This window comes from Lates calcarifer, linkage group LG6 (genome assembly GCF_001640805.2).
Source record: "Lates calcarifer isolate ASB-BC8 linkage group LG6, TLL_Latcal_v3, whole genome shotgun sequence".
NCBI lineage: Eukaryota > Metazoa > Chordata > Actinopteri > Centropomidae > Lates > Lates calcarifer.
This window is the reverse complement of record NC_066838.1, coordinates 24,087,082-24,228,576: the sequence shown is the minus strand read 5'-3', so window position 1 is coordinate 24,228,576 and position 141,495 is coordinate 24,087,082. Positions and strand designations below refer to the sequence as shown.

General features: G+C 40.6%; 11 protein-coding genes and 1 long non-coding RNA gene across 22 annotated transcripts in view; 9 read left to right on the top strand and 3 right to left on the bottom strand.

Annotated features, from left to right (window-relative positions):
• The window catches only part of jph2 (junctophilin 2), a 19,618-nt gene extending 4,433 nt beyond the window's left edge, over window positions 1-15,185 (bottom strand). The window contains exons 1-3 of the mRNA XM_018688044.2: window positions 14,320-15,185; window positions 10,577-11,393; window positions 1,476-1,594 (exon numbers count right to left, since the gene is read on the bottom strand). Coding sequence (XP_018543560.1) covers window positions 1,476-1,594; window positions 10,577-11,393; window positions 14,320-14,698 — 1,315 coding nt within the window. The 5' untranslated portion in view covers window positions 14,699-15,185. The remainder of the gene's footprint in view (window positions 1-1,475; window positions 1,595-10,576; window positions 11,394-14,319) is intronic.
• LOC127142586 (uncharacterized) lies at window positions 3,507-7,731 on the top strand. Its single transcript, XR_007813453.1, has 5 exons — window positions 3,507-3,651; window positions 3,819-3,980; window positions 6,066-6,141; window positions 6,271-6,360; window positions 7,270-7,731. It is a non-coding gene; the product is annotated as an uncharacterized LOC127142586 (long non-coding RNA).
• Window positions 15,186-16,456: 1,271 nt separating the features above from the next.
• gdap1l1 (ganglioside induced differentiation associated protein 1-like 1) lies at window positions 16,457-35,067 on the top strand. 2 transcript variants are annotated; one of them, XM_051071413.1, is made up of 7 exons: window positions 16,457-16,677; window positions 17,459-18,059; window positions 23,599-23,791; window positions 27,105-27,278; window positions 29,793-29,887; window positions 31,907-32,021; window positions 32,117-35,067. In XM_051071413.1, the coding sequence occupies exons 2-7, from the start codon at window positions 17,880-17,882 to the stop codon at window positions 32,458-32,460; spliced, it is 1,101 nt and encodes a 366-aa protein (XP_050927370.1). In that variant the 5' UTR covers window positions 16,457-16,677; window positions 17,459-17,879; the 3' UTR covers window positions 32,461-35,067. The 2 variants fall into 2 exon arrangements, with proteins under 2 accessions (XP_050927370.1, XP_050927371.1); XM_051071414.1 differs by lacking the exon at window positions 16,457-16,677 and having other exon boundaries at window positions 16,841-17,568; window positions 17,671-18,059.
• A 1,402-nt stretch (window positions 35,068-36,469) lies between these two features.
• fitm2 (fat storage inducing transmembrane protein 2) lies at window positions 36,470-38,541 on the bottom strand. The gene is made up of 2 exons (XM_018688050.2): window positions 38,334-38,541; window positions 36,470-37,743 (listed from the first exon to the last, which is right to left on the bottom strand). The coding sequence occupies exons 1-2, from the start codon at window positions 38,504-38,506 to the stop codon at window positions 37,149-37,151; spliced, it is 768 nt and encodes a 255-aa protein (XP_018543566.1). The 5' UTR covers window positions 38,507-38,541; the 3' UTR covers window positions 36,470-37,148.
• A 1,162-nt stretch (window positions 38,542-39,703) lies between these two features.
• r3hdml (R3H domain containing-like) lies at window positions 39,704-51,169 on the top strand. The gene is made up of 8 exons (XM_018688051.2): window positions 39,704-40,003; window positions 40,474-40,592; window positions 47,407-47,491; window positions 48,121-48,453; window positions 49,465-49,583; window positions 49,714-49,816; window positions 50,597-50,712; window positions 51,034-51,169. The coding sequence occupies exons 3-8, from the start codon at window positions 47,486-47,488 to the stop codon at window positions 51,158-51,160; spliced, it is 804 nt and encodes a 267-aa protein (XP_018543567.1). The 5' UTR covers window positions 39,704-40,003; window positions 40,474-40,592; window positions 47,407-47,485; the 3' UTR covers window positions 51,161-51,169.
• A 2,140-nt stretch (window positions 51,170-53,309) lies between these two features.
• On the top strand, window positions 53,310-71,440 carry hnf4a (hepatocyte nuclear factor 4, alpha). 2 transcript variants are annotated; one of them, XM_051071412.1, is made up of 10 exons: window positions 53,310-53,456; window positions 66,891-67,065; window positions 67,579-67,673; window positions 68,125-68,231; window positions 68,319-68,474; window positions 68,951-69,038; window positions 69,147-69,299; window positions 69,462-69,698; window positions 69,806-69,928; window positions 70,403-71,440. In XM_051071412.1, the coding sequence occupies exons 1-10, from the start codon at window positions 53,408-53,410 to the stop codon at window positions 70,543-70,545; spliced, it is 1,326 nt and encodes a 441-aa protein (XP_050927369.1). In that variant the 5' UTR covers window positions 53,310-53,407; the 3' UTR covers window positions 70,546-71,440. The 2 variants fall into 2 exon arrangements, with proteins under 2 accessions (XP_050927369.1, XP_018543569.1); XM_018688053.2 differs by lacking the exon at window positions 53,310-53,456 and adding an exon at window positions 65,556-65,786.
• A 1,366-nt stretch (window positions 71,441-72,806) lies between these two features.
• Window positions 72,807-77,990, top strand: ttpal (tocopherol (alpha) transfer protein-like). 2 transcript variants are annotated; one of them, XM_018688094.1, is made up of 6 exons: window positions 72,807-72,883; window positions 73,546-73,772; window positions 74,333-74,576; window positions 74,782-74,975; window positions 75,243-75,353; window positions 76,074-77,990. In XM_018688094.1, exons 2-6 carry the CDS (start codon window positions 73,563-73,565, stop codon window positions 76,350-76,352), a joined length of 1,038 nt encoding a protein of 345 aa, XP_018543610.1. In that variant the 5' UTR covers window positions 72,807-72,883; window positions 73,546-73,562; the 3' UTR covers window positions 76,353-77,990. The 2 variants fall into 2 exon arrangements, with proteins under 2 accessions (XP_018543610.1, XP_018543609.1); XM_018688093.2 differs by having other exon boundaries at window positions 72,881-73,026.
• A 2,506-nt stretch (window positions 77,991-80,496) lies between these two features.
• Window positions 80,497-101,982, top strand: pkig (protein kinase (cAMP-dependent, catalytic) inhibitor gamma). Of its 8 annotated transcripts, none has more exons than XM_018688080.2 (4): window positions 80,497-80,786; window positions 97,302-97,427; window positions 99,738-99,919; window positions 101,280-101,982. In XM_018688080.2, the coding sequence occupies exons 2-4, from the start codon at window positions 97,417-97,419 to the stop codon at window positions 101,360-101,362; spliced, it is 276 nt and encodes a 91-aa protein (XP_018543596.1). In that variant the 5' UTR covers window positions 80,497-80,786; window positions 97,302-97,416; the 3' UTR covers window positions 101,363-101,982. The 8 variants fall into 8 exon arrangements, with proteins under 8 accessions (XP_018543596.1, XP_018543598.1, XP_018543600.1 ...); XM_018688081.2 differs by lacking the exon at window positions 80,497-80,786 and adding an exon at window positions 95,051-95,254 and having other exon boundaries at window positions 101,283-101,982; XM_018688079.2 differs by lacking the exon at window positions 80,497-80,786 and adding an exon at window positions 95,069-95,254.
• Window positions 101,983-103,344: 1,362 nt separating this feature from the next.
• ada (adenosine deaminase) lies at window positions 103,345-117,973 on the bottom strand. The gene is made up of 11 exons (XM_018688088.2): window positions 117,736-117,973; window positions 113,948-114,009; window positions 112,447-112,569; window positions 110,504-110,647; window positions 110,291-110,406; window positions 108,789-108,913; window positions 106,479-106,550; window positions 105,766-105,867; window positions 105,428-105,495; window positions 105,217-105,346; window positions 103,345-104,390 (listed from the first exon to the last, which is right to left on the bottom strand). The coding sequence occupies exons 1-11, from the start codon at window positions 117,865-117,867 to the stop codon at window positions 104,286-104,288; spliced, it is 1,179 nt and encodes a 392-aa protein (XP_018543604.1). The 5' UTR covers window positions 117,868-117,973; the 3' UTR covers window positions 103,345-104,285.
• An 11,970-nt stretch (window positions 117,974-129,943) lies between these two features.
• ccn5 (cellular communication network factor 5) lies at window positions 129,944-136,788 on the top strand. Its single transcript, XM_018688090.2, has 5 exons — window positions 129,944-130,242; window positions 131,271-131,487; window positions 132,028-132,276; window positions 133,813-134,054; window positions 134,834-136,788. Exons 1-5 carry the CDS (start codon window positions 130,180-130,182, stop codon window positions 135,119-135,121), a joined length of 1,059 nt encoding a protein of 352 aa, XP_018543606.1. The 5' UTR covers window positions 129,944-130,179; the 3' UTR covers window positions 135,122-136,788.
• A 315-nt stretch (window positions 136,789-137,103) lies between these two features.
• On the top strand, window positions 137,104-138,487 carry LOC108890988 (P2Y purinoceptor 1). The gene has a single exon (XM_018688091.2). The coding sequence runs from the start codon at window positions 137,331-137,333 to the stop codon at window positions 138,291-138,293; it is 963 nt and encodes a 320-aa protein (XP_018543607.1). The 5' UTR covers window positions 137,104-137,330; the 3' UTR covers window positions 138,294-138,487.
• Window positions 138,488-141,225: 2,738 nt separating this feature from the next.
• The window catches only part of LOC108890955 (P2Y purinoceptor 1-like), a 2,966-nt gene continuing 2,696 nt past the window's right edge, over window positions 141,226-141,495 (top strand). The window contains exon 1 of the mRNA XM_018688043.2: window positions 141,226-141,495. This exon is cut by the window's right edge and continues 415 nt beyond it. The gene's annotated coding sequence lies outside the window, so the exon portion shown is untranslated.

Here is a 141,495-nt window from a genome sequence, read left to right as displayed (position 1 = left end):
CAGTTATAGAAAACAGGTAATATAATTTATATAATAAAACGTAATATACTATACTATATTAGTACTTTTTGCTTATAATACTTAAGTGACATTTTGAATTACGAACTTGTGGTGGAGTATTTTTTTTATTTTGTATTGCTACTTTTAATTAAGATCTGAATACTGATAAAATAAAACATGTTTATGACAGAGTAAACCTCTCAATATCAAAGGATAAACCTGATAATATTCTATATTTTTGTTACTGTCAACAAATCCCAACCCCATCCCAAAATATCAAAGCCAACAATGTACAACAGTCGGTCCATATTTCCTGCAATTTTTAATTCATATTTATTTCCCCTGCTTGTCTGTGGCTCTCAGCCCAAAGCCCATTTATTCCTACTGAAGACAGAAAACAAGCCATTAATAAATAAGCAATTTCCTAAAACAGCTGGGTATTTAAGTTACTCTAAAAGGACTAAATTGTGCATTTCTTAGGGACTATTTTCAGCTGTGGATTAATACACATTTGGTGCTTTGGTGAGTATTTCTGGCAGCAAAATAAGTGTGTGGGACAACAATGGAGCTCTATAATGGAGAAGATTAAAATATATCAGGCTTTTCTTTCATAGACAATAATCAAAATAAAAAAATGTCAGTTCCTCACAGTTTATTCCTTAAATTGTGAGGTTACACCACTGGTTTTCTCAGTGAAAAGAAACCAGATGGTGCTGACACAGTGTGCCTGTGTTGTTATCTCCTTGGTGAGAGATCTTTCACGGAAGAATGCATAGCAGAACTCAGCCAGGCCTCGTCCATTTGTAGTATTAGTCAGAGACAATTTGGGCAGCCGCTCAGAAAAGCTGGATGACTTTACTTTACTGTCTGATTCCTGTAAGCTTTCGGCTGAAGAAGGGGGAAGCAGGAGAGGAAAAAGAAAAAATGTAAGAGGCTCCTAAATGGCTGCTGCGCCTTTGTGTGAACGTGTAAGTGTGTGTTGCCAGACTCGCAATGAAACTGATATGATCCCTCCGACCCAACAAGATGTTCCTTTTTTTAGACATTCAAATGTGACTACCCTTGTACTGAGCCTCAGCCGAAGGATCTACGAGCACAAGTGGAGGCACTGGATGTACAGGGACTAAGTATAAAACTAGAGCTGTTGTTAGTAGTTTATATTTGCTGTTTTCTTTAAAAACAAATCATACAGTAAGTGTATGTTGTTAAAATGGTCAAGCTGAGAAAAATACAGATTCGTGTGGTATTTATATCCACAAATATAAAATGAAGACAACATTTGGTCTGCATTCATGTCATTTAGGGAAATTTGTAAATATGATCCTCCTCTTCTGAAAAAGATCAGATTTCAGGTGAAAATAAACGATTAAATCCATAAAATCCAGTGCTGTATTAGCTTTTTTCAAGGAGCTCACACCATGAAAATAGCCCTCAAGTTGGTATTTTTTAATCTATTCATTCTGATGTCCACTCACCTGGCTGGTAGAAGGACGGGGAGAGCTCTTTGGCCACCAGTCTGGCAATGCTGGACTCGCTGTTCGAGGCCTGAGCCGCCTGTTCGGCTGCATCTGACTTGGCCTTTGAATGAGCCGTCCTGCAGGGGACAGATGCAACATGATTCACAAATCATTGGCACTGCAGCACACATCCAGACGTTTTGTTTTCACTGTTTGTGGTGTGAGTTTCAATCTGAAAGAAGTCATTTTGATGTGACAGATAAATTTATCAAGCAAAAATCGTTAGGAATGTTTCAGTAAAATGAACATTTTGGGGTTTTGGACTGTTAGTTGGAAAAAACAAGGAACTGCCAGACAGTTTCTTGGGCTCTTTTATAGTTTACTGACATTTAATTGACCACACTATTGACTTATCAATTAAAAATTTAAGTAAACCTTAGTCACAGCCCTTGTACCACAACTTATTTACTGGTTTTGTTGATAACTGAGATGTGAAATTGGAAGTTCAGTATCATAAAGGTGGTGAAGGGATAGAGCAGTACTCAGAGGGTTTGATATGATCTGTTTGGCACAATATTTTCCTCATTACATCATATCCTAATATACATTTTAATGACCTTCCTAATCAAACAAAGTACAGAGCTTGAGTGACGGCTTCAAACAGTCAAAGACTGACCAAAAATACCACGGGGCAGGGCTTGTTTATAGTATTCAATCATGTTGAAATGAAGGCCATGGGTGGGTGGCTGCTGGTCATATGGTTCATTAGTATTATTAGCTATCAAGAGAGGAGGTGTCCTTTTCTGCTGTTGGGTCGAGACAGAAATAAATTATGCTTTTATCGCTGCCATCGGGACAATGAGTTATTGCTGGCAAGTTGCTGAGGACTCCATCATCACACATATATCTATTTGACAGAGAGACAGAGGGGACAACACAACAGAGAGTCACTATAACAGAACAGCAGGGAGTCGTTTTATTTTACACAGCCGCAGAAAAGTTTGGGGTAATAGCTTAAGATTAGGATTTAGCCATAATGAAACACTTAAAAAATGTTGAATATTTTATACGTGTGTCTTGAATTTCACCCAACAATCACTGAAGAACAAGTAACAGAACAATTCTGGGCTTTTATATGTAGCAAAATATAAATGCAACAAAAATGGGACAACACACTGGCATTCTCTGTGAGAATAAAGTTATTGTTAATACAGTTCATCTTCTGGGGAACATGAATGTCTGTACCAAATTTCATGACGATCTGTTCAATACTTGTACAGAGATTATATTCAGAACCAAAAATATCAACCTCATTGGAAACGTTAATAAAGTCAGTAGGATTTGTCCTCTGGGGACCAGGAATGTTTGGGCAAAATTCCATGGCGATCCATCCAATAGTTGTAGAGATATTCAAGTGGTGGCCAACACTGCAGCACTGCTAACCTGCCTCAAAACCTGGCAGCTGAATGCCGAGAGTTCAAGGCTGCTGCTATTTGTCCCACTTTAACAGGGAGAATTAACTGATTGTGATTACTCTGTGGATACTTGACATACTGTAACTTTACACGGGGCTGAAAATAGCCTCCCGGTCCACTTCAAGACTCAGTGGGGAAGTTGCCTCCCACTGGAACAATTAGAGACTCCTGAGGTTCCCTGTTTGATATAGATGAGCTCCACCTGTCCACACACACTCAGCACCTCCTCTTCCAGGAACCTCTACGCCCCGTTCCCTCAAACTCACATGTTTATAATTAAACCGAAATACTCATTAAACTCAGAGTTATATCAGCTGCTTTTTAGCAACAAGCTTTTTGGTATAACTGTGTTTGTCTTTCTGTACTTGTGAGAAACAATCACAACAGTTTTTTGTCAGTTGTTTAATCGATTAATCAACTAATCATTTCAGCTCTACGCGGAGGAACTGTCATAATCTGCCCTTGAGAGACTTTGTGTTATTTCCTGTTTTATTTTGAAATTACTTTCCTTCTTGTGTCTGTTATGGTATTCCTTCCTGTTTCACCCCCTCACCTGTTCCCACTTCCTCAATCAGCCCTGCAGTCACCTGGTCTCTGCTCACCTGGACCTCATTCTACAATCAACCTGGACTCACTGGAGTGTTGAGTTTTTCTAGTGTCCCTGATTTCCTGTGTGTGTTTTTGCCTTCTGGTGCTCCTGCCATCTTTCTCACCTGCTTGTAAGTCTGCTCACTTTGTTTGTCTATTAAAGCACCTTCATTGCAGCATTCTGCCTTGCTGAACAGGAGTAAGATGTACATTATTTGAGTGATTGACGTAACAAACAAAGACTTTCAGCTCTCGAATTTACAACTCATTAATTTGCTTCCTGATTTTCTGCAAACAGAACGGTGTGTTTGATAACATGGCAGCCGGTCTGATCTACTGGGTAAACTGCCAGTTGGTGGGTGGAGGAGAAACGATGGCGACAAATGGCTTCTACCTTCCACCCCACAGCTCTGGAAATGCTGAGATCTTAAAGGAGTTTAGTATTCAGCGGTGATTGACTGTAAGTACATTTAGTCAAGTTCTACACTTAAGTATAATTTTGAGGTATTTGTACTTTACCAGAGAGTATTTAATGATGAAAAAATGTCTGTAACCTCACCAGAGATGACCACTTAGTTACTACATTCACTCAAGTATGGTACAATTTTAAAGTACTCATAGGTAATGAGTATTTCCATTCTCTGCTACTTTATACCTCTACCCTGCTACATTTCAGAGGCAAATATTGTACTTTTTACTCCACTACATTGATTGAATAACTTCAGTTGCAAGTTACTTTTCAGATTCAGAATAATAATACAAAATCTAATCAACAAACAACAAGAAATTCATGAGATATTCAGGTAATCAGTTAATCAGCCCCATCTTTACCAGCTGCAGCATTGTTTATTATATATTTCTGGTATTTTAGTTAAGTTTTGTTGCTAGTACTTTTGTGCTTTTAAAGTTTTAAATACATGACTTGTACTTGCAACTGTGTAGTATTGCTACGTTTACTGTACATAAGAACTTCTACACTTCTCAAATATGACTTTAAACTACCCAACAGTATATTATTGTATTATAGTATTTCCACCTTGATCTGCTACGACATCAGCATACTGCTTACACACTGATGCATCAACAGTAGCAATCCAATAACGTAAAGTACATATTGATTCAACACAATATGGCTCTGTTCTGCTTAGTGAATACTTTTACTTTTAATATAAGTAGATTTTTGATGAAAATACCTTTGTACTGTAGTATCTTTAGAGTAGTATTACTATTTTAACTTAAGTAAAAGAGGTATAAAGTGGCATAAAAGTTCCTCAGGACTGTTCTTGAGTAGATGTACTCAGTTACTTTCCACCTCTGACAGTACAGTAGCCAGCTAAAGCTAAAGCTAAAGCTAACCCAACACTCAGAAAGGCAGCAGACAGTAGAGCGACAACAGAAGCTGCTTCTCCTCCATTCACAACCCACTGAGTGAGTCAGTATCAGTGTCTTACAGCCAGAGACCAGTGCAGCTCTCAGAACCATAAATGAGCAGAAACCCCAGACAGAGAAAGAACTCACTCTTGAAGTGCACTGCAAAGGAAAAATAAATTTAACTCTTAAATAACCAGGCGAGTCACCCAAATGTTTCTCTAATGTAATGCTGTATGTCATCATTTTGTCCATTGTGGTTAAAGTTGTTTAACACCTGCTGAAATTGGAGGTGTCTGGGCTAATATGGGGGTTGTTTTGATCAATATTTCCCCACCTGAACATAGAATATCCATTATTCAGCTGGTGAGTATTAGGGTAAGGATGCATAAACTGCATTACGAGGCATTATTTAATTTCATTGATTCAACCTTCATATAATTCTCTGGGATACGTTGAGCGTAACCTTCATTTTCAATGATGCCGAGATTACATGAGGCAGCAAAACAATCAACAAACAAAACCAATATAAATGAGTAAGAATAAAAGACAATAAAGTACAGATAAAGTTAAAATAACATCTGTTAAACAGTGATATCATTAGTTAAAAGTCAAGGGGAGGAGGTTTGTTCCAGGAGGTTGGTGCAAATGTTTATATACTGCCTATAAATGCTAAATAGGGAGGTTTATAGCTACTACTTGAGTAGCACTTAAAGTAAAAGATAAGAAGTAAATAAAAACTGAATTACATAATAAATTAGGAAAAGTAAAAAGAGAATATTAGATGAGAATGATGCTACAAAGAAATCAGTAAAGTTGCAGTCTGTAAAACCAAAACAATTATCTGCTAAAAGCTGAGCAGAGTTGGGTGATAATCGTCCCTGAGCGACACCTTTCACATATAAAGAGTCACAAATATTGATTATAGTCACTTTAAGATTTGTGCAGTCCATATGTTCCATGTTATGTATTATTAGACAGACAGAGGAAGTAGCTGTGAGCTCTTGAGACTTTGTAAACACTGGGAATATCTGAGCAGAACAAAAGGATTCAGTTTAAATATCTGTGGTTGTTTAAGTTGTATAACTGCTGCAGGGTCTGTGTTGGTCCTCCACTGTTTCTCTGCAACCAAACATGACATTTGACACTGTGACCTAAATACCCCTTATGCCTTTAGGAGCTGCCTTGAGGAGACGCTGGTCGTACTCTGAGGACTGATGAGACATCAGCTGCAGAAAGACGCTCGGCAAGATGTGAGATCACAGCATAATCTGTACCATAAAGTATATCCTGTGCAAATACAGAGGAATGTAAAAGCCTTCTTTCTCGTACGTCCTGCTGTTCTGCTGTTTCGTAACCATCTGTTTTTTGTCATGCTACAGTTGTCCTGCCCGCCTGCTGATGGCAAGAGATATTCTGTCATTCTGGCATGTGCCACTGGATCTTTGTGGAGGGTCCTATTCAACTGCGCGGTATGTGTGTGAGTGTGTGCGAGAGGGGAAGACGGAGGGAGTGTGAGAGTGATTTAGGTTCTAAAAACAGACGACTAAATGTTTCAGACGCTAATTAAATCACTTTGCCAAAATACACAAACATTAGGTGCTAATTGCAACTTCATTATTGCTACATTGGTGAGAGGTCACATTAGTAACACCTACAGAGATCTCCTCATTTTCTCTGATTACTGACCAGCTATTTTTTCCTCTGACATTATTTGTCATGAAACAAGTAAGTTGTAAAAACAGACAGCACATAGTTCCAAGCTGAAGTCAGAGCTGAACTTTGTTTACAAATGTTACGAGCGGCTGATCGCTCACCAGCACAAAATGCTCGTATCAGCAGTACAGTATGTAATCCAAGCTGCACAACTAAAGCTAGGTGTGGTACATATATAAACTAACTCTTTATACCCAAGCACTTGCTTATGAGCTGTGTCATATTTATATCTGTGGAACCATTTGACACCACTGCTGACGCAAGATGGATTCGAGATCTGTGATCTCTGACTGTTGCCGGCTCAGCGGAGGAGCTAAAAGCTTACAGTAGGTGACAGAAACAGGAAGAAGTCAACAAGCAGATTGTTTTCAGGGAGGGAGAGTTGTACACCACTTGGACAAGTTTGTGATTTGCTAAAAACTGGAGTGAAACAAAAAAAAAAAAGGAGCCAATGTGATTCATCATAAGAAAACAGTGAGGGTGTGTGTCTGTGACTAGGCAGGAAAGATGGGGTTTGAAAAGCAGGGGGAGGAGGGATAATCAGCTGTTGCATTCCCCTGTGATTGTGATACAGCAAGAGTGCGCCTGTCCATATTTAGTCAGGGCTCCTCTGTGACCACAGGGCCCCTGTGTGTGCGTCATTTACACCCTGTCCTGCCACACAGGTCCTCCTCCTCCAGACGCCCCCAGTCCACGCAACAGAACAATGTCCATCGGAGCGTCTGAATGCCAGTGGAACGCTTAGCTAACTGGACTTCAAGAGAGCCAGGTCTGGCATCCCATGCAAGCGGTGCACAGAGGTTGTACATGTATTTTTAACCCTCGACTTCTGCGCCAAAGGGATCAGAGAGTGAGGAAACCACTGCCAGGAACAGATGTGTCATGTCTCCACTGCTTATATAATAATGGATTTTAGTTTAATATTCAGGAGCACTCAAGAGTGGCTGTTGTTTAGTTAGTCTTCCACAGTGGTGGCAGAAGTATTTCTACTTTTACTTCAACAAAAGTACCCATACAGCAATGTAAAATACTCCACTAGAAGTAAAAGTATTATCAGTAAAATGTGCTTAAAGTATCACAAGTTACTCTTTCTGCAGAAAATGACCCCAGTTAGAGACTTAATACTGATGCATCAATGCCTAAAAAGGTACTTTATACAGTTAGGTAGTTTATTCTAGTGGTTTCCAACCTAGGGGTTTGGCTCCTCCAAAGGGTCACGGCATAAATCTGAGGGGTTGTAAGTTGATTAAAGGAGGAAAAAAAGGTTCTGATCCACAAATTTGGATTCATTTTTTTAGGTTTTTCATTAACGAAACTTTAATTTTATTGGATAATTTGATGAATATAGAAGGGAAATGTCTCTTTAATGGAGCTCCAGAGAAAAGGCCTAACCTTGACCAGAGGGGCCATGAGCCAAAAGACTGGGAAATATTGGTTTAATACATCAAAATAACATAGCCAGATTTCTGTATGTAAAATGATAGTATGAAATGTACTAGTAATACAGCTGTCAAATAACTTTAGAGGAGTAAAAAGTACAGTTTTTACCTCTGGAATACAGTGGTATTAAAGTATAATAATTGTTATAAAGTACAGTACTTGAGTAAGTGTACTTGGTTACATCCCACCACTGGTCTTCCAGTAGTTTGGAGTGTTATATATTCAGGAATTTGGTGAGGATGTATTTCCTCTGAGGTCATGTTTGGTTTGTGAAAGGCCACCGAGGTGTTTCTGAAAGCAGCCCTACATAAATACTCAGTGTTTGCTTCCACTTTCAGCTCCTGTCCAGGCGCCTGTGCACACGCTGTAGGTGAGCTTAAAGCACCGATACAACGAACACCGGCCCATAACTCTCATATACTGCTTATCCTCAGAGTACAATATTTAGATTTCAATCTGCTGGGACAAGGGTCTGCAGTCTGTCAGTGCGAGTCTCACTGCTGTAAACACTGAGATTATTTCAGGTGCTGAGGACGACTGTGGACAAAAACACCACCGCCTTGTACGGTCAAAGACAAACTGAAGGTAGACGTGAGCATGTATGAACAAAATACTATGTGAGAAAAACATGTTTCCTTACAGACTTGATTTCACTGATGCACTGATAGAAAAAGGTTTTTAAATAGTCTCATGTTCACTTCCTTTATCAGACAGGTGATTAATCGTGATCTGCACCTAAATGTGTCACGCTGATTCATGCTAATGCAACTGGTCTCTCACTATGAAAAACACTTACTGGCTGTCTTTTTGAGAGTTAAATGAGAAGGTAAAAGGTAACAAAAACCAAAAATCAGCACCTTTAAAGCTTAATCATTAACACTGTATTATAGCTTGTTTAATCTGTAAAAAAACCAAAGTTTAAAAACACTGATTTGTGTTTTCATGAGGGATTCGTGAGCTACTACCTAATCTACAAGCTGTGCTGCATCCTTTCAGATAAACAAAGGTACACTGCCTATCTCCTCCTGTGAGGCATCTTTACGTCCACCAATAAGACTGGTAATCAGCTGAAATCAGTAATGATGAAGTATTCAAACAGATACAGCTGCAGCTTTAAAAGTAAGTCCACTCTTAGCTGCTGAAATATCATATACACTGCCGGTTGCAGACAGACAGAATTAGCAACAGAGCCCCGACTTATCCATCATATCCATTATAGAGAACCATGATGGGCTGGATCATTTGGGTACATCCTGCGGTTCAAACAATGCTGCTCCAAACAGCCACTTCAGCCGCTGTGCTTATTATTTCTTATCTATAATCCAGTTTTAACATAATGTCTCCTTGTGGCTGAGTTGCCTATAATTGAGGGGAGAGTTATTGTGACTTCAGTGAGAGGCAGTTAGTTTGTGGCTCAGAATAAATGAAGTGTCTCTTTTTATTGCTATTGTCTCTATACGAACTGTTGCCCTCATTTACTTTCATACGCTGCCCTCAGTTTGTGCCTTTCAGTGCATTTGAGTCACAGAGCAAAGCATTCGATTTTCTGAAAAATAATTAGCAGACACTCTGCGGAAAAGAAACCAGAAGGTCAATTACCAGCATTTAACACTATTCTGAAGGCATTTCAAGAATACTCAAAGACTCACACCATCTGGATGAATACATATTCTGTTTTAACAGGTTCAGTGAAGGAATGAGGAGGAAGGAAGGAAAAGGTTTTGTGTCTGTAGGCTGGATTTTAGCTCTGAAAAATGTATAAAAAAGGTGCATATAGACTGACACTAAATTGTTACATCATGCTGACATTGTCACATGTACAAGTCATGATAGGAATTGATATATAATCAAGATAAAGTGAATTTTCAGTGCCTCAAAGAATCCTAAAAACAAACTGCAATCCTACTAAATGTATAATATATTTTGTGCTATTAATGTTTTCTGATATATTTGTAGGATTTCTCTGACTGTTTTTTTGATTGTGTCTTTTTATTGATCATGTATTTCATCTTGATTATGCATCAAATCCTATCATAAAAACAGCACACATCTATACGTGTCGATTTGTCATGTCTACCATTTGTCTGATGAAGTATCTAAGGTAGAATCCAGTGAGTGGATACTATCATTTTTTCTTTAAATTGATAAACAACCTTGAAATTTTGTTGCATGTTGTTCAAACTGAGGACAGACATATTTAGTTGCTACAAAAAGAAAGAGAAGACATGCAGCAGACAGAATATTTTACATCCAGATGGTTAAGAGAGTTTTTATGGAAGGTGTTCTGAAATACCTTCAGAACAGCTGTAAGTGTGTTACGCGACCTTTTGGGTTTCTTAGAGACTTATATCTTATATATATTGAATGCTTCATGCTTTAAGTCAAATGTAATGTTAAAACATGAGTGGTGCAAACTGGGTAAACCTTGAAGACAGCTGTCATAAGAGACAGTTCGTCCTTATAAATATGTCACTTCTACAGAGGATGAAACAGAATTGGAGGAATCCTCATCATCCGCTCATCTTTTCTTACCTGGAGGCAGCGATCTCCGCCTTCTGCTTGGCGATGGCTGCAGCCCTCTGAGCTCCCTCCACCGCCCGCTCCACCTTCTGCTTGATCTTGGTTCCCTTCAGCTGGATCACCCTCTTCTTCATGGCCTTCACCAGCATGTTGTTCATGTACTTGCCCTCCTCCTTCCCTCCCTCAGCGAAGGTGGTGCAGCCGTAGCCATGTCTCTGGTTGTTCAGCCACTCGCCCTCGTACTTGAGCCCGCTGGACCTTTCGCTTATTCCATACCCCGAGCGCTTGTCGTTCTTCCACTCACCCATGTAGACCTCTGTGGTGGTGGCGTCGATGTCGGCCTCCACCGGGGGGAAATCCTCGGCTCCGGCCAGGCTCTCGTCCCCAATGCTGATGGTGGAGTTGGTGTCGCTGGCATTGGAGCTGAGAGCCGATTCTGTCCTCAGGAAGCTGATCTTGCTCTTCTGGCTGGACAGCGAGGTGCTCGAGTCGGACTTCTTCAGCTTGCCCAGCAGAGAGCTCCTGCGAAACAGGCCCTTCTTCTTGGGTTTCACTGCCTCCGGGTCCACCTGGAGAGTGAGGGCGAAGCCTCCACGGGATGGTCCCAGCTGTGTAGGGGTAGCGACCGGTGTCTCCTCACCTGAGGCGTTGGTGGTGGTGATGATGGGGATGTCTTGCTGCAAGACGGTGCCGTTGCTGTGCTCGCTGCGAAGGGAGGTCAAGGAGGTACGAAGAGGGGAGCGGACGACTGCTGCCATGCCATAGGGAACGCTCTGACGAACACCATAGCCGTGCCGCATCCCACCGGTGAACTGACCCTGGAAAGTGCCTGCAAACATCGGAAAACAGGGAGTTTTAATTATTTAGAATTAATCAGAATTATTTTCTAAATGCCATGCTAGCTCGGCTCTATAGATGGCAAAGTCTGTCTTTGGTCCAGCCATGATATATCCCAACAACTATCTGATGCATTGGCATGAAACTGGGTACAAACATTCATGGTTCCCAGAGGAAGAACCCTACTAACTTTGGTGAATCTCTGACTTTCTGTCTAGCGCCATGAGCAGGTCAAAGTCTTCACTCATCTAGTGAAATATCTCACCATGGATGTACAGACATTCATGGTTTCTAGATAGCTAACCAAACTATATTTGGTGATCTTATGACTTTTCCTCTTGCACCACCATGAGTCTTGAATGGTTTGTTGTGACATTAGGTACAGACATTAATTTCCCTCTCAGGATGAATTGCAATCATGCTGATAATCCCTTTACTTTAGTGGCATCACCACAACAAACTTTTAATTTGTGCAATAATTTGATTGATGTAACAGCAAACCTCATGACGCTAGTATGTTTTGTAGGTACATAGTCAAAGACCACATTGGCTCTCTATCATTTAAAAGTTTTTTTTTTCCTTTTTAACCATACTATTAGCATGGCTCTATAGATGACTGTCAGTCTATGTCCATTACTGTAGTTAGACTAAAATATACCAACTACAGGACAGACTGCCATGACATTTTGTACATATATTAACAATCCTCAGAGGATAAATCTGACTTTATAATGACTTTGGTTGAGGCCACAATGAGGTTGTCATTGGTGGTTTTGGCGAACTATTTGACGGATTGCCATTAAATTAGCTGTAGCTATTCATGGTGCCCAGAACTGAACAGTTATAAATAAGTTATCATCTATCTCCATCATCTGGGTTAAAATTTAGCCAAATGCCTGCGAAACTAATGACATTCCCAGCAGCCTCTGCTTTTTTATGTGTTTAGCGCTACTTAGCATGCTAACACGCTAAACTACGGTGATGAGCATGGTAAACATTTGCATGTTAGCTGTGCTGTTGTGAGTATGTATGTATTCTGATGTTAGCATTTAGCTCAAAACACCACTGTGCAGTTTCACAGAGCCTATAGCATGGCTTAAAACTTTTCAACATGGCGTGAAAATAGTTAGCTCCATATAAAAATACTCATACTTTTATTTCTGGCAGAATGTCATCCGTATGTTTAGTGTGAAAAGTCTCAGACATTAAAACCCTCACTGACAAGTCAGCTTGGGGTCTGGTCTCATGCTAAAATTGACATGAGTGTGGATTATATTGATGGCTACGCCTCGGCCCGTGAGGCCAAGAGGGCATGGGGCTTGTGGGCTATTATTACATCCTGACATCTGGTGCTATCACATCCCCCACCGCAACTTCCACCAGTCTGGGCTTCAAGCTGATGAGTCAGCTGTTCAGGAGGAAAACCACTGCTATTGTACAAGCACAATCAATTTTATTCCTCTAACTTATTTAGTTTCCTCTGCACAGTAAAATGCATGAACTTAAGGACATACAAGAAACTTCCAGAGAGTATTTAAGGATGGAAAAATACCCAGGATTCTTTGTAACCTCACTTGAAATAACCACTCAGTTGGTGTAGAGGAATCTGGACAATTAACAACAAATTCTTTATGATCTGTGGTGGAAAGTAACTAAGTACATTCACTCATGTACAGCACAGTTTTAAGGTACTTGTAAGTTGATTTGAGCTTTGTGCTAAAATATGATGCATTTTTTAAGATTAAATGATGCAACATTTAAAAGCAGCTTCACCTACAACAGCCACAACATGACAGTGCTGTTTACGCAGTAATCCATCAGTAATATAATCCAATAAGATCATATACAATAATTTAACACCAAGAAGCCTCATTCTGCTGCATGTGTACTTTTACTTTTGATACTTTAAGATATTTACTCGAAAAAGCCCAGGAGTCAGCTACTTGTACGTAAGTAAAAGATGTGCATACTTTTTCCACCACTGTTGATGATGGTGTAGTTTAACAAAACGGAAACATTCCTACCGGGGGGTTATTTCCAACGAGCAGGTTTGACTGACAGCAGCAGAGTGATATTTTCTTCTGGTTACACAGACATCATAAACGACCATAAGGATTGTCAGGCTGCTCTGTTTTTACTCTGTGATTTGTCTTCACCTCGCCGGCAGTGAACTTGGTGCAGTGGACCATATGGCCACACATGGGCTGAGGCGTTTTGTACCACTAGTGCATGATTTAGAGATCACCCTGTAGTGTGATTTGTGTAATTCTGTGGTGGAAAGTAACTTTAATACTCAAATACTGTACTTAAGTACAATTTTATAGGTTAAACAGAATAAAAGGTGGCTCCACCTTTACCAGCTGCAACCTTAAAGTGACACTTTAATGTGAAATGGGCCATTCTGTGAGTTCTTTATGCTTTTGGTAGTTAAAGTATATTTTGATGAATCACTTTTGTAGGCTACTTTTACTCAGTGGTGGGATGTAACTAAGTAGATCTACTCAAGTTATGTACTCAGGCAAAATTTGCACTTCTGCATTTCAATTTCAGGCTTGTTTATACTTTTTACTCCACCACAGTACAGAGGGAAATATTGTGCTTTTGTAGGCTTTAGCTACTAGTTACTGTACAGATTCTGATCATTAAGAGAAAATAAAATAAATTCTGGTGTAGTCTATTATCAATTAAGCTGTCCATCTTTAACAATGTATTTCATACTCATTAATGTATCGATAATTATATTTCAATTATTAAAAGGCATATTATTCTGAATGAACACTTTTGGTACTTTCATGCTGATGTTAATATCTCTTTTACTCTTCAACAGTATTTCTACACTGTGGTATTTCTATTTTTACTTCAGTTAAAGATCTGAGTACTTCCTCCACCCCAGCCTTTTCTCATTATGTGAATCTCACCTCCATCAGCATATGTCTCTGTTCCATATCCATCCTGAAGCCCATTATTCCACGTTCCTTCATACTTTGCTCCACTGCCAACACTGATCCGGACGCCGTATCTCCCCTTGAAGCCATGAGTCCATTCCCCTTTGTAAATCCAGTGTCCTTTGGTTTCTACTCCCAGACCATGACGCTTCCCCTGCGACCAGTACCCCTCGTACGTGTTGCCGCTGGGCCAGGTGTAGACTCCCACCACCTCGAAGCCGTAGTTCCAGGAGCCGGAGAACTCGCCCTGGCCCTTGGGTCCGGTGCAGATGCCATGGCCGTGGGCTTTGCCCCCCTCCCAGCCGCCGCAATAAGCTCCGCCGTCGTCAAACTCAAAGCGACCTCCACTCATGCCTCTCACCCGCAGCCGGAATAACGCACCGATCAGAAAGTTAAAGCTGTTATTTTTTAAGTCTGTTACCTGCTCAGTCTGACTTCACCTTCACCTGACATCAAAACTGATTGGAGATATCCTCAGTGCTGAACTTGTGCTGCTTGTTTCTTCTCTTGGAGTTGGTTTGGGGATTTCTCAACGTGTCCATGAAGGTCCCGTGCGCACTTCACACTTTACAGAAACTTTATTTCGTTTTTATTTTCTCCAGATTACTCCAGTGTCTTCTACTTGGATTCTCCTTTTCCTCTCATGAACTATCTACTCTGCAGTTGTTACAAATTTTGAAGCCAATTACCAGTTATTAAATCGAATTATTTCTGTATTTAAGTCTTGATAAGCCAGGGATCTTACATGGCTTTTTTTCTAGGTGGCCACAGAGAAAAGCCCCTCTCCCCCTGTCCCTGCCACCCAGCTATCTCCTGACAGTCGCTGCACTGTTGGAAATATTTTAGCCAGACCTAACAAGGCGACCAATCCACACACACACACCCTTCCAAAAATACAACCCAATCCTTACTCTGCTGCTGCCTGCAAGGAGCCATGCCAGAGACTTGCCACTTCGGGGCTGAAGTAAATGCCATTCAGGAGTCTGCTCTCTATAGGTTTCTACCCCGCACACAGTACGTCTACACAGTACGCCCAGTTAATGCCATTTGAACTCTATTATTATCTAATAGGCTATTAAGCTTGATGAAAGAGATATTATAAGGTAGATAAATCTCTGTAATGTCCCATTCATGGTCCTGTATGGTTCTCATAGATCTTACAGCATAATGTCAAATGGGATCAGAATAATATTTCTACAATATTTCAAAAGAAAATTACAGCATATACTGTATGTCTTTGGTTGAGGTTTTAATAACTTAATTTGACAGTATAAGTAAGCCTATATGTATATCTTATATAGTATAATGTTATTATTACTGTATATACCTTTTATTTCACTATAAAATTGAATGATTAATTTATAGGATATTGTTATTTTAATAAACAGCAATTAAGACTTATTCTTTTTTTTTGTTTTACACTGCAGCCAATTTAATGTACAGACAGTCAAGATTAATGTTTTTATTATGGCAGATACCCAGTGTTTTTCTGTGCTCCACTCTCTTCACTCCCTCTGCTGGAAAATGTTGCTAACTGCATTATAGTTATTTCAATTTCCTCTTATCCCATGTGCCAAAGTTGAATTTTTTAAAATGGGTTTTCGGTTAGATGCCTGAAAGAAGGTCAGTAGTTTTAACACAAGCTCAAGATATTTTCACATTTTATTCTACAACATAGAATGTGCCAGTAAATGCCCCTCCTGTGATTTTTAAAAAAAGCTTTTACATGTCTTAAAGGAGGTGGTTGCTAACAAGTGGTTAAATGAGACTACAGAGGTTGTCAACATCATAACACTGAGCACGAAAACTGATTTTCTTACCAGTCCACCTTTACAGCCTTGTTGTGTTTATACTTGTGCTCTTGCAAACGATTACAAATTTTCTAAGAGAGCAAAAGAGGTCAGTGTACTAAATCAAATTTCAAGTTAGATGGTTAGTTCATTAAAAGCAGAATATTAGCTTTTTACTTCTGGCAATTGTATTTCTTTTTCTTTTTCATCATAAAAGTGGTGTTCATCTGTGACACCTATGTTGTGGAACGAAACATGAAAATATCGTCAAGTTTTTGTCGGTCACAGTTTATTTTCTGTAATAATCAAAAAACCAATGAAAAATCCCAATGGCTTTTGGAGAACGCTAACTTCCGGGTTGGCCTACAAAAAATACGTCATCCCGATGACACACAAGCGAGATGGGAGGGGCGTAGCTAGCTGGTTAGCATGCTAACTTCAAAGAAAAAACATGTTAAAAAAAAAAAACATAGACAGACATGATAGAAATAAAAGAAAAACACGGGTTAAATTTGCTTTCCACTGCTGGAGACAGGTCTAAGTGAGTAAAATATTGAAGTTTGATGCTGGACCCATAACATTTCTTTTAGACTGGCAAGTAAACAGCGGTTAATGCTAATGTTAGCTATGTAGCATGACAAAAATTCACAAATAGCTCCTTAATGTTAGCTGGTGGGGCTTAAATTTGAAAATAAAAAACTATATAAGAGGAAGATTAGTTTACCTGATCTCCATATTCTGCTGTGTGGCTATATAAATCGCTAATAACCGCCAAACATCCCATAGAAAAGCTCGAGGAAGCAGCTGCTTTTTAACGGTCAGTCCCTGCACAGGGTCAAAGGTCATCACATAATTACCGGAGAAAAAAGAGGTTCTAATATACAAATTTGGATGATTGTTATTTTTGTTATTTGACTTTTATTCATTCTTTTTCGTTAAGTATTGGATCATTTAAAATTAAAACAAAATAGACGTTTAGGGTTGGATCTGTTATACAGGAGTTGACACTGCTTTTTGGGAGGATAACAAGCAGAAAAGGTTGGGAATCACTGCTTTAATATACAGTCCAATTATGTATAAGCTCATCATATGTTTAGGCTATGTTTTAAAAAAGCAACAACAAAAGCAGTCAGATAATTGTAGTGGAGAAAAAAGTACAGAGTACTTTACTTGAGTAAAAGTACTGAAATGATACACACACGTTGCGAATATCTGTAGATGTTTCCTCTTATTTTTCACTTATTTATTCAGCCATGCTTTTAATCACTCAGCTGCACTTGAGACACATTATAATTAACAACACATAACCCTGTTTTCTTCAGCCTCCATGTCCTTACAGGAGCCGGTTGACCTTCCACTCCGCGGGTTTCCACCGCGCATGTTTGTGCGTGGCTCATCATGTGATGTAATACGGTTACACATCGATTTAATTGTAAGTGCAGCAGCATGCTCGAGTAAGTAGCCGTTTTGCATATGGATTAGGGCTGCGTGCAGTGTTTTTGTTTTTTTAAAAAATCTATGTTTTGATTCCGAGGTGAAGCCGATTTCAGCACCGGAGCTGTCCGAAACTGACGGATGCTGCTGCTGCTGCTGCTGCTGCCGCGTGAAGCGATGATGCTGAGCTCGAGCTGCTGAAATCCTCTCTCTCTCTCTCTCTCTCTCTCTCTTTCTCTTTCTCTCTCTCTTTCTCTCCTCTTCTCTCCCTCCTCGCGCCTCTCCTCCACACGCACAAAACGCTCTGTCATGGCGTCTTCCAACCATGTTACCCCCACCAACTGTAGCTGGTGGCCCATCTCAGCCATGGATGAAGACGGCAAAATCACAGACGGGGAGGAGTGCGAAGAACCCACGGCAGAGCCCAAACCCTTCAATAAAGACAGGCTGGTTTTGTACCACTGGACGCAGTCTTTCACCTCCCAAAAGGTAAAAAAAAGGGCAGAGCTTGAAAATTGAAAATGGAGGTGGCTCCATGTCTCTTTGCATGACAGCGTGGAGCCCCCTGTTTGTTTTTTTCTATTATTATGATCGAAGCATGTTTTCCTTTTTTGTGCATGTGTACTCCTTCCTGCACATACCTCCGGAATATGAATACGATCCTGCAGCTGGGCAGATCTCCCAGTTGAGACGTTTAGAAAGGCGCTGCAGCATGGGGCTCGTTTCCTCGACATAAAGCAGGATTGGTGGTCAGTTTATCACTGCACGAATCACCCTTCATATCTCATCACCTTTTCTCTCGCCTTTTATTGACTCGTTGAAGCGATTTTGTCTCCACAGCTGGCGAATGCGGTTTACAACCTATGTGCTCTGACACATGACATCCTAAATAATTGATTAAAATGATGTGCAAAACAAACCAAAGGCCATCTTTCCCCCTCTGCAGCGTTATCACACCATATGTTGTCATTTTTATGCCTTTTTAAATTCCACCTTTGGCAGACAGTAACCTGTGCCTCTCCTATTAAATCAACATGGGAGGAAAATCATCAAAATGTTGTCTTTTGACCATTAAAAACTAGCATTATATTATTGCGATTCATATTAATAACCTGTTTAAAGCTACAACACGACGGTTTTATTTGCTCATGTATGATCAACAGGGCTTTACTCCATAAACATACAGTATGTACTATATATTAAAGGGGCATTTCACCACTTTTACACATAAATATCTGTTTACTAGTCATTGAGAGAACGACCCAGCCTGTGAAAACAGCTGTATAATATTTGTGAGGCTCTGGAGGAGCTTTGTAAGTCTGAGGAAACGTTAGGGTTATCACAGGTTGGGCTCTGAGACATTACAGGCCCTCTACTCAGTTTAGTCAAATCCAATCTTCACATTCATGTTTGTAAGTAACATGTATCTGGCTCTGGTGTAAACACAGCTGTAGGGTTGCCTGTGGTGTTCACAGTGTTCAAGCGCACATCCATAATATAACCTAACCACAGGCTCCACCGTCTTTTCTAGACATAAAAGCCACTTGGAACATTTTCATGTATCAACAGTAGTTCCCACATTCACCAAATAAAAACTCTTAATTTGTAAAATGCTAGTTATTGATACTTAATCGGATGCTTCAAGTATATACTGGAAGTGTCTGCTCTGTGTAGCAGCAGAGCAGAGTCTTATCACAGGAAGACAGTGATGGAGGACTTGGTGTCAAAGTGCAAAGCAAAAGCGTCTTAACGAGACAATCTGCAAACTTTGTCTGATGACGGTGGTAGCATCTGGAGGCAACACGTCTAATTCACCACACACACACGTGGCATCCCTACACAGCTGAGGTCCTACACTGCCACGCATGTGCAGATGTAACTGAAAATGTGAGCTGCATACGTACAAGAATAACAACAACAACATAATTTGTGCGACAGTCAAAAGGTAAAAGCCATAACTTAAAAATCAGATGTGAGTCACTTAGACAAACAAAACTGGATTCTCACTTCACTTGGATGAAGCCTTTAAATGTTTAACAGAAAGTAGACATTATAAACTGCAGTTGGGGAATCTAATTAGAGCACAGGTATGAATTGGGAGGTGTTTTGAGGAGGGTCCCCAGTCTGTGAGGCAAAAGAAAGAGAGTGGTAACTGTAACTATGACAGTAACTGTTCCTTCTGTGTAAAAAATGAAGTAAGAATCCAAGATATGAAATGTTCAGGTGTTACCGGACAGATAAAACTTGTATCTTAACATGAGAAAGGTGTTGAACTTTTTCATTTTATTCCAGTGTATGTTATATTACAGTGTGTTTCACATGGAGTTATAAGACTAACAGTGGTGCCACCTCGTGCTTGGAGACCTTACTCTCTTCCCACTGGCTCACAAATCTGGGATCCCCAGATCTGAGGTCCATAGCTGGATTCCTTTCAAGTATTTCGGGCACTCGTGGTTTCAGAAGTAAAAGTAATTTTTCCTGTAAATGTGAAAACTTGTACAGCTCGGACCAACATAAAACTCTCTGGGCAATAAACTTGACCCGTGGGCACATATCTCTGTCTCTGCTACTTTGATTCTGACCATTTCTTTTTAGAAAACTATCTGTTCCAAATTCAGGACTAAAGTGCCGGAGCACCCCTTTAAAAAAATGCACATTCACTGTTATGAAATGACAACTGGAACATCATCTTTTTCCTCATTCATCACCATGTCTGCCTTATGTGTAAACACTGGTTACACTCTGAGGAAAGAGCCGAAACAATCAGTTAGGGTTGATGACGTCCATCTGGGCTTTAGATTTCTCATTTTAAAGACCAAACAACGAATTAGTTAAACCAAACAAATAGCTGGCAGATAAACAGATAATTAAAATATGATGATTGGTAAATGTTCTTGTCATGAGAAGTGGCTCAGTGCACGCAGATTTCTGTGTGAGCAAACCAGCTGTAACACACTGTCTCCAGACTGAACTGAGGGATGGTGTTATGGTACATTCCCCTTCCTCTGTAGACCGACAGCCTTGAGTTTGATGCTCAGTCTCAGGTCGGTACGTCAGTTATGAGCCTCGGTTGTTGGCTCACGGCCACTCAAGTCTGAGGTGCTGATTGCGCCGGTTGTCACTCAGCAGACGGTAAACACCAGGCTCACTGTCATGATTATCACCTCAATCCTGGAGCTGGAGTAGCTGACTCCACGATCAAGTGTGACTGCGCTGTCAATGAATACAGACTATTTGAGCACAATACATGTGAATTTCAACAAAAATTTAATTTGCACGGCTGATTATATTTATTTGTACAGTGGTGTATGACATTCGCTGTTATGCAAGCTGATGCATGCTTTAAATGGCATTTTGAGTCTGGCTTTTATGAGATTAAGAGGCGAGGCACTAGTTTGAACGCTGCTGCATACTTTGTGACTTAATATAACACAAATGCTCGCAGTGTGATTGGTCAAAATCTCTCTGCAGCACCTTGAAAGATGTGTGTTATATTTAGTCAGACATTCGTGACTTGCAGAACACTTTTTCTTTCTCTAAAGAGGCAGAACCGAAACCCAACGTAAACACTTTGGCAATGAGACAGAGACGATGACAAAGGAGTTACCTCTCCAACAGATCAACATCCGTTATCTCTGTGGAGACACTATCGTCATCAGATGTTCAGAGGATTATTTACAAGTCTTTGAATGCCTCAGCAAGTTCCAGAGAAAAGAGGGAAGCTATGCCATTGAACTTCTCTTGTACAACACTTCCCCTTCCTTCCTCTGTGTTTGTAATGCTTCGTGACAAACTGCTACCGTTACAGTGCTCCCATGGTCTGAAGTAGGCCATAGAGTGCATTCATCTGGCTCACATGGCTGATGCATTGTGAGCACAACAGATATGATAAAGACAGAGATGGATAGGGAGCGATACCCAGGAATAAGAGCGCATTTAGAGGCCAGCCTCACAGATCAATACAGCACTGGCAACCTCCAGGTCTGCAGGTTAGAGATTTACACCTTCAATAGGCCCTCTCTGAGACTCTCTGCTGTTTCCTTATCTGTGTGTCATCATGCCAGTATATATGAGCTCAGCCAATTAAGAATCATCCTCATGTTGTTTTCAGTGTAATGCTGTATTAACAGCTAGATTTTACTTAAGTTAAAGTACCAATAATAAAACGGAGATAGACTTGTTTGTTTCACCTGAAAAAGCAGTTTTAACACCACCAGACTCCATTGACAAAAACAGTAACTTTACTTCTCAGGACGCAGGAGTTGCTGGGATACCACTGCCTCCATCTGTTAGTTTGTTTGTGTTATTGTGTGACTCTCAGTGATGGAAAAAGCACTCAGATACTTTACATAGGTGAAACTACCGCACAACAACACAAACAAACAAACCGATCGAAGCAGCAGTGTTCCATCAGCTCCTGTGTTCTGCTTGGTAAAATAACTGTTTTTGTCAATGGAGTCTGGTAGCGATATGTAAGGCTTTTTCTGGTTAAACAAAAAGGATCTTACTCTTTGATAAAAAGGTCAATCTCTGTAGGAATTCTGTCCCTAATGTTGTGAGACACTTATAATAACAATCTGTCTCTGTCAATGGCAAAAACAAGCACTTTAGTGGATGTACTTTGACGAACACCATTTTAGGCCCATGTTCAAAAATGTGATAGAAAAGAAAACTTTTTATTTTTTGTTTGTTTTTTGGACTTTTCTCCAGTCTTTGTGTTTTCTGTGAAGTACTGGAGCGTCGTCTTTGGGCCTTGACTAAGTTCAGAAGAGAAATGTCTCTGTGGTGAAACTTCTAACAGCTAATAGACTGAAATGTGACAAGACACCACAAACACTGCTACGTCTGTAAGAGCTGAGTGCAGCACTTGAGTAAATGCGCTTATTATTCTCCACCACTGTTAACAGTAGTAACGTGCAGATGTGGCTTAAATTACTGTATATTATTAAGCAACAGCAGTGTTTTTGTGCCGCAGGCATCTGAACTACTTGGCATCATTACGAAGGAGTGACTAATCTTATTATATAACAAACTCTTTTTGCAACAGTGACTGCGTTATTGTGGGCGTCACTGAGGGACACCTCAGCAGTATAAGACTGGGACCTGAAATATTTGACAGTTTTATATAGAAATGCTTGATTTAGTGTGTAGCAGTGCCACACTGATGGAGATGTAAAAAGCTTTTTTTCCCCTCTTTGACATTGCAGCTTCATCCACAGATTTGTTCCTGCTGTCCAACCCAGCGGTCCTGCTGTAATTACTGTCCCTGTTTTACTAAATCATTCAGTTTTATTTCGTTACACCATGTCCAGCCATGTTCAGCAAAACTCCCATTTTGCTGTTCTTCTGAAGCGGCCCAATGTGGCGCTTTATACCCCGAGTGTCATCTCCTTTCATTAATCTTATTCCCACTAATAGCTCTCCATGGACCTTGGCTTATCCTTCATCCCTCAAGTGATGGATCCTGACTGTCCTGAACGGTTTTTGCTCAAACTCCAGCACACTGTAAAATATCTCATTATTTTCCCGGACCACACAAACAATGCAGCTCAGTCTGTTTATTCTACACAACACAAACATGATGACTTTTTTAATGTCATAAACTAAGAGCTGAAGCTTTTAGTCTTGTTTGCTGTGCTTTGGTAACACTGAAATGACTCTTTTCAACAACAGGAGATAATGTTTGTGAGAAAATGGATCGTGAGTCTTCCTCCTGTTTTTGTATTTTACTTTCTAGATAATGTTTTTGCAACAACAAAATGTCTCCTAGTTCATCCTGAGCATATTATTTTATACATACATTAACGTATTTAGTGATTTATTATATAAAATAAGGTGTGGTGTGGTTCGATTTCCTCGAACAAAGCAATGCAACCTGCATTAAATTACTGTGTTTAAACGTCTAATCTTTTTTGCTTATCATCCTGTCACAAGCTGCTGTAACAATCTGAGCTGACACAGCGCTGACTGGTCGCTTTGACATCCACCTCCTCAGAAATAGAAGCTAAACATTTGCTTATAATTGCAGGTACGTCTAGTCATTAACGAGAAGGGTCTGGTCTGCGAGGAGAGGGATGTGAGCTTGCCGCTGCAGGAGCACAAGGAGCCCTGGTTCATGAGGCTGAACCTGGGTGAGGAGGTGCCCGTCTTCCTCCACGGAGACACCATCATCAGCGACTACAACCAGATTATAGATTACCTGGAGAAAAACTTTGTGGGAGGTATGCTGCAGTAATAATGTGGTTTCCATTTAATGATGCTTTTTTCCTCTCCACTTCAGATTTTAACACTGCAACTGGAGGCAGATGTTGTGGTCTTATCTTGCACTCTGTCATATTTTATTATGTTTGAGTGGATAATTTTCCAAACATGTTTTAGTGGATAAGAAAACAAACCTACAGCTAATTAATTTACTCTAAACCAACTGACACGCATTGAACCGAGGGCTCTCTGGACTGGGTCCCTCTGGGGATTTTATCGTCCTGGTGGTGCGGTTGCCTGGTTTGCCTTGTTGCTAAGTTAGAGCAACAGGAAAATACCACGCAGTGTGTGAAGATGCGGCAGCAAAGACAATTGGAAGCCAATGCGAGGCCATCTGCCGTCCTCCATGCAGTGTGTGTGTGTCAGCGCGTGCTGTACTGAAAAAGTTGTTGCAATGATGTCTTTGCACCAATGTCACCGAGATGAACTCCTCTGATTAGATTAGACAAAATTGGATTGATCCCTTGGGGGACGAAATTTGTGGCAGCCGCAAACGAGACACAGATACAAACACCAGAGAGAATGTAATGAATGAACAAGTGATCATTACTGAAACACTAAGTAAATAACGACGAGCAGCTATTCAACTATGATGAGGATGGAAGAGAATGTAAATGTGCATTGTGGGGCTGAAACATGGCTCAGATTCAGGCTGAACAGGCATAAATGTCACAGCAATTATTCAGACCTATACACTGAATCTCGTGTGTTATAGTATCTGTGAGTGGCGTGTCCTATAGCATCATGAGTTCAGACATTATACTGTTATGTAATGTCCTGGGAGCCTCAAACCAGTGAGGGACTGAGGGAAGCTGGCCAATAACCGGAGAGCTCCCTTGTCTTAGCTTAGTTAGTGGTCAGTCTCTCAGAGCAGTGATGCTTGAAAGTTCTGCAGAAGATGTGGTTCACTGCTCGCTCAGTAATACAAGGCTAGAAGGCAAACTATCTCTGGCGTTTGACATCTTTTTCTCATTCACGGCCATTCATTTCAGCTCTATAGTAGTGTGCTGTTAGTCTGGTATTGTGCTGAAATCTGCAGTCATTCAGTGTTTTCTAAATTAAGGTGTTATTATTGTTTGGTCGGTTGAGGGTTAAACGAATCCGCCACATGTTTTAAAAACCAGACCTCAAGCCGGACATGCTTTTAGCCAGAAGTCAATCAGAGGGGATAAGTCTTACAGACGTGCTTTTTCTCTGCGTGTAAATCCCTAATGAATGCTGGCAACGTGGGCTGCAGCTGGCCTGGAAAGTGCAGATGTCTCAGAAATGAGACTCTTAGACCACTGTAGTGCGGCGTGGTGCCAATTCAGACGACTTTAGAATGTTGTTGAGATGCAGCAGAGGGCTCTTGTCTGTTTGTTGGCTGAGAACAATCGAACAATCAGGGTCTCAGTTACACTTTTATTCCGTCACGTTAAAACTGAATGTGCACCTGTGTCTCTAAGACGGCCGGAGGTTGTTCTTCTTTATTTGCTGATGTAATATTTCCACCTCGGTGCTGCAGCAGACCACCTACAGGACCACTGCCTGGCATGCCCAGGTCGGCATGTCGGTCCTAGGACTGATTACTCAGCTTTCTGGAGCCCTGCCAGGTGCAGAGCTCCACCCTCTGCAAGCTTCTTCTTTGGCCTGGACATCCTCACGCGGCCAACTGACTATCTCTGTTTTGTCAGCGATGCCGTCCCTGCGTCTGACTGGCTGTGACCCTGCACAGAGATAAAAGCTCTCTCTGTTCTGCTAACCTGCCTCACTCTTAATACTGAATCTCAGCAGCAGGTCATTATGTTGAACACCATCCCTCCCAGCCATGCGGCGTGTAGCCAGCCATAAGAATTAGGCCAGCAAAATGGAAATGCAGCTTCACTCAATAATTGCACTTTTTGAAGGAGTAGTTCAACATTTTTGGGAGTAAAATGTGCAAAAACAGAAGTGTAAAAAGTGTCTTTATGGTGAGGAGATCAGTTTCACTCTCATATCTGTCTGTTAAATATATAGCTAGAGCCAGAAGCCAGTTAGCTTAGCTTAGCATAAAGACAGGTGGAAACAGCTAACCTGGCTCGGTCTGAAAGTAATTAAAACATTATATCATCTTTGTTTAATCTGTACAAAAACCAAGTGTAAAAACAATAATTTGCCATTTAAGGGCTGCGTCTCTGACTTTTTATTGAATCTGAGCAGGTGCCAGGAACTCCAGGTAGTTATTGTGCCTTTCCAGGAAATATTCAGGCACATTCCCATGCATAAAATGACAAACTGATGATTTTATATTTTGGTTTTTGTAGAAATTAAACAAACAAGATATAATGAGTTAACTTGTGAGCCTTAGAGTTGCTTGTAGGTCTATTTTGTCAGATGATCCAGGCTAGCAGTTTCCCTCTGTTTTCCAGTCTTTATGCTAAACTATGGTAACTGGCTGGAGCTATTTGTAAGTTTTTGCTATCTCTCCCAGCAAGAAATCATATTCAGCAACAGAGAAAACTTACAAATAGGCCCTTTAAGGATGAGAATCAGTCAGCCCTCGTATTGTATTGTATATTCTGGACGATCATTGTCAGGTTTGAGAAAATAATCCCTATTGATGTCACCTGAGCTCAGGACTGGAGACTACAGATAAGTAGCAGAAACCCTGTGTTACTCACTATGTGCTGACTTTATAAAGTGTCAGATATCAGACAGGTGTAACAGAGTATCATAATGCAAAATGTAGCATCCAGCATTTTTAGAGCTTGACTCCCAGAAACTACAGGGCAGGTATCTCAGCTCCTTTTTTCCTCCGTTACTGTTACTGGATGTCATCCCACAGGATTATACGGCGTCTTCATCTTAAACCAGTTAACTTTTGCACTTAAAATCAATTTGAGGAAGCTTAGACTCCAAAGGGTTTTTTTTCAGCTCTCCTCAGTATTGTTTAAATGTCAGGCTTTATGAAACGTGACCGCTGGTGTGTTACAGAGAGCGAGGGGTGTCATCTGTTACCAGGTTACCATGCCGTATGTGTGTGTGTCTATGTGTTATTTTGGGGTTGTGTAGCACCAAGCTCGATGATGGTTGCTTGGAAACCTTAGGTGCTCCGGGGAAGTTTATGAAAATATATCATGAATATCAGTGTGGATCCATGCAGTAGAACTGTTTTGTTTACACATTTTGTTGGATCTGTATTACTGTTTTTTAATGTGCCTGTGTTTGTCCTCAGAGAGCCATGACATGGTTCTGAGCCACATTAAAATGCCTTCTCTCTACATTGGTGTTTCCGTGTCGGCGTCTCGCCCGCAGACACGGTGGCTCAGCTGATTCCTGATGCAGACTCGCCTCTCCACGACCGTGTGCAGCAGTACCGCCAGCTACTGGACGGCCTGCCCATGGATGCTTACACACACGGCTGCATCCTCCATCCAGAGCTCACCATTGACTCTATGATCCCAAAGTACGCCACCGCAGAAATACGTAGTAAGTGAAGCCAGCTCACCGTACTGTGTAGGCATGATTGTTTTCAACTGATTTCCAATAATGGTGTAGCTAGTTTTACCTGTTTTATATACAGTCAGGTTGGAGGTCAGGCCCTGTCAAAGGGACTCAAGATAAAACTGGGCGGGTGTGAGATTATTAAGGCTCATTTATTCTACCTTAACATACAAAAAAAGGATAAAAATACATCCATTTCAAATGGTGTAACCATCACTGCCCACATAGGTCCATATGTCCTTGACACATTGCAATACATCCACAGGAGGGCAGCTCAGAGTCAGACGTTTCTAACGATAGCAATGGTGGAGAAGGTCGTAGTAATGTACTTCTTAAGTATGTTGCTTGAACTATTGGCTACATTGCCCCCTGCAAGTTCCCGTATGCAAAGTGTGCACAGACGGCTCTGTCTGTATCAGTATGCATATCTAATGTTGAACACAAATGAGCCTTTAATGGGAGAAAAAGGAAGAAGAAACGTGGCTTCTCTCTAATCTTTATTTTTGTGAAATATTGGGTCATTTAAACTGTAATTTAAGTAAAAACCATCTGAGGGGAAATGTCTCTTTGGCAGAGCTGCTTACAACTCATTGACTGTTTTTATGTAGAGGGTCTCTGGGCAAAAAGGCTAATAACGCGTTATATTTTACAGGTTTATTATATATTTCATTATATAAAATCGTACTATGAAAAAATAACCAATAATTCTTGCTGTAATCATGTAATATTTCCCATAAAGTTGCAGAAAATGGAAATACGTAATATAGTACTTGAGTTTATGTACTCAGTTACTTTCCACTGCTGGATTCTAGCAGCTGAATCCACTCATGTGTGTGTAACGCACAAAGGCACACAGTGTTCACAGAATCACCTCTCACTGTGCAGTGATGCAGCATGATTTAACCTGACAGTGTGTTCTGCTGCATTTCACAATGGATGCTCACACACGTTTGATATTGTGAATGAATGCATGCAGGTTTACAGATGTATGTGTGTGGTGCGATATTAAATACAGATAATAAACGTGTAGATTGACAGAATAAAAAGTAGATGCTGCTTTTGTTTTATTTTTGATACATAGCATAAATAGATTTCAGTGCTTTGAACTCATTATTCTGATCATTTTCAAACACTCAAGGTGAATGAGCTGCAACTTCAGGACCAACTAGTCTCCCAAAGCAAAAACAACAAACAGGCATTATGAATGCAAAGCTATTCATCTTCCTTACAGCATTTTCCACATCATCTGCAAACAAATCCCCGTTTTTATGTGCACGACGTGATTAGCATACTGTGTAATTTGACGCCACTCAATACCAAAAACCCCTTAACGCAGCACAGTGTAGTGATGCCAGGTTTATATATCCCAACAGCAGATATCAGGCCTCCCAGCCTGAACTGAAGTGCTCTTTCCATCAGGTAATGGCCTCGGCATGTAAATCAAAGCAGCGGCCTGGACTAGACGAAAATTCTGCAGCAGAATTAATTATCCAGTAAAACCCTGGTTGGTTTGTGTTGTACAGTATCTATAAAATTAAATGGAAAGATGCATCAGTGACTTTTGTGTGTAATCATCCACTGATGTTTTATGTTAAATAAGTTTTACGCACTTTTGTCTGAACTTGGATCAAATTTTAATCTTCACAGTAAAATATTTTAATGTTTCTGGATCCAGCTTGTGGTATGATTCTTACGTCAGTGTGGCACAATGTAAAGACGTACTGTCACATATTATCAGTGTAGCTATAGGGTAGAGTTTCTCCTTTAGAGGAGAAGATTGGTGAAATTATATTTTGTCGTTATTGTCAACAAAATGCCTTGAAAAGCCGATGTGTGCGTCTCTCAGCTCCAAGTCCATTCAAGACATAAACCTTTAAAAACAGATCTCTAATGGATATATTTTCATTTTCTTAAAAGGCCAAATTATTTCCTAAAACAGCCGGGCTACAAACGTCACTCAAACACGAAACTGTGTCTTTGTCAGGGACTGTTTTCAGCTGCGGATTAATACACATAGAAAATAGAAAAACAAAGGGACAAACATCTGGATTATTATTTGGATCTGCACCGAAATTTGAGGTAACTGCAGTGCCCAAGGAACTTGTCACCCAGTGCAACAGTCCGGCTCACTGATGTGATTTTAATAGTTTTTGGAAACCAACAGAGCTCTACAGCACAGAGGAATAAGATTTATTGACTCTGGATACACAGACAATACTTGATTAAGCACTTATACAGCATGTACCACAGCTGACAACATGAGTGCCTCCCTCTGCCCTCAGGGGACCGTGAAGGGAGCACAGATGAGTTATCTCTCCGCACAGTCAGGTACCTCCATGGAGGATTAAACAGGCCGGTCTCTAGAGTGTCTGCTCTATGCCAGAAACACCATGGCTGCAAAACATAGTGTCTGCAATAATATTTACAGTAGTTTATGACTACATCAAGACAAAACTTATAACTTATGTCTGCTGTGTGTGTGTGTGTGTGTGTGTTCAGGACACCTGGCCAATGCTGCCACAGAGCTGATGAAGTTGGACCATGAGGAGCCTCAGCTGACAGAACCGTACCTGTCCAAGCAGAAGAAGCTCATGGTGAGTTTATGTGTGCATTTATGTGATTTAAAAAAAAGAATGAACAGAAGGGTTGTAATAATAAAAGGTATTTGTAATTTTTTTACACAGTTTAAGGGGTAAAAGCTCATTAAAATTGACCAAATACTACAAAATCATACCAAAATAATAAGGGAGGAATTCTAAGAGGGTTTACTCCCTAAAAAAAACCTTTAATTCACACAAATAATATCTTACATTTCATTTAATTACTCTAAACTATCCTGAATTTTTAAAAATTAAGTTGCAAATTAAGGCGCTTGTAAAATTATTTTCCAAAATGTAAGGGGTTTATGTCACAATATATTATAGTCTACTAGTTTAATCAGTTTGTTTATCCAGTGGTGTAACATGCTGAATAAGTTTCGCTTAAAATATCCTTAACTTGGGCCTGAATATTACAAACCCATGAAGCAGTTTCTTCACATTACACCACTGAAGAGCTAAAAAAAAAAAAAGAAAAAGAAAATGAACCCTGCAACATTCAGATCCTCTAACCTAATCCTCTGTACCTTTGGCCTAAATACAATTCATATTCAGAGTTTTACATTCTGCTAATAAAAAAGATGTTGTACATGATGAGAGGCTGAAAAAACACTAAGTAGACAGTAACAGCTGTTTTCACCTGTGAGTTTTAGAATCGATGAAACAGGAGATGAGTCTGTGTCCTTCGCCAAGGGTTTTATTAGCCACACCAGTGCTGTGGCTCTAGTTTTGGCAATGTCAGCCCATTCTGTTGGTCCCCCACTTCGGCCCAGACAGAAATATCTCAACAACTATTTGATGGATGACCATAAAAACGTGCACAGACATTTGTAGTTTCCAGATGACGAATCCTTCTGACTTTTGTGATCCTGTGACTTTTCCTCTAGTGCCACTATAAGGTTGATATTTGTGGTTTCTGGAGTGAGATGTCTCGACAGATTGTGTCATCCAATGCTGGCATTAGACTGGCACTAAGAGGGCAAAGACCTTGGTTTATGACCAAGCACTTGCATAACTAATTACATTCCCATCAGCCTCAGCTGTACTTAATGTTTAGTGCTAATTAGCAACACACTCACAGACTTAGACATGCATTCCTCTTCAGTCTGAGGGCTCAGGGCTGCCATATATGTGAAACTGTTTCAGTGAAGTGTTTCAGGGATCTCTGATTTGTTGAGACCTTTCTGCATACTTTCCTCAAGTAAAACAATTATATAACTCTTTTCCTTTAAAGTAACAGAGTCATTTTGATGCTGCACTGACTTGTAATAGGAAGAATGGAGCTGCTGTCATTCCCACTCGGCCTTAAAAACACCTGTGACTTTGACGTCATTAAAAACCAGCGTTCATCTCTGACATCCAGCCAGGAAACTTCGAAAATATAAGAGTTTGGTGTGACAGCACTTCAGGCTACAGAAGCCGGGGATCATGAGGAATATTACTGTTACAGTTCAGTGAGTGGGCAGTATGCAGTCAGAGCTCCAGTTAAGCTTTGTTTTCTGTAAATGAAAACCGCTTAAGTGCTTAACCAACTCCTTTAAAAAAGGAGCAAGCAACAGTCTCATTCACTAAACTACAGTCTTAAACATCAGCTTTGTAACAGCCTGTGGTTCAGGGCTTGTGGGGGATGTTAGCATGCTGATGTTAGCATTTAGCTCAGAGAAACACTGTGTCTAAGCACAGCCTCACAGAGCTGCTAGCGTGCCCGCACACTCTGTCTTGTTTGTTTCTGCTTGACTGTAACACATCTGTTATTGTCAGCAGTTTTTAATCTGATACAGTGTTAGTCTTAAAATACTACATTACTTTACATGCAAGAACTGGGGGATAGTTTCTGTTTATTAATGTTTTATCAGGGACGGCCACAAATTAGCTGTCACTTCTCACTTGGAGCAACATGTAGTCCACATTTAACAACAACATTTTAATTTAAAATGAAAAGAACGTCCAGCTACGCATGCTGGTTTGCCTCTTTGGGTTTAAGTTTTTTAATTATTATTTTTTTCTAATTGTCAGGCGAAAATCTTGGACCACGATAATGTGAACTACCTGAAGAAAATTCTGGGAGAGTTAGCCATGGTTCTAGATCAGGTGGAGGCTGAACTGGAGAAAAGGAAACTAGAGTATCAAGGTATGTCCGAATGATTATTAGGATTATATCACATGCTGCTTTAAATATATATCTATATTTCCAACAGCTCTCATTGATTTCTTTTTTCCCCACAGGTCAAAAGTGTGAGTTGTGGCTATGTGGACCTGAATTTACACTAGCTGATATCTGCCTCGGGGCCTTGTTGCACAGGCTCAAGTTCTTGGGACTTTCTAAGAAATACTGGGAGGACGGCAGCCGACCCAACCTGCAGTCCTTTTTTATGCGTGTGCAAAAACGCTACGCTTTCCGCAAGGTCTTGGGCGACATCCACACGACCCTCCTGTCCGCGGTCCTACCCAACGCCTTCCGGATGGTAAAAAAGAAGCCGCCGTCCTTCTTCGGGGCCTCTTTTCTCATGGGCTCGCTGGGAGGGATGGGCTACTTTGCCTACTGGTATTTAAAAAAGAAATACATGTAGTGAATGCCCTCTTGTTGTGTTAAATGTCTGTGTATTTGTGTGATGTTTCAACTTTTCTGTAATGTTTTATGACTGCAGGAAAACATAATGAATCTATATAGAGAACACTATTACTTACCTGGGTGAACAAAGAAATATTAAAACATTCCATAATAAGAAATTCTTGACAGCACATTTTCTGGTAATCAAGGCCTTCATCGAGTTTAATTTCTGGAAACTTGCAGCTCTTGTGCCTGCGAGTAGTCGTTTAATTTTTGTTGGAGGCAGGTCCACTTATACTGAAAACCTACAAGTAAAAGAAAACCCAGACAAAATGTTAAATACAGTAACACCAACAGGGGTTAACTGACCTTCGCATGCCACTATTATAGTCATTACTCATACCTGCTCTTCACTCCTCCATCTGCCTGAGGTTTCACCAGTAAAAACCACAGGAAAACGTACGTGACAAATATTTTCTGATAAGTGCTGTGCTGCCAGAAACTGCCAGATGAAACAGTGAAATGATGGAGGCAAACTATAAAGGAATAGTTTGATGTTTTGGGGAAATTAATGATTTGCTTTTTCGTCAAAAGTTAGACGAGGAGATTGATGCCACTCTCGTGTCTTTATGCTCAAGATGAAACTACAGTTAGATGGTTAGTTTAGCTTAGCTTAGCAGAAAGACAGGAAACACTATGTCCACAGGTAGAAAATCCAGCCACCAGCTCCTCTACAGCTCACTAATAACATGTTCATCTGATTTGTTTAATCTCTACAAAAGCCAGAGTATAAAATTATTATTTGTGGTTAGCTTAGCTGCTGGTAGGGAGATTTTGTTACCTTTGGACAAAGCCAGGTGTCGTCTAGCTCTAGCCTAGGTGGTTCTTTAACAGCATTTACTGCTGCTCTGAGGGTATCATGTCTGTATGCTAAATAACACCTAGCAGCTGGTTAGCTTAGCTTAACATGACGACTTAAAGCAGAGGGAAACAGCTAGCCTTGGTTTGTCCCAAATAATTTCACAATGCCCAAAGGAGTGCACAAGCAGCTCTCACTCAGAAATAGCAGGTTATATAATGTATGATATTGTGTAGGTCACAGCTCTGACCTGTCAGGGCATGGTCACTGGACCTCTGGGGGTGTCCTGTGGTGTCTGGCACCAGGACATTGGCAGTGGATCCTGTGGGTTTCTGGGTGGCGCCTCCATGGATCTGGTTTGTTCTTGTGCATCCTGCAGATGCTGGTTCAGACTGGGATCTGGGGAGTTTGGAGGCCAGGTCAACACCTTGGGCTCTTTGTTGTTCTTTGAGACATTTCTGAGCGGTTTTTGAGGCAGGGCTCCTGGCTGTAGCTTCACATTTATCAGAAACACATGAGAGTGGCATCAATCTTCTCACTTAACTCTCAGCAACAGAGCAAATGAGCACATTTCCCTGAAACGTCAACCTCTTCCTCTTAATAACTGTACACCCTACACACAAAAACACACAAACACACACAGAGACACAAGTGCGCTCAGAGTCAGTTTATTTAGAGCACCACAGATCACACAGCACACAGTGGTCCACCGTCACTCTCTTTGTCGCTGAGCAGGAGTTCAGATGTTAGAAATCTTTGGTGTTTGATTCTTGGCTGAGTTGTAATCGTAATTTCTGCATCTACGACACAATCGTGTTGCGTTTAGGTTTAGGATGTATAGTTCATTGCATGGGTTCTTTCTTATTGTGTAAAGCGTGTGGTGATGGGTGGACACGGAGGATTTTGTGTCGCCCAGAGAGGCAGAATTTACGATCACTACCGAACATCAAAAACCAGAGATTTCTAAATGTTGCTGTTGCTAAATGTAACGTTTGAAGCACCTGCACCGCACCGCGTGTTGGAGATGGTCCCTCAGCAATATTTTACTGCTGTTTGTTTGTCGCCAGCTCCTCCTGACAGATGCAAGATTGTTTTTACAGATAGATATTTTTAATTATACATTGTCTCATTTATTTTACCGTGCTGAATTTTTAATGAGCTCAAAGGGTGAATAAGGGGAACAGGCAGGTGGGGCGGGGTGGGGGGGGAGAAAAAAAGCTGACTCATCTGAAGGCTTAGAGGGGTGAGATGAGGAAAAAAAAGAGCCTTTCCCTCCTTGGCTAGCCCAGCCAGCTGTCTCATTGTTTGTTGATGCAGTGTACTTTTCTCGCTCCACACTCTGTTCACCCTTAATGGGAGCCTTTCTGCTTTCTCTCAGTCAGACCTCCAGGGTTTAACATGCTACAAATCTGCTCCTCTAACCATGCGCTCTTTAGGTTTAACTCATTACGTGAGGTACTGGCTGGAGTTGTAAGCTGCTTTTTTTGTTTTATGGCTGGTTATACAGACATTCTTGCAGTAAAGACTCTCAGTAACAGTGTTTCTTTCTGTCATTTAATAGGGGGGTAACTGTACAGCTCTAGCCTCGGATAATGAAGGTAATTTATGCGAGTCGTTCAGGATACTCCCCTCCTCTCTGCAGGTGGTGATTAGCAGCAGCTGTGGAAGACAATGTTGAACCAAAGACGATGATCAATGCTCCTTTAATAGCAGTATCGCATTGCTGTGTTATATCTAGATAATTAAATCTGATTTTCATTAAGAAAACTCCTCTAGAAGAGTTAAAGCTGTGGTTCATTGTGTCCCGTTTCATGTTTGATATGGATATGATAGTGCAGGGCAGCCATATAGATTTAACTGTCTGCTATCAATCCTTAATGCCTGGAAAGACATTTGAGATGTGCATTAAAGGAACCAGGGAGGTTATTTGGCTCCAAACTGTTCTTGCATGAGCAGCAGAGATGTAAATGGTGCAAAAGAATAAATTAGAATTTTTTCAAAGTAATGAAGTGAGCAAGAGGGTGTAAAATACTATTTCCTGATGTGTTTTAATCACATAATTAGCCTAATTGTCATTTATATTGACTTTTCAACGCTCAAAACATTCACTTATTTTGTTTTGTTAACTGACAAACAGCAGATGACACTGTGGGAGGGGGGAATATGTAAAGAAGTGTCATAACCAGCCACTCATTGTGAACGCTTGGTACATTTTGATTACCGCAAGCACACTTGTTACGACTTCACCGCTTCTTCTGACTGAAGTCATGCTACCTGAGGGGTTGGATCTGTACTTCTTGGATCACACAAAGAGATCAAGTCAAGAAATCCTAGTTGTGATTTGTGGCCATTATATTTCACTATAGTATTTTTTTATTTTTTACTTTTTATTTTTTATATTTCTATATATATATATATGCATTTATTTATGGTGCTTTTTATGATGTTTGTTCATAAGCCTTAATTTATTCAGTTGCCATCAATGACAAATAAATAATGAAAATGGAGCATACAGAACCTGGTTTTTATTTTGGCAAAAAAACAAAACAAACAAACCCTGTGCTGCTTTGCACTTTTAATCATTAGTAAATATTACTCAAACAGACATTTGGTTTCCTGGGGACTTTTTATGGCAGTTAAGATGGAGTCTGTGGGATTGCAAATCAACAATGGCACCACTGATCATCGTTTATGTGCTTTTATTGGAACACAACGGAAATCTATGGCACAGAAAAATTAGGTACTTGGCAATAATTTGTTACTTAACAGGATGAATTCAGTTTTGGTATATTGTTGACCATGAGAAAAATTTGAGCTGAAACAATTTGTTGCTTGACAAAAAATACTACATTTTATCAATGAAGTTTTTTTCCCCCATAGACAAAAGTCAAATGTTCACTGGTTCCAGCTTTTCAATTGTGGGGATTTTCTTTTTTTATTTGGCGTATCTGATGAAATTCAGTAACATGAATCTCATTTGAAGGCATCACACTGGGCTTTAGGAAGCTTTGATGGATAATTTTCACTGTTTCCTGACATTTTACAGACAATTAATTGATCCAGAAAAAACATAGTCAGATTTATGAATCATTAAACTAACTGTTAGATGCAGTAAAATACTGAATATGTCCAGCCTTATCCTTTAAAGCCTTAACAACAGCATATATGATCATTAAACCACCTCTACATCTGCTATTTAATTTCTACATCCTCTGAGCAAACTTTATATATAATGTTAACACACAGTCAAACTAACAAACCCCAAACCAGATGTGATAAGAATAAAAGAAAAACGGACAGCTCATTAATATTGAACAGTAGGATGAAATGTACCTCCACTGTTGTTACAGTGTCGGATCTAACTTTGTTCTGAAGGTAGTTTCCCATTAAAAAAAAAAATAATAATAATAATAATTAGCACCTACTATACATTGGTCTGCAAAAATACATGTCGTCAGTGCTATATGACTGGAGCTGTAAACATTCTCTAGTGTTCCCACTCAGACACCTAAAAACTATGATTATTCAACCACGAGAAAAGAAGTATAAGGCAACAAACTGTCAGACAAACAATAGTCTAGCATGCGAGCCACAGAGGCTGAAGGTGAGAGGCTGAGGCTGGACAGACAAACAGCGCCTTGCTTTTATCTCAGGTTACCAAGAGTCATTTTGGGAACAGCAGCTGCCAAACACTGTGAAGGAACTGCAAGCCAGATCTGTGCAAAATGACCTTTCTGTGAGAGGGAATATCTTAAAATAGTGTCGCCATCTTGGACCTGGAGACAGTTAACATAAACTGTAGTGTGTTGTTTTGAGGATCGTGTCGTACAGGAAAGTATGACTGCAGCTCAGGCATGTTGTTTTGGTTCTTTTATAGGGGGGAGTCCCGGTAAAAAATGCTTATACCAAAGCCGATATGTCACATACCACGACAACAGGCCCAATCCCGTCCCTATCAACTTGTGTATAAAGTCATGGAAGTAAACAGAAGTGCAGGCAAACATCCACACCCATATGATCACAATCAGATTCAAGGCCACGTACAGCAGGTTGGCAACCATCTTGGGCAGTGCAGAGAAACTGGATGTCTTCACACAGGTCATGGAGACCATTTCCTCCTTGATGAAAAGAGCAGAGTAGGTCAGGATGAAGGAGTGTCCTGAGATGTCAAAGCCGTCCCAGTGGAAGCCGGCGTGCCTGCAGGTTGCCTTGGATGTGAACTCCTCTTTTTTTAGATTGGTACCAGTTTCAATACAGGAGCCGGACATTTCCTCAATGTGGAAGAATATCTCTGTGAAGATGTACCACGTGGCTGTTGCCACTACCAGAGACAGCGCCCGCGAGAAGACATAGGACACGTTCCTTTTGAAGGAGAAGTTGGAGAGGAGGATGAAGGGTGTCAGCAGCATCAACGTCCATCCCCAGGACACTTTGACAAAATACCTGCAAGAGGAACAGGGAATTTACTCACTATATCAGATCTGATACTCTGTCCTGTGGGTATTATCCGGGGTAGAAATATAATAATATAGTTATAAAGTCTAAAAATTATATATATAAAAGTAGATACTCAGATTACAATCATACAAAAAAAGCAGTAAATTCTCACTTTTAAGGAGCTGGAACCACAAAAACAAACAAGATTTTTTAAAGTAGTTCTGCTTGACAATTAAATCAAATGATTGTTCGATTATCAAAACAGCTACTAATTAGTTAGCTGTCGAGTCAATCAATAGACTAATCGTTTCAGCTCTAAGTGATTGATAAAGACCGTTACCTTTTGTTTTCTTTTTGCTCATCTGTACTTTAAGCTGACATTTATCAGCACAGCAAACAGCCACTGTTTACCTTTGACCCACATCGCTTCAGCGACGCTCATCTCATTGTAATATAGTCAGGAAAATTAGAAACACTTCCTGACGGTGTTTTCACCTGTTTGCCATCATAAATTCACCTGTCAGGGAGCTACAGGTGTGCTCACGTGCTCATAACAACCGGTAGGGTTAGGCTAACAACACTTTAGCTCTACTCACATATTAACGACATTTCTGCTGTTGCTGAAATACGTCTGCGGGACGACGTCGAGCTCCTTCAGACCCGATCCCACGATTGAGATGAGCGCAAATATCGCGGGGAAGTAATCTCTGACGGCCGGTATACGCCACAGTGTCAGCAACTTGTCCACAATGACATCCACCGTCGCCATGTTGACGTCTCTGAGCAGAGCCGGGGCGGAAGTCGCTCTGACGTCACTGCGGCGCAACCAATGGAGCTTCTCGGCTGCCACCTACTGTACAGAGCGGTGTACTACATCCTACCAAAAACACACTGAACGGGTCCTTTTCAATATTGATTTACAGCTCAGTGCAAAAGTTTAGGGTGCGTTATCATTTTTTAAAAAGCTGATAGTTAAAAAAAGAAAAGAAACTACAATTATACCTTGTGTTGTACGCCCCCACCAAACAAACCAGTTACAGTTACATGGTTTAACTATTTAATTAGCATCCCTCCTATTTGTTGTCATTCCCACGGTGAATTTGCCTCCTTCGTCAGTTATGCAGCAAATGTTGGGTCGAATGGATGTTGGTATAAAGTTAGGGAAAGTCTGAGTCAACAATCAATGCTAATTAAAAACGATTATTTCAAGATGTGGAGGGATGCTGATGTCCACAATCACAGAATCCAATTTCCATATCCCCAACAGAAATTAAAAAGAACTGTGTCTGATTCATATATGAATTAGTGCCTGCTTGACAAAGAAAGGTTATCAGAGACCACTGTAGGTGTATGAAATAACTAAAAACAGCATCTTTTTGGGATTATTTGAAGCATTTTAAAGTGTGAGAGACTCTACACAGACAGACATTCGCTCCTGCCCTGGGTCATGTTTGCTCAGACGGAGTCTTGTAGTGTGGCATGTGGATGTAAGTCAGCGGGTCAAGGTGTCAGATTTCAAAGCACATGCTGACCTCAGTACAAATGCAATCACAATCACAGACACAGTGTAGACAAACTGGAATTGCCGAATGTGTCTGACTCGGTAGCAGACTCACCTTTAAAGGGGAACTTCATCCTTAAGGGTTTGATTTTTATTCAGAGATAATTTATGAGTCTCTTTTGCCAGTCAATCTCCAGTTATGTCTGTGCTTGATTATGGTGCTATTATGTATGCCACCGCCCACCTTAACGCCTTTTAACTCTGTATCACCTCTATGTACTACAGCGCACTGCGCTTTATCATAGGTGACAAATGGTGGACAGTCCATCGGGAGCACTGAGACATTTCCCGGCAGTCTGAGGGTCGTTTTGGCCTGCTGCATTGCCGTACCCACCGTTAAGGTATCCAGGTGTAATAAAAGTCGTAAAATAATGGCTTAAAATAAATGTACTGTGGTGCTGCAAAGATGTTGTACAACGCCAAGATAGCTAACTTCCTCATTTGATCACCTGCGTCATCGCATAGGTGTGACGGTGGGTGGAGTGAACTATCTTGTCGTCACCATAAACTCTTTACTTAACGCGGCGGTTCTTGATTATGTCGACAAACCGGAGAGGAAGTTGAATCCGCTGAGTAAAGTAACAAGTAACTAGATAACTTTATTAGCGGACTCATTCAATGTCATTCATCCCCAGACATCATCATCCACCAACCACTCCTGTTCGGTCGCGCTACGTCAAACCGTGGTCGTCCATCTTGTTGCCGGTTAGTTAAATGAATTAACTCAGCTAGCTCTGTCGTTATTAGGTAGCTAGCTAGCTAGCTAACTGATTTATATATATCGGTATTTGTTCTGTAATTACCGTGGAACCTTTAGGCTCACTTTAACAACACCACCACCACAGACTAGACATAATTATAGTGTGATAATATAGCATTATTGTATAAGTATATTAATGTATAAAGCATTTTTTCCGCTTATCTACTGTTTGAGACGCGCTAGCTTGCTAGCAAGCTAACACTAATTTCATCCGTAAAGTGTCCAAGGGTTTACTTTGAACTAAAGTTGAAATGTGTTTGTTTCAGTTCAGTTTGTGTAAAGGATTGAAATGCGGGTTAAGCTGAGGTACACTTGTATGTTTTTTATTTCCACTACAATATTATTCTAGAGGAGGCTGGTAACATTTACATATAAATATAAGTTGACCCTGTGTTTACTTTCTTCACCGACACAGATTAAAATGAAACGACTGCATCAATCAAAACTCAGCCTTTGGAAAAGAAAAGAGCCAGCACAAGATGAGGAGTCTGAGCCTAAAAGAAGGAGAGAAGATGATGGAGATGAGGCTCGCAGGTACTGTTCACTGTACCCAGGGTAGGATTTTTTTGGTGGAAACAGGAATTTTAGATTTACCACAGTGTTATATAATATGTTTAGTCAGTAAATATAGTGGAACTTATTGGCCCAATATCCGGCATAATATTGTATTATTGTATAAATACGTTCTCTGTATACAACATAGATAGTTGAAGCCTGTGTACAGTTCAAGACACATTTCTATAATTCAAACCAAAATGATTCCTAACTACTCTGGTACAATTATATAAACAAATAGGGTTATTTCACAAAATTAGTGGTCTGGTGGTTTGCATGAATAGGGTGGCCTGGGGTGGGCTCAAATTACCAGCCTGATTTATTTTTTCAGTCCGACCCTGATCAAGATCAAGACACGTTATTTGTTCCAATATGGGAAATTTAATTTGGACATGAATGTATTTTGAATAGAACCAAAAGAAGGGAGATGCACTGCTACATTATTTATCACATTTATCACTGAGTTTCATTTGGACACACTGCTAACTATTTCTGCTGCCCATTGACATCTAAACACAGTCATTATAATGTCAGGTCATAGGATATTTTAACTATGTCTATACCACATGTTCAAACTGAGCCCAGAAAAATATGTTTCTTACAAATGGAATGAGCTAAAAACATTCAAACTATTGAACACCACTTGATTGTTTTCTATAATGTGGAACTTGTGGCTATATTGCATGTAAATCATGCATTGTTGTAAATATCTAAGCGTTTGTCTATATTTATGACAGTAAATTGGGTCCAGCTCTTGCTGAGTCATGACAATTGTTCTGGAGGACTATAAATCTCCTCTCATAGCATCTGAATGCAGGACAAAGTTTTGTCCTTGATGCACTCTGACTTGGCAAACAAGCCTCTCCTAGAAATGCAATTTTCCAGGCACGCCTGGTGTTTGGCTGATTGCTCTTCATCCACTGTTGCCAGAATACAAACTCTGGCAGCAGGCGAAATGCATCTAAATTAAATGGTTACATATTACAATTCAGACATCTCAACCAAAAGAGTTGATTTAGAGAGGCTTCAAATTTCTGAGGTTATATAAGGTAAAACCTTAAAAATTTGATGCATACTAAAATAGTGAAAATGGTCCACAATTTGCCTCTGTTGCTGCTAGACTCCAGATGTGAACATGCTAAATGCAAACACTGTGATGGAAACCTCTTTCAGTATGAAAATGTCAAGCAAACACGAGAAAGGGGATGAAACATAAAAACTCGCCTGCAGACGTCTTGGCTGGTTTATCAAAAGGCAGAGGCTTTCCTGTGCAGCATAGAAAATGTCACCGTGAATTATTAAAACAAACTCTTCTTGGCCTAACCCTGAAATTATTCCAACACTCAGGAGGAGATGCTGCCCATTGATTGTGCTGTTTTATTGTGTGCCTGCATGCTGACACTGCAGAGAAATGTGCCTGTTGTAATATTTTCAGTTTTCTTTTTTCAATGGCTGATTCGTCAGTACATTTGATTTATTCTGTTAAGGAAGATATTTGTTTTTCTCAGGGAATGATTTCAGGGAAATTACACATCAAGCAGTTACAGAGCAACATTATCATTCATTTGGAGCCAGGTTTGTGTCCACTCCATGAATGTACGTCCAGTATTCGCTGTCTTGTTCACTCTGTTTTGTGCTCCACTGGCTGAAATGTTTGGCTCTTCAGCTGATTTAGCTGCTCCACTCTGTTCACCAGCTGGTTGGTAACTGTGTCTCTCTGCCTTTTGGTGCTGGGTAGGTAGTGTACAGTGGGTTTATCGGAGCTTTTTCAGCTGGAAAAGGCTGATGGGAGCTGATGGAAAACCAAAACAATGTCGCTAAAAGCTCCGCAGAGTTGGTGCTGTATACAATTATTCGCTTTTGCATCAAACTTCCTTCACTCCTTTACCTGCCGACAGCTGTTTCTTGCTGTGGAAAGCAACAGTAATGTCAATTCTTGTTTTGCTTCAATTTCTATCTTCTAACTTCTTTTCCTCTGCTGAAGTTAGCATGCTAACCAGCCCATCTTGTAATACCACTTTGTGATAGTGAGTCACTGTAGCATCCAGTCAACCCTCAGTCCAACATGGTAAGATGGAGACGATGTATTGTAACTCGTTTCTTGTAAACCCAACGATAACTGAGGCTCTTGGTAACTAAAAAGCTGTCAATGCTAACGTTGGCTACATAGCAATATCAAAAGCTTACATATAGCACCTTCAATGCACTTGCATTAGTTTGTCTGGGATAAATGTTGTATTTAGTTTCCCCCCCAACTCCCATAGTTTTTATAGATTACCTTGAATCATTGGCTTCTGATTGGTTCGTAATTCAGCTTCATTCAAGTGCTGCTGTGAAACTACTAGAGTTTTAGATCATATTCGGACATTTTTTCCTGTGAGAGGCACCAGCTGCTGTGCTGTTACTCAGACAGGACTGAATGGCCTGGCTGACACCTGAAAAGCTGTGGCTCCGGGACCTCAAATACAGTTGGTACAAGGTTTGTTTTATGTTCCTTCTTGGGTAAATACAGGAGGCCACTGAGTTCTCCTCCTCACCTTTCAGACACGACAAGGTCACAGTGAGCTTTTGTATGCATGCGCCCTGCAGTGCCCCGAACCAGACAGATGATGTCATGCTGCAGGGGGTGAGGGAGGGTCTCTGGGAAAACCGTCTGGTCTGGTCTGGCCAGGTCTGGCCAGGTCTGGCCAGAGAATCATCCTCTCCCAGGTTTGACCCATTCCAGACTGTGGCTGCAGAACATTTCTCTGTTCAGATTTCCTGAATATTTAAGAGACAGCAGAAATATCCAGCAGTACCACCTGGAGACTGCTTTTGTTTCATTGGTTTTAATACTGTAGAATTGGAAACTAAATTATAAAAATTTGTTTGACTGAAAAAAAAAACTAAAGCTGTGAATTCTTAGCTCTTTCACTGACAATAGTATTAACACAAATAGGTCTTAATAGCGATTTTATCATGGTGTATGCATGTTGCGACCTCACTGTTTTAAAGCCTTTTAAGGGTCATAAAACTAACCATGGTCTGACCACACAGACTCTACAGTTTAGTGGATGAGTGCTTGGTTGAAAGTTTATTGTCTTTTTAACCCAGTAAATTCTATATGCAATAGTCACATTTCCACTGTCTTTCTCTGCCGGCTAGAATCTGCTTTTGTATTATTCAGCAGGAATTCTTCAAAAATGTTTAATTCTCAAGACCAGTAGACCTCAGTCAAACATACTGACATTGCTCCACCGTCTATCACTCTGTCTGCACAACCTTCACCAGTTTGATGGATCTGTTTTATATTGCTGCTCAACATTTCTCCCCTCTTTGATGTGTGATGATAGAAATATTAACTATGTGACAGAACTGACACGCATGTGGGCACGGCTAAATTTAAACGTAGGATGCTGCAAGTACAAGGCTTCACTTTTAGCATGGTCAAAAGTCAATCAGCACAGTAGATATGGCTCTAAAGATAATAGTTTGGCTGCATCAAACAAGTGAGACGTGTTTAAAATTCAAAATAAAGAACAATTTATGAAACCCTGTATAATAAAAATGTTACAGAGAACAGAATTCATATTTAATGGTGAGTTGTAGACAGTGAGATGGTCCTTCGGGCGAGTGGAAAAGCAAACTGGTCAAGCGTAAAGATCAGCGATAACATGCGACCCTGGGTTTTAACTGAACCTTGAGTGTTGTTGACCTTCTGTATGCCAAAGGCCCCCGGAGCCTCTTTGATGGATCCTTCTGTGCATTTTACACACAAGGTCACAAAGTCTGACAGGACTCTGCTGAGCCTGTGTGGAAGTATGCTGCGAGCCTTTGAAGGGCTGAGTTCAGAGGGCTCACCTGAGCAGCCAGGTGACATACAGATACTGTGTGCATTTCACCTATTGAAGAAGGCCAGTAACTCATTGGATGATTTAGTCCAGACACCCTGATATTTTAAGTGACGTGACTTAGATGTAGATACACTTATTAACTATGGATTGCAGCTAACCACTGAGTTATTCTGTGACATTTGTTTGAATTTAAAAATATTCAATGTCTGGCCAGGGACAGATTATAACTAGCTTTTTAGGCTACCTCAGGCCCTGTCAGATAAGCTAACAACAAAACAAACAAGCAGAATTAAGTAGTTCATCTGTGACTGGCTCTGACTTTTTAGTCATTCTAACACTGTGGCTCTAGAGATGATAATATTATTCAGTCTGCCACTGTGATCCAGACTGAAATCTCTGCAACACCACCTGGCTTTTATTTTTGAATGGACTGGCAAGAGATTTGGTTGAAATATTCATGGCCCCCTCAGAACATATAGTAATAACTTAACTCCTCATGTAGTGCAGCCAGTCTTCCATCCATTAACTACACCGCTAATCCCCTGAGGATCGTTGGTGGGCTGGAGCCAATCCAAGCCGACGCCCTGGTCAGGTTGTCAGTCTATCACAGGGTCTGTGGTGCAGATATTAGGTCAGATTTTTAATTTGTGCAGCTTTGATTTATGCCCAGATAGCTGCAAAACTAATGACGTCAGCATCATCTTGTTGATGTTACCATGCTAACATGATAAACTAAGTAGGTAAACATGATAAACTGCTACACAGCATGTTGGTTTTATTTATGAACCAGCTCTATAATCTGGTCTGGCAGTATTAATGTGTCAAAATGACGGAGGAGAATGTGAGTAATGTGGGTAATTGCTCCCCGATACATTCATATCCATGTCTACGTTTGAATTGATTTGTATAACTTCAGTTCAACTGTTGCATGTTCAGAATTTGGCTGTTAAAGTACTGGAGGTTGTAACTGGGCTAAACTGACACGGACTCATCCATAAACTGTGAACTGGAGCTCGCTGTGAGTGCCAGAGTTAAAGAGTTCATTTCATTCTGTGCACACAGAGCTTTTCAAAAATTTAGATTTCTCACAGTCCATGACATTTCCAATTATCTTACACATAGCAGATGTTTTTTTGGGGGGGGGGTAAGAACATATAATTTCGGGGCAGTGGCATGACTAAATGATTGCAGTGGGTTTCATAAAGGTGCCAATCGCATTATGGAAACTAAAAATTATGTCATATTAACATCAGATTTCATTCAATCTTGTATCCTAACTTTAATTTCATGTTCTAGTTGTTCCCCTGTGTTTGAATCCTGGTCACAGTGATCTCTTTGACCCTGGTAGCTGCAGAGCCAGGTGGTGCAGTGTACCTTGGCAGAGTCCTCAGTCTCTTGTTAGAGTATATTTCACATGGAAGAAGGTCTGGGGCCCTTTCTGAAACCAACAACAGCTGGAGATGAGCGCTGACTCTGCAGCCACTTTTCTCCCTTTTTGTTTAATATGCATTCTTCACCACATCGCTCAGTCCTTCCCCACGGCGTGCTTATTTAAACATTTCATTGTGTTTTATTGGAACAACTCAGGGAGGTCATGGGGCAGCCAAAACATGTGCTCTATTACTAGTGTAGCAGACTCTTGTAAGGCAACCTCAAGCTCTCAAATAAAGAATTCAAATATTAAGGCCTTTTCATATAAAGCACAACACAAATATAGAGGTGAAAATGTGAGATACTTGCCTGCGAATATACAGAAAGGGAAGCGCCACTCTGGCCAGTTGTGGACATATTTTTTAGGCTGTTTGTGGGACAGTTTTAGGTCATGTTGTGGATGTGACTGCTGCATTTGAGGAGGTGTGAAATCTCTGAAAAATCGACCTCCTTTGGTAGCGCTTTTTTGTCGTGTAGTATTTGCATTCATAACAAAAATGACAGCCCAAAAAACGTAAATTGACGTGCAAATTAATGGTGCGAAAAAAAATGCCCTTAATTCCCCTTGTTAGCATTAATAAGCAATATATATATAAACAGTAAATAATGTAAATGTTTGCAGGCATAAAGTCTTTATGTAAGACTTTGAGTCAGTTTACATGTTTTAATAATTTTTTTCAATGACGTGTGTGAACAGGTTGAAATGTGATTTCTTTGTTAAGGACTTGGATGTGATGTGTGCACTCCCTCCCGAGCACCTTGTTTGAAGGCTAACGTCAGCTCAGAAATGGAGTCCACTAACTTGTAAGCACAAAAAAACAAAAGAATGTTTTATATAGTGAAGCTTGTGCGGCCAAATGGGAATGTGACCGATGTCGTGGTAAAACCAGGGTTCACTGAGGGACCTTTTGTGCTAGCTAGCAATCTGATAACAATATTGTGCCTTATTACAGTGCAGCTTTAGTTACCTATCTAGCAACATGATGCTGGCCAATCATGTTCAGTCTGGTGTATGTCCCGTCACCATCTTGACCTGTCTACACAGAGCGAGCATGAGCGACAGGATGCTGACTGCAGTTCACTTAATGCCCACCAGTGTCTTAAATAACAAGGTTTTCTGAATGTTACACATTAAACCTTTAAGGGTTTGTTGATTTAGTTGCCTGTAAAGCGTCCATAACTGGACACTGATATAAAGACAGATCATTGATGATTGTTGTTAAGTAAAATGTGTCTTTATAGGAGAAGTTGTGATTATTGAAAATGTTGTACCTAAAGAACAGTGTTGAACAAGTGTTATTGATTTCTTCCATAAAACAAATCAGACATGTTATTGAGCCTATAAACAATGAAGGTGGTCACTGGTCAGTGAAATATTTTATGATTGCAACGTCCGTTATGAAAGGCAATTTCCTGCAGTAGAGAGAAAGACAGAGACAGACTGTAAGTTTAGGAGCATACAGGCGGGTTTTGTGCTCTTGGCCCAGTTAAAACTCCCTGCCACACATGACAAACCGGCTTGTTTGCAGAGGCTCGTGTTGAAGCGAGGGTCTCCTCTGCTTCTCTGCTGCTCGTCTGGCTCTGTCTGCTCTGTGAAAGGATCCACTGATGATGGTAAGAGACTCAGCTTTTCTCTTCTATGTAACAAATAAGTTTATTTATAGGAAGCTGGTTTGCAGAGAAATATTTACAGATATAACAGATTAATTAAGTGCATATGTTGAATGATTTTTAGTTTAGATTGTGACTGCATATGTTTTATGCATATGCACATGTTTTAAGTATTTATTCGGGGAAGTTTTTCAGCAATATTCAGATAAATTTTATATTTGAAAGTGAGTTTGTTTACATTGTCTGTAATTAAAGATGTAGACAAAGTGAGGAAATATCTGTAACATAATACAACTACCATGTTTCATAGTTTTTTGCTTCATCACATCAAACTATTTAACTGCACAAATTTTCAAATTAAACTTTACTGATCAGAGAAATGAATCACTTTAATTATGTTATCCCATCTGCTGCTGTGTCACTTGACTGATGTGTTGTCAGCAGGTGAAATAAATTCTAAATGATGCATGAGTGTTTAAAGAGTTTTTATTCTCAATGATCACATCAAGTTAATGAACCACCTGTTTTTATATTTTTCATGAGCTGAAATCAAACACTTTGATCCCATCTGAGCTTCTGTCATTCATTTTCTTTGTCAGTCTGATGATGATGTGAACTTCTCTCCTCCTCAGAGTTTCACAGGGACATGGAGCAGCTGCCTCCTCCTCTTCCACAGAGCTCAGATGGGTGCAGCTTGTGTTCAGCTCTTGTTGGCTGCCACCCTGTGGATGGTGCCTCACATGGGAGCTGCTGCTGCTGTGTTGTCGAGCCCCGCAGAGCTGCTTAACACGACCCAAGCTGGAGCTGACACACAGTCAGACTTCAGGATGCTCACTGGAGCCACCGGAGTGGCTCGCAGCAGACGTAAGCGAGCCATTTCATCCAGAGAGATCAACGCTCTGCTGGATTACCACAACAGAGTCCGCTCTCAAGTCTTCCCCCCTGCAGCTAATATGGAGTACATGGTGAGGAAACAGTAAGCAGTGAATCAGACCAGGAGGGTTTTGGGTTTCAAGTTTATCTTCAAATACAAAAAGTGCAGAACACACACTAGAATGCATTCATAGATAGTAAAGTTGAGGTAAAAGCACCACATTAACGCTCTATTCTGAGTCCCGGGGACTTGACACCTTGATACTTCAGTATTAGTAGTACTCCTAATTTTATGATAAATACTTAAAAAATAGGTTTTAATCAACAACATGTTTCAGGAATCAGCTACAGAAAATGATCCTGTACTTCAGTTTGCAGTCTCCTAGACTACAGTTGTTAAATACAATAGATGAGTCTGTTTGGATATTTGTTACTGTGTTTTTTATCTCTGTTTGTCAGAGAGGTAAAACACTGAGTAAGACATCTCTGAGGTTTAACTGCCAAGCATTAAATCCAAAACATTAATAATGTCACCATGTGGGATAACTACTGTATATCTGTCTGTAAATTATGTTTTGGCAAACAAACAAATAATTCTGTAAAACATGAATTATTTGGTGTAATATTTATATTCTATGATCATTTCTGTATTTTTTTATTACCTATATTAAATGTGTAAATCCAGTTTGTGTTATAGGGATGAATTTTCTTTTCCACATATTGGGTTAACACAAAAATTAAAGGGAAAATGTAATTGATTATTGTTTATTTTCACACATACAGCAGTGCACGTGGCCCAAAACCAAGATGAAATACGGCCAGTCTCAACAAAATACAAGGGTTAAATGAAAACAGAACAATCCCACAAATGCTTATAATGTAATCTACATCCAAACAAATGGGTAGAGAACTTACTACTACAAAAAACAACTTTGCTTGGTCTTAAAGAAATATATGCAAATATTTTGACTTCAGTCTTATTTTTATTCTTCTATCTATCTTCTATCTTATTCAAAGAGCAGAATTGTTTTCCTGTTCTCTCATAGAGCAGACTAAAACGAACGACGTCTGTCTCGCGTTCTCTCCTTCTCTTTTCTCTACAGCTGTGGGATGAGGGGTTGGCCAAGTCAGCTGACTCCTGGGCTTCACGATGCGTCTGGGACCACGGTCCAACACACGCCATGAAATATATGGGCCAAAACCTGTCAGTCACTTCAGGAAGGTAACGCAGAGATCTGTACTCAGACTCACCTCTTGGTCTGACTGCAGACTGCATCCACTGTATGAATGTTGTGGGTTAATTGTGGAGACATTATGTCAGTAATTTGGATGAATGATTGACTGATTGACAGGTACCAGTCCATCACTGATCTGATCAGGTCCTGGTACGATGAGAGGCACCATTTCTCCTACCCGAACAGATGCAGTGGATCTGTGTGCACTCACTACACTCAGGTACAGTCTGCAGATTTTCTCTCCTCAGAAAATACTAATATAAAACTACCGTAATTTCCAGACTATAAGCCGCTACTTTTTTCAGATGCTTTGAACCTTGCGGCTTAAACAATGATGCGGCTAATTTATAGATTTTTACGGGCTAACGAGCTTCATGCCGCAAAAACAGTTAGACACCTGCGGCTTATAGTCAAGTGCGACCTGTATATGTACTTTTTTTTTCTTTTTAAATTTAGTGGTGCGGCTTATATTCAGGTGCGCTCAATAGTGCGTAAATTACGGTAATCAGAATGGATTAGTTCATTTGTCCCGTGTCCAGACTCGTGGATTTGTTACAGTACAGTACAGTGTAATACTGATGAGGCCTAAATAAACCTTCTCTCCTGAAAGTTATATTTATATAAATGGACGGAGGAGTTTACTTCTGCACCATCAGAACCATCAGTGTTTGTTTTCCCTGAAAGATATTGGCAAAAAAGACGGCACTACATGAAAAAGTCACCTCAATTTTATTTAGGGACATTATGAAAGCCTTTTCTTATCCCAGGTTTATATTTTTATTTAAGCTTCATTCTTCTCTTCATGTGTTTTTGCACAGAAATCAAAGTGTAATTGTTAGATCAAAGGGATGGCTTTGTGTTTGCCATTGCATAGCCAATATATGACATAAATACATATGACATTAGTTGAGTTTTAAAATGCGTCTTTTCTGTAGACAGATGTGGACAGGTTTGAGTTTGTGGATTTAAGCATCAGAATGTGCTTTGTGGTTTCTGTTAGATGGTGTGGGCGAGCAGCAACAGAGTGGGATGTGCTGTCAGGAAATGTTTCAACATGTACGTGTTTGGGAGCACGTGGAGGGAGGCAACACTGCTGGTCTGCAACTACTCTATAAAGTAAGGAAACTGACCGGTGTTTGTTACCCAGATGAATTAATCAGATCAGCACCAAACAGGACAACACAAGTGTTTTTAATCCCCTTTATTTATAATTTACTATTTAAAGAGAGAAAATAATCTAAAATACATTCATTAAACAAAAAGGAAGCACTTTAAAATAATGTTTTTACATCATGCATACCTTAGAGACATTATCATCAGGCAATGTAACAGGTATCCTTGTTTTTTTTAGGTAGGTGTTTGACCTGAAAATACATGAAAATACATAAAATGCATGACAAAGCCCTGCAGCTGACACTATGTCCGTATGTGTTTCAGGGGAAACTGGGTGGGAGAAGCTCCCTATAAGACTGGGAGACCTTGTTCCGTGTGTCCGTCCAGCTACGGCGGCTCCTGCTGGAGAAATCAGTGCTCACCAAACACAAAGAGACTCTCGAGTTATTAACACAGCAGTAACTAACACAACAGCTGCATCAGAAGACACTTAGAACAAACAGAAAATAACGTAGCTGTTCCGGTTACCACTATGTTCAAAGTAAATCTTTATTAATGAATGTCACACACAGTCGAGTTGATGTAGTGGTACAGAATATAAAAATGTTTATATTTTAATTGATCATCCACGTCACTGACAGAATAATATTGAAAATGATAGAAATTATTTTCTTTTATTGGGTGAAGATGTTTCCTATTTTTATACTTCATGAAGGCATCTTGGAGTTTTTGCACTGTTTTTGATGATTTCGCTGGTTTGAGTGACTTTTGAGAGGCATCAACCAAAATTTAAGCACTTTTGTTGTACAGATTATTCTTCCTGTAATCTTGGATGTTAGTGATTCTGTGTCTAACCTGATTAATAAAATATTTTCCTCAGTGTGAAAAACTGTCAAGTAATCCTGCAATAGACCTGAATGTGTTTAATTCATGGTTGTCTTTTTGCTCGACTGAACATTAATTAAGTTATAAATAACTGATGGCGCTGTATATCTCTAGAAATAATCTGCTGTTCAGTCCTCGTGTTTATTCTCTGCTGCTGCAGGAAATTTTCTGTCCTGCATTTCACCTCATTACGTCTCTCCATTTCCCCCTGAGAGACTTTCTCTGCCATAAAACGGGAGACTAATGCAGATTTTATGGTCTAAAATATGAGGGAATCAGCTCTGCCTCCCCGACCAATTCATGGACCCACACACACACACTCACACACACTCACACACATACACACCACAGTCGCTAACAGCAAACATGTAAAATATTTGATATGGAAGCCATTTTCGCCCGGCAAACAAAGAAAGTTCCTCACAAACAAGTTGTTAAGAGCAACCTAGCTCAGCACTTAGGCGACTGTAGTAACCATTTATTTATCAGCTCTTTATTCAGACATGGAGAGTGACCGGGCTTCTTTATGTTCTGCTTGCTCTCCATTTTTAATATTTAATATTTGGAAAGAGCAGCAAACAGCATCTGTCTGAAGGTGGAAAAGTCCTTCCACCAGCACCTGAGAACTCTCTAATTAACACACTGTATCACATTTCTTTAGTCGATACATAAACAAGAGCAACAGGTTGATTTGTTGGGAAAAGAAATAGTCCAGTGAAACCACAACTTGTCATTTTTTCTAAACAAACAAGTAGTAACATGTTAATTCAGCAGCTTTAGACAGATTTTGTTCCCTTCAGACAGAGCCAGGCCAGTTGTTTCCTCCTGTCTCCACTCTTTATGCTAAGCTAAGCTAACTGGCTGCTTGCTGTAGCTTCATATCTAGCGTACAGACATGACAGAGAGTAAGTGTTTCCTCAAATTTCGAACTTTAAATGTTAGTTGCAAGAAAATGTGATACAATGAAGAACTGAGTGATACTGATCTTCTAAACTAACTCATGGCACGAAAGCAAGTCAAATGTCAAACTATTCCTTTAAGAGACTGTAACTTACATGAAAACACTGACTGGGTTGTCCAGGTAAATAATGGTTAACACCATCATTAGTTTTTGGGAATAATTCTGAAACAGCAGCCGTTCAGCTGGTACGCTGTGAAATTGTCTTCATGAATTAAAATAGGTGCATGATTTCCATTTCTGCCAGTAAACTGTGGACATAATGTTTTTAAATTAGATTTCTGACAGTGTCTCTTCACGTTTGTTTTCGGGCCCAGTTCTGCGGCTGACAGCTAAAGCAGTAAGCGACTTTTTCCCCTTCAGTCAAAACAAAATCAGTGACGTCACCCATCATACAGTTAGTGAGCTGCCACCCTCAGTACATTCTCCACTCCTCTCTTGTCTTTTATGTCACTCCCCACCCTCTGCCTTTCTCTCTCCATTTTGTATAAACTCTGCTTCTTATTCACTTCTAATCTGTATTTGGAAAAAAAACACCTGTTTGGTGATGAGAAAGCGGCAAAAGCACATAATAACTTTATGTCTATTTGAGTTTCTATCATCATGTTGCCATAGTTACAGCTGCTATATAGATTGGTGTCCATACGAGCCTGGTTACTGTTTAACCTCCCCACCCACATTTGCCCAGATTAGGAAAATCAATAAGATAACAGCAGCAACACCGGCCTTACCTTGCACCAACAACACCCTTCTCACACTACAGCACCCTGCGCCAAACTTCCACATTTTACACCTTATGGTGAGGGAGGAAAAAGTGGATTTAAAACATATGCTTGAGAGGAGGCAGAGGACGACATGGTCAATGTAAACACACAAGTCAGTTCAAGTATGGAACTACCATTTGGTGAGTACACACCTTTTTGTGTGTGTGTGTGTGTTTTTAATCAACTTTGCTCGGCGGTTTCAGTGAGAAAAGGTCGAGTGTGGCAGCTGCTTGCTGTTTTCTCTTTTTCTTTTCGCTGGTTTGTGCAGCAGCCGTTTGGCTCCAGAGCTCTGCTGGATCACGTCTGATTCACAGTGGAAATATCATCGCCATTTGTGTCTGGCTTTTTCACACGGCTGTAATCCAGGAGGTGTGTCAGAGATACGGAGGTTGTTAAAAAAAAAAGGCCATGGGAGCTGGGCCTGATGGTGATGATGGTTTTGAGATGTCAGAGCGAGTCTGGATGGGGTCTGCAGGATGATTTGAAATGATTTGAGCAGGATGTTGTTGAAGCAGGAGATTCGAGAAGCTGTGTGCTCGGTGAATTCAGATGTCTTCATTCTGGACTCGAGGAGCTGAAAACATTCTTTCTGTGGAATTAAAGAAACTGTGAAAAGCCTGAAATATTAAAGCTAAGATGAAACTTTGATGAAGCTTTGTATTTTGCTTTGGCTACAGTCCACGGTGCTGTAAAAACACAGACACTGTTTGACTTTCACAGAAATCTCCATCCACCTCTGTTCGCACTGATGCTACAGGCTAAAGTCGCTCCTTGTGTGATGTCTGTTTCAAACAACCTCAGTGAAAGCAAAGGCCTCATTGTACTGCCTCCCTCACTGATACTGTACAGCAGTTGGTGGGGGTTTCGTTTTTACTCTCGTGGTCATTCATTGAATCATTTGCATGTCACAATGGGTTCTGGAGATGCAAATCCATTTTCTCATAACTCTGGCCAAATGAGAAAAAAATGATGAAGGTGGCTGAACAGTTGACGTGCTCCTGATCCACACTAACCTGTGGAGATAAAGATTCTCTGGAAGAAAATCCCTGAGACTGATGGGACCCAGTCAATTATGTCTTTTTTCTGATTAACTGTGCTGTTTAATGTTTTAACAGCTCAGCTTAGTGTTTAGATTTTGTCCTACACCTGCTTCCCTCGCTCCTTTTTACTCTATTTAATCAGTTCATCACAGTTACTCACACAGCATGTCTCTGACTTTATCAATAATATTTCGTTTTCTCTTTCGCCAGGTGTCTTCATGTGATCAGACATGAAGTTTGTGTAATTTTGTCATTTTGTATGCATTTAAAATGTATCTATAGCGTATAAACTCTGTGCACTGGCTAGCTTGCTAAAGCTAGCTCACTCACTAACAGCAATAAGTTAAAAATGTATATTTGTACCATGAACTCCGAACTAAAACCATCCCCCTTTGGAGCTGTTTGGAGCTATTTATGGACTAGCAAAGGAGGGTTTAATAAACCAGGTCACACAGGTAATAAGCTACTATAGCTTCCCCCATTTCGGACTCTCGAGCTTTCCTCAAAGCTCAGCACAAATTCATGGATTAAGTTCAGTCAAAGTTGAACTCCATGCGAAAAATTTCATACTGATTTACTGGACCCCTGTAATTGACTGTGGCGTTTCCACAGGAATTTTTCTGTCTTAAATATCAGTACGACCTGCCACCACAGCTACTGGTGTTAATACATCCATACGTATTTATTTTATTACTGAGCCATTTTTAAATATGAAAGTGTATCTTTGTATGACATTTTGTTGATGTTTTGAATCCTCAAAACTAATGGGCTGGGACAGGGCGGAGGAATCAGACAGTTTGTGTTAATTGTATTCAGTGTCACCAGGCAGAAAGTGGTTGGATATTTTAGTCATGACACAACCCCGTCTTTCAAAACTAGTGATGATCACACTGGTCACAAATTCTAAAAATGTTAATGAGCCATCTAAAACCATCCACTGATCCAGAGAGGTGTCTCCCCTCTGGCTGGATTACTAAATTGCACTGTGTTTGAGCACAATAGCAACATTTTCTGAGAGGATTTGTTTACAGTATATGCTCAACAAATATTCCAAAACCAGAACGTTTATGTCACTAATACATTCTTCTGCAGCTGCCTGCTCTAAGCTTCTTTTTGGCCTAGATCGGGTTATACTATGCGTCTTTGTCCAAACAAACTGCAAGTCACTGCAAAACTGCTGAGGAAACGGCAGTTTAACGTCCTCCAATTTTTATGTATCCTGACAGGATGACTTCCAGATGATTTTAGTATGATTATTAAAGACAAAGATCTGGATCAATTTTAACAATAAGGTGGGCTGTGTCTGCCAAAATCTCTACGCCGTTATAGCCTGAAACTACTGAGACAAGCTGACAAACCTTCATCTTAGCAAGCTAACTCAACACATAATAATAGCTCATGCAGCACGCATAACTTTGTGTCAGACACATGGGATTAATTGCTCAACGGTCACAGCCTGGACAAACTGCCTGGTGGTGAATGTAAACATGACAACAGCCGTTCAACAGCCCCGCAGCAGATATGTGTTTGCCTACAAAGCTGAATGACTTGACAGCAGGGTGCAGAGAGGCCTGGTTCCTCTATGTACAGAGACAAATTTAACAGTTCAAAGTGACTAAACCAGACTCACAAACAGAACGTAATCTTATTAACAACAATGGCAAGATCTTTGAGCTCTGTGGTGTAGATGTAAGATGGTAGAGTGGCTGCTGTGTGGATAATGATATAATGATAAAGATTTATCATGAGAAAACTCCTCATATAATGCATTTATCCAGTGTTTGCAAGAAATCGCCTGTTTCAAAACACAAGAAGGTAAAAATAAACTTGAATGGAACTTTATTGAAGGACTACCAACTGTTAGCACAACTACAATATTTCTAAACTCCTAATTTTGGCTGAATCAAATTTAATCAAATCAGTATTGTGGGCAGAAATCAAATCACTGTTGGACTAGATTATTACACCATCACCGAGTTATTAGAGCTTCTCTCCATAAACTCTAGTGAATTTAACAGTTAAATAAATGTAGTTGTAGGTAAATATTTCCCTCTGAAATGTAGCAGAGTAAAAGTAAAGTACCTCAAAACTGTACTGAAGTACAGCACTAAATGTATCAGTGGAGGTTTCTTTTTCTTCACTTTTGGATTAACTGTTTTTGAATGTAACCTCTGATTTGTTTCATTTTACTGTGGGTAAAAAGTCCTGGGTTGTGTCTAAGGGAAGATGCTGTTGTTTGTGACCCTGTTCTTTTATTCAATTGAGCGTCACCATATAATCTGATCTAACAGTAACAGCGACGTGTAACATGAATTTGATCTCTGAAAGAATTTGGTTATTAAAATAAGATCAAGTATTAAGCTCAGTATAGAAAAGTTACAGTAAAGCGTAGCAGTGAACAAACCACTCAGCTAATGAAGTGAAATTTAATCTGTGCTGGGATAAAATCTGATATTCAGCTGACCTAAATGTGCCTCTGTAGTGTTTAACAGAGGCCAGTTAGCTGCCTGCCTGGCTGTTTGGAGGATCGGCATACACACTGTTCACTTGACACTATTAATCCAAGTGTTCAAGCCTCCAATCAAATCTCATTGTGACAGGCATTAGGGGATTATCCCTGGGTAATGTGGGCCCTTACAGTCGGACCGGTGGCCCCGGCAAACAGCACTATCCAGTAACAGTGGACCTGCTTCTCCTCTCAGCCTGCCTCAGCCTGGCTGGGCCCGAGAGAGCCGCTGAGGCTCATGGGCCTTCGCTCAGCTGGCCGGCTCACTGTCAGGGCTCGGCCTTCACAGGGATGTATGGCCAGGATGGGACGCTGCACTTCGCCAACCCAGGTAAAAAGGAAACAGAGAGGACTTTGAGAATCAGGCAGAGTCGTGTAGATTATTCCGGAGTGGAGGGTGAACAACGCGCTGCTGCTTGTGCGTTAAAACCACAGCGCTGTGGAAAGTAAAGCTGCTGGAGGCTGAAGACCAAACACTGCGCTGAGATGATGTGTGTTTCTGATTCACTGCTGCTTCGGTCTTTCAGCAGAGATGTGTTTGACTGTTTGTAAGAGCTGCTTCACTGAGCACAGATAAACAACAAATTCTTTTATATTAAGCAACAATATCTTGACAACTCAGATTATTGGATTCGATGTGATGACTGTTTCTGACACCGAATAATTCAGTGATTCGACAGTTAGTGGATGAATTGTCTACTGTGGTGTGAGCCTTGGCAGCTGGACAGTGAATTGATTGTGGACGTGTGCGATGTGTGTCCACATGATGGCAGTAGTAAGCAGTGATTTCCTATAACTTAGAAAGTCACATTCAAGTACAGTTTTGAGGTACTTGTACTGTACTTAGTGGTGGAAAGTAAGTACATTTACTCATGTAAAGAACTTAAAATTTGTGTTTTTCCATTTTATGCTACTTTGCTACATTTCAGAGGAAACTGTTGTGCTTTTACTCTGTGCTTTGCATATTAAGATTCTGCACTCAAAACCTGTTATGAGCTTATAAAGTATGATGTACTGTCCCACCTAGAATAAAATTTGAATGTTAGACTTCCAGTGCTGCACTCAAGCCTACTTCTAATTTCATTTTATGCTACTTTATACTCCTCCACTGAGTTTCAGGGGGATTATTACATTTTTTATCCCACTACATAAATGTCACAACTAAAGTTACTTGTTGCCTTGCAGAACCATGCATTATCATAGAAGAAGCTAACTAACTGTATATAAAATAGTTAAAAGTAGCTCCACTGTTTCCTGCAACATGCTTAACTAAAACATTTAATGCATGACTTTTACTTGTAACAGAGTATTTAACAAAGTTTTTATAATATAATATTTTGCTTCTTTTCTTGAGTAAAGGATTTTACATACTTCTCCCACCGCTGTTGACACACCTGTGGCAGTGCAGTGACAGGAAATATTTTGCCTTTTGTGGTGCAGAAATGAAAAAGTGTGCATGTGACCTCAGCAGGTAGAAAGAGAGCAGTGAACAGTGATGAAGTGTTGAAACTTTTTAAGAAGCATCGCAAAACAAAAGATTACAAATATTTAGAGTATCTGTCTGCAGTATTGAACAGATTGGAGTTTTAGATGTTACATGGATCATGTTGAACTCCTGAATATTTAGTGCCTTGTTGTTCAAGCAGTGGAGGTTAAATGTCTATTGATTGGCTGATGACTGAAGGACCTATAGAGGATCAGAGAGATAAAAAGTGCTCAGAGCAGAGCTGCTGACAGAGGTGATCGGGCCAGCAGTCAAAATGAATTCTCAGCAAAACAGGGTTAATGATTACTGTCCCTTATCACACACTGTGATTGATTTACGTCTTGCAATGGTCTCTGTGTTTATTGATGCAATTGTTTACTTATTTGGTGCACAGAGGCTGCTCTTCAGTCTGACTGGATGTGCAACAAGATGAAGCATGTTTTTGTAGATTAAAGATTTTATCAGTGAATGCAGAATACTGCCTTCAGCTTGAAACATTACAAAGATATGAAGAGTTATTCTTCCCTTAAAAATAAATAGGTGATATGAAGAAATAGTTTAAGTGACAATGAATGAGAATGATTTTTTTGTTTTATCCTTTTCCAACTGCAAACCACCCTCATTTATTTACCTAATCTGTTTTAGCACTGTGTGATATTACAATTAAACAGACACTAGTAGTTTATCATTACCCCGAGACCAAAAAGTCATCATGAGTCAGGACCACATGTAAACTCATCTTCTGTTTCAGAGAAAAGATCTGATTCCAACCCAACGTTTCTTTCTCTTGGTATTTTACATACCTCATAAAACACAGTTAAACGTCACCTTAAAAGTGGGGCTATATGGCTGAAGAGAAGCCAAAAAGAAAACATTTTACAGCTCATTTTTATCCTTTTAATTCACATGGAAAGGCCTCTTCAGAGATCTGTTTGTCAACGTCACTTTAACACAAAATCTACATATCTAGCTTCACTACAGGGGATGAAGTGGGTTTGGTTTAACTGTGTTTGTAGGCCTCTGAGGGTAAATTAGCTTCTCTAGAGGTACAGAGTGCTATTATTTGACAGGAAAAAGGAAAAATAATTATTTAGCTGAGCTGTGTAAAAGTAGTTTCCTTCTTAAAGGCAGGAGATTCAGTACAGCACAGTCAGACGAAACACGCTAATCTAACACTATTAGGAAATTGTTCTTATAAAAAAGGTCATTTTATCTTCGCCAAAAAAAATCATTCTGTGTCATTATGGCTAATGAAGGGAAAATAAATGACTAAATGATTATTCCTGTGGCACAGAAAATATGATCAGGTCAGCCACAGGGGCTTGCATAAGCTTTGTTATTTGCAGATAGTTATCTGTTGACAAGGTCTTTGCCATGACACTCTACTCACCTATCTCCTCCATCTACTGCAGCAGCAGCAGCAGCTTTTTTCTGCTGGCCTCAGATCTGCTGCAGACAGCACATTGTCTCCTTCTGTTTTACTCTTATCAACATCAACACGCTCCTGGATGTGCCTCACAGACACTCACATTTCCCCTGTGGAGTGGCTCTCTTAGAAAGAAACAAAATAGATCCCCAGTCAGTGTATATTCCACATCTTATTTACTCTTCCAGGCCACCATGATCGTCTTTAACTCCCAGCTCCTGGCTCCTGCATTTTGATTTTACTATGCTGCTTCCCTGCCGCTTGCCTTTGAGATCGGACTTGGGGGAAATGAAATGTAGTCATTGAGCAGAAGGTACAAATAGGCAGTGGTTGCAAATGGAGTTTGGTCAGTGGTCGGAGATTCCTATTCAGAAGATAGACAGGACTTTGTTCACAAACTGGAGTTTGAAGTTTCAAAGGGGAGAATCACACAAGTATTACATCAGGTCTCAGCGATCCTTTGACTTTTAGCCCCGGGGCAGGAGTTTGGGTGACTGATTATAAGACAGCACTCTCTGGCCCATCACATTTCAGCATGGCAGACTCCCTCTGTGTTTAGTGTGTATTTAAATGTCAGGCAGTTGTTGTGAGCTGCAGCTATTGTCAAAGTGCCGAGCAAAAGCTTGTTTAAAAACTGTTTATCACCAATTTATTTTATGTCCGCGAACATTACAGTGATACAAAAATAATGAAAACATGATTTGATTTTTTTGTGTTCTGTCATAAACAACATTTATGTGACACACTTGTCGAAATATTAAGAAAAACAAACTAGAAACAGTCTTTAAATATTGTAACTGAAGCGTGACACAGGCAAACGCCTACACTAAAACAATAAAAACATGTATCTTATTTCCATAGTAATCTGACAAACAAATAATGATAGCAATGACTGCTGTGTCTCTGCTGCATGAAAGACTGCAATAAAAACTGTGACATGTAGATTTAATCATTGTCACATATACTACTCCTTATACAAACTGTTAATTTTTTACTAAATCATTAACCCATTTTGTTTGCTTTCCATTTATTTTTAACACAAAGTTCTTTTTATTGAATTTTGATGATGCCTAAAACAGAATTGTTGATCTGCTGCTAAAAACTGAACCATATAAGCAATGTTTACTCAATTTAATGATTTAACATGTTATATATTTAAGGGCTGGTTTATCATCCTCATATCCAGCAGCAGCAGACAGTTGATTTTACCTCCTCAGCACCAAACAGCACTGTTAGCAGCTAGCTGGTGAACATAGTGGAGTGTAGGGAGCTGCAGGGATGATGTATTTCTGTAGTCCAACCCAGATGTTAGCATCATCCTGGTTCCCTCGACAAAAAGCCAGTGGGATTTTTTCATTGTCTTTTTGATTATTGCAGAAAATAAACTCTGTGAGCAACAAAAGTTTGTGATACTTAAACGTTTTATTCAGCAAGATCATCATCACAGATAAACCACTGGTGTGATTTTTGAAGCCAAAATACAAGTGCCAGAAGTAAGAGGCTGATGTTAAGCTATACACACACACCACAGCTGCACAACCACTAAGCTTCCAATGTAGTTTGCATACCACTAATACAAAAGTTAGAGTTAGAATAGTTAGGAGGATAAACACAACAGGTGTGTAAAGGTGAATGTTTAATGTCTCTGACAACCTCTGTAGTCTCATTTAGCCACTTGCTAGCAGCTGCCTTTCTTAAGACACGTAAAAGCTTAAAAAATCTGAGGAATCTCATTTAATGTTGTAGAATAAAACGTGAAAATCTCTTAATCTCGATTCAGACATCTAACTAAAAACCCATTCAAAAAACTTCACGACTTTGCGACAAAGGAAGTGGAAGTGCAAAGATGCTAACTCAGTTCAGCTTCGGCAGATTTACTTCGGACAGTGCCGCCCTGGCTGTTTCCTCCTGTTTGCAGTTTGTATGCTAATGTGGTATCTATCTTATCCATTTTACTCTTGGAAAGAAAGCAGATAACGGGAACTTCCCAAATATCAAACTAATTTTTTTTTCTGTCCAAACATAACAGCTGGAGCAGACCGTTTATCTTCAGCAGAACTTTACAGTCTGTGTCGTCTTGAATTTTGAAAATGGTGGCTGCATTCAAATTTGTTACCAGAATGAACATGTGCTGCTGTAAATTTATCCTATATTTTATGGCCTCCTTCACGTGTCAATCCGGCCTGTGCACTGTGGGAATGCAGTTACAGTATGTTAGCACAAACCCCCCACCTCAAAATCAGATAAAGCGATGTGATAGTTTCAAGCTAGCCGGCCCCTATCTACCACATCAGAACAGTTTGTCAGTTCATGATTGAGAAAGCTATAACCATGCAGATTATACTTTATAGTCCTGTATATGACCGTTCCTTGAGGAGTTCACAGAAATGTAAGATGGAAGCAGCAATAAAAGAACTTTTAATGACGGGGAAGATAAGATTTGCTGTGAGTGACTCATTCATAGCTCCACACTTCTTCTCCCATCCTCACCTCTCCCCTCCCCCCTCTCCCCCCTTCTCATCACTGGCTTACTGCTTTGAAATAATCAGCACACTTCTTGAGCAAATATGGGCATTGCAGAAGAGCAGCACAGATCGAACGTGAAGAAATGTTGTAATGGATGACCTCTGTACACACAAGTCAAACGACCTGCTCCAACCTGAGCTGTGCTTGATGCAGAATAATCGTCTGTAAAAAAAAGGCTGCTAATCATTTTTTGATCATGGGCGTCGTTTCCATTGAGTTAATCAGGGATGTTAAAGACCTTCACAGCATTTACTGACTGTTAGAAGATCAATTAATCTAAATCTGTGATCATTCCTGACGCTCAGAAGAGAATAGTTTCTGTAGGGTTTAATCACAGGCTGATCACTTCTATTCCCTTTTCTGTTGAGAAAACATTTAATCAATGAACAGATCATTTCAGAATCGTGCACAGGAGCCTCTAGGAATGTTATGGTGTTTGCCTGCTGGAAGAAAAATTATTTTATGAGTTCCCAGTATAATTTGAGTGTGTGGTTAACAAGTTCTCCTGCATGGGGTTTACAGCTTCAGAGGTCTGGCTGAACTCGGGATCGTTGACCTGTTGTTATGTACTGGCACTTTCTCTTCAAATACAGGACTACTGTTTGCTGTGTGACATGTAGAGAGGCGACCGCTTTTGCGCAAGTAGAGAATTCAGTTTTGAAAACAATTGGATTCAAAAAAGTGGTGTGTTGCAAAAGTCACATGTGAAAACTCTCAGAGAGCTGAGATCACATGTGCTTTTTGATCCATTTGATGTGAGAAATTGTATTAGCATCTCTTTTTTTTTTCATTTAAATTATCATTACATCCAGTCATGGAGAAAACTAAGCACTTTTACTCAGGTACTGTGCGTTACATGAGTACCTCCATTTTAGATTACCTCATATTCTTCTGCTTCTTTAGAGGCAAATACTGTGCTCTTTACTCCACTACATGTATTAGTAAATCCAGCGGTGGAAAGTAACTGTTTACTCACTGGGTCTTGTATTTTACTTGAGTATTTCCATTTTCTGCTGCTTCATATTTCTACTTTCAGAGCAAAACATTATCTTTTTAATCCACAGCATTTATTTAACAAAGAAAGTGATTGTCATTTTAAAATACACCACAATGTCAAAGTGTGTCAGTGAATGTTAACCTTGAATTTAGTGCATTATCCTTTAAAGTCTGGTTTTTGATTAAGTTGATTTAGAGGTGTTCTCTCTAATCAAGTCCTTGGGGTCATTTTTATGATAAAGACGTTCAGTCACAATCACAAACTTCCCTCCCTGCTGGAGAATCTGTCCCGTACAAGTTTTATTTTTCTGAAATGATTCATAAATATGCTCTGAATCATTGAGGCTGGACTCCCTGAGGAGCTGCTGCAAGAGCTGAGCTTCTGGATCAACCTCACGCGCACCTTGCATTTTCACAAACAATGAAGTCTTTTACATAAAGGCATCACTTCGCTTTAGCAAGAGTTATTTCCCGCTGTTAATTGTGCCCGAATTAACCAAGATTTACCACCGACGTCTCGGAAATAAGTTGGAATGTAATGGACTGATATGAGCTACGTCTGCAGTAGTGGAAGAAGTATTCAGATACTTTACTTGAGTAGAAGTAGCAGTACCACTGTGTATACATACTCTGTATACAGTCATCATGACGTAGATAGAAATAAAGTGTTGAAGTGAAATCAAAACTAAGAATCAAAAGTAAAAGCATTCTACAGAACATTACTGTTTATTGTTATTGATGCATTAATACAGAAGCAGTATTTGAAGGTGGCAGGTTGTCAGTCATGTACTATTGATTTATAAAGAAGTATCATACAGTGTGTTACAGTCTGATAAGGTTTAATAAATACAATCTTAATTTGCAAAGTAACTAGTAACTAAAGCTGTCAGTGTGACATAGATGGGTTAGTGAATGAGCCTCTGGTGAAGTGAAGTTTTTGTTGGAAATTCACAAACCTCAGTTTAAAATGAAATTATGTGGATTGTGTGGTTTTTAAATCACTCTTTTAATATCTACCAACCAAATCCAGTCCAATATAACCTGTACCTCAGGCTCTCTCTGATGGTTTCCTATAATATTTTGTATAAGCTGTAGTGTTTAATATAATATCTGTGCAGAGGAATCTGAGTCGATGTGGATCTGCTGCAGCCAGAAGCTTCAGGCAGGAGTAAGGTGCTGGGGTATGCTTGCTCAGGAACTGAAGATGATGTGAGAGGCAGGCCATCATAGAGAGGGGTGATATTAACAGTGGGGCTCTGTGGTTTTCAGATTCAGACTTTCACAGTGTTGCAGATTGTTCATGTAAAAAGTGAAAGAAATGGTTGTGGCAAGAGAGAAATTCAAACCCTGTCAGTCTCTGCTTAGCTGGCAAATCCCAAAGTGAAGAGGGATTGAACGTCCGATTGTCGGAAGCAAAAAGTTACAGAAATTGCATTTTCAACATAGGAACAGTGTGTTGGGGTTTGGGTTTCTGAGGCTATTCGACCGCCTGACAAACAGTCCTGATGGAGGATAGTGGCCCCTTACAACTACCTCTCCATCTCCAGTGTGAGTTAGTTTTTTAAACTAAGAGTTTTGGTTCATCTGCAGAATGTCTTAACATGGCTGCACAGTCATTTTGTGTCTCTTTCAGTCTGAGATTTTTGCTCCGACATGGGAGAGGTAGTGGATGCCATAAAAACTGCAACTATAGTACTCGAGTAAAGGTATTTAGTTACTTCGCTTCAGTTTGGATTTCCATGCAGACACATGAAGCTAAGCTGCAGCTTTGTTCTTCTCCTCTGCTGCTTTATGAGGTAATTTGTGTGCATGTGATTTCATCATGTCACAGAAAGAGTTCACATTAAACCAGTTCATTTTACCGTCTATAAACTGAACTGGTTTAAAGTGGTGGAGTGTGGGAGGAGCGGTTTGGAAAAGGATTGACCTGATTTTACGCTCATGGAGAAATTGTTTATCCATTACTGACTGAGAACCAAGAAGTGGTGGTAGATATCAAAGTTGTGCTATCTCTTCTAAAAAAAAAAAAAAACAGCCCTGTGATTCACTATTGAGGCTAGTTAACCATCAACCACAGAGACACTCCACCTCTCCTCTGGTTAGCGGCACGAGAGGGAAGGAGGAGAAGGAGGCGAGCTCTGCTGTCAGTCACTGGTCTCCTCTCCGACACCAGTAGGTCCCCATCACACTCAACGGGGGCCAGGGAGCTACCTTGTTACTGGGCGGAGCTCTGGGTTCGAAAAGAGGGAGGGCAGGGGGGGTGGTTGGTTGAGGTGTGAGAAAGGAAGGAGGAGGAGGAGGTGGAGGAGAAGGGGTGGGGGGCCACATTAGCTTCTTGGACAAGTCTTTCTGCCCCACTGTCAGGTAGTTTTAGAATTTGTTTGTCCAAAGCACTGGCAGACATGGACATGGCAGACTACAGCGAGGCTCTGGACCCAGCCTACACCACGCTGGAGTTCGAAAACATGCAAGTGCTCCCCTTGGGCACAGGTGAGTTACGTTATATGCAACTCTGGGTGTTGAACTTTGAGACTTTTACTGATTTAAAACTTTGCTCAGGAGAGGACAGAGGGAGCTCTGGCCTGAGGTGATAAAAAGGGGTCATTTGTCCATCTGCTCCTGCAGAGGGATGATCCCGTGCAGTGGTCTACTTTTATCACCTCTGGGTGCGATGGTAAAACATTAAGAGATTTTGATTTTACGAGACTCAGTGCGCTCGGGTCATTTGGTCAAAGGCAATTTTAACCTGTTTGAGCTTGTAGAGTGATGTGGTGTCAGATTGATTACAGTGGACTGATATTCATTCTCTGATGAAGCAGTAGTTTGAGTATCATGGTCACTGTTCTCCTGTTACAAACAGTCTGTTCCCACAGTCTAAAGTGAAGAAAAAAGGGTTCGTTTTTTTTGGATGAGCTTACAATGACACCAACTTATTTATATATGCAGTCTCCCATGACGCCTGGCTGTGATCCTGATTCTAAAATTCCCATTGAGACTAAAAAAAAAAGGAAACCTGAAAGAGAACTTTGACATCTTAAACCACCTCAGCACCCAACTTTCTCATCACTTACACAATCCTGCTTCATTATAAAGATGTATAACAACGTCTTTTCATCATCCTGCCGTTTTTAATCTATAGCATGTGTCATGACACACTCAGTGATTGATTGACCCAGTCACCAGACTGACTGTGAGGGTGGCTAAAAAGAAAACTGTCTCCAGTGATTGCCTCTCCAGAGGTAATCAAGCCGACATTAATTATGCTCTGTTGACTCTGTCTGAGCTACTCAGGCAGGTTCTCATGAGGGCTGGTTTTGATCAGCCCTCGGTGGAGCTGATCACCGTTCACTCCGGCCGTTCACACCTTCTTAAATGAAACCAGGTTGACAGTCTGTCAAGGAGAATCACTGTTTTACAGCCTCTGAACTACTGATCAAACATATTTCTTGATGCCTGTCAAATATCAGCTAATCAAGCTTTTATAGAAACACGTCTGCCCTGGTTTTGGTTCACCCTGTTACACGACTAAAACCGATGACCTAAAAGCCTGCCGACCTGATGAGACGTCTCTCTGTCTTCTCTTCCCCGTGTCAGACTCCTCACCGACAGAAAGCGCCAACATGAACACTGCGGGTCACCTGGCAGCGGGCAGCCTGTGTGCCATATGTGGAGACAGAGCCACCGGCAAACACTACGGGGCCTCCAGCTGTGACGGCTGCAAGGGCTTCTTCAGACGCAGCGTCCGCAAAAACCACATGTACTCATGCAGGTGAGGACAGATCTATGCTGCTGTGGATGTGACAGTGAAGCTAAGCATTACACATTTAACTGCCCAGTGAAGCAAGATCCTAACTATGTTTGTGAGAGTGAAAGAGAGATGAGGCAAAATGTGTTTTAGTAAATCATTAGCCATTAAATCCTAATAAATGCTTCTCAGGCTGCAACTAATGATTTTTTTTTTGATAATTGAGTCATCTGCCAGTTAGTTTCTTGATAAATTGATTAATCTTTTGTTATAAAATGTCAGAAAATAGTAGAATAGTAGAAAAATGGCACTTCTAATCTTTTAGATATGTTCATATGACAAAGAAAAGCATCAAATCCTCACATTTGAAACCTGGAAACTGTATTTTCACTTTAAAAAAAAGTCAGTTCTTTGATTATTAAAACAGTTCATCATTTGTTAGTTGATCAATCACTGCAGTTCTAATGGCTTCACTCATTCTAGTTTCTTTTTTTTTGAGTCTGCAACAGTATAAACTTATTTCCATTCACTTTCCAGGTTCAACAGACAATGCATTGTGGACAAAGACAAGCGAAATCAGTGCAGATACTGCCGACTGAAGAAATGCTTCAGAGCTGGCATGAAGAAAGAAGGTAGGAGACTCTTATCTCTTCAAGGCAAAGTGACTGAATCCATAAACTCAGTCTATATGTTTTGCTTTTTTGTTTTTGTCTGTCCGCTAACAAAAAAACCAAAAAACAAAAACAATATGTCCCATTTAATGAGGAAATCACAGCCTCAGTGTGAGCTCTCCCTACTGAATTGACATGACTCGTCTGAATGTGTTGCAATACCCAGGAGAGTAGTACTTTGTTAATGTTCACTCTGACCAGCTTATGCTGAGCAAACATTTCCAAGCAATAATAGCCATATACTGATAAACATGACAACCTTGGAGGACTTATTTTTCTTTTAAACGACTCAGCGTCCAATTCTTGTGTGACAAAGAAACTGAACATTTGTCTCTGCATTTTAAAATGACTTTATCGCACATTATTTTCTTCTGCAAGCACCAGCTGAATGCAAATCTGTGTTTGTTTTTAGCCGTGCAGAATGAAAGAGACAGAATCAGCACCAGGAGATCCAGCTACGAAGACAGCAGTTTACCATCCATCAATGCACTCATCCAGGCAGACGTGCTGTCGAGACAGGTACCAGATCAACTCATCTAACTGCTGTTGATCACCTGTAAATTAGACACCAAGTCATTTCACATCTGCTTTGCCTTGTGCGTGTAGATCACCTCCCCTGCTCCCATACTGAACGGCGACATAAGGACCAAAAAGATCGCCACCATCACAGATGTGTGTGAGTCCATGAAGCAGCAGCTGTTGGTCTTGGTGGAGTGGGCCAAGTACATCCCAGCCTTCTGTGACCTGCCCCTGGACGACCAGGTAAGACTCGTGCACAGACACAGTGTACATAGTCGTAGAGACACTCTGGTCACTCATCAACCAGTCTGCTCAAAACCACGGTGTGGGCTACAGGAGCAGGTATGGGCTCTGAATATGTTCTTCCTAAATAGATAAAAATACTCCAGAAAAAGGGAGATATATTACACAAATCTGTAACGACTACAAGGGTTTTTCATCACTGAAAACCTTAAACTCTTCAACCACAGTGGTTAATGTATTTTAATCCTGAGTTAGCACATGATGAGCTTGTTTTAAAGTTATATCCCTCCTCAAAAAGAAAATGCAGAATCATTAACAGTGTGATCACCAGGCCTTAGTAACTGATTTGCTGATGTTGTATCAGTGAGGGAACCAGTGTCTTCCACCAGGCTTTTTCTCATGCTCAATACTACAGAATACTTTAGACAGAGTTACTATCACACAGCTAATAAGGAAAAACATTCATTGTGTTTCAGGTGGCGTTGCTGCGAGCTCATGCTGGAGAACATCTCCTGCTCGGTGCTGCAAAGAGGTCCATGCTATACAAAGATATCCTCTTATTAGGTAAAACTCACACATGAGCAAGTGTTTTACTGCGCTCATACTGTCGATACTCATTCCCCAATTCTAAGCTAGTGTTTTCAAATGATAAAAAATGTGATTCTCCTGCAGGAAATGACCACATCATTCCCAGAAACTGCCCAGAGCTGGAGGTGGGCAGGGTAGCCGTGAGGATCCTGGATGAGCTGGTGCTTCCCTTCCAGGAGCTTCAGATAGACGACAATGAATACGCCTGTTTGAAAGCCATAGTTTTCTTTGACCCAGGTACTACTACTACTACTACTAGTACTACTACTACTACTACTGACTAACTTTTGGATTGTTTAAGATACTTTGAGAAGTTGAAAAGCAGGGGCATGAGATACTGTATACAGATGAAAAGTTACAACTCATTAACAAACATTCCCTGCTTTTATTTACCCGCAGACGCCAAAGGTCTGAGTGACCCCGGAAAGATCAAGCGGATGCGGTACCAGGTCCAGGTCAGCCTGGAGGACTACATCAACGACAGGCAGTACGACTCTCGAGGGCGCTTCGGGGAGCTGCTGCTGCTGCTGCCGACGCTACAGAGCATCACCTGGCAAATGATTGAACAGATCCAGTTTGTCAAACTCTTCGGCATGGCCAAGATCGACAACCTGCTTCAAGAAATGCTTCTTGGAGGTGAGCTCTTTGAACTTAAAAGCTTTGAGTCAATTTACAGAATCCACGTGTTTTGACAATACAGACGAAATTAAGACTGACTGTATATTTGTATGTTTTTGTCTCAGGTTCTGCCAATGAAGCTCCACATGCACCTCACTCTCTGCACCCTCACCTGGTTCAAGAGCACCTCAGCAACAATGTTATAGTGGCCAGCAGCATGCCAACGCCGATCCATAATGGTCAAATCTGTAAGTACAGAACACATTAAACAACGTGTCTTTAAATGTGTAGGACACATGTTGTGGCATCTGAGATTCATTCTCTGTCTTCGGCTTAACCGCTGTGTTGTCCAGTTTGATCAGGGTGATCAGAAGCATTTGTTTAAGCCAACTGAAATGTATGATTTTTGAGTATTAAATTCCCCTCACACAGCCCCATGTGCAGTTGAGTCAGGTAGCTGGAGGGGAAAACAGGCTCGGCAGAATAATCCTCTAAGTTCTTCATGGAAACTAATCTGGCTTATTTTGTCAAAGAGAACTTGTGTTATTCTTTCTTAACATGTTTAATGCTCTGAGAAATTTCACAAAAGTGCTTATTCCTTATCTAAAAAAATGTCTTTGCCTCAGAGAACATGTTATACCACAGAACTGTAAATATACACCTGCTTATGCTGCACTTTCTCCCTCTAACTCGCTCCTGTTCCTTTGTGTTCTACTTTTCAGCCACTCCTGAAACCCCAATCCCGTCTCCGCCTACTGCCTCCAGCTCAGAACATTATAAAATGGCGCAGGGGGTCATAGCCACCGTGCCCAAGCAGCCAACCTCCATCCCTCAGCCTACCATTACAAAGCAAGAGGCCATCTAACAACCTCTGATTCTATTCCTTCAGTTTTTTTATTGTGTTAAACCAGGGTCTTTATATGTAAGTTTATACACAATCAGCATTGAAGCTGTCGACTTGACTGAAACAATAAAGTAGCTAAATGTATAGAATATAATTGCAATTATGTCCCTTGCAGATTGCTAGTCTGAGTCTTCAGGGATCTATTTGTTCACACATGCAGCTGCAGTTGAGCTCAGCAAAAGCCAGACAAAACTATAAGCATCGAAACTTTGTTCTGTGAGATCGACACTTAGAAAGACATACATTATTGTATATATATGGTTCATTATTGGGCAACATCACTTCCTTTAGCATGGCCTCAGTGTGTGCAGTAAGGCTTTTGTTAGACATGGTGATGTGATCATGTCAGTACTTTATGAATGTTACAACAGGCCTTACATTGTCATGTATTTAGTGTTGCACAGTATTTTTATTTTATGTTCATTAATGATAAAATGGTTTCAGCCATGAACTCAGATTATGTCATTTTATCAAGGCTAAAGGAATGAGTTCAGCTTGTTGGGGTCTTTTAAATATTCTTTGACAAGACTAAAATATCTGTGGTTTGTTTTATATGCTAGAAAATGCATATTTACATTAGTAAAATGTTAAAATTTCACACCAAGAAATCTTGGTACATATGATGAACTGTGTGATGCCACTTTGTAAAAGTCACCGGCAAACACACTGAGGAAGTTTCCCAGTAATATGTTGTATTGGTTTTTAAAAGTATATATTATATTTTTTGTTTAGTACTTTGTCATGGTTTAACTGATGGAATAAATTGTGCCTTGTAACCTGTACTGCCTTTCAAAAACAGGCAATGTTTCGCCTCACAATGTGAACATGAATTAATAAATTTCAAGATCTATTTTTACATTTTCTGCAGATCATATTTTATACTGTCTATAATTATAAGAGAAGAGTTCACTGAGGAATGAATGGGAAATAACAAATGGTACATGTCCAGAAAGAGATCAGACATGTTGGAAAATCTCTGGAAAAAAAAATGGGTCCAACGTGGCAGTGCTGCTTGTTCACTGATAGCCTATTGCAACATGTTACAATAAGATAAACTGCCATAAAATCATTACAGATAGCACTGACTCAAAACAGAGCGAGAGAAGAAGACATCTCGACAGATATATTTCTACATTTTGCATGAAAAAACTTGTAGCTAATGCCAACATGCTGTATTTAGATTAAACTAGATTAACATTACACTGGTCTGACACAAGTGGAGGCCTCAGACATGAAGGTCACCCCTAAAGATATTCAAATAAAGTATCCCTTTCATACCAAAACACAAAAACACTTACAGAAATCTGAAGCTCTTAGTTAGATAGAATATTTTAACATTTTCAGATTTGAAGTAGCAAACATACCTGTCATACATGTAGCCTGAGGTGATGTGACTGCAGCCTGCAGCTGGGTAACATGTAGGCAAACTCTGCCATCTACTGCTTTCAAGTGCAACTGATACATCTCTGATCAGAGAAAACGTGAGAAGGAAATTTAGACCACATCAACCCACTGGTATGGATAATTTACCAATTAATTAACAGACGAATGTACAAAACAGTAAATATAATCTGTGCAGGACATATGAAAAATGAGTGCAGATATTTGAATACTACAGTAATCCAGTGGTGGAAAGTAAATGTACTTTAAATATTTTATTTGAGCATTCCAGATCATAGGATTTTGAGTGCAGGACTTTGACTTGTAATGGAGAATGTTTACATAGTTGCTGGCTCCTCTACTTACAGATCTGAGTAGTTCTTCCAGCATAGCTATAGCCTACAAATTACTGTATCTATTTTAATTTGAATGCCATCATGTGCTGTGTTAAATATAGGTCTGATGCCTTAAACTAATATCAGTAACTAATAAAGCTTGAAGAAGTGCGAAATTACTATTTATGATGGTTTGCAAGATGTGAGATTCAGGAGCTCAGAATCTGTGCGTAAAATTTGACATGTGGTATTTGGTGTTTGTATTAACAAGTAAAATCTTGTCACGCTGATTAGTCTTTTCTGAAAGTAACGTTTATGAAGAATCGGTTAGAGTTTAAAAAAACTTTATCGGGAAAGACTCACACAACAGCCTGAAAAAAATAGTTTTTTGTTCCCATTGTTTCGATTTTGAATATGCGACATATCATGTTTGATACTTTCCGAGGGGACGTGAAGGCAGCATAGCCATCAAAACAACAGACGCACGGCTCCGCCGCTCTTCTGCGTCACAGTGTATCACATGTTGCAAATGGACCAATGAAAGAGCGCCATTTCCCAACCCGGAAAAAGGATTTTCTTGACAGGTCGGTTGTGATTTTTCCTGACGTTGTGTCGTTTGTTTGGGGTCGTGCGGCTGTTTTTTTGACTCAATTCTATCTCTTGCCAATGGATGCTCATAAAAACCATTTACGTCTGTCATAGAACGTTAACGTTAAACGCATTTCGGGTTGGTATTCTGTCATTATTCTGAGTTTAGTTCTGTCGCAGCGGTTGTGTTGAGGGTCAGGTTGAATTAGCCAGGTTGACTCACTGCTGAATAAACGCAAACAGCAAACATGTTAACGCTGGTGTGGTTTTGTTGGCAACTCTCCCGCTCTTCTCGGGTGTCAGGGAACATTTTAGTCCAGTATCTTGACCAATTCAGGTAAAGTGATATCAAGGGATGTATGCAGTGTTGGAATGTAACTAAGTACAGTTTCGAGGCACTTTTACTCGAATATTTTTCTACTTCCACTCCAACGGCCGGATTTTCTCCGAGCAAAAAAACATTCCTTTTACTTACATTAAATACTTGACTTTTATTCGCAACAGATTATTTCAATACTCTGATATTGCAACAGTAAAATATCTCGTTATTTTTTCAATCACCTGACAGACTAGGTTCCTGGCTGGCAGTGTTAGCTTCTGTCTAAACTTTGGTGTTTTCACAGCCTCTGTTTCCTCTTGTGTGTTCCTCTACAAACAGCTTCTCCCAGTCAGTCCATGGCCGATCAGCATGAGTCCATCGATCTCAGGTCTCCCCCAGTGGACCCATCAGCTGCTTCAGAACACAGCTGGTTCCCTGGACCCCCTCCACCCATCTATTCCTGCACCCTGACCCCTGAACTGGTGGCCAAGGCACGGGAGGAGCTCCAGGAGAAACCGGAGTGGCGTCTCCGGGATGTCCAAGCTCTGAGAGACATGATACTGAAGGTTTTGCTTTGTGCTTTTATGCCATATTCATGTACACATAAAACAGTCTCATTCCAGTTCACAGGAAAACTGTGCTGTATATGACAGTAACAGTTAAAGTAGGACAGGGTGGAAAAAAGAGGAGAGACAGAACTTCTCCTAACTTAAAGATAAGGCAGGTGATGCTTAATAGTTTTTACTATTTTCAACAAATCCTGAAGATGTAAATCTTTAAAATGGGTCATGAATATATACTGTCTTTTAAAAATGGCACTGGAGTTTTTAACAGATCTTACTCAAAGAGGAGGAAAAGGTGCATTTGTTGGGGACTATTTTTATCATCTCTAAACTAAATGCTTTAAAGGCATTTGGCTATATTTGGTAAAAATCAATGTATTAAATAATTTTGACTCCATTGAGTAATAAATAGTTAATTTCATTTTTTTCCACTGCTCTTAATAATATTGCCATTATTTTGTAGTTTTTGTTTCATCACAAGCCATCTTTCGTTGTCCCACTTTTTTCCACATCTACCAACTTTTTGTTCAGTGACCTCTTAATTTTTCCCCCTGACTCTGCAGGAACAGCCCAATCTCAGGACGAGGCTGGATGACGCCTTCCTCCTGCGCTTCCTGCGGGCCAGGAAGTTTGACTACGATCGTGCCCTGCAGCTGCTGCTCAACTACCACGCGGGTCGTAAAGCATGGCCAGAGGTGTTCCAGGACCTGAAGCCGTCCACAGTGAAGCACGTCCTGGACCTGGGCTTTCTCACCGTCCTGCCGCGGCCGGACCCAAACGGAAGATACATCCTCTGTCTCCGGCCAGGTTGGTGTCTGTTTCATCTTCAGTTTTGCAGTGATTTAACCATTCTATAAATGCTGTTTTCATTTACACATGGCATTACTAAGAGGAGCATAAACTCAGTGTGTTTTCTGAAATCACTGTATGACTAATTACTAGTCACTAACAGTTCTTCCAGTATGTGCTTTACTCATGATTTACAGTTACTCAGCTCATTTTCCTTTTACAGGAAAATGGAAACCCAATGATTATCCATTTGTTGACAATGTGAGGGCCATTTATTTGACTCTGGAGAAGCTTATCCAGCCAGAGGAGACGCAGGTTAACGGTATCGTCATCTTAGCCGACTACACCGGAGTGGGCATGTCACAAGCATCCAATCCAGGCCCATTCCTTGCCAAAAAAGTTGTCAGCATTCTTCAGGTAAAAACTCTCTTATCTGACAGAAATATAGCATCCTATGATCTTTTTTGCCTTAAATATCTGTATGTTTGCAGTATTTACAGCAGTAAATATGACACAACATAAAAAAGTTCATCATTTACAACAATAGCTCTTGAGCACTGCCTGTTGAGTGTTGTCGTGACTGCAGAGTGTGTAATATTTACATAAGCACACCAAACGCATGTGAAATGTTTGACAAGGACCAGCTGTGACTGTTCTGACTGCAGTTTCTCTTCTAATTCATAGGATGGGTTTCCAATCAGAATCAAGGCCGTTAACATAATTAACGAGCCCAGGATTTTCAAAGGCATCTTTGCTATAATTAAGCCGTTTCTGAAGGAGAAGATGGCAGAGAGGGTAACTATTGTCCTTGAATCGTCTCTGACTCTTTTGTTTCAAACAAAGGCCTATTTTGAATTGTGTGCCTCCCTTTTATCCGCAGCCTGTGCTCCAAAATAATAGTCTATTTTCATCTCTGAAATTAAAGGCCAAGCACTTTCTTTTCAGAGGAATGAACTCAGACCACCAGAACCACAACCTCAAATCATCAAGATTTCATGAGAGGGTTTTTTTTTTTCATTTAAACACACAATAATTGTAAGCGCAGCACTGACATGTTAACACATTTAAAGATGAAACTTGTTAAATCACTACATACATTGCAGTGTTAGCGTTCATTTAGAGTCGTGTTTCTGGCCACTTGGCGAATGTAAGTCCAATCTTCACTTTCCTTTTCGCTCTGTTTTGTGCTCCTCCAGCTGCTGAAGGAAATATTCAGCTCTTTAGAAGCTCAGTGCTCCAGTTTGTTTCTGCTGCCTGATGCTGGGCAGATAACGTTTAGTGAGTGAAATAAAAGTAAAGTTGTGGTCTGTAAAACCAAAACAAAGAGCAGAAAGAAGCTATAAAGCTCTTTAGCACTTTGTAACTGCAGAGCTGGGTGATAAATCTGCATGCATTTCTATGACTGACACCTTTCACATTACATGAAATATTGATCATAACCACTGTGAATAATGAAGCTGATCATGAGGCAGATGACGTCACTGTTACTGGTATTTTTGCTGTTTTCTTGAACAGTACATCCTCCACGGCTCAGACCTGCGCTCGCTACACCGGAACATCCCCCGCTCCGTCCTACCGGAGGAGTACGGCGGCACTGCGGGACAACTGGACATGTGCGCGTGGTCCAGACTGCTGCTGGACTGTGAGGAGGAGTTTATAGTGGAGTTTTGCCAGCCAGATCCACTAGAGGGCGTGGTGCTCCCAGACTCCATGCTGTTTGAGGGAGAGCAGGCCAGCGGGCAGGACGACGACACCTTCAGGGGGCTGCGCTCCCAACTTTACTACTGTTACTGATGCACACTGTAGACGCGTAGACTCCCATCACTGAGAGGACATTTTCTGTTTCATTTGAAACATGTGTGTAGACTTTTACAGGGCAAGTTGCCAATATTATACATGATTTATTTTACTAACAAAGCAGCACTACTTTAGGCAGACTGTCTTCTCTAATTTACACGTAGCCCAGCATTCAATCATGGTTCCAAGGCAGCTGCAGACTCAGGCAAAGAGGTTTTTGACATGAGCCGATGCATGTTTATTGGTGGCCTCTGTGAATTGATTTTTGGATAGGTTCACATATGTACACTGAAAGAGGTTTTGCTTGATGGAAACAGTCCTCCTCTCCATCCTGGCCATTAGAAGATGCCTTTCTAATGTGCTTCCAGTGTAGGAGATAGGGCACAAAATCCACAGTCCTAATTTTTGCATTTAGCTGAAGCTAAAATGAGGTCTCAGTAGTCCCAGTTAGACAAATTAAGTGGGTGTCCCCTAAGGTTACTGTCTTTGTAGTACAAAATTCCCTGTTTATGTGTTTAGCTGTCCACTTCAGCTCAGCACAGAAACACACAAACACAAAGGGGGGATTTGTTACTAAAAACAAATTTCTGACTAACTTAGACTGCAGAAGCCTCGTATTAGACATTTTTGACTGGACTGTGGCTTTTGTTGCTTGTCTCCTCCACTGAGTACATTAGGAAGGGATTGCTCACCAGCCAGTGTGAACAGGAGGTTTTAACACCATAAACAAAACGGTTTTGGTGTACAAAATGAGCATGGGAGCTGTTTTAGGACAGACATGGAAAAACGTGAACTTATCCTTTAATATTTCCTGAGGAAGAAATCTAAAAACAGCTTCTCAAACTCACATCTCTTCAGTTTGTTAAGTGTCAGTCATAGACTGGCTGTTAGTGCTCTGTCTGCATGGTTACATCACCCCTCAACTGACAGTTTTTGTGTGTGTGGCCATCTTATACATTGCCTTAAACTGTTGTTAATTGGTAGACTCTCCTAGAGATGCATCATAAATCATGTTGGACTTGTGTGTGTACCAAAGCAATATTCGTGTTTATTCTCATCAGGGCTCGTTTTACATTAGGGTGGATGTACTTTTTGGTTGGTTAGTAAGTGGAAATAGATTGCTGCTGTGGCTGAGAGAAAGAGTAATGTCATAGATATTACCAGTAAATGTTTTTGTTCAATATCTAGTTCATACACAGTATTTCAGGGCCTTTGTTTAGCTGATGCTTTAGTGTTCGCTAGCTTGAATCTTCTGAGAGGATTATTTTTCTAAGTTCAGATAATCTGCCTTATTTTTTTTTTTTTGCAACCTTTTTTGACCTGTTTGCCTGTGTTTCATCACGCAGTCTTAACACAGGGCCATTACTGATCACAGGAGTCACATGGGGGAATAGAACATTCAGTCCTGCCTCTATAGACATCTGGTTTGCCAAATTTTACACTAGGCCATGTACAGAAATGTGCAATAACGTTGGATCTGTTTTCATGTGGTAGCCCGAAGCTAACTTGAATAACCTTGTTCAGTCTTTTATATTTTTATTTTAAGCATGTCTGTGACTTATGAGCTGTATTGTGTTGCAGGATATTTATCATTGGTAGTGTAGACAGTAAAGTAAAGCTCAAACTGAGAAAGTGCTATTTGTGTCTTGTTTGTGCTGTGGATGCTGTTGTTGGCAGTGGATGGTGGTGTGCTGCGGGCTCTGGGGAAGTTGTGGGTATTTTCACAACATAATTGCAGCTGACTTGAGCAGCGTTTTTTCAAACTGGGCTTACGGGTCCCCAAAGACATCAGAAATACAGCAATGGAAGAAGTGTTCCATTTTTTTTTTATACTTAAGTAGAAGTAGGAGTAGCACACTGGAAAAAATACTCCATTGCAAGTAAAAAGTTTAAAGATGTACTTTAGGAAAAGTACAGAAGTCTTAAAAGCAAAGTGTGCTTCAGAAGATAACTTGAAATTGGTGCAGAATTGAGTAAGAACTGTGTAAAATAATGTAATCCAATGGGCAGTTTTTCACATAGGTTCAGATTGTCGTAAGTGTCTGACAACATTATGGATAGCATTCTCACAGAGAGAGACCTTTTTATTAAAGAGTAAGCTCCTTTTTGTTTACCCAGAAATGTCACTGGATATCACTACCAGACTCCATTGACAAAAACAGTAATTTTACCGAGCAGAACAATGGAGTTGCTGGAATACTGCAGTATTAGTTTGTTTGTGTTATTGTGTGACTTTCAGTGGTTTAAGAAGTATTCAGATCCGTTACACAAGTAAAAGTACCACACCAAAACACAAACAAGCTAACAGATCGAGGCAGGGGTGTTCCAGCTACTCCCATGTCCTGCTTTGTAAAATTACTGTTTTTGTCAATGGAGTCTGGTAATGATATATAGTGATGTTTCTGGTTAAACAAAAAGGACTTTAATAAAAAACATCTCTGTAGGAGTCCTATCCATGATACTATCAGACACTAATGCTAAACTCAGCACATGCTAAACATACTTTGTTCATAGTTTGGTTTATTTTAATCTTTGCACAATAAAAAAAGGATTATGTAATTATCAGATCTATAATATATGACATTTTAAAGATGGAAAAATAATCAAAAGAACATTTCTATCAGCAGATCTATGGGTGAACCATTTGGGTACAGCATGTTAACAGCATGTTAGAGTCCCTGCACTTTAATTTTTCATTAGGGCAGTAGAGCTTGTCATGGTGGTCAGGGCTCAGGTGACCTTGAGTGGATTAAGATCAAGTGGTTCAAAATACTGCAACACAACAAGTAAGAAAACACTCCTAAAAGAAACTAGGGGACTATATGTCTAAACAATGAGGAGCTGTGTCTTACAGTCAAGATTAAAATAGGACTGGCATTTGAGTGTGCTGGTTTGATGCTGGACCGCTGCCATCTGGAGCACTTACACAGAACTCATTAATTTGTTCTGTCTCTTTCATGAGATTTTGACTTTATTTTAACTCCACACAGCCTACGCTATTGGATATTGTTGCTTTTCTGTTTCCATGACATTAATTTAGTGAACAAGACTGCAAGGAGCTCATAACAAAACAAAAAGGGGAAAAAAGGCAGAGCAGTTAAAGGAGCTCTCCACTTTACAAATTCACATTTTTAGGGTCAGTTTTTCATCCAGATTGTTAAAATGATCCTTATGGGTTTTTCAAAGATTTCCCATTATTTATTTCTCAGAGAAATGGATGCTTATACACACAGGTGACTTGAATGTAATGATAATACATGAGAGAAACAAACTGAGGCTGTGCAGGTGTAATGAAAAGATAGAGTGGGATTATGGGAAATGTAGGATCCAGTATTTTGGATCAATTTCGATGTTTGGTTGTTGAAATGTTAGCTGGCTTTTCTGCTTAAAAAAACATCATTTAAACGACTGATAAGCTATCAAGAAGGCAGAAACAACCCGACACATGAGCCTGAACCAAACGCCTGCTTAAAGCCCCCCTGGCCACCAGAGGGCCCCCAAGAACACTCAAGTGCTTTCTAATATATTAAATTATGTCAATAATAATCAAAGAAAATGTAGCTGTAGATCATTCTGTTCTTGTACTTTGGCACGTTGCAATTTTTAATAAAACTGAAAGCAGTTAAAGCGGTTCATTTAGTTTGTACTCTATGGTACTGAGGCAGTAGGGGGCCCCTCCAAATCAAATTTGCTTAAGGCCCCATAAAGGTTTGGGCCGGCCCTGCAAGGTTTCTTGGTTCATGAGGAACCAAGAGCATGTGTACTGGGGTTCAGTTTGGGTCTTTGGGTTTGGGCCCAACAACAAATTCTGGGCCCCCTATGTGGTGTACCTAATAAACTGCTCACTGAGTGTTACATACATTGAACCCTGCATGTGCAGAGTGAACAGTTCAACAATCCAGGAAAACCAGCATTAGAAACATCTGGGGGTTCCCTGTCGTCAGTCGAGGTGTCTGGTGGTTTGATGTGCGTCTAAATAAAGCTGCCATGACATGAAAGCTTAAAAAATAACAACAACACACACACAAAGAGATGTATAATGTGAGTGTTTGATCTTCAGAGTGCGGTGTGGCGTTGGCTCCAGCCCACAGAGGAGTGGGAGCCTCTACAGCCTGACTCTGATTGGCTCAGACACGGCTAACTCCATTTTGGAAAACAGCTGTTTGAAGACACAACCTTTTTCTCGTTGTTCGCAGACGGTACCCTGAGAAAACACTCAGGCTTTTTTTTCTTGTTTTTCCAACACAGAGACTCTTTTTCACCACACGTTTATTATCTGTTTATTTCTCTCACACCCAGCCCGCTTCTTTCAGTTCGGCTCAGTTCGGCGTTGCTGCGTTTTTTTGTCCGACTGCCAGGAAACTTAACTGAGGATCCATGGTGTTAAATTTCCATTGTAACAAGTGGATAACAGGAGGCGACCCGACCAAGGTTAGTGGCGGTGCTTTGTACTGACGCTATGTGTGCGCTTTTCTCGTGGATTAACGTGCACGAAAACGCTGATATTTGAAGTGACCGTCCGCAGGGGAGCTGCAGAGTCACGAAGCGAAGGCTTTTCTACATGATTTTAGTGAGGCATTTTTCTCCAGCCAGCACAGCGACCAGCGTTAGACAATACATCTTTCTTCGTCCGCTGAATCTGTCAAATGAACGTCCTCCTTTTCCCCCCCTCCTCGCTGCAGGTTTATGTGGAATTGCAGTGTGAATGTTAATAATATGCACATTTTTTCCCACCTCGACTGTATGATGCATTCAAGTGTATCCATTATGCTAGTCGCCTGTGTGTGTGTGTGTGTATTGTGTGTACAGTGTAGAGGACTGGCATGCACGTCCTTCCCACACATTAGCTGCTGCATTCAGTGTAGCTAATGACAGCCTGGATAGCTTTTGAAAGCCCTCATCTCCTCTCTCATCAACTGTGCTTTTTTGCTCTGTCAGTGCACCCAGCCAGCCACCCCTCCTCCCTCCCCTCCCCTCCTTCACCCCCCCCCCCGCTTTAAACACAAATCAACTTCATCTTCTATTTCCTAACTCAATAAGGTTAACAAAGCAGTGGTGACAGCAGCTTTTCATGCAATAACCTGGCTGCTGAGTGAAGAAGGAAGCATGTCAGTCCAGTTTTTTTTTTTCTCCTCACGACATTTCTGGATGGAGATGGTGCTCAGAGATTCAGCAGCAGCAGCAGGCTGGTGGGGAGCAGCAGCAGCAGCAGGGGGACCCCCCACTTTGCATGAGTGTTGCTGGGCAAGCGCCAGTCACTGGGCATGGGCACTGGTGAAAATAAATACTGGCTTCTTGCCTGCCTGTGGTGGTTTGCTTCACTGTCGACTGGGCTGACTGTAACCAAAACAGTGTTCTGCTTGAGCTCCGTGCACAGTAACCACGTAGACATTCTGATTTAAATTATAACCAGCAGTGGTTTTTTTTCCAGACCGGTGTCGGCTAACAGAGCTGGATCGTGGCACGTCTTGACAGGGACGAGCTTAACGAACTGTGTTTAAAAACAGGGTGGAACTGTGATTTGTAATGATTTGGCATTTCATGGCTTAGGGAAACCGTTGCACGTCAGTGGTGACACTTTAGATTAATTTTTTTGGGGAAAGAAAAGCAGGCGACTACGTAATTCTAGGTCCATGGGAAAAAATGTAACCTAAAGGAATGAAGTGAGGGTAGTTTGCACGGCTGCAACCGATGACTACTCTTATTTTATTTGTAGATTATTTTCTTGATTGATTGGTGAATTGTTTGGTGTGTAAAATTGTGAAAACTGTGCATCACAATTTCTTCAAAGCCAAGGTGACGATGTGAAACAGCTCTCCAAAACCTGCAGGTTGCTGTCACACGAGACAAAGACGAGCAGGAAATCCTCCTAATCCCTGCAGTGATTATCAGAATAATTGCAGATTATTTCGACCAATCATTTCAGCTCCAGTAATATGATAAACAGCAAAAACAAATGCACATCATGTTTGCATAATTTGCCAAGAGCTTCAGCTGAAGGTGAATCTCTCTGGTCATACATTATATAGCAGCAAAATTTTGACATTAAGGAGCTTAGAGTTTTTTTTCTATTAGTGGAAAAATCACGTCGTAACGGGATTAAGCCACTTGATGAATTTAAGATTAGATTTGGTTCAGTCCGTACAGACTGATGTCAGATATGGCCGTCTTTGGAGTGGCCTCATCTCCTCTCGTTGTACCAGCAAACCAAACATGGTCTGTTATCCTTCAACATGGCCAAGGGGGGATGGAGAAGAGCCAGAACAGAGAGCGCAGTGATGCTAGAAAACCCCTGCTACTGGAGAGAGAGAGACAAACACATGCCCTGCTGACCTTTGACAGAGCCCTGCAGCACCTTCCCTCCCGCGTTTCAATCATATTTCCTGACTCTAAGTGAGGCGCGCAGAAGATAAATACAGAACCACTTACCATTAAGAACACATGTGCTCATGCTCTGGCTGCTACGAAGGCCCGTCCTCGCCTCGCTCGGAGCGGCCTTTTGTGCGTCTACGCATCTTCTAATCTGTGACACCGGTTGTTCGGAAAGCAGCTAGATCATGAGTAATCAGGTCATGCAAGTACAGTTATGATTATCTGCAGTGCTGCATGACCAACACTCTTACTAACGCCGATCTCCTCCTCCAACTCCTTCAGCAAATGGAAGTCATATCTGCTCCTGCTGAGGGCTGCCAACAATAACATGATTACTCTGAGAACATTTGGACCCCTATATCCCTGCGCTGAGAGCCTGTGTTAAGTATACACCATGGGGGTGGGACGGTTACTGTGTGGTTGTTCCTGTCAGTTGTTTTTCCGCAAGCAGTCATCAGGTTTTTCCTTTCTTTCCCCTGCCAAACTGCTCTCTCTGTATTCCACTGAAAGTCCAGCTGAAGGTTAAATAAAATGAGATAATCCTTTATTCTTCCCATAACAGGGAAATTTAAACTGAGCTTCTCTTGATATGTTATGGTACAAATAGATTCTTTCATTCCTGGCTGGAGAACACAGAGAATGTTGTCCTTTAATGGGAATCTGAATCAGCTGGATTCAGTGCTTTTCTGCAATAAGGACAGGTCATTACATGCTTTGGATAAAAATAGCAATCTATTCTCAGAATTAGTTCAAGTGCCTTCTAGATGTCGTTGAGATTATGTCCACAATCAGTCGCCCGCCCAGAGACCTTCCCATACTGGGATCAGAAAACAGTCTGCGTCCATAAACAGTGAAGCAGGAGGGGGTTTGATACTATGTGAACACAATGCTCTGGGTCTATTTTTGTATGCTTTCCCTCTGTGTAATCATGGGTTTAATGTGTACATATTTTGTGGACAGGGATTTGTCGGTTCAACTGCGTTGACCTCCAACCACATTCTTTGCCCTGTGCGCTGAGGACTTAAGCTCCTCTGTTTTTAGCTCTCTCTGACTTCCCCATGAGGAGAAAATGAGTGCCATCACCCCGGCCTTCAGCATCTCGTGTGACAGACCGAAAAGGCTTTCTGCTACACTTTGATATTGCAGACCTCTGTGAGAGATTCTGGTTATACGGGTGAGATGATTATTTAACCTGTCATTTTTTCTTATATAGTCAAAGCTACATTTTCCCTTTTTTTTAGACAGTGAATTCAGTTTATCTGTGTGCATCATTTCTGGGGTCGGATGTTTAAATGAGGCTTTTTCCACACAGAAATTGGTATTCAGAAAAGAAGAATGCTTGAGATGAGCATGCACATGGTTCATTTAAAAATCAATATATTTGCCTGTTGTTAGTGCTCTTTTCATGTTGCCCCTGATTGTGAAGCAGCTTGTAAAGTCCTGCTTTGATAGTGGCACCATAAACTAAATCACTGATTAAATTTCTATAATAATACATTAAATAAAATAATGATACAGGTGTTATAAATAGCCACAGCTGTGGGTAATAGTCCTGTCTTATGACAGCTGCTCTGGCATTGTTGGAGAACCTGGCCAATGTGGAAAAACTGCTTTTCTACTGTTCCTTTGATCGTAACAGAGGATTAAAATGCAAACAGGTGATTCAGCGTTTGGAGCTGTGTTTCTAGCCACCTGATAAATGTTGTGTACAATATTCACTCTCTTTTTGCTGTTTTTGGTCTCTACCATCTCCTGAGGGAAATAACTGGCTGCTAAATGCTTCACCAGCTAGTCGCTAACTGTGCCTGTCTGCAGTTTGGTGCTGAGCAGACAGTGTACAGTCGGTTTTTAGAGTTTTTTTCTGGTAAAAACAGCCGCCTGCTGCTGCTGGAACCGATTCTCTGAGAGCTGAAAACCCTTTTCACATTACAGATTGTTTTCACATTGTCATTTGATACATTATTGCAAAAATAGTTTTTAATTATAGCAAAGTTAAAGCAGTTTAAAGATCATGATTGTTCTTTACGCAGCGGTTTCAATCTTGGTCAAGTAGTCGAGCATGAAAGCTGAAAGCGTGGCAGAAGGTTTCTGACCAGTGGAAGAGGAGGAGGCTGATGCTCCAACAAGCGCAAAGAAGCAGGGTCGGCAGGGTCGTGTGTAAGCAGTGTTGTTAACCATATGTGGGCAAAAATAGGAGTGTAGGGGGACACACTGACAGACAGCAGAGAAGACAGTTATTCTGCAGGAACAGTCTGAGAAGTTTCTGTTCTCGGCTGTGAAACTGGGTCACCATCGAAATATACTGTAACTATTGTGGATACAAACTGACCGCAGCCTCTGTTCTCAGCAAGGAATCAAACTACTAACTTATTACGCCCACAGGGAGTGAGCGTGCCATACCCAAAAGATAGATTTTGGGTGGAGTATCACTTAAATGTTTGATTGATTTTATTCCAACTGAGAATTGGCTCAGGAAATGGTATTACTGACCCAGACAATTTAAATGACTTGTTCCAAAGTCTCGTTAAAGGCTGGGATGGGCTGCAGCTGGCTGCAAACCTGCACACAGTAACCGGCTATGGAAAATGGATGGATAGTAAACATCCATCAGTCAATTTTTTATTGTTAACAGATTTCTAAGATCCAAATCTATTTCCTCATGTCTTCCCTCTTCCTGATAAATTACATTATTTGTTGAGGTTGCTTTTCAAAGTGAAAACACATCTGTTTTTCAGCATTAAACCAGTTGATTTAATGTAGCAAAGGCGAGTTACACCCTGTTACTTCAGCTGGATTCGGTCCATAGCATCGACATAAATTTCACAGGCAGGGTTGAGGTGTTGAATACACACTGTTTTTAATGTATCTGGCGAGAGAATTTTTAATCAAGCCTTATTATGTAGATGGATTCTCATCCATGTGAATTGGTTTGGAAGTAAAATAGACGTGTCCTTTTTTTGGCCCAGCAGGTCAGTGAAAGATGATTTGATGAGAATCCCCCATCATGGGAAAAAAAAAGAAAAAGAAAATGAGCGTTCATTGTTTTAGATGGAGTGGTTCATTTTAAATTCCATGTGATGTGAGTGAAGTGCTGAAATCAATGAACTTTAAAAATGATGAGACAGAAAAGATGCTCAAGGGTAAGTGGAACAACGTGACCTTCAGTGTTTGACAGGGAATCAGAGGCTTGTGATCTGCTTGATGCTTTGATTTGATCCGCTGAGGGAATTGTCGGGCTCAGTTTCCTTTAAAATATTTTATTGTTTAACTGGAAAGTGTTTTCATCTAAATCCCAGAGGAGGGGAAACGATGAGCTGTGTTGACAGAAGGCCGCTCACAGGAACTAGACAGCAAATTATTTAATGTCATGAAATTCACTTGACAGCGATGAATTAAAAGTACGTCTCATTTCTGATGCTGTTGTTAGAGGAAAACCTAATTCATCAAATGTGCTAATTACTCTTAAAAAGACAAATAGCTGATTGTAGTTCAGTGGCCTGTCAGTGGGTATTACATGATGACTGAATGGGATCCAACAGAAAGCTTTACTCAGGCTTTTTAAGGCAGGGCTGCAAGTTTTGTAGCTTTTCTAATTAAAGTTTAGAAAAAAAAGTGAGTATAAATATGCTCTCATTAATCATCTCATGACCCCGTCAGATTCATCTTGTGACCCTTTGGAGGTGCCTGACCCAAAGGTTGGGAACCCCTGGATTTAACTAGCTCACTGCATATAAAGGAGTTACTCCACCTTGACCAGCTATAGCAGTAAAATCAGTATTAATGATAAAATAATAAAGATTATTTGAAGAATCCACGAGCTAATCAACAGAAAATGAATTGGCAACTGTGTAATAATTTTTTAAGCAACGTTGCCAAATATTTGTTGCTTCCAGCCTCTCAATAGTGTGAATTTGCTGCTTTTCTCTGTTGTATCATTGTAAACCAAATATCTGTGGATTTTTGAAGATGTTATATTTTGCTGAATGGGAAATTCTAATGGGAATTTTTCACTATTTTCTGACATTTTACAGTCAAAACAAATAGTGGAGAAAAAATCCGGCAGATTAATCAACAAATGAAAATAATTAGTTGCCATCCCATAATAATTAGAATAGAAGATGGAGATGGGCATTTTTCTGCAGAGCAAATACTTTTACTTTGATTCTTGAAGTGTGTGTAGCTGATAATACTTCTGTACCTTTTCCTGCATAGGATTTTGAATGAAGAACTTTTACTAGTAATGGAGTACTTTACATTATAGTAATGGTACTTTTAGCTGAGTAATGAGCCTGAGTACATCTTCCACCACTGCTCACTGCGTTGGTATCACAGGTAGTCTTGGTGGCCTGCAGGTTAGAAAAGCTCAGGGTGTTCGTCCTGTATACCAGCATGAACGATGGTTTCGTTATCTAGGTCTTGAGAAAAGTGCAACGATTGCCTCTTCTGGGTTTGTGTGTGTGTGTGTGTGTGTGTTTTGCTCGTGGGGAGGGATCGGTGTGTGCCGTTTTATCCCCGTCGACTCAGCAAATCAAATCACATGACGCCCACATCCTCCTAAACTTGTGGAAGAAAAGTGTGGTGATAACTGCTGAGTGGAATCACTTTGCAAACCTCCGGCGCACCGAGGCCATCAGCACAGGTGAGACGAGCCGCTCGTTGTCTTCAGGACTATTTGGAAATGCAGCGTAAAGAGCAGTTGCAGTTAGTGTAATCAAGTTTCCCAAGCTCTGGAGGTGAGGAGTGTTTTGGCTGAATGCAGTTTCTGGTGTGTGTTATTTTTTTAGAGAGAGGATGAAGGAGTTGTGGGTGAAATGCCTCTAACAGGTGGTGCAGAGAGACGTAGCCCGCAACCAAATCACATATTCTGTTACAAATTGGCTAAATGGTTGTGTGGTGCAGTGTAACCGAGGAGGATGTATCGTGTTTCTCAAGTTCTGAGAAAAGTAATGAAAACACTGGAGCCTGCGAGCGATATTTCCTTATATAGCAAATACAATAAACATACATGCATTCCTTCTCTGCAGCTCTCATCCTCCCTCTTTCTCCTCTTGTCATCCTCATGCTATTTCTCTGCTTTCCATCCTTTCCTCATCAGCCTTCCCTCATCTTTTTCCATTCCTCCTTCACCCTCTCATCTCCTATCCCCTCATCTGTTACTCCCGTCTTCACTTTATCATCATCATCGTCGTTGTCGTCGTCGTGAGCCCATGGGTCTTGCTCAGCCTCCAGTGTGTGTGTGTGTGTGTGTGTGTGTGTGTGTGTGTGTGCAGAGAGCCTGGGAAAAGATAGGGCATAAACAACGCAGGCAAACAAACCACCTGCTTCCTGCTGAGGTCTCGTGTTGTTAAATGTGTGGACAGAAATAGAACCGGGCAACCTTGCAGTAGAATTAGAATAGATAGAACGGACAGTGGGAGGAAAATCACCAACCAGCGCAGCAGTTATCCTCACTGTGTACCTCTGTGTTGTAGACTGAGAAACCAAGCTCGAAGACACCTGAGAGCTTGTTGACATGTGGAGACTAGAAGTAATTAAAACTAAAACAGTCAATTAATCAATTAGTCCATTAAGAGAAAATTAATCTTCAACTATTTTACAATCGATTCAGCGTTAAAGTCGTCGTTTAAGTTCTCATTTGTGAGGATTGCAGCTTTTTTTTGTCTTGTGTGATTGTTACCTGAACATCTGGACGGCCATTTTTAAAATACATTTTTCATGTAATTTGAATCCTCAATCCTCACAATGAGTGTGATTGTGTAATACAGCTATATCAATACTTTGATTACCGATAAATCAAAGCAGCACATTTTCACATTTTAGAAGCTGGAACCACAGAATCTGTGGCATTTTTGCCTGATTAAGCTGTGATGATTGATTATTGAAAGTGCAGTTAATTTTCTGTTAATTAACTAAATTGATCTACATCTAATATTTCATCTGAAATATGAATATTAGCTGGTTTTCTTTGTCGTCTGTATAAACTGTCTTATATGTTTGGGTTTTCGGTTGTTGGTTGAACAGAACATTTGAAGGCGTCACCTTGGGCTTTAGGAAACAGTGATGGATATTTTTCTCCACACTTTCTGACATAGATCTCATAATTCATGGTTTAATCGAGAAAATCATCATCAAATTAATTGGTTTAATGAAAATAATTCTCAGGTGCAGCTCTCATCTCATGTGCCTCAGATTTCTTGACCAACGAAATGAAGAGGAGATTAACAGAGATCAAATCTTCACATTTGAGAAGCATGAAAGATGATTTAAAAATTAGGGTTGCAGCTAATGATTATTGTCATTATCTGCTGATTATTGTATTGATTAATCAACTAGTTTTTCTGTCCATAAAACATGAGAAAATGCTTGTTAATAATATTCAGGGTGACATCTTCGAATGTCTTGTTTTGTTCAGCCAACAGTCTAAAACTTTTCATCGATTGTCAAAATAGCTGCAAATTATTTTTCTGTTGATCAACTTTTAAATTAATTGACTAAATGTTGCAGTTGTTGTTTTCTAAATAAATCAAAAAATTAATAATTGTGTCTATAAAATATCAGAATAGTGATATTGCCCATCAGTATTCTGCTCAGAGCTCAAGGTGACGTCTTGTTTTGTCCAACCAACAGGTAAAAAACCCAAAAGACGTTTAATCAGTAAATCAGCAAACTCAGAGCTAAAGATGTTTTTTTTAGCAATGGTTGCTAATTAATTATTTTTATCAGCTAATCCTTTAAGCTCTTATTAAATTGAATAAAAGCACAATATTAAAATGCTGACAGTTCAAAGTAAACTGTATAGAATACCCATTAAAGAGCAGACATAAAAGAAATACAACTTTCATAACATTTCAGAGAAACTGTGTTCTCTGTGTCCTTTCAGCTGCCTCAGTACCTTTCCAGACACAGCAGAGTCACCCACATCTAAATATTTTCAACACGGATGTAGCACCTTAAGAGTTACAGCCACGCCATGTTCTTAACCTACTGTATCCCCTTCAGCTGCTTTACACAGTCATAAATTAGTTTGGCTTTTTAAGTAAGCAGGGAAAAACTGTTTGGAGATGTTTATCTGCAGGAACATTCATCTTTTACTTGTTTTTATTGGGAGGGATACGGGACGTTACAGACAAGAGCTGTCATTATAAAATCTGTTTTCTCCCGACACATTTGTTTTTGTAACAACACTGCCTGTGAAGAGTCTCAAGAATGATGAGACTCTAAATGAACAGTTGCTGCGCCATTCGGAAATGGAGATGTGATTTTTTTTGGGGGGGACAGAGGGGGTTGTAATCACAGTCTCATTTTGGAGTCCAGTAGAGGCACCTGCTCCTGACTCAGCTGTGAATCATGGGTGGTTGATGATTCTCAGTCACACCCATCCTGTTCACACACACGTACAACACACACAAACAAACACAAACCAGGGGATTCCCTGTAGCCCGAGGCAGGGCATGCTGCTGCAGAAGACTCGGTCTCATATGTCTGGCCGTCTGGCAGCTCGTCTCCGCTGCCTCTAAAACAGCGATCGGTCTCGACTTCTTTGCAGTTTTTGGGTCACAGGGACACAAAGGACACAGTGTTACCTTCGGTAATGTAACCTTTACTTACCTGCGAACATGGAGAACAATCCCACATCATGTATCTGATACTTAACTGTATCCTGTGGAGGCGTAGCAGTGTGATGGTGCACTGGCTCTCTTTGCTTAAGCACTGGTACTGATTGAACCAGCTGTTGCTAAGTGAGCTATGCTAACAAAGGGGAGCAAGGTTGCCTGTCTCTTCAGTGTTATTAACAATCCTGCCATCTGTTTGCACGATGAGGCGACTTAGTAGATTAACAAAATCAATTTAAGTGTGTGGGTCTGGTGTCCTGGTGGTTTGGGTTTCTAGTTTGTGCAGAGTCGGTGTCACTCAGAGGAGATCTGTCTCATTTAATTACACACATTCAGAAAAAGCATGTTATATAAATGTTTTCTGTTAACATTACTTCTCAGCTGTAATAATCAGTGTGGTTTGTGTTTGGTGAAATAACTAGAAGTCCTGAATTACTCTCTGTGCAGCAGCAGGTCATGAGGACATGATGTGGCCTTTTGGTGTGAAATCACTTGTTGATGTCATCTAATATATTTTAACTGAATAGTTTGGAAATTTGGGAAGTACTCTTATTCACCATCTCATGTCAGTTCCATGTGAAACCACAGCCAGGAGACAGTCAACTTCCTCGAGTGTGGTCGTCGCTGTGAGGCGTTCAGGCGCCTGGTGGTGATTTCCAGAGAGTCACTGCACCCGACCAAGAATGAATCCAGTGTAATGTCCAGTAACCGAGCTCAGCCTCAGCCAGACAGCTCTGACGCTGGCTAGTTAAAGGGGGAACTCCGATTTTGCACATTAAAAATCTGTTTACAAGTCTTGAGAAGTACTACTGCGTATATGAATTGTATGAAGCCTTTTTGTGGCTCCAGAGGGAGCTGAGTCAGCTGAGTCAGCCGAGTAAGCGTTGGACGGGGCTAAAGACCACAAGTTTGAAAATGAAAAAATCCGGGGGTGTGGAGTTGGAAAGAAAAGAGCTTACTAAACCTCAGTAGCCTGCTCCTCATCTCTGCTTGAGGCTAGAGGCTCAAAGCTACATTAGCTGCTATTAGCATAACCGTCTGCAGAGTTGCATTGTGGCTTTAAGTAGGTGCCAGGTTTTGACGAAGAAGAACAATTTGCGGGGGGAAAAAATGACAACATCTCTGGTTCTGCTGCATTTTCTTTGGGTGTGTCTATTGTAAGTCTGTCAGTGTTAGAAGAGAGCGGTGCCTCTTCTAAGTAACCCTTTGACTTTGCATTGTGTTGCGATGGGTGGAGGAATGATGGAGAGGAGAACTGAACATATTTCTGTGCTGCCATTTATGTTCAGATATGAACAGAATAGACGCTCAGTGGCCATTTTATTACATCAACTGCATTGGATTTTAAAGGTGTACCTAATAAAGCGGCTGCTGCTGCTGAGGTATTAAAACAGGTATGTAGAAGCTGCACAGTGAATGTCTCATCTACTCATGTAGGACAGGAATTATTTTCCAACACGATAAATCATTTCCAAGTAATCTTTATGAAGCAGGGAAATGTCCTTCACTTTGATATTCAGCTTTCAAAATGAGTAGTAAAATTAGTTTGCACCGCAGGCTATATTCTCTACTGGTTCCCTTCATTTCTTATTAGCCTTTCAGTTTATATGTGGAGCACAGTTTCATCTCCTCCCTGCTACACCCAGAGGTCCCATCCTCTGTATTACTGCTCGCTATCTGTATGTCTCCTCCAGGCCTCATCATACACAGCACAACATACCACTGAATACATATGTGCACATCACAGCTACATGAAGCAGTAAAAGCCTGAAATCCCTCTCACTTCGATACTGACACCCAAGAGTTGGATGTACCATCGTTTAATCCACCTAAACATCAATAAATGTGGATTTTTTACCTTTCAAGTTTAGTGGAGAGTTTGCCTCAGCCAGCTCGTAAAAACAAGCTTTTTTTTTTTTTTTTAAATTATTCAAAGCACTGTTTGATGATGAAATTGAGTGAGAAACTAGAATAATATTTTTCTCCACCTGAGAATTGTCTTTAAATGGTAGTCCTAAAATCTTTCATCCAGTGTCTGCAGTATGTGCAGTTTGAACAGTAGTAACAGTAAAACAGCTATTAACTAAATCTAAGGTGTGACCACGCTTTTCGCCAGACCTGTTGTAGTTGTTCTGCACTGATCCCCGCTCAGCAGCAGCAGCAGCCCCACCTGCTGCATTGATCTTGGTAACTCGGAGAACAAAGTCAGGAAGACCTTCTGTACAGAGACGCTTAACCACACAGGTTGTCTGTAAAGTTTAGAATTGATTTTTCTGACCACCGGGCTCATGTTGCTGCACTGCATCTCTGACCTTCTAATCCTCCTTCAGCCAGTGGTAGCCTGAAGTTTCTCAGGCAGGGAGCAGATAGTTGATCCTCACTCTTGGTGATGAGGTGTTTTTTAAAACCATCAGCCCTGTGGAAAACTTAACTCTTCATTTTTATAAACATGCTTTTTGCCTTTTTCGTGTTTAGACTCATTTCCATCTTTCCCATCCTCTGCTGTTGGTATCGTTTTAATACTGAGCGCACAAGGTGCAATCAAAAAAACTCACGTCTGTAACAAGCAGATTTAAATTTGGCTTCTGTCTCCTTCAAAGTAGTCACCTTCTGCAGCAGTACGCCGCTCGCAGTGCTCCTGCCATGCTTTGAAAGCTCTCTGGAAGTCCTGTTCTGTGAGCACATCTAGCACCTTCTGCAACTTGCACTGGATCTCCTCCACTGTGTCAAAAGAGCAACCCTTCAGCTTGAATTTTATTTTGGGGATGTTGAAGGGAGCCAGATCTGATGAGTGGGTGGGTGGGGAGTGACTGTTGTGTTGATGTGGCCAAAAAACTCTCCTCCTTTGGTTCTGGAGACTGCAGGCTTTTCTGGGTTGGTTCTGCTCCATGGTGAAATTGCAAATGTGCACCAGCAAGTGGTCACAAAAATGCACATAGTGAAGGTCCGAACTGATTGCATGAATATGGAGTCCTGAAAGTTATAGCTGCTGCACTCCATTCGTTCACAAGATTTCATCGTACCGTGTAGCTACAGTAGAGCTGAAACAAACAGTAGATTAATTGATTGGTTCACTGGGAGAAAATGAATCTGCAACAATTTTAATAATAGTCAGTTTATTTAGCAAAAATCCAAAACAATTCTAGATCCAGCTTCTCAGATGTTAATATTTCCTGGTGATAGTAAAGTGAATATTTTTGGGGTTTGGGCTGTTGGTCTGACAAAAGAAGACATTTCATTGCTTCACCATGAGCTCAGGGTGAACTTGTGATGGGATTTTTTTTTCTATCAGCTGACATTCAATAATAGACAAACAATGTAATCTGCAGATTAATCTGTAACTAGAATGACACTGGGTAGAGGGCATACCGCCAAAGAACTCTACTCTTGTCTGCCTACTTCTTATAATAGAAAAATGAAAGGGAAAAAGGAAGTGGTTTGATGACATGAATGATTTATTTGTCATGTCTGCCTCTTGTACTGGATCTGCACCAAAATGTAATGGGTTCGTCCCTGGCCCATGTCCCATTCCTACACCAAGTTTGGTGCAAATCGGTTCAGTACTTTTTGTCAATAAATAAACCAACAAACAGACATAAAACAGTAATGCAAGAAGGTGTCTTTCTGTCTTTTATCAATCAAAAATGCTGTAGTTCGTTGTTTTAGGTCACTGTAATTGTTTTGGACCATGGAAGATGTCACCTTGGGCTTTGCAAAATTGCGTGTCCCTCTTTTCTGACACTTCACAGGCAAAACAACGAGTAAACGAATCAAGAAGAAGTGAACATCAGAGACTGGGTATCATTTTTCTTAATGGTAGTTACGTCTTTTTTTGGAGCACAGTCATTCATATGTATGTTTTGCTTTTCATGAGTGACAAATGCTGGAAATTGATCTCTGAAGTGCTCTGAGTTGTGAAGTGGGGAACCACGACTCTAGCCGCTCCTCTGCACGCCTGCCGAGATAGTCCGTCCAAGCTGGATTGATTTTTGATTTGGCCGCAGCTTTCTGAAGTAGCAGCCTTGCCCGCGCCTTTTGTTTTATTCATTAGTTCACTCAAGACTTTTCCACAGTAGCTGATGCTAATAGCCTTGGTCAGGCTTCTTATCTCCTGCTCCTCGGCTGATTCATAATGCCTTCAGGCGTAGGAGCTCAGTACGCTCATTTAGGATGGCAATTATGCGAGAGTGGCAGTGATCATTCTCAGTATCTCCGCTCAGTGAAAAGAAGATAGAAAATTGCATTGAGTATCCAGTGTTATCAGTGATAATTCTGCATGTCTGACAGAGAAGATGGAGACTTCTACTGGGGCTTAATGGTAAGCCGGAGACTTTAAAGTGCCAGCGAGAGAGAGGTGGTAAAAAGTTCTTGTGAGTAGTGGAGATTTGTGTCTGCTCATCTCCGCAGCAGGGAAGGTTTTCAGTGTCAGTGCAAATGGCTGACTACTGAGGAGCAAAAGCTAGGTGTCTGGCACGTTGCAATACTCACTTCACCAGGGGAAATTAGGCCCTCACACCCTGCCTGGGGTCCCATAAGAGGAGGAAGGATACGGGGGCAAATATATACACCAGAGTTGAATGGACAGGGCTTTTATTTATTTATGAGAGGGAGACCGGAGAGGAACAACAATGCTATTCCCGATGAGGAAATACAGCTCCCTTGTGTTTGAAGTGGGCTCGTTGTCAACCAAGCAGCTGCTGACATCATGTGAACAGACAGTGCCCAGACCACATTTGACGGGGGCTGAGAGGCAGCGAGCAGGAGGGCAAAGAGCTGAGGCACACTACTGTTATGGTGCTCTCAGTGTGTAACACTGAGCACTGCAGGGTGAATGGACTTGGATGAATTTGTCTGAAGTAGTTTGGTTCTGCTCGCAGGCGTCCAGCAGCACAAGAAACATCTCTGATTACTTTGGTAAGAAACACAGTCTGTTGTTAACTTTTGCTTTGTCTGTGTTTTTCATTTGGATGCATCAGTTGACCACAAGAGCCGTAATAGCTGAGAGCTTTTGAGCCTCCATTTTGTACTGCAAGAAAAAAATCAGTTGATCGAACAAAAGAAAATGAATCAGCAGCTATTTTACAAAGACTTATTTTAAGTAAAGATAGCAAACATACTCAAACTAGCAGCTGATGATCATTTTTGTGTTTTCTGTTAATATGCTAATTATTTCCTTGATTAATCAGTTTATCTTTTCGTCTATAGTCAGATAGTGTTTTAAGATGTCTTGTTTTGTCTGTCCAACAGCCTAAAACCCAAAAATATTCTGTTTACTATCTCATATAAGACAAGCAAAAGCGTTAAGCATTTTGCTTTAAAAATGACAATTATGTGATGATCAAAAAAGTCCCCAATTAATATTCAGCTGATCGTCTAATCACTGCAGCTCCGTATTGTTCACTCATTCTCGCTTTTTTTTTTTTTGTCAGCTAGATCACATCCAGCTTAAAGGCTGAGTGAGTATTGAGTAAGGTCAGTGGAAAAGTTGAGTTGCTATGAGAGGCAGATGAAACTCATTCACGTGGAGGCTTTTTGCTTTGTCAATAAATGCAGCAAAATTAGTTGACAGACTTGAAATTGGTTGTGTAGACGATGCTAATGGATGTCGAAATCAGCAAAGAAGCTGGTCTTTGTGTGGGTTATTGCAGATAATGTGAGTTTATTACACACAAATCAGGCTTAAAAGGCTCCAGCGGGATAGCAGTGAGCCTGCCTCTCTAATGGGCCAGTGTAAGTGGCTATGCTGACTCATATTCCCTCAGTGATCTCAAAGGCTTTTGTTCCTAATATCTCCAAGCCAAAACCTTTCCTGTTACATGTCACTTGCCCGCTGTGGTCATTGTTTAGGTCAGACTTCTGCATACATATGTACTGCTGTTGTGCTCTTTAGTTTAGCCTTTACTTTCATTCACAATGAGGCTGTAGTGCTTTTTGTGTAGATATGATAATGCAGCTCCTTTCTTTCACAATGGAGGAATTACCAGAATTTGAATTAGGATGTTTTCCTGAAATAACTTTGCGGAGAGAAATCCCCACACTGGAAACGATCCACACTTACAGTGCAGAGCAGGAAGGAGACGGAGGGCGGGGGGAGAGAGGCTAAGCTGAGTTCAGCTCATGAGCTGAGCTGCAGTGATTTCCCTTTGAGGATTGAGTTGTTATTGTCTTGAGTGAAAATACACACCTGTGACATTTGTCTTGTGGTAGTGTTTCCAGCTGCAGCTGTGTCGAGTTTCCCACTGTATACACAGCCTGGCCTTTCACATAAAGACTCTTTTTTATTTAACTAGGACATGCACTTTACAAGCGCTATAAGTCATAATTTCTGGAGCGAGGTCATGAGATACTTTTGAGATTTCTGTGAAAAAGCTATGAATGATACAAGGCTGCCATCATATCAGTGTAACACCCCAAAAATATTGTCTTTAACAGGACAAATGCCATTTACCAAGACTCTTTTGTGACGCTGGTCTGGATGGAGCTCGAGCTGAAAGGTTTGATCTATTGGTAAAGTTACAGAAAGTTTGATAATTGTTTTTATTAATTTAAGTAATTTATCAAACAAAAATGCCAAACACATTCAGAAATATGTGACATTTCTCTTTATTTTCTGACACATTAAAAAAAAAAGATTGATAGACTAATAGAAAATCTAATATAATTGTTAGTTGCTGCCCAAGATAGTGAATGACTATGCTGTTATTCCACTTACTGAACAAGAGCTGTGATTAGCTCAGCCATGCAGAAGGTCATCGGTGTCTCTTCCAGATCATCTGCTTCCAAGTCACTTTACATGTTCATTTGCATTATACAAATCACAGCAGGTGAACAACAAAAACCTACGCTGCTTCAGTCAGCCAGCCAGCGCCACAAAAACAAGCTCATCACCACAGTGAGCTTTGGGGATATCTGGGATAAAGTGATTTTAAAATACGATGCCATTAAACTGCTTCTACTGCAGCTGAGACCAGGCAGCCAGGCAGAGAAGAGTGTAAACACGTGCTGAAGAGCAGAGGGGGAGAACATCATCATCACCACCATCATCACCATCATCGTCCCTCCATGGAAACCTGTTAATGATCTCATGGTAGGATTTGATCCACATGCACAGGCAAGCCGACTAATTAAACAAACAAATGGCAATTAGATGGGGCTCCCATAAGCCGCATAACAACTGGGGCAATGGAGTAGAAAAAGGCAAACATAACACAGCACACAGACGTAGTCATTGCTGCACTAGAGACACAGTTGGTCCTAGTTGTTTGTGTTTTTATAGTCAAAAATCTTCCAGTGAAATCTTTGATAAGAGCTGATCGTCTAACAGGAGCAGCAAGTTAAAGCATAGTTTGATATTTTGGGAAATGCACTTATTTGCTGCTTTTTGAAGAGTTAGAGGAGAAGGTCGATACCACTCTCGTGTTTATTCTGTTACGGTAAAGATGAAGCGCTAAACTCACAGTATAGTGAGAAATCCAGGGCAAAGAGCTGTGAAGCTAGTGTTTGAGATTCAGCTAATAATTATTTTTTTGTGTCAGTTTATCATTTTGTCTGAAAAAGAATAAAGAAAATGCCCAACACATTTTCCTGCACACTGAGAAACTTGAGCCAGATAATTATTGACATTTTAACTTTAATACTTATGAAAATAGTCACTGATGATATTTCTGTCTATGTGCTAATCAGCCAGCAGTTATCAGTAAGTTTGTGGTGCAATAATATCTTGTTTATCTTGGTCTATGTAGAGCACAGAAACAGATCTGACCTGCAGTCAGATTTATAGGAAATAATCAGTGTTAAGTCAGAGAAAGCAGTGTTACATATTTTCCTCAGCTGGTTCAGTCCTCCTCAGTTGTATGACCTCAATGTTGTGGCAGAGGTAGAAGGTGTAATTATGAACCTGTGAGACGCTGGCCTCCCACGGTGATTCGGCTCACTAATGACTGCACAGGCCGGCTGTATAGATGACAATCAGAGGATCACACCACCATCTGCAGTCGGGAATACAGAGTGGCTCTTGTGTTTGGTGGGAGCACTCAGGGAAATGCCATCAGCCCAGAACTCAGTGACATTTCCTGCGGAGCAGCTCTTACCTACAGGGGCTTAAAGATTGCCCTTCACCGCAGATTTCACATCCCCCCCCCCCCGCAACTGGCGTCGCCTACGCCTGCGGGGCTCATGACCTCTCAGGGACACATACTGTGCATAAGAGAAAGAAAACAATTGTGGGACCTTTTGAATGATACTAAAAGAATGTGAGTGAAAGCGTTTGGGAACAGACTGGCCTCGGGTCAGCGTGTCGTAGCGGTGTCTGCCAGCTCGTTTTTATTCCTCTCCCATTCTTTCATTTGTTTCCCTTCGAGACTCCGACCCCCTCATGTTTCTTGCAGATTCATAGTTAAGCTGCTCAGCTGTTCTGTCACGGTTGTAGTGTTACATGCTTTATTAGTGGGGTAAGTCTGTAGCTGTAATGGAGTCAGTCATGCTGCCCGTACAGAGCAGTGAGGTCTTTGCTATCTGTGCCGGCCTGTGGGGGGGCAGAGTGGGGGTTGTCTTCAGGGACTGAAGCTGTAGAGAGAGGAGCAGCTGTGACGACATTTACAGTCTGACACTGTGTCATTTCTTACTACTATTTTCTTACCTTTCCTATTCTTTCTGCTTGTCTTTTCTTTTCTGGAGCAGTCTTCTTTTTTGTCCTCCTCTCTCTGAGGACTTACCAGCTGTATAGTGTTTTAGTGGTTGGCAAGATCCATGACCTAGTTAAATATGGACTGAGAACAGGAAACCGAGGAGGAATGAATGGCAAATGGGAGCTTCTTTTATTTTTTGCTTGGGCCCTCTGGCTCCGCCTGCTTGTCCTTTGAATGGTTTAAAGCTCTTTTCCTCTGGCCCTCCATATTGATCAGTGCTTTTTCCAGGCCTTCTTCTTTTTTAAATCTTTGCTGTGTCAGTACCTTTAGGACAGACAAATTGACTCTAGTAGAGGGGTTTGACTATTCAAGCGAGAGCCCAGAGAGATTCAGAGCAGCTTTTTTGTTTTTAGGATGACCAATTAGCACAGATATTGGTAATGCCATTAATCACTGTGCAGAAATAGCAATTATTAACAGCTTCATTCTTCTTTTTATTAATTCTCTCTCAGCTATCACCCTCTCAGCTGGTCTCTGGTCATCCTCAGTTGCTTCTTAAATAGCTCAGCTTTTCTGTTTTTTTGTTTTCTTCTTGGTCTAGCCAGTATTCTTATGTGTCACGTTGATTCCACTGAAGTAGAGATGCACAGGACACAGTGAGTGTGTCCTCCCACAGGCCCTGCAGACCATTGAAGGGAGACAGCAGGGTGATTTATTTGCTTCTTGCAACACCTCCGCAGCCGTCTGACATCCCCTCCTCCCTCTGGCAGGTGTAATGAGAGCGCTGGTCATGGACAGATGATGGACGTGGAGACGTCGTACTCAGACTTCATCAACTGTGATCGCACAGGCCGCAGGAACGCAGTGCCCGACATCTCAGGGGAGGGGTCGGTAGTGGCCAGCACCAGTGAACTCACCAAAGACCTGGCAGAGATGGACCTGAAGGCTGCAGGTCAGTAAACACACACCTGAATACACATGTAACATAGTGTAAAAGCAAAAGAAATATGCCCATGTTTGTACATACTGTTGTCTAAAGGCCAGGGGCCAGTTTCACAAAGATATTTTAGACTGGTCTGTAGTGTTAGACCAGCCTTAATTTTGCTCCCAGTTTAGTTTAATGTCAGGTAGACAGTTTTCAAACCTGCTGCAGTCAGACAACGTCAGGGTGTGACCATGTGTTAGGGAGAGTTACTCAGGTATAAAGGTGAGTGGATTATTCAGCCTGCCACCACTACTACTCTCACAGTGTGGTCTACTGTTATTTACCTCAAAATATAACACATTAAAATAAAAAACGGACTTATTTTAGAAGAAGTTAGCCACCTTACCTCCAGGCTAACTCAGAACTAAGACCCATGTTTCAAATCCATGAAACCTGCTGACTCACGAGAGAAGAGTTTTGTAGGCCGCAGTAATCTGACAACATTGGCTACAAGAAGCCACAGCATCTCAGCTCTGCTGCAGGTCTCAGCTGTGCTGAGACTTTATGCTACTGTATGTTTTCTTTTTTTTTTTTTGCATTATTACATTTACTGAGTTTTCCCAGTAAAATGTCCCTGTAATTTATTGAATTCTTCCAGAGGGCAAAACTTTTTCTGCTTCAGTGAATGGAGCTGAGTGGTTTGACACAGTGATTTACCCAGAAGTCATGGCAAATCAGTCCTCCTGAAGATGGTCACGGACCAGACAGTGTGTGGTGAATGAGTTTAGACGTCTGACTATGAGTTTGATCTAAGCTGCAGTCAAAGTCTACCTGTGAGAAACTGGCCCCTGGCCCTGAAGGCACCAAACAAAGACAGGTGGTAATGCTCAGGTCGTGGTCTCAGTGAGATTAGATTGTTTTGGCCTCAGTGCTAAATGAGCCATAACAGCAGCAAAATGACAGATAGTCATTGCTTCCTCTACTCTCAGTAGAGTGTCAGGTTGTTAGGAGGAACATGTCTGAATGTGACGCCAATGTTCCCCAGTCTGACCATTGTGTGTTGCATCGTTCGTGCAGACTTCCCTCTCAGTCTAAGACGAAGTTTCCCATGACATGATAACCAATTTGACTGCTATAAATCAAACCAGTCTCAACAGTGGTCTGGTGGGAAACCACAAATTTAGAAGTAATCTCCTATCATGCTGACACTGTGTTGCTACAGGAAGCTGTAGTTCCTTCCTCAGGATTCTCATTATGTATTTCTTTCAGGATCCTGAAGGCAGATTTATTCCCTGCTGTTAGGAATGCCAAACCATTTCTGAGTTTGATCATAAACACCATCTTTGATCTGATTTTTGTGCTTATTGTTTCCCACGGTTTCCTCCAGAAGGAGACCCGGGGGCCTCCCCAGCCCCTGAGGCAGAGGGCTCCACCAGCCAAGATGCCCAGGGAAGCGGAGGCCCATCCTAAACTCAGCCGCAGACTGAAGGGGGGCAGAACCAAGGAGAGAAAAGTAGAGAGGAAGCAGGTGAAAGTGGAAAGACATGGGGAAAGGGAAGAGAGAGTGTATATTGGTTGTCCTGACCGGACACGAGGACACCTTCGCTCACTGCCGGCCTCTTTGGAGCTTCAGCGGCTCCAAATGTTCGCCTTTTTATTGGATCAGATTGTAACATGGGGAGTGGAACTGACAGTTGAGATGCTGCGCTTTTGCTTCATACTCTGTTAGTCATTTATATTCCTGACGAGACCAGAAAGCACAGAAACTTTGGATTAATGTCTGTGGAGAAGGACTGAGCTGAACAGAATTCATTTATAACAACACTCGAAACCTGGTTCCAACCTAATATGGAACTGTGTCATGGAGGGCGTATTCATAATCATCTGATTGTCATTTTCTTTCTATGTATGTGTGTGTGTTTGTGACCCTCTTGTTCAATTTCATCGTCAAGTCTTTTCTTTTTTTTAGTAACAAACATAGTCGCCATTATACTGTCGTGTACGGACTTCATATTTATTGCTAAATGTTCAGTGATAACTTTGTGATAGCAATTTTCTTTGTGTAATAAAATACTTATGAATTACTGTAACATTTGTATTTTTATGTTTTCAAGCATAAGTAACTGTGGTATTAATGTGGCATTTTGCAGGTTTGTGTTTTATTGAACGCAGCAGGCACAGGAGCTTTAAAGGTAGTGAGTCCCAGCCAACCAGGATTAATGAGATCAGTGCTGAGTTGTTCCAGGGCCATAAATATTACTGAATGCAGCTCTTGTGTACATCAGGATGGCCACAGGAAGCTAGTGTTTACATTTCCACCTACATTACATTTTCCAGTGTTCCCATTTATCTCTCCATACAGCAAGGAAGCAGCACTTTATGTGCAAGCTGTGTAGATCTTTAACAATCTTTTTAAGTGCAAGGCTTGAGCACATTTCCTCTTCCTGTTCACCTCCTTATTTTATAATGAAGATATAACACATATGCTCACTGAGCACTTAATTAGCAACACCTGCTAATACTGGAGAGAGCCTCCTTTCACTCTCACAACAGCCTTATTTCTATGTGGCTGTTTCTTTCTATGTGATTGTGTCACATAGTTTCTGCAGATTTGTCAGACTCACAGTCATGCTGCGAATCTCCCTTTCTGCCACATCCCAGAGGTGTTCTACTGGATTCAGATCTGGTGACGGGGAGGGGATGTTGAAGTACACTGATCTGATTCTCATGTTCATGAGATGAGTAATTTTCATGCTGGAAAATGAGTAAACTGTGGCCTTAAAGTGATGCACGTGGTCAGCAACAATACTCAGGCTGTGGCATTAAAACCATGATTGAATGGTTTAAAAAAAAACGGTCCAAAATGTGGCAAGAGCTCCAGCCAGCAGCAGGACATGAGGCAGGTTGGGTCTGTGAATTTGATGTTGACACCAAATTCTGACCATCTGCAAAATTCATCAGACCAGGCTTCGTTTTTCCAGTTTTGCTGAGCCTCTGTCCGCTGCAGCCTCAGACAGGTCAGCCAGGAACATGGTGGTCCACCCTAAGGTTGGTCATGCTGTGCATCCTGAGTTGCTTTCCTGCTCACCACAGTTGTGGTTATCTGAGATATCGTGGCCTCTCTGTCAGCTCCAACCACTCTGGCCTTTCTCCTCTGACCTCTCTCATCAACAAGGTGTTTCTCTTCTGCTGAACTGCTGCTCACTTGAGATCAGCAGTTTCAGAAATACTCAAGCCACGTTCAAAGTCTTGGTGATCACATATTTCCCCATGCTGATGTTTGATATGAGCTCTAACTGAAGCTCCTGAGCTGGATGTGCATGATTTCATGCACTGTCCTGCTGCCACATGATTGGCTTATTGGATAATTGCATAAATACACAGGTGTTCCTAATAAAGTGCTCAGTAGGTATAAAAGGCTGCCTTTGAAAAGAAACACACTGACACACTGAAACATTTCATAATAACTTTTATTATGTTTTTCATAAGTGCGAAATGTGGCAGTTATAAATGGAATTGATTTTTCATTTAGAGACATGAAAAAAATATTTTAAAAAATATATTTACATCAAAAGAAATGAGAGAGAAATGATCAAATGGAAAACCACATTCAGTCGTCAGTGGTTTGTCCATCTGGGTGACAGTAGTGTGCCACCTAGTGATCAAATATAAGACTAGACTTTTGGTATTGAGCTGTTTTTACCTGATGTGTCCTGCAGTTTTCTATGTGGTGGGCAAAAAGTGCTTGTGTTTCTAACACTGGATTCCCTTACTTCAACCTTAAACCAAACAATATTCACAGTAAACCACATTTCCCCTTACAGATAGTGAGTTCATAGTGTATATACTGCTTTCACATATCTTTCATCACATGCTTCACCCACTACCACAAATGAGGATACTACAACATAATGTTTTAGCTATGACAGAGATAAATGATAAATAACCTCCACTATCCTTCCCTTACACGCTGACCAACTGCTATAACTGTTACTCATGAGTGTTTAAGAATTGTGCGTTAATATTTCCCTGATTTTCTTTATGACAACAGGATGTAAACACAAGGTTTTGATATAAAAAGGGTTTGTTTCATAAATGAATAACACTTTCTTGCACTTTGCAGAGCACCATGACATCCTCCAGAACTGTCCTGTAAACGAAATTATTAACAGTGTGTAAGTGCTTAGTTGGAATACAGACAAAGTAGAAGCCCTCATGCTAATGATGTATGGACATGTGAGGTGAAGGCAGCAGCCGTAAGATAAACAGACTTTATATCTAGTTACAAATAAGTAAAAACACATTCTCCTGTGTCAGGTGGAGAGATTAAGGGTTCGGAGCGATTTGTCCCTGGGTTAGGTCACGTTCTCTCCTCAGAGTTTCTCAACAGGTTTTAAAAGGCGGTACTCTGTTTCATCTCATAGGCCTCATACAGTTTGTCGAGGAGCTCCCTCTTCTCCTCCTCAGGCAGGAAGCTCGACTCTGCAGACTTGATGTTCTGTAAGACACAAGAGGTCAATAAAGAACAATTTTAGTGTGATTTCAGGTCAGAATAGAATAGAATAGTCTTTATTGTCATTGTTCCCAAACAATGAAATACTATATGTCATGAATTCACTTTAAAGTAATAGTTTGACATTTTGGAATAAACACATAGTCCCTGCCTTACTGAGAGTTTGATGAGAAGACAGACACCTTTCTAATAATTCCACAAAAACATGGCCCAACAGGTGAGAGCCAGTTAGCTTAGCTTAGCATAAAAAGTGGAAACAGGGGGAAACAGCTAGTCTAGCTCTGTCAAAAGGTTAAAAAATTACCCTAGGTCTAAAGCTCACTAATGAAAGTGTTATATTTTGTGTGATTAGTCAAAAAACAAAGTGAACGCACTTTGTGGTTTTGCCAGGCGATCAGCAGAGACTTAAAGAAGCTGCTGCGATTACAATCACAGGGATCTTTAGAGGTACTGGTGGGCAGATTCAGCCTGTTTCCAGTCTTTATGCTAAGCTAAACTTCTCATCGGAAGACTCAGCCAAAAGCTAATTTCCTAAAATGTCGCTCTGTTCCTTTAATGGTCTTTTGACCTGATGGATCTGATGTAAAGCACAACTCTTCACACACTGTCTGAACTGAAGAATTATACTGAGGCTTTTCAGCGCCCAGTAGAATACTTCCTATACGCAAGCTTTTGTTCGTGCTTTAATTATCAACAGAGAAAGGCATTGCCATGCACAGGGTGTCTGCACCCTGCGCTATCATTTCAAACCATATTCAAATGCCTCCTGCCTGTGAACTACTGCTCTAATTATTCATGCATTTGATCTCACCAGTCGTTTGAATTCCTCCTCGGTGAACCCCATGAACTGGTGTGCGATGCTGTAGTCGTCGTGCAGGCTTGAGTTGAAGATCAGAGGGTCATCGGTGTTCAGGGAGTAGTTAGCTTTGTCCTTCCTGAACCTGCACAAAAGAAATGATGAAATATATATGCTTCAATGCAGGTTCATTACCAGAATATTTTGTTGAATAAAAGCAGCTCACGTGATGACAGGATGCTTGGTGAAGTCTGAGTTACAGGCACCTGTCAGCTTACTGGAAATAGGACACACCTGCAATCAGAACAGCACAGACAGCTCAGAGAGTCTCCAGTAGGGGTCACTGTACTACTGTGTCACCACCATGGACTCAGCTAATGTCAGTCAGCTGTATCACTATAATTACCTCATAAAACAATCAAATTTATCAATTTATCCAACACAATTTATCAGTCTTTGATGATGAACAGAGCACAGTACATTTATTCATTACATAACAGACACATTTCTAATCAGTAACCTTGTGAGTGATTTACTTTTTGATGAAAATGGATAGTTCCCAACCTCAAAGTGCATGTCTTGAGCCAGCAGATTTTTGTACAGGACTTGGTCTTCCAGGGTTCTGTAACCATGTCCAACACGTTCAGCTTTCAGCACTTCCACGGCCTAAAATATGGGGGGGTCACGAGGTAGATGCAAAAGGTTATAAACCACAAAAAAAAAAAAAAGTAGTACATGTCAGCACAATCTGCAGGCTATTTCTAGAGTCAGACTCGCAACTGCCGTGGCATAGCTGAACTGTCACTTTGAAGGATGATGTGCTTAGAGAGCGGCCACTTTATTTTGGCAGACACAGTGCAGTGAGACCTCACTGTGGTTTTAAACAAAAAGAGGTTGAAACATAGCAGCTGATATGGATACAGTAGAAACATAATCACTGTACATGCATCTACACATACGTGTTTGTGCACTGTTTGTGCATTGCTGTGGACTCAACGTCAAGAACATTTAACATTTGATCCTCTGTCATTGTAAGGCACTCCCAGTTTGCTCCTTCACCAGCTTAATCCCTTAACAGGCCAACAACAAATACAATATACTGTTCGTGTTTGGATCTCTGCCCTAATAGACGGTCTAATCATTTCTATTGTTAGTACGTGACTCTGTTGTTTTGTTTAGTCGCTGTTAAGTGTTCCACTTAGCTGCACACTGAGTACAATTAAGTTCTCAGATGATGCTAGTTCAGAAATGTCTCACGTTATTGTTGAGCAGCATACCTCCTTCACCACTGTCGGCGGACCAACCTCTCCTGCGTGGACTGTTCTGTGGATCCCACAACGCTCTGCTTCCTGTCAACAAAATCAATCACGTTAGCGACCAAACAGCACAGTCAAACATCTGGTTTTCACATCTGCGCTTCTGCAGCACCCACGAGGCGCTTTTATCATCAAGACAGGTTTTTGTGCATGCTTTCTTTCTTTTGTATCAAAGGGAGAGATGTGTTGGTTCTGTGATATGGAATATTAAATATAGACAAGATAGTCCTCTGGTTTCATTTTAGATGTTTTTGATGTTTGATTGCTGTTTAGGGACAAGGAGCTAGTCAATAAAACATGTGCAATATCTGCAAATACTACACTTGTAATTCACACAACAGCTCTGAATTATTTTGATTTTATGGCCAGTTTATGAATTATTAACCAGGTGTTTGCCTCAATGACTTTTGACTGGTTGTATTTTAACCTCATTGTCACATGTTTGGGCAGTGAGAGTATGTCAGGAATTTTTAGTGCACAGCTTCCCACTGTGCCTACTGAGAGCCACTCATGTAAATCCCGGCACATTTGCCACTTACATGAAGAATTTTCACTTGGTGTTTACTGTCCACCTCTGTGCTATTACTACATTAACACACCCTGTTTCGAGGGCACTGCCATCCAAACACGGCATGGCGTTAGTTGATGGTTAGTGTTGCCACAGTCACAGACAGCCCTCAGGGCCTGTGTTCACTGTGGTTCTAGCAACCAGGATGTAGAAGCTGTTCCACCTCTATTCATTTTTATATTAGCATCAAAAATACATGGGCTGATCTGTTATGAGCTATCCTCAGGCAGTCAAGTCTACCCATCACGTATCCACGCAAGCAATTAATTTCAGGTAGGAGTCTGTCAGTGCTGTAGTGTATTAACTGATTAATCTATCTCGTTCATTACGGTCTGACAGGCAAAATCGATTAGTTACTGTGGCATTCTCTGAATTAATCAATAAATGCGGGCAGAAAACCAAATTGGATTTTTCTGAGAAGCTTCAGAAGTTCAGAGGAAATTGGTTTGGGGGTATTAGGTTTTATTCCCATACCGTGGTGGTTACAGATAAAGACATTCAAGTCCTCATCAGTCTGTGTTGATAAATAAAACAGTCTGTCTGCCTCAAACCTGTCTCACAAAGCCACATCAGCAGGTTAAGCAGGCTACCTATTCCCCTGAGGATCTTCCCACAAAGTCTTTGAAATGATATCACCGCACCAACAGTGGATAGTGAATCAGGTCAGTAAACAGAGAAGAGCATATTACATAAAACATACAAACACACAACAAACAGACACACTAGCGGCTCTGTGTGGCTGTAGTGAGGCACAATGGCGCTCTGAGCTAAATGCTAATGTCAGGATTTTAGCAAATATAATGTTTATCGTGTTCACCATCTCAGTTTTGTGTGTTTGTATATTAACATTTGCTAATAAGCACTAAACACAAAGTACCCCAAAGCTTACGGTCATTAGTTTTACAGGGACTTGGGCGTAAACCAAAATAGTACAAAGTTATTAAAATTCAGCCTGATGGGGGACTTGAATATTTGTACCAAATGTCACTGTGATTCATTAAATAGTGGTTGAAGCATTTAACTAAAAACCATAAATGTGACAGTGGCACTGGAGGAAAAATTAGGCAATCGCCAAAATCATCAAAATGCATAATCTGGGAATCAGGAATGTAAAAAACAAAACAAACAAAAAAAATTTAATGGCAATGTGTCGAAAGTTGTTAAGATACTTCTGGACCACAGTTTTTCTTAGCTCATGAAAAGCTGATGTTTTAGTGATACCCAGTTTTCACAGGACAGTATAAATATGTGCTACTGCTAATATGTGCTTTTTGGCTCCTAGCATTGATTTCCACACCATTCACCATCTATCTACTGGTATAGCTATAAAAACAGAGCTTCAAATTCTTTCTAAGGATTCCTGAAAGTTGTTGGTGCGATAAACTCCAGACATATTTCCATCAGCCTGCAGCGTGTGGGAACATGAGGTGGACTCTGACTGTTCTGAAAGTTTTTTATAACCAAAATGACGTGATCTACTCTCAATAAAAATGATGGTCACTGTACTTTAATGGCAAAACAAGCTGCTGTGTAGCTGACCTTGGCTGTTGTTGCAGTGATAGCTAATAATTGCTAAGTGGGTTGCATGCCAAGCTGTGATTAAAATATATAGAATAGAGACACACCAGAGCACACACCTTTTTAATCTCCCTCATGCATTGACAGAGACTGTCGGTGTTAGGTCCATGTCTTAAAAAGCTCACCTCATAGGCCTGTCTGTGCTCTGAATTGGCTTCACAGTTGAGTGACTCATCACCTGCCAGATCGATGGCGACCACTCCCTCGTGCCGATATTTCTTACACAGCTCAACAACGTCCATGGACCAGCCTGGAGAATTTACAACATGACATAATGTACATTACTACACAGTTTGATCCTGCCAACTCAAACACACACACATGCAGATGATGTGTAGAAGAAATGTGATGATACAGTATAAGTGTCTCGCTACATCAGCATCTGCATCAATCTACAGCTACGACAAGCACAAGACATCATTAACCAGCATGCAGTAGTTGGTCTGGCTGACTGCAACCAGGACTGCTTCTTAAAGGAATAGTTCGACATGTTGGGAAATGTTTGGTGGGCCGATACGTCTCTCAAGTTTGTATGGTAAACATGAAGCTACAGCCAATAGCTGGCTAGCTTAATTTAGCTTAATGTAGGTGGATACTGTTACCTTTGGACTGAGCGAAGCTAGCTGTTTCCTCCAGCTTTCAGTCTTAGCGCTTAACTAAGTTAATCAGCTCCTGGTGAGTAGTATCACTGTTTTCATCCAATTCTTGGCAACAAAGCAAATAAGCGTATGTCAAACTATTCCTTTAATTTGCTGTATCACATCTTCACTTTTACCACAACCTGCTTTTAGAGAAACAAAACAGTTACATATAGCGTACTGTCCCAGAGCACAGCTAAGCTGCATATCTTCTAAACATTCACAAATCAGCCTGTACAGTTTCACATTTTCTTCACATTTTATAATGACTGTAATCACTTGGGGACATTAAAGTATGTGTTGCGTGAGATGTGGTGCAACAGAGAATGACAGATATGAATTGCACTTGGCTGTTAGGTTACATAGGAAACAGCTGCATGAGTGGAGCAGAGCAGATTTGCAACAGACATATCACTGTTAACTTCTGCTGCTGATACAGCAGCCACTCATGTTACCACAGTTACTTTGGTACAATTTATAGACTGTGCATTAGTGAATGGCACAGCTGGTGTGACTGCTACTGCCAATACTACTCAACTACTACCATTAATACCAGTACACCATGTTGGATGTTGGTCAAGACTGAAATGATTCAACAGCTACTGGATGGATTGATATGAAATTTGATGCAGACATTCATGGTCCCCAGAGGATGAAAACTAATCACTTTGGTGATAGCCTGACTTTTCTTATAGCGCCATCAACAGGTTGATATTTTGAGCTTTTAGTGAAATATCTTAACAACTATTGGTTGCACTGCAATTAAATTCAATTAAATTTAGTACAGACGTTAGTAAAGGTTATAATACGAATAGTGAGGATTTATAATATGTATGCACTCCTCTGAGTGTGTTGTGTTTTTCTGTTGTGCTCCTGCTCATTACTTAATAACGGAGGCAGAGCTTTGGGACAGGACAGAGGACAGTACAGAAAAGGAACCTTATCTCACAAGGTTGTTTTGGCAGACAGGAGCATGAACTGTTCATTACTTGGCATGTGGCGCATGCAGCATAGAATGGACCTGGCTGTGATGTTGAAGGCCCTCTCCCCCTCCTTGAGGCCCTCATTAACCAAGCGCACCACCTCATCCGGACTCAGGTCACCTCTGAGTAAAGAAAACACAGCAAAAAAGGAAACATTTAATGAACCCAAACTTAATCCATAAAAACACAAAGACTGCAGATATTCATGTAAAGACTTACTCTTCCTGGTTCCACGGTATGGGATCCACTTGTGTGTTAGCCAGGAAATGTGGGCTGTATCTAACCTCGACATAAATCACTCCCTCCTTCGCTTTGTCCTCAACAAACTCAAACGCTATCCTCTTTATGGCCTCTCTGTCTCCACTGAAAAAGCAACAAGAAAAACACAAAATGAACATTACCCTTTCTCTGATAAACTTATCTCAGTGATAATAAATAAAACCATTAGTGCTTTCAAAATGAGCAATATAAGCATAGTGTAACTGAAAACCTCCTCCACATCTATGTGCAATATGTATTAATAGTGATGGTTGACTTAAAGGCTTCATTAGATATATATTTTTGCCATTGTCAGCTGTTATTTATCTAAAATTATTTATAGAAGCAGAAGAAGTAATGTCAGTAACAGTTATTAGGGTTGGGAGTGTGACTTTTTGGGATTTTATTTCAGCTTTTTCTTCTGGTAAATATTTAAGAATAAATACATTCTTGGGGATCTGAATACACATACATCCTGAAAATGTTTAGAGCTTTGTTTATGCACAAAACTAAGTGGGTAAAACTGAATTTGCTGAGCAGAGCTGCAGCGATGCAGCTGATTAGATAGTCACCAGAAAATAAATCGCCAACTATCATGATTATGGAGTAATTGTTTATGTCATTTTTCAGAAAAATACACAAAAAGTACTCTTGTTCTACCATCTCACATGTGAGGATTTACAGCTTTTCTTTGTCTTGTAAATCTTGATATCTATAGTTTAGACTATAGTGGCCAAACAAAAGCAATTTAAAACTTCAAATGTGCAGGCAACACTTACAATTAAAAAAAAAAATTTTTTTTTATAAACTAAAGGATTTGTTGAGAAAATTATGGGCAGAATAAAACGAGGCTTGTTAGTTGCAGCCTTACAGCTAAGTCAGTACAAGGCTCTAATAAAAATAAAAACTCAGTGGAGTACCTTGTTTTTTTTTTTATAATACATAGTATTAGATTCAGCCTCCCCTCCCCACGCCAGTAATTGTAATATAGTCTGTAACCTTGTGGCTTGTCTGTCTTGCCTGTATGACTGTGCTGCATGACAATACAAAGTAGTGTTCTGAAAATATTACAATCATGACCCCATTTCCCTCTTTCCTTTGGACTCAGCAGCACATTTTCTGTCCCACATCACGTGACAGAGAACAACACTGCTTCCAGCATTTACACTGAAAATGAATGCTCATCGCACAGGTCTGAATGCCTGTTGTTCTCCAGCCCCCCCCCCCCCCCCCCCAAAAAAAAAGCTCAACAACAATTCTGCATGATCTAAACTCAGCTAGCAAGTTCCCAATGTTGTCGAAGCTGTAGTGCACACAAGGCTTTCAAGAGCCTTGGTACAGAAGGGTCCATTCAGCACAACTGCATGCTGCAGCGGAGCCACTACAGGCTGCCATTGTTGAAAGCTTTTACGGCCATTGAGTATCTGAAAGACTGTATTTGGTCTTTTCTAAACAGTTCAGCTCTGTCACTAGGGGAGTAAATATAAGACAGAGTGACACCGGAAAGGGTCTCCGAACAACTTTACTCTCCTTTTACTTTGGTCTCCAAGGTGACACTTTATTTCAATAATGATGTGTTCTTGTTCTGCATGTCTGGCATTTAAAATCATCCCCCATATCGTGCTACAGAATTACATTACACAATCTAACTGTCCATCCCATCAGTCACAAACTATACTACACACTCTGCCTTTAAAAGACTGTATGTATCATAATCATAGTGTGTGATAAACTGCGTGACAGGACTTTGACTCTCATTGTAAAAATACCAAACACTAATGAGGTGGACCCTGACTCTTAATCACTCAAATCTCAGTCTTTGCTCTCCCTGTCACCTGCTCAGCAAGAAAACACCTCTGGTAATTATACAACTGAATCATTACAGGAGACATGACAGCACTTACGCAACCACATGCATGTACTCAGCGAACTTGCCCAGGAACTTAGTGAGGGTGGCTGGCTCTTTGACAATTATTAACGATGTCATCTCCTCCACTGTATTTGCTGGCAGACTGATGCCGCGTCTCCTGGAGAGAAAACAGGAAAAAACAACAGCAAAACAATTCAAGGACCGGTCTTAAACTTACTTTATCTGATTTGTTCTGCTTTCTTAAAAGAAAAGTTGAATAGAGAGCTGTTGTTTGTGACATGTATTGAAGACTGAGCCCTCGACTTGACAGAATTGTTAATGAACACTAATGAAATACACAGGTTTTTTCTTCAGAGCTCTACTGATATTGGTTTTTTGAGAATGATACCAATCTGTGAGAGTTACAGCTGCTATAATTTATTTTATGTCTATTTTTCACATTGCCTGTGGCTCACATGTAAAATGTTAAAGGTGTTCTGGACAAGTCCACTGAGAATTATCACCCAACTCTGCAGATCGTCTCAGCTCTACAGAGCATTTTAGCGTCTTTCAGCTCATTGTTTTGGTTCTTCTGTCTGAACCTTTAATGCTTTGGTTCACTCTCACAACTCTCGTCTGCTTTTAAACTTTGATTTCTGTTTATTGTGGAATATGTTATGTTTTATAGAAACACTAGAGATCTGAATTCTGGAGTTTTCAGGGGCTTTAAACACATCTTGTAAACTGCAGACTACTGAATCAAACAAGTCCATCAGTTAAAATGTCATACAGCTCTGTTGATCTGTGAGGTTTAAGACAACAGTCAGTGAGCCTACTCATGACCACTGCTGAGTTTCTCTGGGAAACTCCAGCTGTTTCTGCAGAGCTGTTTTAATTTCTCACTGAGGGAGATTCAAAGGAAAAAGTGAAGCAGTAGTGTCTGTTTAGATTTATTAGAAACATATGTTCATCTAATAACCTGAAGAAATAATTATTAGAAGAAATAATTTCAGCTTTGTTTCCAGACACACAGTGAACATAGTGGAGCATTTAGCAGCTACAGTCAGAGTCAGATCTGGTGTAGACCAAAAACAGAGCTCGAAGGAGAATAATATTAGACTTACATTCATCAGACAGAAACACAACTCCAAAAGAAAGCTGATGCTGCTCCACATCTGCTGGTTGTGAAACTATCTGCCTACTGTATAATATGTTAGTGTTGTGTTTAAAGCATGTTACACTGCCACCAAGTGGCCAAAAAATCAATTCATGTAGCTTTAAAAAAATAAACAACATTATTTTTTTCAACATAACGATATAACCTCATTTTTTTTTCTAAGAATCCCTTAAATTTTGTCATAGGAGAATTATAATGCTCTGTAATGGCAACAATGTGTAGAATTACCTGGAAAATATTGTTAATATTCACAAGTACAGTTAACGCAACTGCAACAGGAACAATGATGTTTTCTCATCTTCTAGTCTATCAACAACAACAAACAAATAAAATCTAAAGTCAACGCTTTTCTAATGAAATGAAAAGTAAACTAACTTACTTAGCAACATCAACAATAGTCTGCACCCTGATGGCGCCGTCGAGGTGCACATGCAGCTCAACCTGTGGACGACAAAAACAGTAATAAATAATTCATTAAAACAAGTTACCTTCTTTCACACTGTATGGATGTTGTCATGTATCTGAGCCTGATTGGACAGTGTAGTTTAGGAGAGAGGAGGAGAGAAATTTCAAACACCCAGTAGTGTTAAAAAAGAGAGCAGTGACTGTGTTGCAGCTCAATGTTTTGGCTGCAGCCCATCATGAATGCAGTACGCGTGACTGGGCAACAAGCGGTGGAAAGGCCAGTGGTGCCAGAGAAGGGTCAGAGAAGACTGAGTGTTCTGACTCTCCTTTCTTCACACAGAGACGTGATATATCCTCACAGATGACACCCATAAATCTCCTGCTCCTTCTTCAACAGCCGAGGCCTAAACTACGCTCATTAGTCAGGGTGAAATTCAAATTAGAATTTCCTTACTAGAGACATTTAATTCTAATCTCTGGTTGGGAGTGATGAAGAAGAAGAAAATGAGCATGGTAATGGAAATCAGTCCTAAATTAAAGCTCCTAATGTGCATGAGCACTGGCCTTGATTTTCAAGGAAAGCAATTTCAAAGTCTAATCTTTTCTCATATCACGTATTTAGTCTTGATTATATTCTGCCTTTTTCTGCCTTGCAATGCTGCTTTAAAGGCCCTGGAATCTTATTTTCTGAATCAGCTTCTGACTAAGAGTGATTCCTTACCACATAAAAACATAATTTTGTTCAGCTTTACGTATTTCAAATGAGAGATGTGTCTGGGATGTGTATTTTCCTTTTGCTGTGTCTTTTCTTTTCTGTCTTCTCACTGGTTTAATGTGACCACTGCTGAACAAGAGACTGCACTGAGTTACAGAAACTAGTGGAACAGAAGCTAGCACAGACCTAACGTCATGACTGGAGCCAGACTGATACGTTAGTGAACCACTACTGGCAGATAAATTGGTATCATACATAATGTCCAATAAGTAACAGGAAATTAAAGCAATAGAAAGCCAGCGATAGACGCTTGAGCTACTGCATGAGTGAATTGCATCGTGTGTCCACTAGAGAGTGCTGAGACTCCACTGTGGGCAACACACTAATCTCACTAATCTCACTAATCTCAGAGTTCCCCGAATTATCACAGCTTTTGTAAGTGTATGTGGATCTGTGTTGTCATGGCTAGGTGCTCATTTTCACATGTAGCACTGATATATTACTTGAATGTAAATAGACCTTCACCCCAGATGTATATATAGTGTATATATAGTGAGTAAACGAACAAGGGTCCTGTCTTTTTCTAACTTGTCATTGTAATGCTGGGAGCCACTAAAAAACACACAATTGCAGTTTATGTGTTGCCAAAATAGTTAGCCAACATACTCTCGTCATAATAATAAACCTAAAGATGAGATTCTGTTTATTATTAAATATGACTGCCGTTAAGTTTTCAAGGGCTGTATAAACATTTTGTAAGCTGCAGACTACTGAATCAACCGGGTCCATTCAGCTAAAATGTCATAAAACTTTGTTGATCTGTGGGGTTTAAGACAACAGTCAGAGAGCCTATTCATGAGCTACTCAGTTTCTGTGGAAAACTCCGGCTGTTTCTGTGGAGCGGTTTTAACTTGTCACCTTCATCCCTGAAGCATCATTTGAGAGAGGAAAGATTCAAAGGAAAAAGATTAAAGGTTAAGTGAAGAAGTAATATCTGTTTAGATTCTTTAACTAAGTTTCCCAGAATCCCCGGGTGAAGTCTTCAGATGTCGTATTTTGTTGTTTTGTTTTGATAACTCACTTTATAATGCTGACATTTGATTAATTGTTTGAGTCTGTTTTTCAAGCAAAAGCTGGAGACTTTCTCTGCCTCCAACTCCAAGAAAGGGATTTACTGCCTTTTAGTCCAGGTCTTGGAGAGATCACTTGGAAAGTGAAGGTAATTTTTCACTCTGTTCTGATGACGTGTGAAGTGATTCAGTGAATAATAAAGAACATAACCTGTAATAACCTGTTGATATACAATAGTAGATAGAATAGAATAAATGTAATGGAAAATAAAAACAGGAAAACAGGAAGAGTAACATCAGATGTTTCTACCCAAATGTTTACAACAAGGAGTAACGTGTTTAAGTGAAACTGTTTGAATCTTATTTGTTTACATGCAGTTTCTTTCCTTAAAAGCCTGATGTGTCAGTGATGCTGGAGCATCAGAGCTGCTCCTGACAGAGAACAGCTGGTTAACTCATCTGCAACTTCAGGAAATCCTGCGGCAGTTCTTTCAGTATACACAGCACTTCCTGTAGTATACTGTGGCAACTTATCAGTCAGTGGAATTTCTGCTAATTTGAATCTGCAGCAACACAGTGTTGTGTTACTGTACAACCGCCTCTTGACTAATTAAAGATGGCTGCAGGATAATATGAGCTGTGGTTGTAAGAAGATAAATGGGCACTGTTACATAATCCTGTGAAGCAACAAACCATAGGAAGTTAATATCTTGTGTGTGAAAATCACATTAGACTCAGTTGATGCAACATCTTAGCTTCTGTCAGTGCACAAACTTCATGTTTATCTGATAACTGTTGTAACTGTCAGTGCAGCTTATTTTAAAAAACAAACAATTAATCGATTATTTAAGCAAATTCTCCGTAGATTCGTCAATAACTCCACTTCTGACATGATGACACTGTAATAACGCTGTACTTACTACCCTGTGACCACTGTCAGCATATGACACATGGATGGTGAACCTGTGAAGGTTGCTGCAGCAGACAATGACCTCACCAATATCAATTCTACTACAGCAAATTAATATTTAATGAGATTATCTCTGCAAGCAGCCGCCACTCCCTGAGGTGTCTCCTTTCACAGTTCACGGTCTCTTTCTCATACATGGTCACATTGTGTGACAACAGAGAGCCCACATCCCCTGTCTCGTTCTCTCTGTGGCATGTATGTGCCTCTCCACTTCTCTGTCCCTGAGCCAGTCATTTCCTCTCCTCTTATCAGCTCGGACCAGATCTGCATGTTCAGGTGTGTGCTCAGTCAGCACCAAGACTCCAAAGGGCACCAGTGTGTATACATTTCATGCCTGAGTGCCTGACATGCATGCCAGTCACTACCTGAGAATTAATGCTGGTTTTCAGGTTTAGTTCCGCCGTCAGGTCTCCTCTACCAGCCGAGAAAAAGAGCTACCATTGAGATATTATGCGCAAAAATAAGAGTTTTTATCACAGCGCCTGAAGCAGCGGATCACCATTCATGTGAATTAAAAGTGATTCTCTTCATCCCCCGAGCATGCATTGATGCAGAACCCCTCTGACTACACAACAAGCTGCTTAAAACCCAGGATCCAGGTCCAGCGGTCAAACTATTTTCTCTTCTCTATGTCAGAGTCAGAGGTGCATGAGTTTACTCAGTGAAAAAACTCGGCAAAAGGCTAAATTCATTCATCAGTGGCGCTGCTTGTCGAGTCCTGTTTAAAGCCGAGAAGTCACATGTTGAACTGCAAGCAGGAGAAATGAACTTCCTTGTTTTAATCAGACAAAAGGCAAAGACAGCAGCAACTAATGTTTATATTACTGCTGTTTTATTCAACCAGTCTTCTTATTCTTTTTGTTACAGGAGTTGTTTTAATGTTCAGACAGTGTTAACGCAGCCAGAACGTGCGTAAAATTCAGAAAAAGTGCGCCCGTGAATAATTCACCAACTTTCCACTTTAAATTATTAATGCTCGCACTACAGTGTACCGGTAGATAACGTACCTTTGGCTTGTTGAATACCACTTGTTCGGCCATCGTACAGAGCCTGCGGCTGCCGGTGAGTCTGCTGGTGCACAGAGAGCTGAGGACTGGAGAGCCAATGCTTATCGCAGCTCGTCTGGCTATTATATGCATGACTCAGGGACACGCCTTTGTTCACGCAACGGCGAGAACCCACCGCAAAGTGCTGCTGAACAGCTATCAGAGAGTCTGTAAGGATGTGCAGAGCAGCGGGGCTGTGCGGTTCATTTGTAGACCACGGTAGGCAGAGGGATTAACGGCCCGGTATGGCAGCGGCTTTGCACCCATGTGATGAGAGCTTTACTGCCGGGCTAATTAATAATGTCAAACCGTGTTACGAAACAGAACAAATTGTGTTAAGTACTCTCCTTAAAGGCTATAAACAAATAACAGTCTCTCTCAGACGAATATGGGGAATGTGTTGCAATAGGCCTGTAAGTGATTATAAGGGGGGTGTCAAGGAGATACGAGTACTACAAGGTCATTCATACTAACCACGAGGCTGAGTACCTCCAGTCTTCAGAGGGATGTTCTGTCTTTAAACCATCCCCTCAGTGAATGGCTTCCTGTTTGAAACCCTGCCATCTCAAATGCAAACACTCTGTGGGACGTTTTCTGTGTGGCGCCCTCTGTGAACAACACACTCAGCGCCTTTTAGCGCCTTGATGTTTCATGACTTTTCCAAGATGTTGAAATTGAGACATCACTGTCAAACTGACGCTCTGAGTATTTGCCTCGTCATTGAGAAAAAATGGTTTATGGTAATTCCCATATTATGTCACGTTTAGTGTGCAAGTTGAGCTTAGTGCAAAGTGAAGGGTTACCACTTACTATACTTATCTATATATTTGGCTTTAATGTGATGTAATTAAAGGGAAAAAGTTAGTTATTATCAGCATTTATTATCAATGCATATACAGCAGACATGAGGAGGTAACACCAACAAAACCCATGGGTGAAATCTTTTTTTGAAAACCTGGCAGCTCCTCACTGCTGAAATTAGAAACTAAACAGCTGTTAACAGTTAAAATGTCATATGTTTATGTCATATGCTTTTTGGTTTTGTCTGCTTTGGCTGCAGATTCAAAGTTTAGTGTTCTCTTGCGAAACAGAGCAAATCCACACCATTGCTCTGTGATGTCTGTGTATGACTTTCTCTTCCACTTAAGCTGACCAGATTTATTTTCTTTGCATATTTTTCTTCTTCCTTCTTTGAAACTTTAAAAAACTGCTGTGGTGACTCTTTTCAGTTGTGTCATGTGTTTGTGCAGACACAGCCTTTTGCAATGTCCCAGTCTCTACTGTCAAAAGTCCATTTTTCCTCAATGAGCTGTTAGCACAAGTCAAAAATAAAATATTATTCTGTCACTTGCTCTCATGGCTTCTACTCATCCTGATAGCATCAGTGTCTTCTGTCGAGGTTTTGAGTTTCCTGCTGTGCTGCTCTAAGCTTGAAAATGAGATTTGAACATCTTTGAACTGCCACATGTAGTTTGAAATATAATATCCTGGTTATTCAGGTTAATCTGCTGCTGTCATCATTTCTCACGAGAAACTGCTCTACACTGAAGGAACACATCTGGTGCAAACTTTGCTACTGGAGCATCACATGGTGTCTTTGTCAGTTAGCACCATCCTGTGGTCGTAGCTCACAGGAGGCCTGTAGTGTTTTATGAGGAGGCAATGTATTCTGATTCAGATACACTGTGGTAATGGAAAACAAGTATCCATTACCCACTCATTAGTGTGCAATCTGTTCAGCATGAGTATCCCTAATCACATTAACAAAGATAAAAGAGATTGTGCAAGCACTGACCTTTGACATACAGTCTTATCAGAGAGCCTTGGTTTCACTTGTGCTTGCAGTTTTTATTCAGTGATAACTCCAAGGCCTTGGTATCATATTTGAAATTTAGCTTTTCTTCCCCACATTAATAAATGTGTTATATTTTTATTCAGATACTGAAAGAAAAATATACAAGAGGAAAACAACTATTGTACAGCCAAGTTGTTACAGTGACTGGTTTTTACTGTCCACATATGTGAAACATCTTCCAGTCCTAAGGCTTTGTTCTATTAGAGAAATAAATTTGAGAGTGTTTTTCAGAACAGTATCAGAGGAGAAGAGAGAGAAAAAAACAAATCACAAGGTCAAGATTCCCCTCCTAGTTTTTATTGCTACTGGAAGTAGAACAGCCTGTGTCCTATGAGACCAAAAATACATCAACAAATGGAAAGCAGGAAGCCATGTAATTGCTATATGAGTAATTATATGGTATACTTTTGACTTGGACAAATACAGTAAACACATTAGTTAAATTAAAGGAAAAGAGGAAACATGTTAATTAGTGAGCTTTTCAAATGGTGGACTGACTTTATCTAAACACAGCCAAGCTGTTTCATCCTGTTTCCAGACTCTGTTGGGTCTGACAGATCGTTTGTCTGTAATATCTACATTGGAAGGGCTGGCTGAGGATATTACTTGACTTACTGTATAACAGACATTCATGTTTGAGAGTTGAAAATCTTTTTGCAAAACCATGGGCATTAATGTGCTGCTTTAACAGGTGCCACTCCTTCAGGAGGACTTTCCCTAACAATGGATTTTGGCTGACAGTAATACTTTTCCCTTTCAGGAACAAGAGCAGGCCGAGCACTGATGTTGAGCGATAAGACCTGGTTTGGCGTCAGTGTTCCAGTTCATCCTAGAAGTGTTCAGTAGAGGCCAGAGCTCTGTGCAGGCCACAACCCAGAAAACCAGTCCTGTATCGGCCTCATGCACAGCGTCATTGTCACGTCTGTTGCCACAACTCTCATAAATATTATGTCAGAAATATCTCTGTAACATTGCTTTCTTTCTTCATACTTAAGAGAGAGAAGTGATGCACTCTTACACCTGTAAGCTTAAGGGACAACTAACTAATAAACATGTCATCTTGTTTTGTTTTATATGTAAAACATTGTGGTTTTACAGTGGGTTTTGTTCAGGACTGTTTTGCCAGGTGCAGTGAGCCTTAGAGGTGTTGGTTGTCTCCAGTCTGTATGCTAAGCTAAGAATGCACTATTCTAACAGACTGAGTCACTGAGCAGAAAGTTGTGGTTGTACAGTCAAGTCCTCGGTGATCAGTTCAGGGAGTGAAATTACCTACCTGGTCTTCAGGTTTGTCACATGTGTCAAGAAAATAAAGTCATCTTGACATTTGGGTCAGTCAGTGGGGATGTTAGTGGAAGACTTGTTAGCTGGAGCACTCTGGCTTCTTGAAACTGTCAAAGCTGTCAAGCCTGGACATGATGACAGAGTTCATACAGTGGAGGTTCTGGTCAAGGACAAGACTTTCACTGGGTCTGCAGCTCAGCTCATACCCTACAACTACCTGCCCTCCCCCAGTGGGAGAAGGACTCTGAGCTGGTCTAATAAGAGACAAAACTGTCTGGACATATTTGGGAGCAGATGTCAAAAAGAACAGTAATTGCTGATTTGTAGGGTTGTAGGGTCCTCTCTTATTAGAAATGTCCAGCAGGTGGCACTGAAACCTAATCCAGCAAGTACAAGTATACAAACATACATTTGCCCATAGAGTTTCATGAGACCTTGCTTCAGTTCCTGACCATTAAAACCCTTTTTCTTTTTATCTTTCATCATATCAAAGCAACATTTCTTCAGTATCTGCCTGTCCTTTGATACACAGCACTGCATTGATTTGAGAAATCAATATGGTGGCACTGTGGCAAAATTCCCACCTGTCATATTGATGCTCTGTGATCTGTATTGAGCGTTTCAACCTTTGTTATATCAGAGCAGCATGAAATAGATCTGTGTGGACTGTTTTGGATTTTGTAATGCTTCAGATCTTCAGCAGCAAAAGCACAGGTGTATCTGACAGTGGCTCAGATCCATTATTCAGGTCCATAGACAAGTCATTAGTCCAAGTACCCTCAACCCTACCGCCATCAGAAACACCAAAACAAAAGTCTGTAAAATATTGCTTTTTCTAATACTTTTCACTTCACCTGTGAACCTTAGTTTCTTTGTTTCTGTTATTTAGTATTTTCTCCTTCAGTTTCTAGTGTTTAGGTTCATGTGTTATTTTTGGTGATTATTTCTCCTGCGTTTCTGGTTTTATTTTGATTTTCCTTTCCCTCATGTTTCTTGGTCTTGTATTTCCTGTTTTATTTTGGTAATGGTTTCCTTTTGTGTCTTTTGTGGTTTTACTTCCTGCTCACAGTTTTCTGTCTCACCTGTGTCCTATTTGTTCATTAGTCCCTGTGTGTATATACTGTATACTCTAGAGTGTTGCCTTATGTTACGTTTGGCCACCCTTCTTGTGCTCCTGTGTCTCCAGTGGTTTCCTGTGTTTCTGGATTTTTTCACTGCTCTATTTTGGCAGTGAGTTTTTTTTTTCTTCTTTTGTTCTTTTTTTGGGTTAAATAAATTTCTGGACTGAAGTCAGCCTTGTTTGTCTGCATTTTGGGTCCTGTGTCCTTTGCCTGCACTGACAATCCAAAATGTTAGGGAAAATAATCTGGTAGATAAATTCTGAATTATTATCTATTGGGGCCATCAGAAGGTACAGAGCAACATTTAGGATTCACTTGGAGCTGTGTTCATGCATCCTGATGAATGTAAGTCCAATATTCATTCTGCTTTTTGCTCTGTTTTTGTGTCCACTCACTCCCAAGGGAAATATGTGGTTCGTAAGCCACTAAATGCTCCACTGTGCTCACCAGCTAGTCATTAACTGTGTTTGTCTGTTGTTTGATGTAGAGCTGGTAGCATGCAATGTGTCTTTCCCATTTTTTACTGTCTTCTCATTTAGAGCCCTGCCGATTCTACGTACCCTGCAGTAACGCCTCTCCTGTCACCTGATTCCTCCACACCCACCCACTCACCTGTTAGCAGTTCCTTCACTAGCTCCCTAGAAAACACTCTAATGCACTTCCTCTTGCTCTCTGCCACATAGTCTGTTGTGGCATCCCAGTTGTAGCTTTCCAGCCCTCTTGTTCCTTCCCTTTGCTTGTTTTTGGACTTCACCTTTTGCCTTTTCGCCTGGTGTTCCTGCCTCTCCTGCTGCTCCTTGCTTAACCTTTACCTGCACGTGACCCTAACAATTTTTGATAAAGGTGAGCTGTTTGAACTTTTCTTTGGTATCTCTGAGTCATACCCTTTACTTCCTGTGTGTCTGAACTGTGACAAGATATACTGTGTCAGTCCAGAAATACTGGAATCCACCTATGAAACACCCACCAGGTGTAAGTTTCAGATGTATAAATTCCCCCAAAACTCCTTGTATAACTTCCCTAAAATGAGCTACAGCCCTGTATGAAATGTGGAATATTTCATTGAGTTCTTGCTTTCTTGACTTGTTATAACATTAACAATTGCTCTGCTTTATACAGCTGTTCCAGTAAAGCCATGACAAGGAGCCATCATATACAATACCAGGACCCTGGACTGGAAGCTAAGTGGAATTGCACATATCTGTACAGCAGTGGTTGGGTGTGAGATGATTTGTATGTTTAAACGTTCCTCATTTAGCCACTAGAGGTCTCTCTGGCTGTTTTTAACAAAGTCTTTGTGCAGCTTCTGGCTCCAGAGCAAGTACAATTATGTCTGTGTGTCTAAACCCTCCAGACTGTCTTCCTTCAATATAAAAGCAAAAGAAAAATACTTTTTAAAAATCAGTTTTTCCAACTATGCTTTTTAAATACTTGATTTTGTTTTGAAGGCTTTTGCTGTAAAATTTTGAATGGCAGACTTTTACTTAAATTGAAGTCATTTTACTGTGAGGGTGCTGCTAATAGAGGATATGATTAATTAACACTGGTATATTTTTTGGAAAAGACTGAGGAGGGAAAATGTCAGTCATCTTTAGAATGACATAAAAAAACAAAAACTGACTCCTCTTTCTTCCCACTGATAACACAGAATGTCAGTTCAATTTTTATTTATTTATTTTTACCAGAAATTGAGCCCAAACAATTCTACAAACATTGTGAAAAGTTGCATTGCTTGCTTACAGACCGTTTCCAAATTACCACTTTCCCAGCAGCACATCCTGACTACTCCCACACACTGGCAACTGCTGCCTCATGCCATCACTGAACCATTTCACCTATAATTCAGTTACTGTGGTGTGTCCAAGACATTCTGTTTATCTCAGAGTTGTGGTGAGTTGTTTTTATACTCATGCACTCTCAGTACTCCCAAATGTTACTGGTGTTTCTCTGGAAATTGACTGGAACAATTTACTTTGTTAAGTGACATATGAGTAATCAAGTCTGTGATGCTTCCACTGGTTCCAGAAAGCAGATAAAACTAATCAGTCATGCAAATGTGAGCTGAATTCTTTGTAATTTAGTTTAAATGTTCCTCCAGCATTCCTTCAGCAGTCTTATGCTTTCATTCTCGGATGTCTGCAGAGCTAAAAATTAGGCATTGCAGTGCACTGTAAATGCATCTGTAATGGCATTATGTCTTCATGAAGTTCACCAGTGTTCACCTGTGTTCAGACGTCTCCAGCTGTCTGCAGACTATATCTTTCCTTTGCCTGAAGTTAGCGACAATCTCAGCTAAAAATATTGACACTGTGTACCGTGCTAGGAAGTGACTGCCCTCATGAATCAAGTCCTTATTTCTTATTTATTTGTTCTGATTTATTTTTAGTAACCAAAGCTAGAAATGGATGTGTTGTTTGTTTAGGTGGGTCAGCGAATACTGGAGGCTATTTCTACACTGTGCTGCTGCAATCATCTCTCCGCAAACAACCTCTTGAACCTGGACTCGGACAAAAAAAAAAAGAAACCAGAACTGAGAGGATGATGAGACAGCAGTATAGAAGTCAATTTAATGTATAGATCACAGGATCAGATCATAGGAGGACAAAGCTAACATACATGTTCTATTAGCACAGCTGAGGGTGATGGTAATGTCATTAGTAGAGGAGGCTCAGTTCCAGGAGCATCATCTGAGGAGGACATTTCTAGGATCCTAGTTTTCTGTGACCGTGCCACCATAAACCTCATGGTGAGGAGACCCCTTAAAGCAAGTCACATTTCATTTATGAAGCCCAATATTCAAGGGGTTCAACAATCTGTACAGCATTACAATACCCTCTCTCCTTAGACCCTTAAGACGGACAAGAAAAATCTCCTTTAACAGGAATAAAATAAACCTCAAAGTCAGTAAGAAACCTGGTTGGGAACCATGAATGCCTGTTTAAAAAAAAATCATGGTAATCCATTCCATAGATGTTAAAGTATTTCACTGGATATGCAGAAACTTTCACTTGTTGGCAGCACCACATGAAAACTAAAGTTGTTTGTAGGATTCATCCTCAGGGCACCATGAATGTTTGTACATCCAGTAGTTGAGATGTTTTTGTCTGGACCAAAGTTGTGGACTGACTGGCATTCCCATCCCTAGAGAAATTTCAGATGAGATTTAAAGACATCCCTCCTCCCATAATATTACTGTAAATATCACCTGTCAGAAATCCCATTTTCAGCACCATAATTTAAAACCAAACCGATATGTGAAGCTCAGTGGAGCAACATTCTTTGGGTTTTGATAGAGCATGTGATGTCGTACAGACAGTTGTTTCTCCCTTTCCTGACACATCTGTCAGTGCAGCTGCCGTGATGAGTAGGTGTGAATGAGCGTCTGAACGATCTGTGCTTTTCTTCTGTCGCTGTAGACACGGCAGTGACCTCGGCCCCGTGTACGTCAGGAGGTGACCTTTGGTCAGGACCACGTCCTTATCGACGGCTCTGGGTGTTCCTGTGGCAACACTGTGGGATTTTCACACGTCGAGCTGGAATGCCTGGAATCCAGGTGTCGTTTTAGGGAAAACATTTTGGCTGTGGCTGGAATTATCCGTGTTGGAAGAGCCCTGACTGTGTGTGTGTGTCTCCTACTGTAGCTGCTTACATCTGGGCCACATCTTGACACATTAATCATATAAATGGCAGTAATACGTACATGCACAAAGAACTTACATGATCAGTTCTTCAAAAATTCTTTTTCCCTGGTATGTTTCCATTTTGTGGTTTTTCGATTCTCTTCTAGGACATTTTTAGACTCCTGGTGTGTGGAATTTGGTAATTACCATATTTAGTCTCAGGCTGAATGGCTAGGTGGAATTAAATCATGTCTCAATTCCTTGTTTAGGATATATTTAGACCATTCACTACAATTAAAGCTGTATATTTAACTATATAGCAGCTGTGCACCTGTAAGATTTCCCTTGTAGTTTCACAGGAGCGTTTTAAGAGGAAACACCTGGACATCTTAGTGGAGAAAGTACTTTTGCTTCTCATTATGTTATGTAAATGTTAGGAAACTGTTCCATCTGGTCAAACATTTATGTCTTCATCTTGTCTTTTTTCCTTCTTATTAAACATTTTATGACCCAGCTGTTAAAACTCCACGTGTTCTAGTGGTCACTGAATAAAAGAGAAATCTGTGCAGAAGTCATTTAGTTGTCACTGCTATTTGATTTCAAAGCCAAGATGACATTATCAACATGGCTGACTTTCAGAGACCTCTCAAATCCATGTTGCTCTTAGAGGGAAACTATTTGAGCTGAAGTGTGTTGTAGGAGAGTCATGAGGAAAGAAGGAAGAAAAGCAGACAGAACAGACGCAGTGCAGTTTGACCATCGACAGCTCAGTCTGTGACCTCTGCAGGGTGTGGTGGTGAGCCAGTATTACCTCTCCAAAACCCTTACTGGAATAATGAGTCAGTACAACTCAGTACATCAACATTGTGAATAGTCTACAACTCACACGTGCTTTCTGACTTATGGCTGCAAGGCTGGACCACTTGCATATTTTTGCTATTTCAGACTGTTCCAACAGTCATGGCTAATCTGCCCTCCTCAATGAAAGGATACCTGCAGATCTGGCAGAGCTAGTGCGCCAATGACCGGAAAACTTTCAGCAACGCAGGGTGCCAAAACCTCAGACACCAATTACCAAGTGCACTTGGCGCTGCTCTGCATGTTATGTATGTGTCAAATATTGTCCTGGGAAAAGATTAGAGTATTATTTGTGGCTGTTGCAGCCCACAGTCTGTTTATTCTGAGTCACACTCAAGTCAGTCACAGCTAGTTGGTACTACCCAAACCCACGAACTGGCAGACATGAATATTGTCTGGGTTTGCTTAAGTCACAGCATTGAGAGTACAAAAATGTACTTTTCAGAAAAAGCACAAGCCTAAAATTGTGTAGGGTATCAGAAGGTGTTGTGGTTGTTAAAACTACAGTGGCCAAAAAACCCAGTGTCAAATCAGCTTAGTTTTACAGATAAGTTTTCAACCAGCTGCTCCCAATATCAACATTGATTTCTAAATGTTAATGTTAGCATGCTAATATGCTCACAGTGATGACGCTAGCATGTTAGCATGTTCATATTTGCTGATTAGAACTAAACGCAAAGTACAGTACAGTTGATGGAAATTCCATCTTTGTCATGAGTGGAAAAAAAATTGATGAATTAATATTTTTACCTGATGCATTTCATCCCGACGGGGCCTCAATGTCTGTGCCCAAGTCAGATTCATCGTCCAGGAACCATGAATGCTTGTTGAAACTTTCATGGCAGTCCGTCCAATAATTTTTGGCAGTTCAGACTAGAGGGCTGGACTGATAAATTGACAAGCCATCCCTTGAGCATTGCCACTACTGCAAAAATTAAATATGTTAAATGTAGGGAATGAAACTGGGAGCATTTGTTGATCCCTAATGTGGCAGCTGCTGGATAAACCACGAGCACCTGCTGATTGATTTCAGTGTGAAACTCATCTTTTCAAAGTAAACATCGACAAAACTGCAGATTTCACATCTGTAAATGTGATTTAATCACTGCATAACTTCAGCAGAGTGTCACCTCGGAGTATCATTACAACAGTCTGAGTCCACTCTGTATTTCATGCTGCCTCCCCTCTGAGGTATTTTTGGGTTGTTGGACAATTTTTCTGAACATGTGTTAGACATTTTTGCTCCACAGTGACAGATTTGGTGGAGTGATTTTCTTTTCTTTCAGTGCTTAGATCAATTCATTCTTTTCTAACATTTGCAGGACGAATAATATTTTCTTTGCTCTGCCTCAAAGTTTTTGCATTCGTGAATCAACAAGGAATCCAATGGGCTTTTCCCACATACCATCACATACCAAAACAATATTCACCAAAACTGAATGGGAGTCATTGTGCAGGATTGCAGGGCTTCTTCAAATGTGTCTGCTGTCAGTGAGGGTGATACTTGACTGTCTGGGAACTTTCCAACATCTGTGTGTTCTGGAAAAAATGTCTTGAGCCTTGTCTACCTCTTTTGGTTTGAGTTGGCAGATATGATTTCACTATGATTGATACTGGCTGCAGTTGTTGATATTATGACTTGACTTTATCCTTTTCACACAGCTCATAGATCTGACATAATGAAGCCAGACAATGAAGCATAATGAAGCTAGATCAACATAACATTCATATGTCTCTGAGGTTATTAGGCTTGAGGATTTTTCACACAAAATAATTGTTTAGTTAAGATAATCCAGTGAGCTGTATTTGTAATATTCCGTAATTTGACATTGTCTTTCCAACTACTGCATGTTATAGTGGAGCTATTGCCTGTTTAAATGCAATCCTTCCAGACTCTGTCATTCTTGGAGAGCATGGAAAACACATGGAGTGGTGGCCAGGAAAGCATAATTTTCAGAGGAAGCTGAATTTGAGGCCTTGGAGTATATCTACACTGGCTGGCCACCTGGAACCCACCTGCCTGGCTGTCTCCTTCTATTTATAACTCATCACTGCACGTCTTTACTGCCCACCCAGCTCTGTGAGAAATGACTGATGGTGAAATTCAGGAATCCAGTGTTACTTTCGACTGCATTCCTCTTACCATGAATGGCTTACTTTCTGTTTCAGTGACTGTCTTTTGTGTTTAGATTTGGGCATGATGTGTTGATACGTTTTTAGCGTTTTACGTCAATCTCTCCACCACTTCGGTCCAGATTTATATCAACATCTATCTGATGAATTTTGAACGACATTCATGGTCCAGAGGGGATGAATCCTGAAGACTCTGGTCCTCCTCTGACAACTCAACATCTCCTTCACAGATCTGCACAAAGGTTCCTCTTGCACCACCATGAGGTTGAACTTTTCTTGAGTATTTTCATGTTATGACACTTTATACTTCTACTCCACTACAGTTCAGAGAGAAATACAGCACTCTTTACTCTATTACATTTATCTGACAGCTACAGTTACTAGTTACTTTACACATGCTTTTTATATTCAAACAACTCATGACCTTATAAAATGTGGCACACTGTTATAGATTAAACTAACCATCAGTATATAAAATAATTTAGCTTCAACTCAATAAAATATATAACATCCACAGGGGCCAAGTATTTTTACTTTTGATATTTTACATTTTGCTGAAAAATTTCTCATATTTTAATCAAGCTACAGAACTTTTACTTGTAATGAAGTATTTTTAAAGCGTGCTGTCACTGCTTTTCAAGTATAGCTCAGTCTTGTTGGGATAGTCACAGACACAACACACATGCTGTTTGGGTTAATGATAGCTGTTACACTGTGTGAACTTAGTGTAAGCACTGCTGCCTCTGCTGTAACTGCTCGGTAATTAGGCAGCTCAGTTACAATCTGTCTAATACATGTGGCCACTGAGGAGTTTTTTGAACTGTTTTGCTTCCAGGCTTCTGTTTGAACTCTCTTCAGGCTCGTCTTACAATAGAAGAAATACTGATGATTCATGCTCATGCCAACCTCAGACATGCTGCCCTTACACACCATGGAAACCGGAGGGAAAAGAAGGATTAAATCTCCTTTAAGTCTGGCTGAAGTTGCACATTAGGGTTTCGGAAGTATTTTAGGTTTCAGGAATAGTGGAAAAATCTGCTCTATATCCGTCCTTTCAAAAGATCAGCTACTATATCTGACTGACCAGCAGCTTTTAAAAACATCAACTAGATCAAATCTTGTCAACTTGAATCAGAATCATCACCACAAAAACCCCTGGAGGTTGTTTGACTTGTAGACAATTGGGCTAATGTATTTTTCTCCCCTCAGCTCGTGCTAAGCTGTGTAAACTTAGAGCGCCACAAGACTGGAAAGAGAGGGAGGAGAGGAAAAAGAGGGGAAAGAGTTGGGGGTGGAGGTGTGTGTGTGTGTGTGTGTCTGGAAGTGGAAATGGGCAGCAGGGAGGAGGAATGTGAAACATTTCTGATGCTGGTCCAGTGGCTGTTTACACGGTAGTCAGCCCGTGACATCAGAGTCCAGACTTTATAAATGTCAGCAGGCGCAAGAATGAGCAGTTAGCAAACAGCTGCACTGGTCGCACCACACCGTCACACAGGTTAGTGAGACAGACTGAGCTCCATCAACAACACAAGCCCCCATGGACCGACTGCTGTGTGACTGTGCGATTGCTGTGGCTGTACTGCTGTGTGCGGCGACACAGGTGAGGCCTGCTCCTGCTTATTCACAGTTTATTTACTTAAATGAAATGATTATATAATTCTTTGTGTGTGTGTGAGAGAGAGATAGAGAGCTAGAGAGAAATAGAAAGGAAAGGAGAGAGCATGGGAGTTTAAACAATGAAGCTGGTTTCCTCTGATTTTTCTTGGCTCTCTCTTTTGTTAACGATTGATTGATGTTGAAATGCTGCTGAAGAAATTTTCTATGCTGGAAATTACTGAGGCAGAGTCTCAGTGTGATATATTCTAACTATTTCATTTGTATTATGTGTGCTGGAAAATAGGCAGCATCTCCTCGTCCACTCTGATTTAAAGTGAAGAGGAGAAGAGTGATTTTTAGCCAAATTATCTGGACAGAAATAAGCTTGTGGACAGCTGTGTGTGTTGCAATCAATTAATCAATAATCAAATTGCAATTAATTTTCTGTAATTCTGTAATCAATCAACAGATCTTTTCACCTCTAAAGATGAGCAAAGTCACAGAGACAAAATCATGTTTACATAAGTGTTATGAAACCAGACTGTTTGTATTTTAAAGGACACATTTTTCTCTTTCAGATAATCAGTCTGATCATGTTTCTTTGTGATTTAAAGCTGATGAGCTGTGAGGAAATTAAGTGTAATATTGTAGGAGTGTATGTTTGATAATTGGACTACCTTGCTGGATGGTACATGACAACAAGTGGTGGGCTGTGTCTTTGTTAAGAAGTGTTGAAGAGATTCTTCTGCTCTGGTTAAGTGAAACTGGGCTTGTCCAGATCTTGCCTGTGTTTTTGGCTCCATCAGATACATGTAATTGGAAACAGTGGTTTGGCCCGACAGTGTTGGATACTGACGTGCAGTTTCTGAGCATACAATAACATTTTCTTTATTCTTTCACATGTGAAAATGTAGTGATGAGATCAATCATTTGGACAAACATGATAATTGTGGCGGTGATAACAGTAACATCAGAGGATTTTTATTTTGTACTCTTTAGCCCTCCACTTCACATTTGCATTCTCTCCTGCAGGTGTTGTGCCAGCTGTGTGACAGACCCTGCATTTGCCCTGGTCCCCCCCCCCAGTGCCCCGTCGGGGTGCCTCTGGTGCTGGATGGCTGCCGATGCTGCCAGGTGTGTGCCAGGCAGCGAGGCGAGTCCTGCACCGAGAGGTTTCCCTGCGATACCCAGAGAGGACTGCAGTGCGACTACAGCGCCAGCTTCCCTGGAAACCCTGGGGAGTGTGTCAGTGAGTGGCTCTTCTTGCAACAAGCAAACAACCAGGCCCATGTCTGTGTGGGTGAGATAGGGTGGAGGACACACAGGGAGGGGGTGATAGATCTTCAGCCAGTCTGCATGAGCAGGACAAACAGACAGTTAATGTTTAGAGTCTGCTCAGCCGAGCAGGACGGCCTGCTGGGCGGCGGAGCTCTGCCAGAACTCCAAAATGTTTCAGCTTCTATTTCCAGGGCTGCTGTTGACACTTTTCCTCTAATGACTACCCTTTGAGCATGATAGATTGCAGGGACAACACTCATGCATTGAAAAACAGACTCCTCAGTTTCCTAGTAGAGAGGCCTGGTTTCCCATAAAACTACACAACCATTGGCAGGGACAGCAGCTCCTGTGTCCTCACCTCTCTCTTTCATTTCTGCATCCATACCCCCCACACCCCACCACTCTCTCTTCCCTTAACGTAATCCTTTCACTTCCTGATTAAGTTTCCCACTTCAAACCAAGGTGCAAGTGTGGTTTTGAAAAGTTGCTGTCGGTGCTGTGTCTCCCGCAGGTCAGGAGGACCTGGGCTGTGAAGTCAATGGCATCACTTACCATGAGGGCCAGTCGTTTCAGCCCTCCTGTGACACTTACTGCTACTGCAGAGGCGGAGGTGTGACCTGTGTGCCGGCTTGTCCCCTGACTGGCCGTCTCCCCACTCCAGACTGTCCCAACCCACAATTTGTCCGGCTACCGGGGAAATGCTGCAAGGAATGGGTGTGTGAAAACCTCGAGAACACGGTTATTCAGGATGCTATCACAGGTAAACTCCACAGGTGGATGGATGGATGAGTTATATGGTTGGTATATCAACCCTTAGGAGAAATGCATCTAAACACATTTCAACAAGGCACATTTCTTTGGAGAGGTAGGAAAATACAGCTTCATGTTAGACTTTAAATAAAATGTTCTGCGTTTTAGGACATGTGCTTTTTCTCTTTTCAAGTTAAATGAGATGATTGATACGCCTCTCATCCAAAATGTTGACGTATTCCTTTAAATTCTTACCCTGACATCAGAGCTGGACATTTACAACATATTTTCCAGTGTCAGCCAGGGCCAGACGTATCTCCACATACTGTACAACTTCCTCAGCTTCAGTGGTTGCTCACTGATGATCAGTCCATATGGCAACACAATCCTTCCTTCATTTGTATGAGCTTTGTCACTGGTGGTCATGTCTGGAAGTTTTAACTGGAGCATTTTTGCATTAAACTGGGGTGTGTCTGGGCAAAGGAAAACTCCCAAAGTCCAAATATAACCCAGATTTCTTTGGAAAAGTCAAAACATATTTTTTTTCTCCCGTCACTAGGTTTCCTAGTTTCATAACAACAACCAACCGCAGCTGTGTGACAATTAAACATACAAAGCTATGTAGAGACTTCATTACTCCATTAAAAGAGGTGTGTGTATGAGAGAGTGAAGGAGAGGGGGTGTGTTAGGGAAATGAAGCCACTCCAAAAACATCTGGAATTCCAAACACTATCTGAGTCAAACTACATTATGAGAACAGCAAAGGAACATTTTGTTCTTGAATACAAATCCTGCCATGTCATGCCTAAAAATCAGCTGATTATTATGACTTTTACGCGTTAGTTTTGGGAGGAACAAAAATTTGCTTTGGATTTTTATATTCACAAAAATCCAAAGCATCGGACTGGATTGGAAAATTTTAAGATGAGACATTAAAGTTACTGGAAGTGATTCACTGGGTTAAGTAAGTTCAGTCAGCATCTCCTGTAGTTTAGAGTAGAGTTTGGTTACCAGCAGCTAGAGCTGCTGATGGTGTTCATAGAAGCAGATAAGACACTTTAAAACCTGTAATCAATGTTATAGCTCAGTCAGATCTGAACCCACAGATATGACACATATTTTTAGCTTCAGTGCGACTTACACCCTCTGATGATACCATTATCTAACTTCCGTTTTGAATAAACTAAAAAGCTACTGAGTGTGCTGTCATATATATCATACAGATGTACCAACAAGTAGTGATGTGCACGGCAGTTCTTTTTAGTGTCCCAAATCACTAGGATCATTTCCATAAAAGATTTGGATGTACAGTTCACCATTTCTTCTTGAACTTACTGGGCCTGACAACATTTGTCGTTAGCTTGGAAAAAAAAACGTGAGAAAAGAGTGGTGTGGTTTCTCTCACACACAAAACAGCAGTTACTTCTGCACACAATACTACCAACAAGTCTGCAATCACAACACACAGTATGTGCATGTTGCAAAATGAACTGTGCATGTGATTTACTTCTTACTCTAGTCATAGTTTTACCTGGTTTTCTTCCAGCCATGAGACCCGACAGGTTGTGGCACACTCTATCAAGGGATCACCCTCTAAACAGGCTGGTCCAACCTGCCTCCACCTGTATAGAACAGAGCACCCAGTGGAGCGCCTGCTCCCAGAGCTGTGGGGCTGGTGTCTCCACGCGGGTGTCCAACCAGAATCCTGCCTGCAAGCTACAAATGGAAACTCGACTTTGCAAGGTGCGACCGTGCAATGCAGTTAAGCCAGCCCCCAGGAAACCCATGGTGAGCTCTACCCACACACTGCTTCCTTCAGCTTGATTCTGCTGTTGTGTATTGTCAGATTTTACCACACTTTATGTCCTCTTGTGCTGCTGTCACAGCTTTAAGGTGACAGTTCAGCCAAATCATAAAGCACGGTTCTGGTTTTAAGTTGCTGAGTTTTTGGAACAGGACCAGTGTGTAGGATTTAGGGGAATCTATTGATTTGAAATTGAATATAATATTCAGAATTAAGCTTTAAGAGATCTTTTATTTAACACAAGGAGGGCGTGTGAAGATGTGCTGTGCCACACAGTTACACAAACACAAATGACTTCAGCCACATCTCTTAAAGGCTTTGCTACTGTTGCCGTGACCAAATCTGAAATTCACACTGAACCCCAATAAATTAAAGCTAAATCATGCACTTCATCATTTACATGGGCTCCACTCAGAGACCTAACCACGGTGTTATCAGGTGTAAGCTAGGGGTTTTCCGGCACTGTTTGGTGATAGAGTTGTGGCTTAAATGTGGTTATGACTCAAACTATACTGAGTATCGTCAACAAGTCAACAAGGTTAAAAGTAGTAAAAGTAGTAAATTTGGGGGAAAACAGACATTTGTTTTAGACTTCCAGATTACATTTCACTCAGATCTGCTTTAGTTATGTGAAAATGTCTAAAAATTTAGCCTGATTTACAGCTAGATGTCTGCAAATCTTTAACCTACAAATCATCAAATCATTGCATCCAAACTGGGTTTATCTTCTCACTTACCTCGTGTGTGTGTGCCGTTTTCCCAGTGGGGACAGCAGGGGCAGTGCAAAGCCAGCTACACGTCACCAGGGCCCATTCGGCTCGTTCACCAGGGCTGTTACAGCACTCGGGCCTACCAGCTCCGGTACTGCGGACAGTGCACCGACTCTCGCTGCTGCACACCTTACCAAACCACCACTGCTGAGGTGACCTTCCACTGCCCCTCTGGCAGACTGCTACAGCGAGCTGTGATGATGATCCACTCGTGCATATGTCACAACAACTGCCCCTACGCGCCGTTCAGAAATCCTGCTTTTTGGGCGTACAGGCCCTGATCAGCCTTTATGAGAACTGCATGAGAACAGTAAGACTTCACTGACTGATACAGGGAACCGAACAGTGAGAGAAACCTTATGTATCATCAGGTGGATCCACAAAGGCATCCTCTGATTGATGGACCTTGAAAGCGAAAATGATCATTGTAGATAAAAACTGTGATTGAGTTGGGATGAATGTGGATCATAACAAATGGACGACCTCAGTCTGCACTTATTCATAATTCCTTTACTCTCCTGCACCTTGGGATGCTGTTATTTTGCTGTTTAGCCTTTATCCAAGAATATGAATCATTTTGGTGAATCAAGCAAGAAAGCAAACTTTATTTTGGAGAATCAGAGAAGATAATACATAAAACAAGGGTAAATAAGTGTACAAACAGTAATAGAAATAAATAAGACAAGGAAACAAGTGGGTTTTAAGATTCTTTTTAAAGATATGCACTGATTTTGCTTCTCTGAGACCTTTCCACTCAGATATCAGAGAGCACAACAACTTCTTTAAGCACAAAGGTGCATGATCATGTACTGTCTCATAGGTAAAATGTAAAAATTTAAAAATCCTCAGTCTGCAAGGAGACAGGGAGCCAATAGTGAGAAAGTAAAACGTGTGTGATTAATAGTTTTTGTAAAAAGTAGAGGTTGGGGTGTGACGCAATTAAAACCGTGGTTGACTTCGTCTGTAAGTTGAAGTTGGAGTCTTCTAATGTTCCTTAACTAGAAGAACAGGACTGAACCAGTCATATGTAGCTCAAAACTATGTTATGATTGGAAGAAATCCCAAGGATTTTAATTTTTTTTTTTTTTTTTACACTGGGTTTCAAATTCTTTTACCAAGTGGGCCAGTTAAATTTGAGTTTTGTAAATTTGTCTACATAATGTATCATGGGCAAGACAAGGAATTTTTTATAATTCTTATAATTTGATGATGATTCCAATACCTTAACTATGAATTGAGGACAGTTGACCATGATGTTAATTTGGTCATAAATATAGTTTTAAAGACATATTTACATTGATAACCAGCAACATATGATGTCTTAAAGAACACATTTCAGTGAATTCAAAATATGTATTTGTTTAATAGAAATTCCACAGTGTGACTCCAACCTTTGTGTTGACAGATCTTGTTTTCTGACATGAGCAATGCAACCTTTAACTTGTATAGTCTTATTTGTGTGTAGTCAGATGATGTTGCACTTATTTCTTCATTTTCTGTTTTGCTGTAAATAATTCTGGACAGATGTCTCTTATGTATAGTGAAAAATGTCAATATTTTACATATGTTGTACTCTTTGTGATTATTGTGTTTATATTTTTTTTCATTTCATTACAGTATTCACAGTTTTCTGTAGTTATTTTGTACATACTGCAGCTTTTTGTATACCTTTTTGCAACATTTCACTTCATCACAATTTTCTAATTATACCAAATATCATGGCAACTTATCCAGACGTTGAGAGGTTTTCAAACTATGGTCCAAAAGTACACTTGAATCAATGAACTTCCACCCTCTCACATCTTGGTCGAATATGCAACACACTTTTTTATTTTTAAGTATACTTCCTGTTAACGCCTGACAAAGCTTTCTGAGAATGTCTCCATCAGTGTAGGGTGGGGCACAAAAAGCATAAGCAATAAATCGTCTTTGTTCATCCTGTCACGTACACTCAGTTGTCAGTTTATTAGGTATGCCTAGCTAAAACTAATGCAGTCTAACTCAACAGTCCTGTAATAAATCCTCCCTTCATGAAGGTTATAATGATCAGTTTTATTTCAGCTGTTGCAGAGGTGTTGATTCACAAACACATGTCAACATTACACAATGAAGTTCACCAATACCACAAATTTCAGCCAATTTGTGAAATGCTTTCACTGCTGTTGGTATCATGAATGACTTGATATATGAACAGATTTGTAAAATTACTGAGAACATACAGTATCTGAAGATACTATCAGATTAATACAGAATATGACAGGATGTGTTAAAGGACCTGCCTGTGTATCTTCGCCTGGGTCCTCCCTGTTCCCACTACCAACCATGACACCAGATAACTGATGTAATTTCCTGCATACTGGCAGGTGCAGAAACTCAAGTGCAGCGTGTAGAGAGCGCGGCTTAAAACGGGAAGTCCTCTGTTTCTATCTACAGAGAACACCACCACACTCCCCAAGAGAAGGAGCTACACTAACAGCTGTTCAAAAAACAATGAATAACACATCTTGTCGTAGCATTAGCTTTGACTTTGCAAGCAAATTCCTGCCTCCTGTTTTCGTCATAGTGTTCATCGTTGGTCTGACAGCTAATGGATGGGGATTGAAGACACTGCTACAGAACTGGAGGAAAGTGGGGAACGTCAATGTGTTTGTTATCAACCTTGGATTGGCAGACATTTTGTATCTGCTCACACTACCATTTCTAGTGGTTTACTACTTCAAGGGGAGTAAATGGATCTTTGGAGACACATTCTGCAAGATAACAAGATTCTGCTTCAACATGAATCTATATGGCAGCATTGGCTTCCTTACCTGTATAAGTGTGTACAGGTATCTGGCTATAGTTCATCCAATGAAAGTGTTGGGAAGAATAACTGTCACCCACTCTGTGGCTATCTCAGTCATGGTTTGGCTGTTGGTGGGAGTTCAGAGTCTTCCAGACATGTTCTACACCAAGACTTACAGGAACCGCACTGGGAAATGCTACGAGACCACCTCCAAACCCTATGTTGAGGATTACCTGAAATACAGCCTTGGATGGACATTCACTGGATTTTGTATCCCATCCCTCATCACACTGGCCTGCTATGGACATGTGATTTTCATTCTCTGCTGCAAAAATACCACTGACAAGGTACTGAGACAGAAATGCTTGAAATTGATGTTTATTTTGATCCTTCTCTTCTCTATTTGTTACATCCCCTTTCATTTATTAAAAAACCTAAATCTCTGGTCAAGAGTTCTGTCCAAACAGAAGATATGCCATGGATGGGCTGATAGAGTCTACATTGCTCATCAGATAAGTCGTGGCCTTGTGTGTCTGAACAGTGCTCTCAACCCTCTGGTTTACCTCCATGGAAATAGAGATATTCCTGCTCAGCTCAGACAGCTGCTCCAGCGAGGTCGTCAAGATTGTCGACGCCCGACCACCCATAGTCAAAATACCCTGGTGTAAATATTCTGATTTGTAAATTAAACTTCACAATGGCATCATCTATATTGTATATTGTATTGTAGTTTATTATTTGCTGCTGTAACATATTTACTGTACTGCCTTCAGTTTTGGCGTGGTGGTGTGTGGTATGTGGTGGTTATGTTGCTGTTAACATGCTAAAAAAAACTGATATTAAAAAAAGACAATTCGTTAAACGGCTCTGACAATGTGTCTGTTTATTTGTAGAAAGTTTTCCAACCACATCTTGTGGCTGAGGTGGGGAGTGCTACGCATTACCTGCTGTTTGTAAAACAGGAAGTTGAGTGAACATGTATTAATACAGGATGCGGATTGTACGAGCCTCACTAACCGCCACGTGTTTGTATAAACTACACACCACTGGCATGTATATAGGACAGGAAGCTGAAGTACACGTATAATCATAGAACAATGGAAAGTTTTCAGACCCATGCAGTTATTATAATGTCATGGTGACTCCTTTTACTTTAGACATTTCATTTTCCTGCTGCCTCATGATGTATTCTTTCTGCAAATACTGCTGTCTGTCGTTATCAAAGGTGTGTAATGGTGAGGCTGTGACAAACAAACAAATCACTGTATGTTCAACATGCTATGTCAGTGGTGGAAAACAAAATGAAAAAAAAAAAAAAATATATAAATATATATATATATATATATATATATATATTTGTCTGGAATGTAAAAAATAAGTGCTAATTCATGACCCAAGTCAAGTACAATGTGCCATTAGAAGACACATTTCCAAATGTAGTGATTCTATTGTCTGAGAATAGGAATAGGATTTTAATTAAGTATAGTGTAAATATAACGACCTGCTGTCCTCTAGTAATGCTTATTGTTGTGTGTCCTTGCTTTGCTTGTATTGTCAACGTGCAAGGGGATGCATGTAGGTGAGTGATGCAGTACACATTCCTGGCAGTAGTTTTACACTATTTCACTGACGTACAAGTGGATGCACCAAGATACACAGCAACACGAGCAGGAAAGCATAACGTATAAGCATAAGCGTAACCACTTAAGGTTCCAGACATTAAAGAAACATCTGTTTTGAAAATGTTTTATCAGGAGGGAAATCAATTCAACACATTTGTTAGACCTCAAGGATACACAAATCATGACTTCTGATGAGCAACACTAAATAACTTTAGTTTGTTTGTCAGAAAACTCCACAGGGCACCTTTAAGTAATAACATCAAAACCATAGTATACATTTGCTCTGTCACAAGTAAAAGTCCTGCTCTTCTGCTGCACTATTACAGTTCACAGAGGCAGTGAACTAACTAGACTTCTAATAAAGGCTGAGGACAGAAGCTGAGATTTTTACTACAAGTAATTGTGAATCAAATGCATGTGTAGAAAAGATTTGTATTTGTAAAAGAAAAGAGACCGTGTGAATGAAGTCCGTGAACAAATGGTATCAATGTTGTGATAAAAGAAATTTTATTTTTGTGAACATCTGTGTACAGATACTAATTAGAAAACTATGTGTAAAACTCACCACTCAAAATTCCCACAGTGTGTGTGACACTGAAGCTAGAATTTTACACTGAATCTGATTGGACAATGACAGTCCAATCAGAAGGCAGGTGGCTCTTTTAACTTGCGCTCCACCTAGGTGATCCGAGGTGTTGTAGGTTTTCAAGATGGACGACAGCACAGGCCCCTCAGCACTCCAGGTGGGTTAGCATTAAATGTTAACCACCATTTTCTATAGAATCATCAAATATAAATAAACCTTCCTGGGGGTAGAAGTCTTCCAGCTACTAAAGCTTTGTCCTAAACTGTGGCACTACCTACAGCATTATTAATATGTTTTCTGTTGCTGCACCCAGCCTGAAATCCACTCACAGACTTTCCCCACCATTTCTCATCTCCTCCATACGCCTCCACAGATCTTGGTGATCTGTGAGTACCAACCAATAATGCATCTGTGTTTTATTTTGGTAGCTTATACTAGTAGGTGAAGCCAAGACTCAGGTCTTTCTTGATTTATTTTTTTGTGAGTGAGTTGGGTATATGTGAGAGTATGCTCCCCTTAGTTCAATATTTTACTATGGTTACTGCTGGATGTGTAAATAAATAATATTTGTTATTATTTGTAATATTATTTGTAAGACTAACGTTACAAAAGGTGACGACATATCAGTGTTGTTGCTTCTGTTGCCCCCAAGTGGCCAAAAAAAAGTTGTTGCAGGTTTAAGATTAAATAAAGTCTATGTCAAACCACACAGCTCAGTCTGGCTTAGTTTCTTTCTGCCAGCACATGCTGATGATGCATTCAGCGAAACTATATGCAGCCTAAAATAATCTATGTAAACCGAGAAGCTGCATATTTCTTGTTCCTCATGACTTGTATGAGTAACGTTAACACTTATCTCACTGCAGCTGGATGAGTCACTGCATCAGAGGCCTGTACTACGAAGGGAGTTTAACCTACTCTGATTTAACTTGGGGTTATCAAGGAAAGTCGGGGTTGACAAACCCTGACTGCCTCGATCTGTGTTAAACGGTACTACGATGTCGATGACGATGTGGTTAAGATGTCGGTAAACTGAGTCGGTGTTAACTTAATCGGAGTTAGTGCGCGTGAATAAAACGGGCGTGCAGCGTATCTCTCAGATGAAGAGCGCACGTTAATTCTGTCGGTTTACGAGGAATTTAAAGAGACTCTAACGACACAATGTAAAACCGCGGCTGCCAACAAAGACAGGGAGACTTGTCACATGTTCTCTGGGTTCTTCATCTGTAATATGAGCTGTAAGGACACGGAACATATGTGATGATTTTCCGGATACTTTGATTACAGACAACACGTGGGTCACATGTCTGAGAATGAGCTGTTACTGTTAATGATGCTCTGCCTGGAACACTGTATATGTATGAATGTAATGCTGTTATGTTCAGTATGAACTTCATGTTAACAGTATTTCAGCCTCAGTGGAAACTGAACCTGGATCAAATAGAAACCTTCTATAAAGAGCTACACATTCATATTTCCCATCATTAATGCTGCATGTTTTGGTCTGTAGTCTACAATTACAACAGCCTGTCGCATTATATTGTTTTTCAGGACAATAATGCCCCCCACCCCCATTTATAGGATTATTGAAATCGATAATATGCAATACTAATGATGCTAAATTCTGCTGCTTCACTGTGAGAAAGAAATTACAAATTATAA

Excerpts from the sequence above, each read along its gene's own strand:
- LOC108890988 (XM_018688091.2), top strand. The coding sequence starts at position 137,331 with ATGAATAACACATCTTGTCGTAGCATTAGCTTTGACTTTGCAAGCAAA.
- gdap1l1 (XM_051071413.1), top strand. The coding sequence starts at position 17,880 with ATGGCGTCTTCCAACCATGTTACCCCCACCAACTGTAGCTGGTGGCCC. Across the intron at positions 18,060-23,598 it reads AGTCTTTCACCTCCCAAAAG|GTACGTCTAGTCATTAACGA; the intron begins GTAAAAAAAAGG and ends TTATAATTGCAG. Across the intron at positions 29,888-31,906 it reads CCAAGCAGAAGAAGCTCATG|GCGAAAATCTTGGACCACGA; the intron begins GTGAGTTTATGT and ends TCTAATTGTCAG.
- ada (XM_018688088.2), bottom strand. The coding sequence starts at position 117,867 with ATGCATATAATAGCCAGACGAGCTGCGATAAGCATTGGCTCTCCAGTC. Across the intron at positions 110,407-110,503 it reads ATACCGTGGAACCAGGAAGA|AGGTGACCTGAGTCCGGATG; the intron begins GTAAGTCTTTAC and ends TTCTTTACTCAG. Across the intron at positions 106,551-108,788 it reads AGCACAGACAGGCCTATGAG|GAAGCAGAGCGTTGTGGGAT; the intron begins GTGAGCTTTTTA and ends TTTTGTTGACAG.
- hnf4a (XM_018688053.2), top strand. The coding sequence starts at position 65,699 with ATGGACATGGCAGACTACAGCGAGGCTCTGGACCCAGCCTACACCACG. Across the intron at positions 68,475-68,950 it reads ACCTGCCCCTGGACGACCAG|GTGGCGTTGCTGCGAGCTCA; the intron begins GTAAGACTCGTG and ends ATTGTGTTTCAG. Across the intron at positions 69,699-69,805 it reads TCAAGAAATGCTTCTTGGAG|GTTCTGCCAATGAAGCTCCA; the intron begins GTGAGCTCTTTG and ends TTTTTGTCTCAG.
- fitm2 (XM_018688050.2), bottom strand. The coding sequence starts at position 38,506 with ATGGCGACGGTGGATGTCATTGTGGACAAGTTGCTGACACTGTGGCGT. Across the intron at positions 37,744-38,333 it reads AGCAGAAATGTCGTTAATAT|GTATTTTGTCAAAGTGTCCT; the intron begins GTGAGTAGAGCT and ends TTCCTCTTGCAG.
- r3hdml (XM_018688051.2), top strand. Across the intron at positions 49,584-49,713 it reads CTGTCAGTCACTTCAGGAAG|GTACCAGTCCATCACTGATC; the intron begins GTAACGCAGAGA and ends ACTGATTGACAG. Across the intron at positions 49,817-50,596 it reads TGTGCACTCACTACACTCAG|ATGGTGTGGGCGAGCAGCAA; the intron begins GTACAGTCTGCA and ends GGTTTCTGTTAG.
- ttpal (XM_018688094.1), top strand. The coding sequence starts at position 73,563 with ATGGCCGATCAGCATGAGTCCATCGATCTCAGGTCTCCCCCAGTGGAC. Across the intron at positions 74,577-74,781 it reads CATCCTCTGTCTCCGGCCAG|GAAAATGGAAACCCAATGAT; the intron begins GTTGGTGTCTGT and ends TTCCTTTTACAG. Across the intron at positions 75,354-76,073 it reads AGGAGAAGATGGCAGAGAGG|TACATCCTCCACGGCTCAGA; the intron begins GTAACTATTGTC and ends TTTCTTGAACAG.
- ccn5 (XM_018688090.2), top strand. The coding sequence starts at position 130,180 with ATGGACCGACTGCTGTGTGACTGTGCGATTGCTGTGGCTGTACTGCTG. Across the intron at positions 131,488-132,027 it reads AAACCCTGGGGAGTGTGTCA|GTCAGGAGGACCTGGGCTGT; the intron begins GTGAGTGGCTCT and ends TGTCTCCCGCAG. Across the intron at positions 134,055-134,833 it reads CAGCCCCCAGGAAACCCATG|TGGGGACAGCAGGGGCAGTG; the intron begins GTGAGCTCTACC and ends CCGTTTTCCCAG.
- pkig (XM_018688080.2), top strand. Across the intron at positions 99,920-101,279 it reads GATGGACCTGAAGGCTGCAG|AAGGAGACCCGGGGGCCTCC; the intron begins GTCAGTAAACAC and ends GGTTTCCTCCAG.